Here is a 144,179-nt window from a genome sequence, read left to right as displayed (position 1 = left end):
GTATAAAGTGGTATAAAGTTAGACATACAGATTAATCCCCTCTGATTGGTTAATTAACAGATTAGTAGTCCACCTGATGTGTTGACAACCAGCTGTTCTGCTGCCAACGTTCAAAATGTCCCCTGTAAGGGACCAACATCAGCAGAAAGACGAAGACCCCCACCTGAAGATGTCTGACATCAGCTTTGGCTTTTGGATTATTTGATTATACAACATGAATGAGAATGGAAATGTGTTGTATTTTAATGAAAGTGTTTGTAGACCAGACATAGCTTCTTGTATATATAACATAAGTTGTATAAAGTTACAACATTTTATGATTAATATCCAAAGAAAATCTTGATAGATGTCACTAGAATATGGATAAATCTGATGGAAATTTTACCTATTTTTAAGTGTGCCCTTTTCCCTTCTCCAGTGTTTATAAATTTGCAAATATACCACTTTAGATGCTTACTGGATACTGGTTTTATGATTTAACAAACTAACATCTCACATTGTGAAGCTCCCAGGGAGACTCCTGTTGGCCCACCTGAGCAAGCAAACAAGCAACAATTAGGACCATCTGCAGTGTGCAGATCATCAAATCAGTTAAAGATGTCATCACTCACAAACTCAATTTCCCGTAGACAAGGTAGACAGCACTATGACGATCATATTATTTGATTTCTTGAGTGCATTTAGCAGGATTTAGTTTAACTTACCTTGTGAGAAACTCCAGGTGACTCAGATAGAGGCCTCAGCAATCATTTGGATCAAAGACTACCTGACAGTCACATGTCTAACCATGTAGCCAGTAGCACAGCACAGGAGCACCAAAGGCTACAGTACCCTCTCCAATTCGTATTACTCTGTACCAGGGCATAAACCAAATGGTTAATATGGCATTGTGCATGCGGGATGCAAAAATGATCTCTTATTGACTTATTTTATGGGCTTAGTATAGACAAAACTACAGATAGCAACAAATGCTGGATTAGACCTACCTGATATAACCAAATCCATCAACGCAGCAAGATGAGTGGTAAGTGATTTTTGGATGCACCCATAAAATGAAGAACATTATGGACAACCCTGAAAATCTTTAAGAAACTGCTGAACAAAAAGATTACTATTTTTATTCAAAGACTTCTTCAAGTCCACTGCAAGAAAGAATGGGAGATTCTTCTTATCTGTACTAAGCCAAAAAAAAAAAACACTGTGAGAGTTACAACATTTAATTTAGACAAATAAATTAGTCTTTAATTGAGTTAAACTGAATTGACAACTGATAAAAAAAAGGGGGACGCGGAAGATACGTACTGTATAGTTAAGCTGCAAGAGTAAATTACCCATAGTGAAAGTCTGCAGCCAAAAACTCTAGGCTAGTCTGCCATGCAGAATGGCAGAGATTGTATTATAGATGTTTTGTAATACAGAATCTTTGGGAAGTGCTCGCTGTTGCTCAAGGTCCTTCTCATCCCATTGAATCACTGAGTTCTTATTTGAGCGAGGCAAACACTGCCCTATCTTCATCTCATAATACTAACATGCAACACTGGCATGGCATGATTTAGTCACAGGAGAGGAGAGACTGGCAGAGAACACATCACAATAATAATATGCTTATAAAAGAGGGCGGGTTTTAACATTGGATTCACTGCCTAACATCAAGGTCATAATTGGTTTGGTTCGGGGTCATCATAGAGTAAACCAATAGTGTCTGTGTGTGCATACTGACAACCTGCAAAGCAATGACAAGCTGATCTAAAGAGAACTGGCCTCAAGATTAAGCACCTATTTTAATCTATTTAAATTACTTGATGAATAAACACTTTTTTCAGAAAATCCAGTAAAATAATATGTTGTGCCAATTGAATATATTTGATTCCCATCCCAGTAAATATATTATTTAAATGGATAATATATTCGGATTCTCATATATTGTTTGTGAACACATGCCCTATTGGCTGTTTGTGGCTGTTTGTTAGAACAGCAAATCGAGTGTGAAATCATGGTCAACCAGATAATTCTGCACATATATGTAATAAATTCATCAAAAATTCCTTTTAAAATATGAGTTTATTAACACAAATCATTCAGGACAAAGTTTATCTTGAAGAATTTGGAATGTGATCAAATTAGCTTTTAACAGATTTAGAGCAATTGGAATGCAATTGAGGTGGTCAAAGAGGTGAATAAAATATAATTTATCTAAATAATTTTATGAAAAGATTTGCTTAATCAGGAATCAAAATCGTTTAGTTAATTGATTCTTTACCTTCTTTGAGTAAGCTACCATATAGAGAAGATGACCGAGTAAATGACTTTAGGTTAAAACTTAATAATAAAAATGTAATGAGATCACGAGGAAACACATGAACTTTAAAGTAATATTAGCGTTTAAGACTTTAATCAAATAAAGGTTGTTTTAGGTTTATAAAGAACAGCTCAGATATGTTTGCATAGGGTAGTATGGGGTCAATATTTTTAGCTTTGTTTTTGCGCATGGAAATATCTAAATCATCGAAGAAACAAATGATAGAGTTAAGAACTCTCCCTGACTTTTGCCAGACCAAAACATCAGCCCATTTCCATTTGGAAAGCTTAAGTTTTCTCCAGCCTTTTGCAGCTTAGCATTGCAGGCTCACCGAAGAGAGGTTCTTTGTTCCAGCCAGACACAAATCAACAGAGCTCTCCTCTTCCACTCTCTTCATTTGAAAGTCGCTGAACTCAAAGTAGTCTATTTTGCAGTAGTTCGGTTGTGAAATGTCATCTATCCCGATACCTTTGGTCAGCCAGGAGAACTTGACCTTGGTTCTGGATTTGCAATACTGGCGCCAGAAGCTTGAGTTTGTTCCAGAACAAAACTGCATCCTCCCAACCCACTGGTCTTGTTAAAGGATAAGTCCGGGCATATTCAGAATTCTAACTTCTGAAATTACTTGGAATATAAGATTATCACAAACTTTTCAATAAGTGATAAATGTTTGTATTTAATAGTAATTTCCATTTGAATGGGCTTTACTGGATGCATCCATGTTTGTCGAAGAACACTACTGCTACTTAAAGCTTTCTCTTAACATTCTCATGTTTGAATATTCAACACTGAGTCTGTTCTATACTTTTCTATATGAGTACTCCATTTATTGAAATTCACATTATTTTCATGTTTTTTCGAGTTCGAGAGGGGATGGGATTGGGGCCCAGTTGTTGAAAAAAAGCATTCTTAAGTGCCCTCTTGGAAGCCAAAACATGTGCTAAATTGCCCTCACATGCCCTCTCGGTCAGTGTTGTGCCTGAACGCGTTCATTGAACGAAAGTTCATGAACTCGTTCATATTTTGGGCGAACGTGAACTGAACGTACTGCATTATTGCCTGATGAACGTTATTGTGAACTCGTTCATTCTGGTGTCTGTGAACGGCACGCTCTCTCAGTTCAGTTCCTTTCAATCGGTTGCCAGATTTCTATAAAGCCCTCCAGGCGAAACCCCGGCTAAATCACACCGTAAACAGGCCTTAATATGTAGTGGGAAAAACACCCAATCTGGCAACACCAGCTACCAGCCTCGTAGCCTACAGCCGCGTGCGTCATCAAAACAAAATGCAGCGTTGAAGCTACAGCAGCATGGAGGCGACTTAAAACAGGTTTATGACCAGGTGGTCGGTGAGGATGATGGCAACAAGTTTGCCCGCCGGCTTTCAGTAAATAAATCCGCACTTCAGTAACCTTAAATTCCTACCTCAGCCTGGTCCCTCAGTTTGTGTTAGTAAAATCTTCTTGAGCGGAGGTCTTCAACAGGGGATCCGCGACCCCTAGGGGGTCTACGGAGGTACTGCATGAGGGTCTGCATGGTTAGTTGATATTTTTATATCCCCCCCCCCCGCATTTTTTCCCCCACTAATTGAAATGTCTTTAAATACTCATTAACATGAAATCAACACACTGTAGTAAACAGATAAATGGAGACAAAAGATGTCTTTCAGTCATCAATGCTCACATTCAGCGACACACAGGAGCTCTTTCAAGCTGGGCACCGTTTCCTTCACAACACCTGTCCCATCAACCAGGAATCAGAATCAGAAAAACTTTAATAATCCCAGGGAGAAATTAATTTCTTTACATTACTCCATCTGTAATAGAGTGACTATAGGACACAATTTCATACAATATATATAGTTAGGGGGTCCCCGCTCCATCTCGCCATCAGTTTGGGGGTTCTTGGTCTGGAAAACATAGAAGACCCCTGTTCTTGAGGGTTTTACTATCCATGTAACTTGTTTGTTAAACCTGCCTGGTATAATTTTCCAGGATTCCTTTTTAGTATGTATTGAAATGGAATTTCAAATGGAAAAAAATATTAAAAAAAAAAAAAAAACATTTGCACCTTAAAGACTACTTTCCTATTTTTCTTTTAATAATTACTCATAAAAAAGACCATTCAAGCAGCACATTTTTCCTGATGTTTTTGAGAATATACTGTAGGGGTGAAAGCTGCAGCTGCTACTAGTGTGAAGTGAATGGAAATGCTGTCCCCTCAATGCTAATGTAAACCCTGGTTGGATAAGGATTCAAAACTGGATATGAAGATGAAATCTGACGCACAGTTTCAGAGTTACAACTGATAAAATAATTGCTGTCTGTGGTTCTACAGTAGGCTATGGTGTAATTGAGCAATATATGAAAAAAAAATGAAAAAAAAAAGAACTATGAACTAGTTCGTTTTTTGGAATTGTGAACTATGAACTGAACTAGTTCATTTTAAAATGTGTGAACTGAACTTTGAACTAGTTCACGTAGAAAGAGAACTTTCCCAACACTGCTCTCGGTAGCCAAAAGGCACTCTCAACGGTCCTATCGGGAGACATACTGTGTGCTAATGTGCCTCACTTGGTTGCCAAAGTGCATGCCAACATGCCTCCTTGGGAACCAAAACATGTGCTAAAGTGCCCTTTGCAGTATATAAATAGGGGTATAAATAAGTACAACTTTTGCTTCCTTAAGTCCTTAACACTGTTGTCATTTTCATGAACAAATTGTTGAAAAAATGGGAGCTAAAGTGCAAGCTATAGTGCCCTTTTTGTTAACAAAAATAGTACTAAAGTTCCACGTTATAAGCCAAAACCATGTTATAGCACCATCTTTGAAGCCATAACGCTTGTTTTAAGTGTCCCCTTGGGAGCTAAAACTCATTTTATAGTTCCCTCTCTCAAGCCAAAACACATTCGTAGCCCTATCATGAGCCTAAATGTGTGCCCAAGTTCCCCGTCTCAACAGGAAAGTTTTCAGATACTCTCTTATATCTGGTCTTTTTTTTTATGTGGTCATGATAGTCAGTGTTAGGAACTATCCTGATGGTGCTTTTATGCAGTATACAAAGTAATTTGATTCATGTACTGTGTTGTATGTGTTATCCTAGACTTCTATACAAAAATCTGGTATGGTACAACCTGTCAAACAGACAATGTGTTATGTTTTCCAATTTAGTGGTTATTTTGCTTTACCAAGATTTGCAATTGTTCCAGATGGATTAGTCTGAACACATTTAATGTGATGTTTATCTGGCGAATGGGGACCACAAAACAAGCCACATCCTGCATAGATGCCAACTACTCTGACTTTTTATCTCTCGCCGAACTTTCAAAAATTTCTCTTGCTAATTTCCCAATCTTTCAATGAAGGTAAAACGTATGTTTGCCGGGGATACATGTCACAATATCTAGCAACCCTATGCATACAGGCTGCCAGAATGCAAGTGATTCCTGTTTGTCAGCTTAAGCTCGCTTCTGCGGCAGTCAGTGACCAGGCAGTTTTCCTTAATGGGTCAGACCACTGGGTGGAAGTTTAAGATGTTACTCATTCAGTTTAGATAGCATGGTGGAATGAAAAAAAAAGGTTCTAGGAACCCAAAACGCTTAAACGACAAAACTTGAATGTTGTGTCAAATGCTGGGCAAGTTGCTTCAGTGCTCAGGATGCTTAGCTCTCCGATTGCTCTTTCATTAAAGTCTAGAGCACAGCCGTGCTTTAATTACCTTGCGTTAAAAAAATAGTTTTAACACATTGTTGAGCACCTAGATACTTAATCTGTTCAGTTAGTTCATCAGGACTGTGATCCTGTCATGTAAATTATACATCTTGTAACTGGGTTTGTAGGCCACAGGTATGAGTTCAATTTCTACAAATATTGTCATTCTAATACAAATAACCATGAGGAACAGAAATGTAAACCCTGTTCCAATCGTTCGCACTCTCCCTACTTAAAAATGGGGCATTTCAGTGCTTCCATAAATCCTTGTAGAAACAAATGCTTGTTATAGAAATTATACAACCATGCCATTGCTGACCTTACCGGTGTCTCAAAACACTTAGAATACCCCACCAGTGGTTTTAAACAGCAACTCACACGAACCGTTGGGGCGAAGAGGAAGTATGCTCAATAAGAAAATACCCTCTATGGCAGATGGCTAGTTCATCTGATTTACACATACCAAAACATCACAGGGCAGGTAGTGAAAAGCTCAGGTTCTGTTTTGTTATCTGTAACCATGCTATTATTTAACATGGTTACAATTTCTTATCATAGTCACCCTAACATAATCTTGCGTTGAGTTGCCCAATATATTTATATTATATTTCCCAATAATACATAATAATACAATAATGCCTTTCTAAGACACCTTTCTGCATTACACATATTAGGATACTTTTGCTTTATAACATCAAGTACAACATTTACAGAAATTGGCATCTAAATATGAGTAAATATGAGCATCTGATTTCATTTTGAAATTTAATAATAATTTAAAATTTTGATTTGATGTGAAACAATTTAAGAATATTTTCAGGGAGTTGTATACATTTGAAAAACATATGAATGTGGCTGTCAGAGTGAAAGAGGCAAATGCACCTGCTCATTTTAATTTACAGAATGGAGCAGAACATAACAGTGTCAAGCAGCCAGTCTACCTCCCCCCAAAAAACATTCAGAGTGCATGATGGAAAAACCACTGCATATTTATTTACCTCTAGATAGAGCATGATAATGTCTGTTTTTTATAAACAAATGTAATAAAATGTAGCCAATTCATATTTTTGTTTGATTTTTTTATTTTAGTTATCGTAATGTACAATTAAGAATGGCGAATCCGAATCCATGTCTAGTATAAAGTGGTAGATATGTCATCACTGTGGAGATATGTACATTGATAGAAGCTAGATACAAGGTGATTTTGTGATTAATTTCTTTGGGTAGCACATGTATGTTTTGTATATTTGATTGTCTTTCAAAAAGCTACACAAAGTTAATTACTGGTAAAGGAAATGGATAACAAAATCAACAATAAGACATACTACATATGACATACTACATAAAACATACTACATATACAGAAGATTAGGCTGTCTTTTTCATCTACCATCTCTTGATGCTGAAAAGAACATTTAACTGTCTAGAAATGGAAGGACAAGCTCTTTGAGAAAATTCTTACCATTAATTTCAACCAGCCCCAAGGGGCAATGTTGATAAAAACACTCACTTGTGAGTAGGGTGAAAGTTATCACTTTTGTAAAAGTGTAAAAATTGTCTTTTCATTTGCCATTATGTTTCTAAAAATAGTCAATAAGAGCACACTCTTGGGACACCCGAAGGGATTAGTACACCAACCAAAATGACTTATGCAAGGCTGAGGCCACAGCTGACAGAAGAACAATTTATAGTTTACAGAAATATTTATGGAACTGACAGGTCAAACTACTCTTCTAATCTATAGTGCTTTCAAAAGAAACACAGACTCATGCTGTCAGATACTATCCTGCTCCTGTTGTTGATCTCTGTTGAAATGGAGGCCATCAGAGCACTACATGGGCTCTTAACTAAAAAAAAAAAAAAAAGTCCACAGCTACATTTTAATTCTGTACACAGAATAAAAAATTAAACTTGTTTTTATGAAACAATACTAACTCAAACATACAATACCGGTAGTTATGCTTATTATTCTTCAAGTTTCGCGAGAATGAGGGTGAATAAATTAAGTATTGTGTTTGAATATTTCCTCTTTTATGTAGATTTTTAGTTATTTGTCTACAAATTACTTATTGTTGCCACTACAGTTTTCCCTGATGTTTGCTGGTTTTTTGTTTCTCAGTTTTTTTGTGTTGGATGTTTGCCTCAGTTTGCATTAAATCTACAAGCACTCATCTTTGCTTGTCCTCAAGCAACCTCAACCCCCTTGTTGACAGAAGGAACCTCGTTGGCTCCTACTATCTCTTGGATCCTCATTATGTTCTTCCAACTCGGCACGTATATATGGATGCATTCATTAAATAAAAGAGTACTTTGTTTGCCTAATTTTTTATATCTATGTTTATTTTTACTTTGAGCTCTAAAGGCCATTGTAGAAGAAATGTTTGAGTCTAATAAGAAGGCTAAGGTTAAAGTAGGGGAGGCAGGAGTTGTTAGCCTTACTTCTAATATGTGGACATCCATCAACATGGATGCCTACCTGGCTGCAACATGACATTTCCTAGATGACCAAACAAGGCTCATACAAGCTATGAGCTGGCATCAACACCTTTGTTTATAGATGTTGGAGCTTGGCCTGTTTTACAGTGTAGACCTGTTTCTTTGACTGTGACTGGCTGGATGTGCTCTCTTCATCCTCTGAGATGGGAGCTGGCCCAGAGCTCGTCTGCCTAGCTGTGTGTTTTCTGGATGGAGCCGCCTTTTACAGTTGCTTTTGTTTCTCAGCTTCTGTCTCCTTGAACCCCAGTCGGCCTCGACAGATGGTCGCTCACACTGAGCCTGGTTCTGCTTGAGGTTTCGTCCTTTTAAAAGGGAGTTTTTTCTTCTCCACTGTCGCAACAAGAATGCTTAGTGTGAGGGATTGCCTTTGCGTCAATGAGTTGATGCAATCAACTGGTTTTCCTTAGATAGAAAACTTTGAATCAATTTAAATGCAAGATCTGGCATGTGCTGTGAATTGGTGCTATATAAATAAACTGAACTGAACTGCTAAGATTTGGAATTGCGTACTAAGATTAGATCAGTCTGTAAACACACAGACACTCTTAATTTTGGAGTATTTTTGTTTGAACACCCAGAAATACAGTCAAATTATTGGTTACAAATAAAGCGGTTTCTCGGTTGGTTATCTTTACACACAAAATTTTTTGCAGCACTTCTACCATGTGAGATTAGCAAATGCGTAGAAAGGATTCATATCTGTAATATCTGGATTTTCTGCCCTGAGTGTAGGCTCACTTGCTCACAGGCTGCAAACTGGAGAAGGAGGGCAATCTTTGCATAGTAGTTTCTAGACAGAAGTCTCCTCCTTGCATGCCATACTTCAGTGATGGCTGGCTATTCCACACCCACAGTTTGTGCCCAAACGGACAATACTATATGTGGAAAAATAAAGAACAAAAAAGTTCAACCAGATCTTCAGGTTGCTGCTCTCAAGTTGCTGCTCTCTGTAATGTACAGTATGCAAATGACCCAATAAAAGGAAGGCTGTCAATGGATTTATGTGATGTACCATAAGCACTGTGTATATGAAAAAAAAATGCTTAACAAACATCTAACATCATGCATACAATTTGTAGAGATTTTCACATTAGCAAGAGTTCATGCCACACTTTAATGGTTGAAACGTAATCAACGACAAACTTTAAAGGAAGCTGTGAGCTCGTCTAAGTCAGAACAATGGGGCAAGCAATATGAGAGGAAATGGATTCATTAATAGAGAATTGTACTTTTACATTGACAGACCTGAAAACAGGGCAAACATGCGGTTGGTGTTAGATGGGTTCACGCTGTTAAAGGAAATCCAGTGGAAACTATCTACAAAGCCAGATATGTGGCAAAAAGTTATAGTCAAGTGGTTAGTTTAGACTATAAATAAACCTTTTTAGCTACTGCTGATATGACATCCGTTTGTGTTTTGAAGCAGCTTGCATTAGAGTACAGCTTGGAGCTACATCAGATGGATGTTAAGACGGCATACCTCCATGCTATAGACTGTGAAATTTACATGGAGAAGCCTGAATGACTTTAGGTAAAATCTAAGAGAGGAGAAAAACTGGTATGTAAACTGAATAAGTCGCTATATGGTTTAAGACAGTCAGGATGAAACTGGAATAATATATGTATTCCTAATTGAAAACTGTTTTTTTCAGAATACTGCAGACTAGTGTTTATTGTAAGACCATTGGAAATTAAAGAATCTTGTTGATTATTTGGGTTGATTATCTTCTTGCACCAAGTGATGTTGAAATTCTCTGTGAAGTGAAGGAATGCTGGGGACTAAATTAAATCAAGGTTAAAGATATTGTGAGATTAAAACATGTAGTTGGCATTGATTATGCTCAGACAAAATGGGAAGTAAAAATTAATCAAAAGAAATATATCACAAAAATGTCTTGACAGTTGTGACATGACTCACCTCAAACCACCGATACCACAATGTGAAATGAAAATGACATTTGACAAAGAGGGTGCACATGCTGATCCTAGGAAATATGGTGAAGTGGTTGGAAGTTTTATTTATGCAATGACATCCACTAGACCAGATCCAAGTTTTGCTTTTGGTAAATTATCGAAATACTTGTCTGAACCTAAAGAACGACATTGGGTGGCAGCTAAACATGTTTTAAGGTATTTGAAATGCACTGTGGATCAGGAGTTGTTATAAAAAGCAAAATGTGGACTTGAAGCTTGTGGCCTATAGTGATGCAGTCTTGGCGGCTGACCAGAAGAACAGGTACAGTGTTACTGGTTACAGCTTTAGTTTGTCAGAGACTGGGCCTGTTGATTCATGGAAATCTTAGAAACAGCTAACAGTTTCAACACGTGAAGCCGCATACATGGCTCTATCTGCTACAACTCAGGAGAGCATGTATCTTGGTAATCTATTGAAAGGAATGGACACTTGGAATGGAAATTTACACATGTGACTATTTTTGAGGACAATCAGGGTGCTATTAAACTATCTAAAAACCCTGTGTCAGCGGTGTAAGCATGTTGACATATGATACCATTCTGTCCGCTCTATTGTATCTGACAGAAAGCATGATCTTCATTACTGTCCCATGGAAGATGTGGTGGACGATGTTTTAACTAAACCTGTAGCAAAAGTAAGGATTGAAAAAATTAAGATGTTTTCTATTAGGCATGTGAATAATGGACTATTCTTTTGTCAAATTAAGGTAAATGTACACTGTATGTAATATTTGTATCAATTAAGGGACAAGTGGGGGTGTTGTTGATATCCGTGTCCCTAATTGACCCTGGTATCCACAGTTGGATGTGGGCGTGGCTACACAATGGTGCACAATCATCAATAAATGGTGAAAGCTCATTCACAGAAATGATCACATGCAGGCCAAACAAAACTGTCTCAAGTCCTGGTTATACTCCCGCAACAGTGTGTCGCAGTGAGCTTGTCGCAGGTATCATGCAGATATTTTTATTTATGCTCAATATTGAAGCGTGGTCTGCGCTATGTTTATTCCATGCCACAATGCAAAAGGGGAAAATCACGAACTAGCTGTGGGTCTAGATACGGCCGAGGTGGTGAGGAAGTGGGGGCAAGTTTGACATGAGGATGAAAAAGAGTGAGGATCGAGGTGAAAAAAGGGTCCCCGCGTTCTTGCATACCTCGCTCTTCTAGCTGGTCCAACATCACGAGATACTTTCCGCATTCGTGGTCATACAAAAAAAAGCAAGCCAGTAAGGTAGCAAACAGGAAATACGTGTAGTGTAGAGTGGATGTAGATTTGACCAATCAGAGGCCCCCTGTCTGCGATACTGTTTGCAGTAACTTACAATCATAGAGAGGTGCAGCAGAGTGTCTGCCGAGGTTAAGGTGAAGTCTCTGCGTTCACTGCAACACCTAAGCAGACGATCTATTTTCAAAGTATAAATCAGCTTTTACAGCTGTAAATAAACAGGATCATTTGATCATTGTGTGTGAAAGGTGTACTACTACTGCACAAAAATTGCCCATACTGGGACAAATAAAAGCTACTGAACTGAACCTTACACACTGTTCTCAATGTTGTTGGCTACTTGTTTATCGATAAGTGTTGCTTGATCAGACAACTCCATTGATTTGAAGCCATACATACATACATCCATTCCATCCATCCATTTTCCGTCATGCTCATCCCAGGCGGGGTCATGAGGGGTGCTGGTGGCCATCTCCACCTGTCTTCAGAAGAGAGGCGGGGTACACCGTGGACAGGTCACCAATCCATCGCAGGGGCAACACAGAGACAAACAGGACAAAAATTCATGCACACAAACACATCTAAGGAGAATTTAGAGAAACCAATTAAACTTACAGTCATATTTTTGAACTGTGGGAGGAAGCCGGGGTACCTGGAGAGGATGCATACATGCTCAAGGAGAATATGCAAACTCCATACAAAAAGACCCTGGGCCTTGTATCAAACACGTAGCCTTCTTGCTGCAAGACAGCAGTGCTACCCAATGCGCCACAAAGCAGCCCTGAAGCCATAAAGAACAACTTTATAGATCCAGTAAAAAAGACATAGCAATAAATTAATTTAAAAAAATTAATTAAATACAGATTTGATTCTGTCCCAGTGGTTGAATGCCAGCTATTTCAAAGTTGTCCCTGTTGCCATAAAATGTTGGAGTCAATATCATGTTATGGCGAAAAGACACATACTAGATTATGATTAATAATAATAATTTATTGAACTGTCTGTGTTAAATATTGAACTGCTTGCACAGGTGTAGACTTTGTAAGCAAATACAATCATCAAGAGTGTAACAATTGTGATGATCAACAGTATCTTTTATGCATGTAAATCCATGTTGTAAAGCTAAATCCAGGAAAGCTGCAAGGCAAGAATACATCTTCAAAAGAGACCAGAAAGGCTGTGCAAGCAGCATCAGCTCTTGTGTTGACAATACCGATGTAACAATGTAAAATTCATATCACAGTTATTGTGACCAAAGTAATCACGGTAATCATTATTATTATAGTATTATTGAAATTCCCCTCACCCCATGCAAGATCGTTTTCAGAACAGAGTAGTAAAGGATTTTCTACCTGGAATGTATCACACTAACAGCACTAGTACCCCAACTTCATCAGACAAAACAGTACCTGTCTGACTCCCCCATAGTGGCTGTTTTAATGGGAGGCAATCCTGATTTCAGAGGAGTAGATTTTGAAGGCCCCTCTCCTTTTGCAGCTCTAGTTTTCCTATATCTGTAAAGAAATAACATATGTTAAGGGTGTGATATCTAACAACATTTACAAGTACTTTCCCTTTTCTATCTACAAAAGAGCACAGTTGTGAACTTGAAATCAGCAGCAGAAAGGATGAAACATGCTCTTGTTAAAAAAAAGATGAGAGGGGTTAAGAGGACATATCAGCCTCATTGCTACACGCATAGAGGAAAATCCAGAGCAATAAAAAATACACTTTTTGATTGCTCTGTTTTTTTTGTTTGTTTGTTTTTTATTTTCACTAAATGTGGAGTTGCCATTGGTGTCGCAGTTGGGCTGGATGCCGGTTACTTCTGGCTATCCACAAAATGTATCTCTATAACTAATCCTTTGTTTTACTATATTGGACTTATTTAACATGCTTGAAGTCAAATCCGCTGAAACAGCTCATGAGCATCAGGCCTGAATTAAATTGAAGAACATATTCTACAGGCTTATAGAGGCATCAGTGCTGAACTATTGAGGTGTCAGTGTGATCATCGATTGATGTTTTAGTTGTAAAGGGTCAATTGAAAAGACTATTTTAAAGATATTTTTCAGTAAGATTTACTTAATACTTATCTAAAGACAAATAACCAGACAAAATTAATTTATCTACTTTCTGAAGTTTCCGTATAAAGTGTAATTTAACTTATTAAAATGTAAAAATAATGATAATAATAACAAAAATAAAGCTACAATCTTTGTCCCACATAGAAGTATATCATTATCCAAGAGATGGAACAGTGTTTGGCTAAGGTCACTTTGACCATGATTGGTGATTGATTATTTGCAGTCAGTCATCGTTGTGACATGAAAATCCATAGAGCAGAAGAGTTGCCTCTCTCTGGCCGAAATGGACCCCCAATCGATGGCCAGGGAAATTGGTCAGTGGTGCAGTGTGACAAGCAGGGGAGTGGAAGTCTTTGAGAAAGAATTTATTTATGATCACGCATTTATTTTTGCTGACACATGAGGATTTAGATATTGGGTTCAAGAGTTAGTCTTGGCAAAACGAATGTTTCTGTTTTTAGTCTTAGAGTTGCATTTTCTCAAATGCCAGCTCCTGTTATACGCTGTCCAAAATATTTCGACATTTGATTTGCTGTCCTTTTCACATAGTTTTTTTCTCTGAACTATAGAAAGTTGGAGATGATCTTATCCCTTTCTTCTTCACAGGTGGATTTATTGTCTATTTATGAATAAATACATAAATATGTGTCTTGGTGTGTTGACATAAAGGTTCTGCTGATTGCTGAGGGGAGTAACCCTGAAAACCTAATGTAACACACATGTATCTAAGCCATTGTAACAAACACCTTGTCCGGTTTTAACATGCCCACTAGGTTCTACAGCAGAAAACCTTTGATAATTTTTCAGAACTTCCAAACCCCCATGACAGTTAGCACAGCTCTATTCATTCGCATGTTGTTTCAGAGTAAAAGATGAAACACATTCTCCTTTCAAGATTATCTCTTTTGAAGGAATAAAGAAACTGGAACTCATTAAGGAAACATTTCTTTAGTGTGACAAGTCTTTCAGCACAGCAGTTTGTGAGAGGTGCACACAACTGTTAGTGCATAGGATGATGGTAAAATTCCAAATTGAGTTTAAGATCAAGTCTTTTACTGATATTGTTAGTATATTATTTAGACATTGATATGGCTGGTTATTGCTCATATCTTGACATCTGAACAAATAAAAACAGCCAGGCTGGAGTTAGATAAGTTACACCTTAACAAACAACATTGTTTCTGGAAAAATCTCCTATAGGTAGATGGAAGATTTGCGAAGGCACATCAGCTCTACATTCACAGACAGAAAAATGAGCGTAGCAATCTCTGCATGGTACAATGAAATCTTATAATTTTGAGGGGATTCTCGAGAGAAGTGTGCCACCCATGGTCAGAAAGCTTGGTTTCAATCAAAGGTCATGGGTTTGCAACAGGATAATGAACCCCAAGGGGATTGTTATCAGAATTATTATCATTATTTAGATAAACATGAATTTTGAACTGTAGGCCTACATACTTGGTCATGATGAACTATTTACAGTCAGTAGCTTTGGGTCAATTAGTCTCTATTTCTCCTTTTTCCACCCGTCACTAAGGCAGACCAACTTTGGGGCCAAACCATGGTTTACAGCGTTTTAGGATAATGCTAAAATCTTTGTTTAGGATGTCTCCTGTGATGTATAGATCCTGATGTTTTTTTTTTAATATATCATATGAAACTCTGGCTCTAGAAAAGAAATAGGCTAAATAAATACCACAGAAGCTATATCTTTACCCACATACACTAAAGAATCAAGAAGCAAACATAATGTTGTGGTAATCATTTGTTGTGTTGTGGTAAAACTAACTTATAAATTACATAACATAGTCTACCTAAAGAGGAGTGAAGTTGCCAGCTGGCATTGATGAGGTGTCTAGTAATGCTGAGAGAGTTATCATTATTGACAGATATCCAGTGGCCCCATCATCGGTGGGCAGACACAGTGCCTCAACCACCTTCTGATCTTTTTCGGCTGTCTCAAACATATATTAATTTAATAAATAATTATAGAATATTTTTTCAATCTGAAAATATCACAATTATGTTTAGAGGTTTATAATGACAGGGAGTAGCTGTGGCTGGAGTTTTTTTTGTTGGGTTTTTCTAACAAAGGTCCTCTCCTGTAGCTGTTACCAAGATTGGGTCATCGGCTGCAGGTGTGGTGCCCCCGCACCTGCAAATTATCAGGCTCATTACCTGGGTGCTTAAGAGGAGCAGAACACCAACTATTCTCTGCTGGAGTGTCAGTCTGATTGGTAACTTTAAAGCCCTCCTGTGCTCCTTAAACCAGAGAGCATCAAAGTAATTTTGTTCATGTTTCTTTAGCCAAACATTCCTCAGAGTTTACAAGCCTTTAAGCAAGGAGCTGTCTTTCTAAGTGACCCCCCTAAAATGGCTGAGCAGACTTTTTTTTTTTTTTAGGATCAGAACTCTAGAGCCGCTGTTTTTTTAATCTGCCCACATCTGCCATTGGTTTATAAATTTGTTAAACCTGATTTTTGTGTCTTCTGGGAGTTAATCTCGGTATGTGGATCAGAAGCCTGAACAAAACCACAACATATATTAGTTATACAATATACAGACAAAGTATACATTTTTTTGCAGTAACACACTTCAAATCAAGACAATACTAGTTATAATTTTATTACATTGTTTACTGTGTGCAAAGAGTAGAAAACTGAGGAAATGGAAAATCCTGTACAGCCTGGGCTACACAGTCGGGTCAGCATAATTTACATTTCTCAAGCAAATGTTTCAGATGTTTTTTTATTAATAAGGTCTTTTGAGTTTTTAAGTTACTATCAAGCTCATTCATTATTTGTGGTCCTCTGTAGCACACACCAAATTCAGTGGATTCTTCCTCTGCCTTTTAGTACTGACTTATGTTAAAACTTTTTTGGCAGGGCCACATAAGAATAATCACACACTCTTTCAACTTGTTGTCAACATCATTCAGGATACGTATTCCTTTAGTTCAGGTGGAATTCGTTTAGCGTTGATACCTTAACCGGTTTTCCTTAGATAGAAAACTTTGAATCAATTTGACTGTATGATCTGGTGAACTGTAAAGTGCCTTGAGATGACATGTGTTGTGAATTGGTGCTATAGAAATAAACTGAAATGAAAAGAATTATTTCAGCCAGCCAGTTGGTGGTGGGCTGCAACAGGTGGGGTGGTTGCAGTGCTACCATGATTTGTGAAACATAAAATGAGAACTGTTGTACTCGGGCATCTCAAAAGAAAATGATAGGAAGGGAGTGACAGAAAATATTGATGTTTTGAAACTGTAACCTTTTAAAAACTTGGTAATCCTTGTTTTTTGTTCACTGTCATGGTTACTGCCAGCTGTTTTTTTTTCACTGCGTCAGCACTCGCCACAGCTCATGATGATGTTATTTATTTTACACGTACATCTCTTTTTCTTAACCAAAATGAACCAGAAATGTCTATATAGAATTTTGGTTCTGATTTGATAAGTGATCCTCCTTACATGAAAACCTCTATAATCACATATCTATCCTAGAATTACTACACAAAAAGTTGCATGTAAGCACCACATTTGCCTGCCTTTGTCTTGTCATTCTCGCTTATGCATACATCTGTCAGCATTCACATCAAAGCAGCATTGATGGGCTTTATAACCTATCATCATAACAACAGGAGATGTTGGCTTATTAAAAAATAATCTAACCTGTTTTATGAGGTAGAATATGTCTGGAGAAACATCTGTGAAACAAGTTACGTATTAAATATGTAGGAGCTACATTCAAAATTCCTTTTTGGATGGCATGGCAAAGCTATAAAGAGAATCCAGAGTGCGGGCCCCCAGGCTCATTCACGTCCCCCTATTCTCCCTATTTTACAGTCAAAGCAGAATGATCTTGCGCTCTCTCTGGGCTTCATCCTTGCCATTTTCCCAACTCTGTGGGGATAAATCAGTCAAAATGTTCCCCTCACTGACAGAAATTAGTGGCTCAGGAATGTCTCTGATCATTTTAGAAAATCAAGAAGAGAAAGAAAAACAAAGCATCAAAGGTATTTTTTGTACTTTTCTTTCCCTGTGAGCAATTGCACAGGCTAAAGAGTTCATTAACGCTGCTTTTGTACTGAAGTGAAGGCCTCTGGAGACATCCAGATTCCCCAGGCTAGAGGAATGAAGGAAGGATGGGGGTGTGCTGCAGTGTAACAGGAAAAAGAGCACAATATCCATAGATAGATTAAAGGAGCTGGATTTCAAATGCTTTTTTTAATAACCCTTAATGTACTGTTGCTCTATTCTTGAAAAATAAAATGAGCTGATTTCTCCATTTATCTTTAAACATCTAATCTCTAAACCTATTATGGATGTGAAATATGTATTTGTGCTTAAATCAGTTCCTTAGTTGCAGAGCAGATCTGCAGCAGACTCAATTTTTTTTTATCTTTGCCAATCTGACATAAACTAACTTCAATCAAATCACATCTTTTCCTCTACCTATACATGCAACTTCATATACCACAACTATTAGTGATCTCTTGACTTTTACAGACATTTTTCAAATCTTGTTATAAAACGTATAACTACACTGCAAAAACGAGCTAGAAATAAGTACAAATTTCTTAAATTAAGTGTATTCACCCTTAATTTGAGTAGGTAAATTAGATAATTTGCCAATGGAATTAGTATTTTTACTCTTAAAATAAGATAATTAGATAATATGCACTTGAAATAAGTGAATTCAACTGTTTTCTTATTTTAAGTGTAAATTGTCTTGTTCCATTGGCAAAATGTATCTTTTACACCCTCAATCCAAGAACAAATGCACTTATTTTAAGAAAAAATGCCTTATCTAGATTTAGATTTTTTGCAGTGTAATCCTTAGGCCTAGAAGCATCTTTAGGAGAATGTTTATTAAAATGTAAGGCAATTAAATGTAGACATCCCGTGTTGCTCACTGTAACATAAAAATGCAAAATGTAATCAAACAAGACTTACAACACTGGCAAATCTATTGTTTTCAAGTTTGTCCCATCGCCATTTTATTTTTAATTTTTTGTGTAATTGTGATTAAATGTATATTGAATATATCATGTATGTGATACTTCTGAAAAAAAAAAAAAGTTTGATAGTTTGCCATATCCTCCATTTGGTAAAAAAAAAAGGGAATTTTGGTAAGAGTCGGGTTGTCTGTATTTAGTCTGTAATTAGTCTGTATTTCTTATTCATTGCCAGAAATAGCTGAGAGGCAATTTGGTCACCTCCATTACCAGATGGGCAACAGGTTGCCGAGCTTCCTCAACGTCTGCTGGCTTCCGCTGGTGCTAGCCAAAAGTCTGGCAAGGACTTCTGCATGAGAGAACAGCTTTAGAAACAATTCATTCAAACTTCATGAATTTAAACTGAAATGTAAAAGCCTTCCACAATCTAATAGTAAACAATGTTTCATTCAATAATAATTATGATCTTTTTCTCACGACAATAAAGGCAGTATAATTGTGGCTTCAATGTGTAAGTCACTTTTAAATGTAAAGTCGACACTAAGAAGCTTAGTTGTACTTAACCTTACTCAAAGTAAAAGTAAAGTAAAAAGTAAAAAAGGTCAATGTCTTTATTTCATTATCATTAGTAACCTAATGAAAAATCATAAAATCTGTAATTCAGCAAAAATAACATGTTGGTTTTCTTTATTCTCTGAAATCTGTCAAGACTTGCATGTGTTTAAACACCTTTTGATATTTGATTTAAATCGAAACATTAGCTAAAATCAAGCAAGAAGAACAATAATTTGAAAAGAAAGCTATAGATGGAATTCTTTGTTTCTAAAAGAACAGTGTCACCTTCAGATATTTGCTGTCAACTGTTTTCTCAGCATGTATCAGTGTGAGATGCTGTTTGGAGAACAATGAGACAATTAGAAGGGACCAACAGTAGAAACACATACATTAAAAACTGTGCCAAATCAAATTATGTGTAAATCAGAAAAAATGAATATATTAGATAAATAAAATTATTTTAGGTTAATGTGTACCACTTGACTGATATCCATACTTCACTGGGACTGTCCTTCTAAAAAAAAAAGAGCCACCTATGTAACTTAAGAGGGTTAGGTCCACTAAATTAACCCTGAACCAAAGGGATGCTTAATGGCAATCTGAGCTTCTCTTGAACACGATAGCAAACTTATTTTAATATTGTTGTTATGCAATAAAAAAAAAAAAAACGATATGTCACATATCTGATTAGACATATTTTTGGTTCACCGATGTAGGATTTTTGTAATTAATGTTGCATTGTCTTTAGAATTTGCTGAACATTTGCTGGTCCAAAGTGGCCTGCGATCAGATTCCAAAGAACCGAGAGTAACTGTTTAATGTTGCAACACGTAAGGGTTGCCCACCCCCCCCCCCCCCCCCCCCCCCCCCAATTCTACATAACTATGCAGAGTTGGGAATAGAAGCGCAAATGAAAAACGTTGTTTCTAATGCAGCTACATTTACTATAACGGAGTAATATTACTTGTTTTTCCAGCTGTACAAGCGACACTACAGTTACTAAGGTATAAAGTGGCCTGTTACCAAATTTCTCCCTTATCCAACCTCTCCACTAAGAGCAGACGCCCAGGTAAATACAGCGTGTTTCTGTTTTTTTTTTGTTTGAAACAACCCCATTTCAAAACTGTTATGGTTCTCCCCTTTTGGGACTTTGAGTTTTTAGTTTTCAGTTTTCGTTATCATACTCATTTTGTTTTGTTGATTTTTGGTTTATTTTCCATTTTGTGTCATATTTAAGCCAGTCTTAAGTTACTCTTTGTTGCACCCTTGTGCCTGTCTCTTTTCCCCTAGCTGCCTTCTAGTCTCTTAAACCCACAAATGCTCCATATCTGCTGATTAGCCTGGTCTTTGTTCAGTCTCCCATTTATACACCTCATGTTCAGTCACTGTTATTAGTTCCTTATTATTTTGTTGCTTCCTCGTCTTTGGCTCCCCACTTTAGTTTTCTGTGATGTTTGCTGGTTTTTGGTTCTACCTCAGTTTCTGTTCATTAAACCTACAGGAACTCATCTCTGCCTCACCCATCTCTGCATTTGGGTCCTCAACCAACCTCAGCCACCACATTGACAAAAACCCTTGTACTTAGTGCAATATTACACATAAGAGAGAAAAAAACAGTGACTTAGAACTGATTGTTTTTTATTCCTATTGAACTCAGAGGCAAAATGACCTGAGACAAAAAAATATAGAAATATTTAAACATACAGATCAAAACAAAAAAGGGCCCTATAGACAGACCATGCAGGTTTTTTGTTTTTTTTTTTAGCTTATGTTGTCCTTCAATTTTGCGATATTTACATAAAAATGAGTATTTAATGCTTCTCATCTAATGCTCCTTTTCTACAAAACACTAATGCCCCTGGCAGGCTTTTGATATGAATAGCATGTTAAGAAAACATTTAGACTTTTGCACCAGTGACAAGCATATAAATATTTAATACAAGGTCTTGGACATTTTTCTAGAAAAGTTATATAATTCAAACATCTGATGAAGATAAAGTTATACTCCTTCCGGTTACAACTGAAATAAAATTAAAGTAAACAATTTCTATCAGCTTATGCAAATTCTAGAAAAATAAAATGCCAGTACAGTAAATTGCCTATGAGTAAGAAAATTGCAAAATGGTAAAATATATGTAAATACACATTTAAAAAAAATGAGTTTATTGATTATTTCAACAGATTAGAGCATTACAAATATGTTTGTTTGTTCCCCTCTTCCTGAAAAAGAAAATATATAATCTAAAGTCTTACCAAAGCATCTCTGTTCATCCCACTTTGCTATGATACACTTTAAGAAAATTCAGTTAAACTAATGTACTCTAAAACTCACAATCCAACTCTAGGTCTGTATCGTAAATATGTATAAGTATGTATAACTTAATTTCAGTATAGTATATACAGTGGTTCTGGGAAGGGTTTAGATCTTGGCTCTATAAAACTTAGATAATTACTAAACAGCATTATTAAGACAGAGGAAGAGAGCAAAAAGGTCAGACGAAATGTTAAGGTCTGGCTGTGTGTCTGCTTCATAGCCAGTTTGATTGTTTTTAGTTGACCTGCACTACCCTGCCACATTCCAGTCAGCTTCAATCGAATCAGTGTGTCCTTTGTGCTTTTTGGTAAGACCCCATTCCTGGAAAATGCCACAGCATGTGCTGCACCAAATCCTTTGACTTTGCATGATCTGAACCCCATATCACAAATGGCTCTTCTTCCCTTGAGATTAGGCTTGGAGAGAACTTCACATCCAAATAGAGAAGTTGCTGGTGAGGATGCAGAACTCTTCTTAGTATGAGTTTTAGACCTGACCCCCCCCCCCCACACACACACACACACAGATGGGATATTTCTGACATCAACAAAAGTACAATTACAAAGGTAATATTTTATATATGCTTATAAATATTATTTATAAATATTATTTGTCTTACAGATTTTAGTATGTTCACATTAATGATAAATCTAGCTCATGCTACAGGGTTACCTGTGGAGTACTACAGGGATCAGTGCTAGGACCAATTCTCTTGACTCTAAATATATATACTCTGAATTGGTAGAATTATTAGACAGCATGGGATTAATTTCCACCGTTATGAAACTAACCCATTACGTAGACTATAGGTATGTCTTGAGGACAGTCAGCATCGAGATAGTCGGCCTCTGCAGATGGCCGCTCACACTGAGCCTGGTTCTGCTTCAGGTTTCTTCCTATTAAAAGGGAGTTTTTCCCTTGCCACTGTCGCTACAAGCATGCTTAGTGTGAGGGATTGCCTTCAAGTCAACGAGTCGTTTGCTTTCCTTAAGATTAAAAAACTTTGAAACAATCTGACTATATGATCTGGTTGAATTGTCTCTGTAAAGTGTATTAAGAGGATGTCTTGTTAATTGCCACTATATAGATAAACGGAATTGGAAAAAACAGAATATAAAAGCATTATAGAAAATATATATAAAGAATTCATTTGCAAAGACGAATAACTCATTTTTTATAAATTTTCAGAAACCATACTTTTTATTTGCAGGTTAATGCAAAGAGTTAATTACATGCCTTGGCTCATTTTTTTTCAAAAATGGCATTTATTTGTTTTTGAAAATGAACTCTTCATATATAAAATACTTTGTTCCGAGGAAAAGTAATTAATATTGATTATTGAATTACTATTTCTATGATATATGAAATTCAGAAACACACTATAAAAGTCAAATAGTTACCTTCCCCAGTAATTAGTTAGTTTCATCCTTGAGTATCCCTGTCACTAAAACCTTTTTTGGAAGAAGTTGTAACTGCAACTAATCTATTCTTAAATTAATGTTTCCAACACTGTATATGAAATTAATATACACATCATATTGATTTTAAAGTGATACCAGATACCCACTGGGAGCTAATGAATGTTTTTTTTTTTTTTTTCTTCCATCTTAAATACAAAACAAAACCTAAAAAAAAAAGTAAAAAAATGAATCCTTCTTTCCTCGTTCCTATTTATATAGAAGCCAAAAAAAAAGAATATTCTGATTTTCTTCTGCCAAAATGAGGATTATTTTAATTTGAGGGATTAACAAAAAGTGATACTGTGAAAATGATGTTCCATCCCATAAAAAAGGGGTCATCCTACTCTATCAGTTTATCGTTAGTGAGCTAAAAATACCTGTTGCTAATCCACTGTGGGCAGAACAATAGTTTTAATGTGATTTCTTGACTGTCATTCACAAGTTCTGTCAAACACACCATGGGTTACAATTTACAATACATTTCCCACAGGCTGAAATTTTTCCTCCGCAGAATGCAGTGTTCACTCTGCCCTTTATGAAACATGACCGGCCTATTCAGAGTAATAGATGCTGATACAAAATTATTTCATTCATTATGTAAATATTGAAGGCTTATTTTACTTACATGACCTTCTCTTTCCATCTCACAGCTTACACCTCTGAAATAATGAACACCAGAATTGGACAATGCTCTGCAATATTAAGTAAAAAATAAACCTACTGAGATTTAAAAGAATGATGCACACTTGTTCAAAGTGCACTATTAGCAAAGGGTAAGTCATTCAATTAAAATAAATAATGCAATAATTAGTAATATTTTACTATGAAAATTAGATGATTTTAGTAGGCTAAATGTATGTCATTTGCTCAAAACCAAATTCTGAGGGGTTAATAAAACGGCACAGAGAGAACTTAAGGAAGATTCTTTATGTGGTGTAGAGCTGTTCTGTTTGTAGGCAGACAAAAAAAAAATTAGGGTGTTATTAGCATGTCTAAATTCACTAAACTGTAATAAATATGGACAAAGTGGTTTTATTTTTCTTGCTTGCTAAACCATATTTTTAATTTTCCAAGGATTCCTGGGGCTCATAAGGTAAGCTATGTGCAGCCACATGAAAATATGAAGTAGTGAAATCATAGTTATAATGTATCCAGGTGAACAGACTGTTTTTGTCAAATATTTACCTTTTTTTTTTTACTGCTTTTAAGAAACAATATATGTCTGTTTAAAGTCCTAATAAATAAATAGTTTAGCATTAAGATACATAACATTAATCTGTTCTTTTTTTTTATTCAGGGAAATTGAAAACTATTTTATTATGAAAAACACTGGCCATCAAGGTTAATATTATGATGCTTTTATTAATCAACAACTATGTTTTCTTTTCTTATGGACTATGTAGTTTGGATGTTCAGGGCCTCAAATGAACATGTTTTCCTTTAAATCCCTTTGGACCAGAGCCTGTAAAAAAAGATCCTTTGTAATTTCATCTGGATGACATTACTGTAAATTCACCTCTGCTAATGACATTTAAAACATGGTTGTGTTTTCATTCAAGAATTGTCATTTATATCCAGGGGTGTCAAAAGTACACACATTTGTTATTTAAGTAGAAGTATAGATACTGCAGTATAAAAACACTCCGGTAAAAGTTGAAGTATCAAGTTGACCTCTTTACTCAAGTAAAAGTGAAAAAGTATGTGCGACAAAAACTACTTAAAGTATAAAGTTACCTTTAAGGAAAAGGCCAGATGCCACCATATGAATTGAAAGCTCATTTTTTCGACTATTTCAAAAAATTGTTTGAGATAGGGCCAAGGATGAGGGAGGTCTTGTTGGTCTCCGACTCCATATCTAGATACGCTCTCGCCTGTGTCCCACCTTTCAGACATTTACACATGTTTTTCTGAATCAGACATTGTAGCATGGCATAGACAATTCATGTTTACTGTTTGAAGAACACCTGCTTGCTTCTGATGATTTCCTTTAGCTAACCAATGAGTGTTTGCATTATATGACTCATCCATGGCATGAAATATATATTTATAAACATTAAACCAGGGGTAACTAATAAAAAATCAGTGGGGTCTGAATAAAGAAAATCAACCAGTAAATGACCGGAGACATTTTTAATGATCTGTTACTTTAAACAGAATTTAACACTGAAATAAAATGACGTATTTATGCATTCATGTTATGCATTGAATAAAAAAAAAAAAAAAGATTAAAAAAAAAATAGAAACTGCCAAATATTGCATCCTGTTCTATCTGAGAGGAGTTGACACTTGTATGACTGTATTCCTGTATATCCATCACTGGTTAAAAGACAAGATTCAGCAAATGCAAATTCTGCCCTGTAAAACAATGACACCGCAATTGTCGCTGTACGATCCGAAGCCTCATTTGGAGCTTTTAAACAGGCTTTTGAAAAACTTTGATAATTTGCTGCTGTAATATTATTGATTTTTTAGAATAAAAAGCTAGCAGATGTGCATAATCAAAAAATAACAGAAATACAATTACAGTATAGAGCATTCAGTATTGTAAGAAAGCCCACACTGTTTCTGAATAAATACATTATTGTATGAGTTATGTTCTGTTCCTTTTATGTCTCTTTCCTTGTGAGTATGAAATGTCCCATGCTCCTAAATGCAACATTGCTATCTGACGCTCGCGAATGCATCACACTGGTCTGTGTAGATGCACGTTTGATTTTCAGCTGAAGACAAAGCTTTGCAGTTTTAAAACCCACGTCGGCTAATCACTGTTTATTGTTGTGTGTGAATAACAAGAAATTACAACAAATACATCAGCTTTACCTCGGACAAAATCTTTGGATTTAATGTTGTTCATAACATCGCAGTCCGCTAATCCGGGACCTCTGCATTAAACCGAAGCCAAGAGTAACGAGTAACGTTTGTTTAAAAAATGTAAGGAATAGAAAGTAAAGATACTTGTGTGAAAATGTAATGAGTGAAAATGTAATGAGTAGAAGTCAAAAGTAGGCGGAAAAATAAGTAATGGAGTAAAGTATAGATACCTAAAAAGTGTACTTAAGTACAGTAACGAAGTATTTGTACTTCGTTACTTGACACCTGTGTTTATATCCCATGTTAAATGGGTTTCTAGAATATTCCTTTATTTATCTCAGGAATATTTAAAAAAATGAGAAATATCCTGTCCAAGAATTAAGCTGAAAAATTAGCCCATATATTTGTTACTTCAAGGTTGGACCAGGATGTCCTAATAAAGCAGTTAAAAGCTTTCAATTTCTTAAAAACACTCCAGCCAGATCTCTTATTGATGAAAATAAATATGTGAGATTATATTTCTGCTATTTCAGCTACCTTAATTGGCTTTCTGTTAAATCATTAATAGAATTTAAAAGCGGTCTGGGCCGGTTTAGGAGGATGGACCTCCATGTTGCTTAAAAATATGCTGCTCGAGTGAGATAACGAATTGATAATTATCAGAGGGCGATTTTTTTATGTAATTTAGATATCAATATATTATGATTTATTGTATCAGATGCTTCAGAAAAGTCCAAAAAGATGCAACTAGTGAGCTTCTACAGCAAAACTAACTTTGTCAACTAGGTAAAGTAAAGCCATCTAAGTGGAAAGGTTTTTGAGAAAACCGTATCGGTGATTTTGGAGCTTCTTTACATTTTGCCAACTCATATTTCTTTTAAACATAATGTTCTCTACACTTAAGGTTCTATTTGCATTTCTCACATAAAATTAAAAAAATATAGGAAAGTGATCAGTTAAATTGGAATATAAAATACCAGATTTTATATGCTCACTCAAACATACTCAAACAAACTATACTCGTGGGGACTTTCCATTTACTTCAATTCATTTCCCACTCATTTCTATGGCCTAACCCAGACCTTCACCCTTACTCTAACCCAGGCATCCCCAAACTCGGTCATCAAGCCCCCTTGTCCTGCAGGTTTTAGAGGTTTCTCTGCTTCAGCACAGCTGGTTATATTAACTGCAGTAGACCAAAAGCCTGTTAATCAGCTTTCAATTAAAATCAGCTGTGCTGAAACAAGGAAACCTCTAAAACCTGCAGGACAGGGGGCCTTGAGGACCGAGTTTGGGGATGCCTGCTCTAACCCTTACCAACATATAGCTAACCCTAAACCTAACCTAAACTCAATTTGTACCTTAGGTGTGTTCACACCCAACGCATTTGGGGCATCAAAAGCACTTAAACAGCGAAATTTGGACAGTTGGTCAAACTTTGGTCAAGTTGCTTTCACCCTTCGGTGTTTTGGATGCCCTATGCTCTGGTTGTTTAGCTGCTCTGTTCTGTGGCTACAAGCTAGAGGACAGCTTGACTTTGTTTAATACTCAGCCTGTGTGGGATTTCCTGCTGCCGTTTTTAGAGGCTGAAAGTGAACATAAAGAGCTCTTCCAGCTGCTACAAATGGCAGCCGCTGCTGTTTGTAGCAGCTGGAAGTGAATATAAAGAGTTTTAGTTTATTTGGGTTTTCTAAAACTTTTTCGTCATATGTCATAAAAAATGATTTAGTACAGCAATCATGATCAGAGCTCACTCTCTTTTCCTTGTACATAGCAATCCATTCTCCTGGCTTTGTATTTAAACTTTTGGAGTTTAACCCCTTGCTATTCATATGCAGACAGCTCTGCAGAAGACATAACAGCTTACATGTAGTTTTCTGATTGGTTGATGTTCTGGCGTCCAGCAGCAAAAGTTATATTTTCTGAAATGGCTGATGTCGAACGCTGGGAGTCCAAAACTCTTGGATGCGCTGCTCCTGATGCTTGGACATGGCACTGGACCTCTTGAGACTGTCCCCCATAGACTTTACATTTAGATGAGACGCTTGGACACCCAAAACGTGTTCGGTGTTAATGCACTATTAGTCCTAAACCTAATCCTGTAAGTATAAGTGCCCAAATAGTAGCATATCCCTGGAAATCATCCAAACAATCTAATTAGTAGGTCTTTTGTAGGTGTTTTATATACCTTAACCCCTAAACCAAATCATTACAGGTACATACCAAACCCTAAGCAAGACTCAATTTACACCTTAGTCCTAAACCTAGTGTAACCTTGTTGATTTAGCTCCTTAATTACCTCAATCTAATGCATGTTTCTAAATAAATCATTGGGTGCAACTCCAATTTCTGCCACTGGCAGGCAGCCTATTAAATGACTGGGTTGTAAACACCTTTTCCAATGCTCCAGGCGAACGGATGAGCTGACGCCCGCCGATGCTGAGAAGGCAACAGTGTCTGAGAAGGAGAAACCAAGCCAAGGTGAGTGACACAGTCAAGGTTCAGTATGCAGGCAGAATCCAGGAAGTCAGTTACAACACTAAACCGACTTAACAGACAAGGGCTAGACTAAACTCGGGAATCCAAACTACAGAAAAACAGGTCAGAATCAGTAGAAAAACTCACTTGAATGGCTAGAGTTACTCTCATAGTCAGCTCGGATAATCTGGTGCTCATGGTAGGCACACAGCCAACATAAATTGCAGAGGGAACCAGGTGGAAACAATAAGCGCTAATGAGTAGATGCACCAATTAGACAGGTGAGGAGTAACAGAAAGTGCCAACCATCAGCACCAAGACCATGATAATACCTAAATCATTCCAATCAAGGGGTTGTTGTTGTCATTAGTATTTTATAAACTAAAAGCATGTGAATAATAGAAAAAAGTATAAAAACAAATTGTGAAATTTTATCCATATATTTTTTTCTTCTCTAATGTTAATTAGACTTATTTCAAGATTTTTTTAATGGATTTTGATGTAAAGTCTTCTAACTACAGACTTTAATCAATTGTTTTCCATGTGGTAGCACACCATACTGTCATCAGAACAGTAAGACAGCAGGTCTGCCTTTGTTAAAGCATTTCCAGTAAATTAGGCTAAGTATTAATTTCAGTGCGTTGAGACAATAACTGCACTAATGATGGCTGATGCCCATGCTGAACCAGAACATATTATAATTTGATTTGAGGTGCATTTCTGTGATAATTTGACAACAAACTGGCCACAGCCAAAAGTCTTTTCAGGATGTGGCATCAGCCAACACTAACCCTAACACTTACTCACTATGTGTGTGTTTCTGCATGTCTGTCTTCAATGCCTGTGGTTAGATTTATTGGATATGAGGATATCTCCTGCTGTGCACTCTGTGGTACACAGTGGGCTTGACTTAGTTTCTCAGTGTGGCGCTGGCAATGCTTTGGACTAACCTTGCAGTGGAGGTGTCACTGAACTGAATTGTTGTCATTACTCAATTAGAAGGAATTAGCCACTGGCTGACACGATGCTGTCATGCTGTGAGAACTGACTCTGAATTAGATAGCAGGCTTGGCAAGGTTAATTCAAACAGGACAGTAGTAGAATAATTCACAACATGCCTAAAGCCTTAGAATATTATGATGTCTTCATTCCTCTGTAGAACAGAAATGAAAAAGAATGCACTCTCCTTAAATAACCAGTAAAGTTAATAGAGTATGAGGTAAAACTGTTGCACATAGCTTACAGCCACACTGGTTAACAACTTTAAAATGTGATCATAAAACCTGTGCTGAAAAGGTCGATTATGTTTCTAATGAACATTTGGTACAGTGAAGCAATAGTTTATAAATTATAATATTTAACATATTCTACTATAGGGAGATGACCTTAAAAAGGTTTGCATATAACATAAAACACACAAACTTAGTTGCACTTGGTGCTGAGCTATTTGCATGTGCATTTCAGCGAACAGCATGCGCCAAATTGGTCCTACTCATGATCAAATTTGTTACAACCGAATAAGCAATATATCAAACCCTAAACTTATTACATCCGTAGTTTTGGGGTCTTAGAAAACATAGCCACTGGAAAACATTGCTCAAAATCTACAAAGGACCATGTGGTGTGTGTGTGTGAGAGAACGTGAGAATCTCTAAGTTGTAGCAAGAAAATTTCTTTTTTTTTCTCCATATTCTTTTACTGACTCTGCACAAGGCGATAAAAAGCACAAAAGGTATTTTATGCAAATACAACATGAACTTTGATGTTCACACATGAAGATGCCGACTGACGGATAACTCTTTGCTCAGGTTATTCCACCTAATGATACATTTAAAGAATTGGTTTCATTTTGCAGCTTGATTAATATCAATAGTTATCTTTGCTTCATGAAGATACAGATAATGAATCCACAGACAAATTTGCTGACTGAGTAGCAATACGACTAAAGTGTCATCAGTCACTCATTATTCTATTAAAGCACATCCCTCCTGATGTGTAAATAGGGAATCCAGCCGATAAGCTGTTTTGAACGGTCTCTGAAAGCTTCTCTATATAGTTAATAGTTGTAGAGAGTTGTGCTTAGTGATTGGAGGAAATATTTTTTTCACATCCCGAGTGTGTGATAGAATTTTCATCCTTAGCAGAGGTCACACTTTTGCTCGTTCAATTACAGACAGGCATAAATCAAGGTGATTCTCCAGCCATTTTGGGGAACTACTGATCAATTTAATGTGACCTTGTTCAAATTTGCAAAGGATATTTCAGTCTGTGCCACTCTACCACGTTTCCTGAGTAATTTAAACTATTACAGTTCTGTCCCTTCTGTTATGTATTTTGAACAGTAAATCATTAGGGTACCATCTGCTGAGCTGCAGATTAAATGAAGAAATAAGCTGTGTGTAGACCTTCTGCATGGTTTAAAAATTTAGCTTTAATGTATAAAGAAGCATCACATGCAGAAAAAAAAGAAGAAAAATAAAGCTAGATTGTGATGAAAACTGTACATGAAGACCCTGTGTAATGCAATAAATTTAGAACATTGTAAAAATTCATACAATTTTAGAGTTAACACTGAAAATAACATGTCCTCATTTTGGGGTTTTATACACCCAAAAACTAAATGTTTAGATTCAGCCCCTTGTTTCTTCTACCTTATTTAGACTTAGACAACTTTTATTGTTGTTTTGGGCACAGAGAGTATATGTATCGTACTCAGATCAGAGACATTGCTTAGGGTTACAGAAGGCAGCTGCTTTCCAACCGGGCTCACTTCTCAGGAAGTGGCCCTGACAAACAGCTAGAGAAGCATTTTATACTTCAGTATGCCAAATCATCACATCATAAACATTTGCAGCCAAAGCTCCACCCTTATCAAAATATTACACTTTGTTCTTAGGTGAATGACTGAATCCCCTGTCACACCAGTATGATTTAGCCAGTAAATGCCTGACATCCCAGAATCTTATAAAATGCTGGCATATGCTGAACTTGCTATGTATTTTTTCAATTTTGGGTATATACGCAGAGTATTCATAACGAGTCCAGAACTTATGTCCAACGACAGCCTAACTGATGCATAATGCACAGCAGCATAATGCGCATAAAATGTCACAAGCTAGTGTCCTGAGAGGGGCAGCAATGCGCCTGTCAAGGAATTTTGAGCATGTTCAAAATTTCTCGACGTACTTGCCATATGTCAGTGTGTGCCAGCGTGCTCATCATCATAACCTATACAAAACTCAGCCATAACTTATCCAACGTATGCCACCGTTTTTTCCAGATTTTCCGTACGTCAGGCATATGCTGGCTAAATTGAAAGGTGTGACAGGGGCTTAAGATTAGTTTAAAAATGGCAAAAATGTACAAATTGTGGTTATTCATCATTAGATTGCAAGTAGAAGCAATATCAGGTGACCTCAAAGGTTTGAAAAAAAAAAATATTCAGGCCAGGTATTGATGTCTAACAGGACAGCATTTTACTATCTACCCCTTACTGGCACTGCTCATCTCTCACCCTCTTTTTCTGACTTTCTGACAAGACCTAAACTGACAAAATAATAGCCTCCAATCCCTAAACTGCCTATCACTGTAAAGGTCAGAGCAACACTATGGACATGGTCCCCTTCCAAACTCTCCAGCTGGCAGCACACTGTCCATTACACCTAGAGACAGCACCATGGCCCCTGCCCTCTCCCTTCCCTCTCTTTGTCCATCAATGCCATCATGCTGAGCAGGTAATTGAGGAGGTTTTGCCTGGGAATGCTGATATCCTCTGACATCATCCAAAGTGCTTAGAACATGCATCAGCCAACAAGCCAGCTGGTTGTTTGACAGCAGCTGCTGAATACATTTGTAAACATTCTAGGGACTTTCATGAAGCCTGACACTGCAAAACAACACACATAGTATTGCATTTTTAGCAAAGGTAATATTTTCAACCATGTTGACAATATATTTAGTTTCAATTCAAGCTTTTAATCACTTTACATGCCCGAACAAAAATGTATTGCTCATCCCATTTTTTGTACATGATTTTCACAAACTACAAGACTATGTGGCAGAGCTATTCCATCAACTCAACAACACTAATAACACAAATAAACATGTGATTTATTTTCAGAAGAACAATACAGTAAGCAGTGTGTGCAGTCAGGTATAAACTGGTTTCACAGTCACATATTTGTGCTGTGCATGATTTATATCTACTGCACGTGTTCCATGCAAATGCAAGAGGAACTGTGACCTTTATCTAGCACAGTAAGATATATGGATATAGTGTTGGGCCATATAGCACATCCAACTATGATGTAGGGGACTGCTGCTTGCATCCACTTAAAGAGGAGCAGTTAAAGTTCACTTCTCAATGAATAATCCGTCTAGCCCTGTTTTTTTTAGTTGCTGTTCTCTGACCAATGTTTGAACTTGAATGTCAAAATACATTTTTTTAAACATTGTCATTTTGTACATGAATTATGACTAACCTATTCAGAGTTTTCTCAAATTATTAGTATTAAAGGCTTATTAAAGAATTTATAAAATACATGTTCTAACCATCTACCTTTTAACAGAGCTTTTTTAATTTTTCACTTAGGTATACATCCTACTTCTAGACCTTGATTTTTTTATATAAACATCCAATTAATAATACTACATATTAGGTCGAAATTAAAGGTGCTGTAGGAGATCTTGGAAAAACGATTCCAGCAAGCTATATTTTTGAACATACACAACCATGCCTCTCCCTTCAGACCACCCCTCGAAACCACACCTTCAAAACAAATGAACGTGCATGCTGTCTGTCGAGGTGATCAGATTAGATTGAGAACTAAACGAGCCGAAAGTTAGTAGTTAAAGCAGCTAGTTTACATGAAAAGCCAATGTTTGACGAGCATCAGGGCGCAGCAAAAGGTACTGCAGCGCGTCTAGAGCAGCAGGAGCAGCGAGTCTGATATCAGCACAGCTCCTCCCATTAATATAAGCTATTCTGGGACATGCCTCCTCCACCTTAATTTCACTGGACTACCTATGGCTACACTCATTACCCTGCCGTTATTCAACTAACAGTGTCAGACTCCTTGGGGATAGATGTCTCTAAATGGACAAAGCGTTGACGTCGTCTGCCATGGTCTGATCACCAAAACTTTATAATTACAGCTTTTACAGCCTTTGAGTGAGTGACTCCAGGTTGAATTTCTTGTTAGATTTGTTGTTCATCAACCATACTCGTATTTAAGGCCTGTGAATGGTAAATAGATTCTTCAAGGTGCACTTTATTGTTGTCTGACATGGAGTTGAATACATTTTTTAAAAACTTGCACTGGATGCCCAGTAGGTAACAGTGGGTGGAGTGACACAGATTCAGAAGAAATAGCTGACATCCAAGTGTATATATATATATATATATATATATATATATATATATATATATATATATATATATATATATATATATATATATATATATATATATATATATATATATATATATATATATCTTACTTCACATAATTTCACAAAATGTTAAAAGAACAAAACAAAGTAGGAATGTTTTCCAAACTCCTTGATGCTATCAGTGTCACTGATGGAACAATAGGAAAACACTTGGGGGAGATTAACACAGATTTGGAACTGAAAGCATAGCATCTGCAGGGCCTGAGCTCCACTTCGATTAATCTGGAGTGCTGGTTTTAACCTGCACAATAAAAGAAATTTGACTCTGTGATAGAGGATGTGGTCACCTCTTCTGATAAATGAAAGACAAAGAAACAGGCAAGATAACTTACATCATGGGATTAGGGGTGTAAAAAGACACAGACAATTACCAGATTTGCACAGAATAATTAATGTGGAACAATTTTGGCATGCCTTGAATTGTTAAGTAAAGTAAATGAGCTACATAAATTGGAATTACAATTAATTCTGGTTATTTAAGATAAAAATATAAACCATTAAGAATAAACTACTGATATTTTGAATATACAATTTGATTTTGTTTAGTTATGTAGCACAGGACTTGCTACACCGTGATAATCATGTGGCAGTTGTCTGTGACACATCCATTTTCCATGTTCCTTGTAACAAAGACTGCTATGGAGGTAGGTGGGTGTCACAATACAGTAACTACCTTATGAAATAAATATTCTCAATGAAAAGGGGAAGTTTGCTTATTTTGATCAGTGAGAAGTAACCAGTGAGACATCAGGGTTTCTATGCAAGCGGCCTTAGTCCTACTTCTTTGACTTTGATGGGTGTGTGACAGTTTAAATAAATTCGTGGTATGTTTCAGTGTAGAAACATGAATTAAATCATTAAATATTTATATTTACTCCATAAAATAAAAAAAAATATTTAGCTGAAGTGAATATAATTAATTATATATTTCTCAAATTAATTATGTATTTATTTCCAGTTTTAATAGATGAATGACAAATTTAAACCTGCAGTTGTTAAAGTATTTATTTATTGTATTGTGGCACTCACCATCCTCTACAGACCACCGCCAAACCCTTGACCAAGCAAACAAGTCAGCAATATATGCAGAGAGGCTGCGAAGGTGCATCCAGTATTGATTTAATGAGGGAAGGAGGCTTTACAGTGAAGAGCCTTGTGTCACTTCTTTTAATTGAGGAGATGGCAGAGATCTTTAGGGATATCAGACTAGCACTCTCACTCCATCACGTAGCAGACCTTATTGAGGCAGGTTTGCCCCTCGCCTAAACAGTCTCCAGCTCCACCTTAGACAAACACTTGCCTGCTGCTTGTATGTGCCCTCCTCAGCCAAGTCTTGCACCTTGCTCTCCTACTCCACATCCGAGGAGCTCTTAGAGGAATTTCACAGGATCACCCATGTTGTGCAATTTTAATAAACTAATGGTTCACCCAAGAATAAGTTATTTAATCAGATAATATTCAGTGTCATATATCGTTTATGAACACATGCCCTACTAGCTGTGTGTTACAGCAAAGTGTTTAATCAAGCTCAAATATATATGGGAAATTCCCCAACAACTTTCTTTCAAAATATCAGATTTTATTAACAAAAACATTCAGCTCCAAGTCAAACATAATATAGTTAAAAACTTGACTAAAATAACTTACTGCGTATAAAGAAGGAAAAACATGGTTGAAAACATAATCAAGGAGATGATGCAATGACATCACTTTAGCATGGATTTTGGCTCTTCAAAACCATGATTGAGCATTTTCCAAATGGATAACCCTTACACACACAAGTGCTCTCTGCCAAATACCTACAGATGCTTTGATCCAGTTACTTACCTACTCACTAATTTTTATCTTCAATTACCACTTTATGCATTCCGTGTTGATTCATACTGTCTTTTTCTGTAGTTCTATATCAGTTGGTTGTGCTGTTCTTTTTGCATCTCTCTTTGCAGGGCATGAAGCAGACTGTTTTTTTTTTGTCAGTATCTCTCTTTTGTCTTCTCTTTCCTTCACTTCCTCTCCCTTTTTTCTGTAATGTTCACATTACTTTAATTATTCTCTACATAAACCATGACAAATATATATAGATATATAAGCAGAGCACTAGGGCAAAAGCGATAATGCTCAACTTGTGAGCGTAAAATCTGTTGGGCTCTTTCGGACATTAAGACAACAATTCCTATTGCCACATTACCAGACAGAATCCTGTAAAAAAAAAAAGAAGAAAAAAGTGGACGTGGCTGACACATGGACTTGTTTGTTGAGCAGTGGTGGGCACAGTTTGCACAAAAACCTGAGGTTTTTATTCTGTCTGTTAAGTTCATAAAACTCTGACAAGCACTCTGCAAAACTGGCATCAGAAATATCAGTAGATGAGTCTGAATTGTGCAGACTAGTACCACCAGTAGACATGCTGGTCAATCATGCTGTTTGCTATATTAAGTGCCGTAAAACCTGTCGTTATCCAATAAAAAGTGTCTATCAAATGAACCCAAACATGAGCTGTGTGTGTCGCTCTTTATTCTCAGTGACCGTTGCTTTTGTACATGTTCCTTACTTCAAAACAGATCTATTTAGTTCACCGTTCACAAAAATTAAGAACGTATTCAGTGAACGCCTTTCAATAAACATGTTCATGCACAGTGCTCACTGTAGCATAACTTACCATGCAATCCATCATGTTAGTAGGTTTGTCTTTACTTAACAGTAAACAAATAAAATGATTAAAATCCTCAGAGGACATATCATTTAACTGGAGAATCTGTCCCTAACTGTGCCAGACCTGTTCTCTACCCATATCCATTTTGGAAAGCTTGAGATTTTCTCCAGCATCTAGCAGGTTACATGGCAGGCTCACACCAGAGGCTTTTCTTTGTTCCACCTACACATCAGGGGTGCTATCCTTCTCCTTTCTCTTTATCTCTTCAAGCATCTGAAAAGTTCCTGAAACTCAAAGAGGAATGTTGCAAACACTCTGTTTTCCAGAAGTTTGGTTCTGAAATGTCAATCATCATGACTTAGCCTTGGTCAGTCTGGAGATCCGAACCTCGGGCCTGGGTTTTCCATGCTGGTGCCTCTTCCAATGTAAACAGCTTCACAAAAAGAGAAAGAAATCCTGTGTGTTGTGGTGTTTCTGTCCCCAAACACCATGGGCAAAGGCACACCTCTGAGGAGTGTATTTTAGAGTGAGTTGGAGGAGGGTTGCAAAAGCTTGGAGAGCAGCAATGAGGAGCAAAACTGCACTCTCTACCCCAGTGCACATAGTTAAGGTGAAACATGGATCAAACAGTTGGACCACAACCTTGAACTAATAATACCTCAGTTAACATTTGAACTTTAGCTGTCAAAGACAGTTCTAAACAAATGGGTTTTTAACTTTCACTTAAAAGGGATGCAGAGACATATTTATAAAATACCTTTACTGGCACTTAGATTTAAAACACATTTTCTCTAAACAAATCCACACTTTCAGAGAAGATCATGAATTATCAAGTACACCTGGGTGACTTGTTAAACAAAATAAAATTGCAAATAGGTCTGACTTTTGCCACAAGGAAGACTTGAAGATCTAAATGTATGAATGAATAACACAGTAAAAAAAAAAAACATATCTATACAAAACTGTCTGCCTTGAATCTGTAGCAGTTATATGTCAGGGGGTTCAAGCAGAATATATTAATCCGCTCTGAAATATGTATCGGTGATATAACTGGTGAATATGCAGAGATAAGGGAATCCTGGTAAAACAGAAAATGCCTCTTCCCTTGCGTAGAGAAATGCATACTTTGGAGACCAAGAAGGATGTTCCATTGATAACCTTTTATGTTTGTTAAAACGTGCTTATTGGCTACAAGGGGACATGCAACTGTGTTTTTGGTTCTTTCTGCAACCATAAGATAGGTCCCTTTAGAGCACTGATGTCAATATGTGCAGATGGCCAAGTGTGCAGTGTCACTAGACCTCTGACACAGTGGCAAGAAAAAAAGAATAACATATTGGAGCAGCTGGTAGTGGGTAGTTCATCAACATTTTCTCTCTGATGCCTGGACATCCTCTCCATCTATTTCTGAGTCTGCTTTGAAGGCAGTCTGTTAAATCAGATTATAACTCAGTTTGAATCCCTTCAATACACCACATTAAGTGTAGACATGGTCTAGCTAATCAAAGTGGTAAAATCTCACATCATGCTGGCATTTGTAATAAAATCATTTGTTCTTTTAATTATTTATTTTTATTTTCTTTTAAATTTTCAGAGAACAATTGGTCAAACATCATGGTTCGTCTCATTTTGATTTTGGAAATGGACACACACAGGGATTATTTTAGTAGAGAGAGCACCACAGCCAAGAATTAATCCCTCCATTAACTGGATTGTGTTACTATTTCTCCCTTGTGGCCCTGTTTCCTAAATAGAGAGCACTCTGGTGATGCACAGATGCCTAATGCATGCTGTGTTTAATGGTCATTAGCACACATTGTGGAAACATAAAGAAACCTAATTTATTATCAGAGGCTAAATTGCAGAATAATCTGAACCAGTGTTGCGTGAACCATTATTGGGACAGCTTGGCTCGTCAATGAATCTGATTTGCAGAGGATCAAGGTCATGTGCAGCAATTAGCTCATTCTCTCTCTGTCTTTTAACAGCAACGTGAGGCCGCAAGGCCTTAAGGGCCTCAGTGACTTTGCTGTGTAAAAGGAAAGCATTGTGCCATCTCTTTAAACAACCAATTGCATGGAAATCACTTACCATGAAGTGAGTATGCTTCAGCAGCCTGCCAAAAATCAGACCAGCTCTGCGACACACTGCATTGGTTGTACCCTACACTGATCTGACTGCTTTAAAGGGGGTGGACTGCTTCACAATAGGCACATAAAATTGTGGCAATCTCTTTCTGACTGCTGATCTTTCTTCTCTCTCTAACCTTCTTTCCTACACTTTTTAATCCCTCTCAGCTGGCTTAAAAGAAATTGATACAGACTTAGGTAAAGTTAATAAAGTTGTTTTTTGATTGTTGTCGTTTTTCATTTATGAATAATTAAAAAGTTAAATTTGCTCAAACTTTAACACAGATCAATCAGTTAATAATCATTACATACAATTTTGCATTTATATCTACTGTTTGAACATTAAACTTGAACTGGGTACCCTAACCCTTCAAATCCACAAGTTACTGGTGCCTTCAAGGGTTATAACAGAATAGGCCTAATGACTGTCCATTAATTGACCTGCACCCCTGTTGTTGGTTCACAGAGGTGTCAAGTAACAAAGTAAAAATAGTTATTACTTAAGTTGAAATTTGGCTTTCTCTACTTTACTGGTAATTATTTTTAGAATACATTTTTTTGGTTTGTTAATTTTGATATGGTGTGCAGGAGTTCAAACAGACATTCATTGTGTTTTCCAATGCTGTAAACGTTTGTATAATAAATACATTTAAACAATATATGTAAACATGTATTTTAGCGAAAATGTGCATCATAGCTATAGAGATCAGTGGTCAAAGCCTGCAACACATGTCTCAGTGCGGCATGGTGCCAGGCAAAGAAAGCGCCGGGTGTGTCTTGGGCCCAACGGGAAAAAACGGAAGATACCTGATGAGAAGAGGGGATTTAAAGAAGAGTGGACCGAATCTGTTGCTTTCATTATCAATGCCAGCATTTGTGCTTTGCAGGAGAATTTGTCAAACAATAAAAATAGTAATTTGGAAAGGCATTTTCAGGGAAGGCTAAATATGCAGCCGATCACAAAGTTGTGAGTGAGAGAAAGAATGCGATTGCAGAATTTCTGGATGAATTAGAGGAGAGCAAAGAAAGATTTAAGAAATGGATTGCATCTCCAAACTCCACTACTGCTGCTAGTTTTGTTTCAATCATGAAAGAACCCGTCCACAGATCACCTAACAGGTGTTAGGTTTCGGTTTCTGTTATGTTTTTCTTTTGATAGTTTTGCTTTACTCCTTGTTTTCTAGTGTCAGTGGTTTTATTTTTATTTTGCTGTGTTCTCTGGTCAATTCCTAGTTACTGTTTTAGTCTTGGTTCTGCTTTGTTTTCTTTTGAGTATCCAGTTTTGCTTTACTCCTTGTTCTCTAATTTAAAAGGTTTAATTCTTATTTTGTTGTGTTTTTCTGGTTATTTTCAGTTTTCTTGGTTTCTATTTGTTGCCCTCTACTGCCCTCTTATGTTCTCCCTTTTCTCTAGCTCTTTTCCTCTCTTGCTCTGTGCACACCTGCTCCCAGTCTGCTCATTAGCCCTCTCTTTGTTTCTGTCTCCTATAAATACTCTTGCTGTTCAGTTTCTCTTTGCTGGGTCCTCTTCTAACCTCATCAGTCTTCGTCCTACTCGTCTCTCTGAGCCTTCCTCCAGGTTACAGTTCTTCCCCTAATGACTCCTAGGTTTTTGGTAACGTTTGACTTGAGTTTTCATTTTTTTTTTTTCTTAGATCTTTGAATTTTTGGACTCCTGGTTTCTCGTTTGTTTTTGTACATTGTTTTCATTTGGATTTCTTGATTCCTGTTGCCTGTGGTTTTTGACTCAGTACTCAGTATCAGTACTCTTCATTAAATCTATTAAAAATTCCCCTCTGCTTGCCTGCCTCTGCTTTTGGTGGGCCCGCTATTCACAAAAAAACCCTGACAAGAGGTAGCGCTCTGATACAGGTATGTGACCCCCCCCCACAAAAAAAAACAAAAAAACAAGGAACGCTGGTGACTTAACCGTGCGGTGAAGCAACACACGTTGAATTGCACACGTTCACTGCTTGTCCCTCACTTCATGCTGCTATGTGACATTTGCTCCAGGATTAACATTTAATCATGAATGCTTATTATATATCTAAGCCCACGTAGTCCTTTTTTTTTATAGTGGTCTAATACACTTAGAGCCTGTGTTGCCACACAAGATTTAAATAAGAGTTTTATATTTTTATATATTATATAGACAGATTTTTTTGTTTGTTTTTTTGGTCCAATATGGGTCTTTGAGCAGTTGGGGTTGCTGACCCCTGGACTAGGTGCTGCACCATCTTGTTGTAAAATGTAAATGCTGAAAATTGTAAAAAATTTCTTGGATGGTAAGCAAAACATCTTCAAACTTGAAAACTAAGTCCAGTGGGTTATTTTGTTTAATTCAATTCAGTTTATTTATATAGCGCCCATTTACAACACGTCATCTCAAGGCACTTCACAGTTCACCAAATCATACACTCAAATTACTTCTTCTTTTTTTTTTACTTTTTTGGAATACATACTGACAGCTGTGTGTGTGACCTGGTGTAACAAGTATTTAGAATAGAAAATAACAGAAATACACCCAATCTCATTTACTGTCTCATTCATTTAGCTAATGCTCAGCTTCGAATCTAATTAATTGTATAACTATTTGTACATTTTACATGTTTGTTTTCCTTTTTAAGAAAAGTCCTAACACTTTTGACTGAATAAGGTTTAGTTAAAAAACAATAAAAAGCATAACGTCAATAACGTCAAATAACAGTGTCCAAACTATATTTGTAATGTCAAGGTCAGTCATGGGTTGTAAAACCTTTCCACAGAGCATAGACTGATGGCTCTGAGTCCTGGAAAGAGGAGGAGGAGGGACAGGCACTGAGCTCGGCTTCCTCCACCACTGCCTCATCTTGATTTTCCACAATTTCTGGTTTTGCTTTCTCTGGGCCATACATCCCCACAGTGCATCTCTGCTGTTGTGACACCAGGCAATCCCGAACACCCCTTCCCATTTCGTATAAAATCAGCTCTTTTGAATCCTCATCCTCATATTTCTTTTCGTCAGTTACAGCCTGTGGCCTCTTCACGGCAGCTATATGTCCCTTTCAGACATCCTCAAGCACAGACAAACTAATTTACTCACTTACCTCTCTCGAAATGAGATCCAAGTGCTACCCAAATCTTTTGGGTAGCTCTGTGGATAACCTGAACTCTTCCTCTGATTGTTACATCTGCAGATCGGACTTTTTCAAAATTCTGTTTAATAAAAAACTACCCGAGATACTCCATGGCAGAAGAATGGAGGAGTGGGCTGTCAACTTGGGTTTCAGATGTCCTACAGTGATGTCACTGATGACTTGCCGAACAGAAATGCAGGGAAGCACAGGTTTAAAGAAGTAAAAGGGCGTATTGAGGATGAACAGTGTGACATATAAAGACAGCAGAGATGGCAAAAGTACTCACTTTCCGTACTTAAGTAAAAGTACAGATACTTGTGTTAAAAAATACTCTGGTAAAAGTGGAAGTACTGATTAAACGTCTTTACTCAAGTAATAGTAACAAAGTACTGGGTTGTAAATTTACTTAAAGTATAAAAGTAAAAGTAGAAACCACTTTTTTCATGCCGTTGCCTACATTTTAAATGGATGTCTGCCAATAGGACTAAATCTCTGTTGTGTTCATTTTCAATCATCTTGTCGTCCATGCTACTATGCTAACGCCACCGCCACCAAGCTGCAATGATTTGCCGCGAATGAATACTGCCGAATCTGTCGATTCATCTTGTAGTGGTGCGTCAAATGCAACGTAGATTCCCATCCAATTAGATTGAGTTACGTATTGATGACGTGAAAAATAATAACGGTAACTCCATTGAAATTATTCAAAACTAAATTAACGAGACAATTTTTTAAAATGTAAGGAGTAGAAAGTACAGATATTTGTGTAAAAATGTAAGGAGTAGAAGTAAAAAGTTGCCATAAAAATAAGTAGTAAATTAAAAATATCAGAAAAATCTACTTGAGTACAGTAACAAAGTATTTGTACTTCGTTACTTCCCATCTCTGAAAGACAGGCGTAGGTTAAGGTAGTTTGTGTATTCAGAGTTATTGTATATAGGTACATACATTAAAACAGTTTAAATGTGTAGTTATCCACTTTAAATCTGATTTTATTTTTAACCTGTATTTATATCTGTTCCTGTAAAATGTAATCTATTTTTTATTTATTAAAGATATTTTTACTTTTTTTTTTTTTTACATTGTACAGTAGTTGCTGTTGGAACTAAAAAGAATAAACCACATGATTCTTTTACTTTATATACATAAATGTACCCAATAAATTGGGTGCAAAGAAGAATGGGAATTGCTGAATTTTTTTTCCGTCTTTGAGACGCAATTTGTGATTTTGTTTGTGAAAGGTACAGTACTATGTGAGTAAAGATTGTCGATATTATTGCAAAAAGGGGAACAATAAAGTATTCATCAATTGCTGTGCATAGCTACAGGAATGTGATTTTTATTGTATTGTGTTCTTAAAAAATGCTTTTCCACATTCTTTATAAAGAGTCTTGTGTATAGAATATTTAGAAAAGAGATTAATTTACTGCTATTTGAAATAAGGTTGTAACATACCTGAAAATGGGTTAAGTGTCACATGATGAATATTATCAGGTTGCCCTGAAAAGATCACTGACAACCTTCCTTCAGTAGGATAAAAGTAGTGCATTAAAGGTTTAGGATCCAGCAATCTCTGTCGATTAAAATTAATTACAATTTAAAAGTTGATTACTACTTCTTTGATCACTCACATACATGACTGTATTCATTTAATATGATCTTTTTCCTGAATCCATCTGGAGATACAGGAAATAGTCAGCTAAAAATATCTTCTAAAGAAGGTCACTGAGAAATTGCACTTCTTTTGATGCTTGGTACTGTACTCCCACCACCGTGTGAAACAACTAGAATAATTTGTACATAGTGGAAAGAACAACACAGGAAACTCTGAAGGTGAAGTTGAGGGATTTATTAGAGAAGGGTGAATATAAAGTTACTGTATGCAGGGATTCTATTCTCAGAGGAGACCACAACTAACAATCCTCTCTGTCTAAATGATACACTACACAACCTCCAAACAAGCTCGTCATAGTTAGAGATTAAATCTATAAATAAAAGGAATTCAAAGCGGGAATACAGTAGAACATAAATGTGCTTTGGTAGAAAAAAGAAAACACCATGTGGATTATTGTCATAGTAACTTTATAAGGAAGAAGACTACTTGGATCCTTATACTTCCCTAGATATCCCTAGCACTACGTTAACATTCAAATTGGAAATCGGAATTGGAAATAAAAAAATTAATCAAAAGGGGTTTTACCAACACTTTTACTTCAGTACAGAATGACTCCTCTACTCATTCTCTGGATCCATTCAGTTTTAGTTTTCAAAAGCAGCCAGCCTGTAGCACATTAATGATATAGCTAAAATATTGACTGACACTTTTTTATTTGCCACTTTTCCTCTTTTGATAAATATCAAGTCCCATTTTTTTCTCAAGAAGTTTTGGCTCTCACATTTAGCTACATCAAGATCAATAAATACTATCGGCTGTGTTGGTGTTCTGTGAGCCATGAAGACCACAGTGTTAGCTTAGCCACAGCAAAGGCAGTTTAATATATACTGCAGTCCTCCCGCGGCATCATCAAGCGCGCACAGACACAGCAAACAGAAGTAGATTAACACAACGTAAAAAGGGACTTTTTTCACCAACTTATTCCATCATCTTTTTTTTTTCTCTCTTTTATTATTTCTTAGAAGGAGTCCATAGCCTTAAATTCACTGAGGGCCTGGACAGGGGAGATGTGTTTCTTCTGGGAACCTCGTCGCACACGTGTCTGGCATTCCTCTGGCTTCTCCCGTTTAACCAAGGGCTTCTTCTCTGGAGCTTTCATACGCCAAGAAACCACTGGTGAGTTGACTGCAGCTGTGCCATAAACCTTCTGGTATTTGGTGGAAGCTACATAGGATGCCTTCACAGTAAGCACCACAGCATTCATGAGGTTCTTGGCGGCCTGGATCAGAGAGGTGGCACTATCCAACTGCAGGAAGGGTGAAGAGAAAAAAATAAAAAATTGTCAACTTGTGTGAAATAAGGGAAAATATAACAATCACTTTCTTGGCTTAAGCATCAACCTTAGAATTCAGGAACCATGTAAGGCCACTTTGGGGTGCATGCTGCTTCTTGCAATTCAGCAGGATAAAAATACGACTCTCTCTATAAGACAACTTATTTTAGAATTTCTTAATGAGCAGGCGCAGAGGTTTACCTCTGTCGCCTTCTGTTTTGTTTGGCTGACATTTAAGGGTCGGCGGCCAGAGGGCCTCCTCCTACATCACACTGAGATGAGTCAACTGTTTCAATTTAATGAGTGTGGATTCCAGCTGGCCACCAGGAAAAGGTTGAAATCTCAGCAGGACCTGCATATCTAATGTGAGGAAAAGCTATAATCAAGGAGAGAAATTATAGAAAATCAACTACACATGTAGGGGAATTTTTTCAAATAAAAGTCAGCTTGAACTTTGATAAGCAAACCTCATAAATTAAATGTAAAGAAAAAACTGTCATCATTATTGTTTTAATCACTTAACTGTGGGGTTGTAGCAGTGTTAGATAATTACAATGTAATTTATTAGAAATTTGATATTTTCAGTAATGGAGTAGTGTATAACTATTGTCTTTCCTTATTTTTGTTACACCCTAGCATAATTTACCATACAACATAGTATGTTACTACAATTATAGTGAATTATCGTAAGAGTATCCTCTTTGCTAAGGAAGATAACTGCTTTCTACTGTACTAGAGCAGGTGTGATGAGAAAGATGCATACCTGATGCTAATTGGCTGAAAAGGGGAAGATAGGCAATTTATTTTGCACACAGACCTAGACCAGCCTCGCAATTTAAAACATAGCATATTTAGACTGAAAGTACAGACACTATTTTACATCTGTGAGCCGTAAGTCATAGTGAGTAAGTAGAGAGATTTACATTTTTTTCATTCACTTCAATTGTTCAAACTAATCTCTCCAAACTCTAAAACTTTAAATAAAGTGCAGGACATGTTTCAAATTATCCTTCCTCATAAGTTTTGATTAAAAAAAGCAAAACCAGTAAGTAAGTAAACAATTTAAAACTTTTTTTGTAATAGGGAGTTATGGGTTTAAATAGGACAGTATGCAGTTTTAGTTTTTTGTATATATTTTTATTATATATTTCAGATATAGTTATTTGTTACAACCTTATCACAATCCTCTAACTCAGAAAAGAAGGGGAATTTAATACCTTTTAAAATACTGATAACATTGATCTGTTTTTTTGTTATTTTATGCATTTCAGTAAGTAAACAAGCCTGCTTAATTTACAAGCTCGTTGGAAAAAATAGTCAAAGGGATCAATAATTGATCAGCATCAGGAAGACATAAAATACTTACACTGCTATTTACTACATTGATTTGAAATCTTTAAAAACAAATATTAGTTCCTCATTGAAATAAGATCTATATTTAGTATTGAAAAAGCATGTATTACAAAAACCGAAAGCTCCTACACATGAAATAAATGCATTTTGTTGCATCTGCTTCTTTCCACCCCTGAAATAGTAAGGACTGCTTTTTAGACCAACTCTATAAAACTAATCTGGCAGTTTTTATTAATAGCATTCAGTTGATCTTAAGCTGAAAGCAAAATAAAAATAAAATAAACACTCAAAGCTAACGTCGTCTGACCACATTAGGGACCCAGGTTCCATAGAAACCATTATCTTTATTTGACTAAGTGTTACAGATGTTTCAAAACTGATAGTTAAAATGTAGTTGGTACAAAACTACCATAGGGTAATTTTCACATGAGAGGCACTTTTTTTTCTCCATAGATTTCATATTTAAAGATTTCAAAGCAGGGAATCTCTAAACTTGATCACCTGGACCCACTGTCCTCCACGATTTAAATGGGCCTCTGCTCCAGCACACCTGCATCAAATAAGTTCACCCCTCTTCAGTATCCACCACGGGCTGCAGGGGCCGTCTAATCACCCATTTATTTAGGGCAAAAAAATACAGGACAACAGGTCTTGAGGACCAAGTTTAAAAATCACTGCCTTAATCGGCTGGAAAGAAAATAAACTGTCATATATTGCCAAACCCAAGATTACCTCTGTTTAATTGTTGTGATTACCCTAGTGTTAATGCAACCCCAAAACTCAAAAACAACCTTTTTAGGCTGCAGGCTTAATGCTCAATTAAGATATATATATATATATATATATATATATATATATATATATATATATATATATATATATATATATATATATATATATATATATATATATACAGTGTGGGGTTAAGGGTCTTGCTTGGAGACCAAGAGTGCGGGCTGTGGGGTTCGAACCGGGTTCTTGCAACCTTCTCAGAGGAAAAGCGCAGTGCTCTACCTACTAGGCCACCACTCCACAACATATATGCATCTTGTACGGGATTCCTTAACTGCCCCGCATACAATGTAGAGGACCCAATGACTTCACAAGTAGCACTGTGTTTATGGAAATAAACATGTATGGTAGTGCTGGAGCACATCTTGTAATTTTTCATTCATTTTCCAAGCAGAATAGGGACCTTTGTTGAGTATTAATGTACTTCAGGTCAGATGAATGTGACCGGGCCATTCAGACATAGGCTGTATTTGAAACAATAAGAAACGTATCAGATTTAGGACCAGATACCCAATTGTCCTGGGTCACATTGTTGTTCTGACTGTCTTGAAAAGATCAGATACAGGTTGCATATGGGCCAAAAAATACAATTTGGGTCACTTCAGGCTGCAGTGTGAAAGTAGCCTTACTGATATTGGTTTAGTTGTTCATCAGAGAGGTAGTGCATAACCATGACCAAATTAATCAAATGATACTTTTACTTGAATCAACTTAGATAATTTTACAAGGGACTTATCTAAACATTATTACTTTAACATTGAATAAACCACTAGTAAGAAATATATAAAATGCTGGAAACTTTGTAGATAAGACTTTTTATTGCAAAAATAGAAAAAGAGTGAGGTGTATTTCACAGTGTAATGTTTGCTTTGCGTTATTCTGCATTACCCTTTAAATTATTAGCTTTGTCCAGTCGAAACCTCAAACAAAGAGGCTTAAATAGTACATTATAGTGCATAAAAAGGAACCTTAATCTTGATCAGATATAAGGGTTAAGTAATAAACACCTGACTTGAAACCTGCAAATCAATAAGATATATATATTTTTTTAATTATATACTTACCCCAGAAACAATAAGCTCTCCACCCAGATTCTGCACCTCTGCCTTCACTTTGCTACAGATGTTAAGCTGATGACAGTACAGGGCAATTCTCTGCAAATAGGCCAGCAGATCTTGCTTGCAGGCTGAGTCAGGACACTGAAATGTAGAAAGGAAATAATAGTTTAAAAGCATGAATGTAAAATAAAGAAGGCTTGAGGTTTAATTTGCCCCACAGAAGAATTTAAATAATTCAATTTAAAACAAATCTGTATTTTATCTGAGGTCTAATCAACGTACTGTTTTTACGGCATCTTTTCTACAGCACGTTACAAATTTATCAATACCCCTAAGTTTGTACATTCTCCCACAGTTCAACAAAAAGTCTGATCTTTAAAGGGAAATAGAAAATTATAGAAGTTTTGCGAACATTATTAAAAAGCTGGGGGACACATCAGTCCCTCTGTTTCAAGGCATCTTTACTCCTTAACAAAATAGCCTAAGTTCAGCACACGATTTATGTTCGGCCCGACGCTCTAATGCGATCTACCTGCTCACACTGTATGACTTAAAACCATGTCAGACTCAGCTCCGCAGTGAGATGGAGATCTCTCTATCCTGAAGCTGAACAAATAGAAGGGGGATATTAGGCTCACTATAGTGAACTGCACTAGCTTGGCAATTTGTGCAATTTTGTGCTGAAAGCCCTGAAAAGAAAACAACGTATTTTGACAAAGACATGGCTGAGCAAACCTGGCTACAACGGTCTGTGAATTTTACAGACAGAACTACATATCACTTATGCATCCCCCCCACGCTGCTGTGTTTACATCTGAGAGGACGAATAAAAAAGAAGAATCCTTGTTTGCGCATGCGCCCTGAGCGATTTGCCTACGAAAATCAAACATGTTTGATTTTGTCCCGACCTCACGATTACTGATCGGGAGTTGGTCGTAAGAGGCTGATCGCCCCTAGTTACCCCCTGTACACTACGCACAGTGTACGCCGGGCTTAACTTTGAACAAGGGTGAGAAGTAATGTTTATGTTCCTCTGCTGTCAAGCTCCCTTCTCCCAAGAACCTAGCAAGTTCCATTGGTCCCCCATAATGCTTGGGGATAAAGACATGACCTCACAGACTCTCAATCTCCTTTGCCATGGCTCCTCAGCCAGCCACAGAAGAAAGACCCCATGAATGGTATGGAAGGCCACGCAAGCCAAGAACTATAATCTGTAGACCGTTCGAAAATTAAGTAGACTGGTTGGTAACTTGGGACCAGATTCTGCAAAAGAGACTTTCTGCAACATTTCTCACTGAGTTTACAGGAAACTTCGAGATACAAAAGACTGGAACCATAGAGCAAACGAGGAATAAAGGCCTTGCAGCTAAGCTGTGAAAACACAGACGAATCCATCCAATACAACCTCTGCTAAGCTTTCTGAGCTTGCTTTGACTTTTCAAAACGGAGATCAACATAGCTTAGAGTTCAGGCAAAGTTAGGAAAAGTGTCTCAAGCTAATCAATTTGTGTTTTTGATAATTTTTTATCTTTTCATGTGTTTACTTTAGTCTAAAGCAAGTTAAGAAGAAGCTAATGGTGAACACATAAGACATCTTTGTTAACCTGGAAAAAACCTCTCAACTTACAGTTGTGTTCGAAATAATAGCAGTGCTTTTAGAAAAATGAGTAAATGTCAAAATTCTTCAAAGAAATTGTACTTTAATGAACACAGATACATTGGGGACACAGTACATTCTATTCCAAAGCAAAACAATTGCGCAAAGTCATAAAAACTTAAATAATAATAATAATATTTCAAATAAAGTAAGAAATGGCATGTTCAAAAGAATAGCAGTGTTGCCATCTTTCCTTGGAAACTCAAAAATGTACTGTACAAACAAAGAAATTCTTGATAAGTGAACCTAGCTGAGTATCCTAAACTAATATTTTGTTGCAAAACCACGGTTTCTGATGACTGCTTCACATCTGTGGTGCATGGAGTCAACCAACTTCTGGCATCGTTCCACAGGTATTGCAGCCCAGGATAATTGCACTGTATTCCACAATTCCTCAGCGTTTCTTGGTTTTGCCTCATGCACTGCACTTTTTATGTCAGCCCACAAGTTTTCAATGGGATTAAGGTCCGGGGATTGTGCTGGCCACTCCATCAGTTGAATCTTGTTCATCTGGAACCATGCTTTTGCTCGCTTGCTGGTGTGTTTGGGGTCATTATCCTGTTGAAAGGTCCACCTCAAAGGCATTTCCTCCTCAGCATATGGCAGCATGACCTCTTCCAGGATCCTGATGTACTGGAACTGATCCATGATCCCTTGTATGCGGTGAATCGGACCAACACCATAGTATGAAAAACATCCCCATATCATGATGCTTGCACCACCATGCTTAATGGTCTTCAGTGAGTACTGTGGCTTGAATTCTGTGTTTGCAGGGCGTCTGACATACTGCCCGTGACCCTTAGACCCAAAAAGAACAATCTTGCTTTCATCTGTCCACAAGATATTATGCCATTTCTTTTCAGGCCAGTCAATGTGCTCTTTGGCAAATTGTAAACGCTTCTGCACATGTCTTTTTCTCAGCAGTGGGACTTTGCGGGGGCTTCTTGCTGGAAGGTTAACCTCAGTAAGACGTCTTCTGATTGTCACAGTACTCACTGTCAACTGAAGGTCTTGCTTGATCCTCTTGGATCCCATCATTGGCTGAGTCTTCGCCAGTTTGGCTATTCTTGTGTCCATTCGAGGGGTTGTCTTTCTTTTTCTTCCTCGTTTTTCAGTTTTTTGCTCCCATTTCAGGGCATTTGAGATCATTTTAGCTGAACAGCCAATGATTTTCTGCACCTCTTTGTATGTTTTCCCTTCTTTAATCAATTTTTTTATTAGGAAACGCTCATCTTCAGAACAGTGTCTTGAACGACCCATTTTCCTTGTTTTTTCAGGACAAATGCACAGCCAGCATGCCAGTTGTCTTGATCCTTAAATACGGATCACCTGTTAACACCCTTTTTTCCCAGAATACCCTCCCTAATTGATGCCCTCTCTAATTGAACTCACCACTGCTATTTTTTTGAACACACCCTTTTCAGTTAATCATTCAATTTCACAGAATCCACAGTATGCATGGCTGTCCTGTTGGGTTTGTTGGTTTTCTATACCTTTATTTTACCCCCCAGAAACTTATCTGGGGTATAGAGTTTGAAATGTTAATAAAACAAGTGATTTTCTTGCTGCTGTTGAGGCACTGCTATTATTTCGAACACAACTGTAGGAGGTGGTCTTAGCCATAACCTTTTACCCACCAGCAAGGCACTTTTAGAAACATTACCCAGAAGATTCTACTCCCAACAGCCCCCACCTGACTCACAATTCAATGAGGCATATGACCAAAACCACTCTAACAAAGGAAATAACGACCCATCAGAACCCCCTGTTGTGACCTCCATGGCCAATACAGAAGTAGAAATCAAAGCCACCTTTTGTTCCCCCTAAATCTTTCTTAGATCGACAGTATATCAATCTCAGCGCTCCCCACTACTATTTAGAACTGAAGAAGCCTCTTGGATGAGAGTTGAAATGTCTTCAAGAAACTTCACGTCCAGTTGCATAGACAGAACTTTTTCAAGCTTGACCATAGTCTGGATGACTGAGAATCTTCACAGTTAACCAATGGTATCATATCTTGAGCCGTTGTTTATGAAGCTAAAAAAAACAACTTTATTTCACTAAGGGTTTAAACACACGTTAAAATTGAGCTCTTTCTTGATATGCTCATTATAAACAATTTCTAATATATATATAAATATATATAAATATATATATATATATATATATATATATATATATATATATACCCCGCCTCTCGCCCATTGACTGCTGGAGATAGGCACCAGCACCACTCGCGACCCCAATTGGGACAAGCGTGTAAGATAATGGATGGATGGATATATATATATATATATATATATATATATATGACGAACAAGTCCTTTTTAAACGGGTCCCCCACTATCTTCATAACTGAAACGTAGCTATAAAAGCTAGGTGGTCTTAACCCTAACTATTCCTTCAGGGACTATCGCAGAAGGTTAAGAATGAATTACTTTAAAGGTTATTGATTTCAAATTAAGCAAAAAAATAGATATCATTTTACAAAATGTTTGTATAAAAATTTAAAAGCTAATTTAACTCAATTCCAAACTCTTCAAGAGAATCTTTGTTTTTAACTAAAATCAATGAGTTTAGTTAATGCATTAAATTTTGAATGGAAGTTTTTGTGAATTTATTCCATATGAGTGGGGAATTAAAATTTTTTACCATGATTTGAACTTGATTCATTGTGTTATTTGTTCTCTTAACACGCAGTCAATTTGGTGTGTTTTTATAGAACAACCTATGACAGTTCAAAAGTTATTTGATTAAAGGATATATTTTCCACCTCCTCTGGGGTGGGCACAGACCGAATATAACATTGTTTTATATCATATGTCTGATTTAAACTTTTCCATAGCTATATCTCTACAATGTATGTATACATATGTATGTATACATGTATATAGATAGATAGATAGATGATAGATAATAGATAGATAGATAGATAGATGATAGATAGATAGATAGATAGATAGATAGAATCAGAGATTCTAACCTAGACCTTTTTGCTTCGTGCTACTTCATCAGCAAAAAAGACTATTCATACGGTGCAGCAAATGGAGCAGTATAGAATATGATGACAGCCTCATTGGTTGTCCTACTATCACACTGTTGCCCCCCCATACTTCCATATGGAGGCCTCCCAGAAGACAACCACGGCCCACTAAGCCCTCAGTGGGTAAAGAACACTGCATCAGCTGCTTAAATACTTCAAGCATCATTTTGTGTAGACCCCATTTTATTAATCATTAATATTACACGTTCCAAACTTGAACATTCAGCAGTCCTCCATAGGAAAATGTACATGCAGTTTACTTCTGGGCTCAGGTAGTCTGTTTAAGGAAGTTAAATAACTAATAGAAGTATACTTCCCTGAGGAGCTGAACAAGCCTTTGCACCCACATACTTTCCCTCTGATAAAAAGCCTTTAATGCTTAGAGAAATAGTATTTACTAACTGCTATGGTTTTCCCCTTTATAGTTAGAAAAAAATAGCTATGTTTTTTTTTTTACTGTTGCAGACTAAAATGTTTGCTCACAAATATATACTCAGTGGACATTAGATAAACCTTTAACATTTGAATCACCAATATTGAATCAGTCACATATGAGAATTGAAATACAAATAGGCATCTTAACAGGGTTGAGAAAGTTGCTGAATTTGAAACTGAGCAGCTGACAATGAAGAAAACAAACTGACTTTAAATGCAGAATTTTTGTTTTTGCCAGACAGGCTGGTGTAAGGACTATAGAAACTGCTGATCTACTGGGATTTACACAGACCAGACCTTTTCGATTGGCACCAATTCTGAGGGTGAATGTTCTTTGTTGATGTCAGACATAAGAGGAGAATTGGCCGACTGGTTTGAGATGATAAAAAGGTAGTAGGAGCTTATTTATCCGAGGTATGCAAATTTCACTTTCTGAGTTCAGAGCACTTCAAACCTAAAGCAGCACAACACCATAACATATATAACTCCTGTTAGCTAAGAGCAGGAAAATTATGCCATAATTGGTGTGTCCATGCATTCACATCAAAGTGGTCCAGTGGTTTCTTAGACTCCCAGAGTTAGGCCGTGGTTTGATTCCTTTGCATTTGCTTTAGGCACTAGTTTAGTGCTAAATTCATAGCTGATGTTTAGCTCAATCATCAGAGACAGCTTGATATCACAGAGGCCTGAATTCAGTACAGTGGCTCCTTTGGACAATGGACTAGTGCAGCAGAATGTGAAAGAACAAAAGTCAAGAGAAAATATGGTGCTGGAAAACAGAAGAGGGGCAAGCAGGCATGTTTTTATAGCTTAATAAAGCTAGAAGGCCACGTATTCCAAATTTCTTTCTGGCCAATGTTCGAACAATGGATAGCAAAGGATTTCTTACGTCTGAGGCTGTGTTTCTACAGAGATGAAAACGTTTTCTGTTCTTTGCCAAACAGAAACCTTACTAAACAGTGACCCTACTCTGAGTGGATCGTGATCACCGGTTGGGAAAAAACACAGGGAGGAGGACTCTGTATGTACATGAATAAGAGTTGGTATAAAAATTTTGGACTATCGCCATCCTGCTGGCGCCAGCATAAGAACCACTTATGAAACTGATTAAGCCAACTAAGAAAACAGTCACTCTGAGGCCTGTAGCCACTGTGCTTCAGAACTGTTTTCTGTTCATGACATATGAGGGAGAGCTAGACCTGGAGGAATACATCTCCTCGGCTTTCCACGTGAGCTGATGATCTTAACACCAGGACAGCAACCTTCGACTGAAACCAGAAACTCTGTGTTGGCATTAATCGTTAACACCTCATTGTCACTGGCATCTGTCTCAACGTGCTTAAAGGTCCCATTTATGCAAAATTCACATTTATAAACATCTTCTAACATTCATATGTGCCCTGACGCCTAAGTATGTGGTTGAAAAAGAAAAAAACCTTTCCCTCTTGTCAGTGCCTTGTTCCTCCTCTTAGTTTATGTGTGCACAAAATGCTCTGTTTCCGTAGCACACCCTTTTTGAGGGCATTTGGAGAACTAACCACTTACACCCAATCGACTCCCATCCTCTAGCAGGCGCTATCTCTCTGCTCACTGACATGACTAAAAGAGGATGGATTTATTTTGATGAAAATCTACCTGCTCAACCTTGATCATTTCAAAGAGTAGTGCTTTACAACATTTTGTGTTCACAAACAGGCGTCTCCAGACACCTTAAATTGAATAGTGGATCGATACCAAGTTTCTGTTATGAGCTGGACATGACTTTACAGCATTGGACTGCTTAGCCTTTAAACATGTTATCAGTGCAGCTAACGTTTGTGTCCTCAGCAGTTTTTATAAGATTGATACTTGTCTGTGCTCTTTGCAAACAGTCTTTTCCTAATGTATGCTGTAGTAGCTTAGGCCAACTAGCTACTAGGTTACTGGGTGTACTTGTTAATCGAAAGGTTGTTTACCGTCCAGGGTTTCCGTTGAAAAATTGGATCGTTCTGTAAGGAGAAAGAATGCTCTGTGCTCAGCATTGAGATTATTAGAGTGAGGTTTGACCGGAAATTAAGAAAAATTATGCATTTTTTTTTTTTATATATAAAAAATGAATGGCCAATTGGGGTTATCTGGTCAGGCTGCTCCTGTTGAGTGTTGATTTCATTTATGAGCGGTCTGTAGTAGCCCATCGGTTAAGCTCCGGTCTGCCTAATATATTATTCCGTGCACTGAGTAGCAACCAATTAGGACTCTGACTGGTTGTCATTGTTGTGAAGTGTGGGGGCACTGCCTTTGGGAGGACGGGAGCGTGGAAAGCGTGGAAATGACTCGTCCAGAGTAGGGAGGAATAAGGACATTTTTGGTAAAGGTTGTCTGCTAATCTAAGAGGAATTCTCCTAATTAAACGGTAAAGGCATGATCTGGACGACTTATTGTTAATAGTTTTTATTTTCAAATATTGTACATGAGACCTTTAAACTCGGCCGCAATTGTCCCTGTCTGCAAGTGCTCCTCACGGACAGGCCTGAATGACTGCTGACCAATAGCCATGTGCTGTTAGTCATGAAGTACTCGTAAAAATAGCCATGACCAACATCAAGGACTCCAACGTCCATGGGAGCCACCTCAGATGCCTTATCATTGGCTGTCCACAACACCTCCGGTCTGAACAGGGAAGCCCATCACTGTCTCTGTTTCCCCAGGAAGCTGCAGAGAACTGGGTCAGGAGCTCAATCTGGAGGAAACTTTAACACTATGTGGTGAAGAACATTCTCTGCACCTCCATCACTGTGTGGCATAAGAGCTGCTCTGTGGTTTCCCTCAACCTCACACCTCTACACATCAAGATGCAGTGGGAGGGCCCTGCGCATTATAAAGGACTCCACCCATCCTTCACTATAGCTGCTTTCCCACTGAAAATCTGTGTTTTTCAAAACTGGGTTGACCCGCTAGAAATCAGTTTTTGGCTCTTTTCCAATTTGACTGAAAAGCCGAGTCTAACCCCCTCCTGGAAATCTGCTGGAGAGCAACATGTACGGGAGCCAGAGCATAGTCAGTATTCTTTATTATGTCGGTCTTTTATCCGTCTAAATCCCTCTTACACATGTTCCACAATGTGTATCGAATGTAAGCACAGTTATTTTGGCTTGTTAGAACAGATGTACTTGGTGCGGTGTGTTGACGTCAGTACCTTGCGCTCAATGCTACCATGTAAAATAGCGTGTCGATCCTGGTCTGGTGTTCCCACAGCATGCTGATGAGAGCTGAGGTGATTTTAACACGAGTCGTTTGACCCGGGTAGACAGGCTTCAGTGAGCTTTTACCACTGCCACTAAAAGCAGATTGTACCTGTGTTTAAATGGGTTTTTCAGCCAGTGTGAAAGCAGTTAAAGAGTGTTTCAGCCTCTCCCTCTCAGGCAGGCAGCTGAGCAGCATCCAGAACAAGACCACCAAGCTCAGAAGCTGTTTGTACTATGAAGCTGTTAGACTGTTGAAACCAAGCAACACTTATTTTAGCTTAATCTTTCACTTTCTTTTCTTAAAAATCAAGCTTATTAAGCAGGGACCTGAGTTTTAACTTTGTACCAAAAGCAAATCTGAGTCAATGAACAAAATACAAGCGAAAATCTGCTGTTGCCATGTGCTCATGCAGGAAGAGAGCATCCTGCAAAATGAAAGACTCAATGCAATCAGCTGGATTATTTTCGATAGAAGAATCTGACCCTATTCTACAGATGAGGTGTTGTGAATTGGTGCCATACAAACAAACTGAATTGAGATGGTTTGACAAAAAAATCGTTGACCTGCGATCTATTCCAAAAAAAGGAGGTCTACTAACCAGGGCCGTGCAGAGACCACTAAAGGGGCAGGTGCTCAAAAAAAAAAGGGCACATCTTATCGCATTTTAGGACAGAATATTAACAAAGTCACATAGCTTTCAGAGTTTAATGAACAATGATAAATTACAAAATTGTGAGACATACAATCAAAGCTAAGGGAAATCTCTACATATAACATAGAACTATGCATATGTAAAATATTTTATTAGTAATTTCGTTCTGCAGGTCTATTTTGTTATAGGAAAGTATTACAATATTCAAACCTGCAATCTAGCCAAAGATGTAAATCAGAGCTGGACCACCAGACATATTTTGTCTTTACAGAATTAAACTGTTAAAAATGCATACAAGGGCACAATGCAACTTTTTAGTGTACTGTAATCTATAAAAAAGAATGTCTGCCTGGTTTGCTGTACTGACAGTGGATATGGAGACGGTCCATTCAGAAAAGCAGAGCTGCTGCATCAAACTTTAACGTGGAACTGCAGAAAAAAAAGAACAAAACAAACATTTTATTAATGCATGTCACCATGAGAAAAGCCTACTCTGTTTGTGTCTTAGTGTATTTTGTAAGTACCTATATACATTTTCTTCAATCTTTCCTCTTCGTTTTTTTCTTGTCAGTTTCTCTTTTCTTTTTTTCCTCATTGTCTCATCTTTTCTGTGTTGAGTGAAGGTCAATGTCTTATTTATTTCAGTCTCTTGCCTTTCTTTTTCCCCCAAACTAAATCCAAGATTATGATCCAAAAACTTATTTTCCGTCATGGTGATTTAACAGTTTAAAAACAAATTTCCAAATTTTAAGCATTTTTGCTATTTTTGTTCTCTTTTGTTCACAGCAGCAGTTTTCTGTTAGCCATGTCTTTAAAAATGTTAATAACCTCACTGTGAATGATTGGCACATCCTTCTCGATTGCCAACAAAAGAAGGTCTGACAACCGATCCTCCTTGCATAAGCTGCGCAGTTTTGTTTTCACCAGCTTCATACATTATATCTATCATATATCTATCATGGTAGTTCTGGATGAGTTCTCCTTCAAGATACATTTACCTAATGCTAGAATAAATGAAATGTACATCATGCAGCAAAGGAAATTAGAAAATCAGACATATATCCATTATGGAGATGATGGGCGATGTGCCCCTATTGCATAAGTAATACTGAAGAATGTCCTACTATCATTAACGACACAGGGAAGCTTTTTAGTTATCTTGCTTTGCTAGCAAAGTCATTAGCTAGCAGCTAGCTCATAGCACAAGAACAACAGCCTAATGTCTATATGATAAAAATACTGAATCGATAGATAAGAACAGCTTTTCCTCACCTGGCTGTCTCCTCCTGCTCAGTAGTTCTTCAGAGAAAGGAGCGCCGCGTCCTATACTTTCCTCCGTTTAAACCGCTACTCTTTGCTAAAGTAGAGAAATTATACAACGTTCAAAGTTTTCCGTTGTCTGAAAAGTAGGAAGCCTACTCCAGTATTTTCACCAAAAATTATGTTTTTTAATTCACAAAAAAACTGTTCTGTAATCATTACAGAACAGTTTTTTGTGAATTAAAAAACATAATTTTCAATGTAAAAGACTAAAAGCACAGAGTAAACAGTGTTTTAGATCAAACAATACTGCATCATCCATGGGGCTCATTTGGTTTCACTTACATCTCTATTCAGGTTGACATTGGAGAGGCGGTGCAGACTGAAGACATAGCCATCCGTCCGATCATGGTTGATCTTGCTTAGGGCCAAATGAGCAGCGGCCACAGTGTAATGTGGAATGTTCGCTACCTTTAGCTCCGCAGTTAGCCGCCTTATCTGACTGTGCGAGAGGCAAGTGCGTCGTCACCGGCAAAAGGTCAAAGGTAACAATGTGACCGGAGGGCTTATTGTATTGTTTTTCTTGCCAAAAAAAAAGATAATAATAATAATTTCAGTACATGTGTCAAATAAAAAAATAAATAAAAAAAAAAGGGACCAAAAGGGCACATTGGGATCATGGAGCAAAAGGGGCAGGTGCTCAAGCCCCCTTAGCCCCCCCCTCTGCACGTGCCTGCTACTAACTGTTGTTGGTTAGATTAGAAAAGATTCAGCTGTTTGTACCACAGAGGCTTTTCAAAGTATAGGGTGCACCTCCCACAGGGTCGCAGTTTGTGTGTGTGTGTATGTGTGGTGGTGGGGGAGGGTTATTTAACATATAGTGAACTTAACTAGCCTATGTTTAGGGATGACTGTGGATACAGAGTTCCTCCATCCCTCCAAATAGGTGCAAATGGTAGATCTTCACATCACCTTCACATCTACATACCTTTATGGATATGGTTTTCCTGTGTTTACACTGATCAAAAGGGGAAACATGCCGAAATAAAACCAGTGTTATGCAGGAACATGCAATGCTCATTACAACCTCATATCAGTTTAGTGAAGGGGTTAAAATAATACTACTTTAAATCCATGCTGCGATTTTGACACATTACACATTTGTGTATGTATTGAAGACCTAATACTGTTTGGCAGATTATTTCAGGGAATGCTTTTTTTAAATTAAAAGTAATTTAGTCAAAACTTTTGAAGATAGAGTATCTAGACTAAGTTCTTTCCTCAGCAGATTTCTCATAGGTCATGCTCTTCACTTTTCTATGGGAGAATGAAAGCTTTGTATCACATCTAGAACTTTTAAAATAATAATTATACGTCTGTATGGGTGCATGTAGGGCATGCATTAAAGGATGAGTGCGTTTACGTCTGAAATTCATATTTTTGCAGTTTTCATTGTAGGATAATTACAGTACTTTACAGTATATTTACACTTAAATGATGGGCAGGGGCAGTGATAGTTTTGCAAACCAGTGACAGAACCTCTCTGTGTTCATATGTGATTATGTTACAAATATTTTAGGAGACTATTCCTATTAGATGGCAAGGGTTCGAGATGATGAGAGTTGAAAACTTGTTAAACAAAAACCGGAATGTCAAAAATGTGTGTGAAAATGTTTCGAATATAAATGGAACAATCAAATTCATAAAAAAGTGACACAAATATAATAATGTCACACTAATAATTTGGAGGGGGATGTAGTTGTATATTGTTAGTTTCTTAGGGGCTTATGTTCCTATGGTGAGTTTTTCTTCTTTAACTAGTTTTTCAAAGCAAAATTAATGTTTTTGTCTGACTTATTGTTAAAGTAATAACTTTAATATTATTAAAAAGCACGTACAGTGTCTTTCATTATTTATTTTTCTGTAAAATGACTATTTTCCAGATCACAACAGATCATACCCTAAAGCTCACGTCATCTCAAAGTGATAATTTTACCCAAATCATCTTCAAATCTTAATCCAACAGAGCACTTTTTGGATGTGATGGAAGGTAAAATATGCAGCAAAAATCTCTTTACCAAATGCAGACTTCTATTGTATGAACATTTCAATGTATGCCGCAAAAACTGTACAACTCAGTAGAAACAAGGTAAACCAGACACAGTTGCCTCTAAGTCCATAATTATAAAGTTTCACTATGTCTATTATACCTAAGGGAGTACTACTTTGTAAAGTCCAAGCTGCCTCTGGCACCATGTTAACTGAACGTGAGTGCACACTAAGCTTAGTCTAACTAATTCAGCAGCATGTGAGGGGCAGAGTGCGGCTGGGGTTTGATGTTGGGGTGGGGGGGTTAGGAGAGATGTGTCACCCTGGGCATTATCGCTGCATTGCCACTCCTGGCAACCATCAACACTGACAACACTTCTGGCCTGATCAGACATATACAGGCACAGCACTGCCTCTGGCAAGTTTCATGCAGACATGACACAATTGTTTCCCACTGTATGACTTACTACTAGACTGCTGCTATCGCTAATTCCCTGTTGATGTAAATAAATTGTATGGACGATTACTTTCCTGGGCTCGTTGAAGCTCTCTCCATTTCCCTCCTAGTTAGAAAAAAAAGCTTTACTGCCTGACCTAGTTTGGCCTTATTCCTGACCTTAAATGTTTCTGTACCTCTTGTTCCATAAATTGACATACAATCTTTTGCCCTTTGTCACAAAGTTATTTAAAGGAAACTAAGCCCTATTTAAATATTAAGTTTTTATGAGCCCCATAGAACTCACAGCAGAAGCAGTGCTTGAACAATTGAGTATACCTTTGCTATTTCAAAATAATGATTAAAGGAATCAGTTTTGACTGATTAAATGGGCTTAAAAACAGACACAAAGAAGGCTCATATCAATAAAGTGGGAAGATGATTATCTCTATCCATTGGTCTCAGACAGATTAATTAACCTATTTCAGGAAATCAGAACTTGATCCTTTTACACAAATCTAGCGTTTTTAGGGGCAGGTACAGCATGACCAGCAATAAGAACAGACCAGGTATAAATATCTACATCTACCTTGGTTTTATACATTTTAGAAAGTACCAAAATTTACCCTAATGCCATTCTTACAGTAAAAAACAGAGGTCTGAAAATACAAACCTTAGATGTTGATATCTAGTAAAGTTTACATGGAAGACAGAGAAGGTGCAGAAAAAAATAAAATGTTCCTCTCTTTAGGAAGCATAGCGTAACTCATTGGTGCTACTGTCCATGTGGGTCAAAAGTTTCAATAGATGACTCTATATCAGTTTCCTGAATGAACTACATAACCCTATACATATAATAAATTAGTTAATCTCCTTATCCTGATCTTGACTTTTAGTTAAACAAAGCACCAAGATCCTTGGTGTTGTGACAAGTTATTGTTTCCGAAGTTGTATTTTTCTGACTAAGCAGAAGCAGTGTTTGTGTTAAACTTGTGTTGTTATTAGTTCACTAATTACCAGAATTATTTGTAAAAACTACTTTCTGTTTCTTCCTAGGGTTCCTTTAATCACACAGTCAGTGCAACACGTCATGCTAGGTTTCACTGATGTCAAAAAGTCACAAGGGCTTTGTTTGTGTTCTTCTGGATTCTGTGACACAGCTGGTAAAATACTTTATTAACATGACATTTTCTGGTATCTCTTAAATCCACAAAAAATCAAGCTACAATCTAAATAAGAAGATGCATACAAGAAATGAAAACAGCAAATATGATTTAATAACCGAATAAAGTTTGGTTATACTAACAGCCCAGAACCTACAACTCTGCTCTACCTTTTGATGTTGTTAAGAAGTTACCCTGCTTTAGGCAAAGTATTCCCCTTCCTCACCTTTCTACTTTAGCACATGCAGTTTGAGCTAACATTAACCAACACTGTTGCATGAGCTAGCAATAAGATATAAAGTCTGTTGTTCCAAAATTTACTGACAGATGTATGTTCAATCTTTTCTTCTTAATTAGGCAAATACTTATTTAAGTACTTGGTGATGGCCAACATAATGTACATAGATACAAGTCATTAAACACTAGATAGGCAAAAAATTTAACATGCTGATGGTGATGATGTCACTTCCAATTCATGTAACCTATCAAGTAAAATTTTACAGTCTACATCCTAGTAGACATTTACATCTCAAAGGCTCTCCATACATTATAATTACATGACAGGAAGTGAAGTTTAAAAAATATATTTTCCTTTAAGTCCCAAATAAAATGTGTTTATATGCCGACATAAATAGTAAGACAACAAAATATGACAACAGCTTATAATATTTTTTTTAATACAGCAATAAAGCTCCCACGCTCAGAATCAATTAACAGTTGTTCTTTACTTTTGGATTAGTCTCTAAACAGGCTTGATAACCATTCATTCTACTATCTATTGCACTTTTTGCCAGATATTCCTCTGAATGGTTCAGTACTAAACAACTTATTTTCTCCAAATGTTTGGCGTAAAAGGTATTTATACTTCACACTATAATAACATACAGTAAAAGTACGGTGGTTCCCTGATTGTCAATCACCAACTTCCCCTAAACGCCACCACAACCCTCACCCCCTGCATGGGACAGCAGGGGGTTACTGAATGCTTCCAAAGTGATGTGAGTCATTGGCCTAAATAGTAATCAGCAAAATGACACCCACTGAGAAAGAACAATAGAAGAAACCTTTGCCGTCATGGCTGAAACAGAAGAGTAGGGAACAAATGTAAGTTCAAAAAACTTTGCTTTACTCTTCTAGATGAATTTCAGAATCATTAAGGGAATCTATGAATATGTTTGACTGCACCAGGCCACAATCAAGCCACACCATACTTAAGAAATGCTCCTGTTTGTGGATAAATCTAAGAACCTATTGTATGCTTTTCCTCCCACTTCCTGCATTCCTTTTTTCCCAACGTTTTATCTCAGAGCCAAAATAGCAAAAAAGTATGACTAAAACTACCTTGTACAAGTGACTCCCAAGGACCAATATTATTTTATAATTTTCTTCTTCAGGACTTTTCCAGTTCTTTTAATTGAACACAAAAGAAAGACGAGTTGGCCCCGATAATCGAAAAAAAAGGCTTCCTTCACTACACAGCACTTTGATGAGTTTTTATAGAAAATAACTGTTTTGGAGAAGAAAATCAGTTGACGAAGTGATTGTAGGTGAACGTTTTATAGAGGAATCAGTTGTACGGGAAGAAAAAACAGTGGACAAAACAATTGACCACATTTTTTCTTTTCTTTTACACAGAAGAGGTGAAGGAAAAAAAAAGTAGAAAAATCAAATAAAAATAACTTTTAAAGAGAAAGACAGATGACATTCTTGCAACCTGACGCCAATCCCTCCATTCACCTACCAGGACTCAATTCATGTTTCTTCAAAGCTAAAAATTATTTGCCAACCTCCTTTTTTCAAAAACATCAAAAAAAAAAGTTTGTTAAAAAAAAAATAAATAAAAAATAACTATACATATAATAACTATAGATTATAGTTATTTTTGACATTTGTTAAGTTGTAAAAACTGGTAAGAGTTCCAGGTTCAAAGCATCTACTCAATTTGCAACATATTTGATACAGTTTTAAATATATCGTATCAAACTGAAGTTTTCTACAGACACAGAACATAGCAATGAAGTAAAGTAGCTTGTGGTGAGAGGCATTTGTCACATGATGGTGAAGCATTGGGAAATTATAAAAATACTCTTCTGGTTCTGTTTTGTTTTTTTCCTGCGTTTTGGCAGTGTTTCTTTTATTTCTTGAATTCTGTTATGTAGATTTAAATAAAAAAATGAAAGTAATCGAGACAAGCTGTCAGAGCATGAGGCCAAAAGAGGCACCGGCAGAGGAAATTGACAATGTTAAAAAAAAATTTTTTTAAATCCCTGGACTTTATGTTGAAGGAAGTTTCTGCGATCAGGCTGCAGCAAAAAAAGTATTCTGGAGCTTCTAAGAGAGGCATCGTTCTCCACTATCAAAGCGTGGAGAAGGCCTACCTGGAGAAAAGGGTTTCTGACTTGGAGCAGTATACAAAGATTAATGACATTCTTGTTATGGGAGGACAGACTAACCCTGGCCATGCCTACATAGCAGCCGTTACTAATGGAGGAGTATTCATTTTTTTACTGGTAGTAGTGAAGTCTTTGAATACAGTATATAAGATGATGGTTCCTAAAATAAGATGAAATTTTGTGTGCAATTCTCCAAATCATTATCTAATGGTTTGTCATCTAGCTTCATTCCCAGCCCCTGCTTGCAGTCTGACTTAAAGCTTTGCAGAGAGGTAGATGCTCTACACCAGGGGTCTCAAACCAGTTCCATACAGGGCCATGTGGCTGCAGGCTTTTTTTTAAACCAAGCAATTGCACACCAGACTTGATGAGATGAATGGAGTCTGGCATGCCATTGCTTGGATGAAAAGAAAACCTGCAGCCACCCTGCCCTTTCTGGAACATGTTGGAGACCCCTACTCTACACAATCAAAAGTTATAAATATTATCAGATTACCTATGCTTGCTTTCTTGAATAGTTCATCAAGTACACTTTTTACGTTTTATGTTTACTAGGGAGTGCATGTGATTTTTTACAAGCATCCTGATTTTCAAAGTTCCATCTACCAACAGGTCCCTAATGTTTCAAACACCCAAGCTGATCCATTGTGTAAAAGCTGAATCTGAAAAAGAAGAATGAAGGGTTTCATGCTGGTGGTAGGAATGGACATAGATTCAACTTTAAACTGAGATTTTATCTGCTTCCAATCAGCTTATTACTGTGGATAATGTTATTATTGTTATTATCATTATTATTATAAGCTAGCTTATATTCTCTTATCCTAGCTTCTGCTCATTGGCTCACTGTTAAATGAAGAATAGAATTTAAAATCCTCATTCTCACATACAGTATAAACCCTTAAATGGCCAAACTCTGTTTTTTTTTTATCAGAGATAAGATTGTTCCTTATGTTCCTAAAAGAACACTTCGCTCTCAATCTCCAGGTTTACTAGTGGTTCCTAGAATTTCTAAAAGTAGAATGGGAGGCAGATCTTTTAATTATCAGGCTCCTCTCTTGTGGAACCAACTACCAGTTTGAGTCTGTGAGGTAGACACCAAGGTGGTCAGGGTTCCATGCTCACCAAATCACAGAATTTGCCCTTTTCAGGGTGCTCGGTGAAATCTGCATACATATAGACTGTATAACAACAGTGCTGGCATTACTGGACCTTAGTGAAACATTTGACATTGTTGATCACTCCATTTTATTAGAGCTCCTTGAAAACTGGGTTGGCTTTTCTGGGAAAGCACTTAAACGGTTTAAAAATTACTTGTCAGATTTTTTTGTGCCGGTAGGTTATTTTACATCAGAGACCACCAGTGGCACATGCTGCATTTGCCAAGGGTCCCTCCTAGCTAATCATATTGAATATTTACGTGCTCTTCCTAACTCAGATTTTAATAACATAAGTAATCATAACTATGATGCACAAATTATTAGTTTTTTCTGATTGAACCACAACCAAACATGTTGAAGCAGCAGTTAGTTATAATGCTCTACAAATCTGGAATAAAGTCACAGAAAGCTGTAATAGCACTGAAAATAGCACTGAAAACCCTGTTGCTTTAAATACAGAATAAAAACCCATTTGTTCAAAGTGGCCTTTGATCGTACAATCTAAAAATAATTAGTTACATTTTTAGAAAAGGTAAAATAAGGTAATTATTTTATTAAAGTAATAATCAAACTTTAAATTTACATTTTTATTTTTGTTACTTTTATTCCAAGACCATTCAAAGTAATTTACATCACTTTGAATGGTCTTGCCCCTGAAATATACTATTAAAAAAAAAAAATGCCTTGCCTTTTCTTGCTTTGGGCCATTGCAAATTTACTGTTATGCAAGCTGTACACTTGGTACTATAATTGTATCAGAGTGTCACATCTTCTTTGGCGTGTAATGAAAAGATATAATAAAACATTTACATAAATATAATGTACTTAATTTTGTGAAATACTGAAATAATACATGTGAGGGGGTTTTGACATTAATACAAACAAGAGCAACAAACACTGCAAAAAAACACACTAATTTCTATGAATACATAACCAAAATCTCTGCGTCTCAGGGAACTTCACTCTACTAATCTTTTGCTGGCCACCACTGTGGGAATTTGGCTTTGCTTTAATCACAGCATGCATAATACCAAAACATACAAAATCCATAAAAAAATGTAAACCTACAAAGCAAATAGCTGTTGCACGCACTGAAAATATAGTGTAAGTAAAAGATGAAGTAATGGAAAATGTAATTTTTTTTTATGGTATGCTGGAGATGAAGCTGTATAAAAAGATAGAAGCAGAGAAAAAAAAGACATTGCTGGAGTGAAATAGGCTGAGTCTCCCTAGAGCCTTTTTTTCAAACTCAAGCTTAATATCTAAATGTCTATGAAAGAACTTGATATTCTCTTATCTTTCTATGCAGAATTGTTTTCTGCTTTTATGGTCTTCATGTATAGATCTGTCTAGAGCATTCGGTATGATGGGTGGTACTGACCCACTTAGGCTGGTTTATTACTAACAGGTTCTACATAAAGTACTGGAACAATTTTTCCACATAATTTCAAACTGTAGTGCTCTCAACGAGCCTACCTACAAAATTTTGCAAATGCAAAGACCTGCATGTCTTTCTTAATGCGCAACAAGGACAAGACTCAAGGTTATATAAATTTAGTTCCATTAACACATTTGTTTTTTTACTGCTTGTCATTAAGGAAGTGCAAAAAAACATTTGAGATACATGTTGAAAAAGAACTAGTTTCCAAATCCACTTCATGATGATGATGTCTCTAGAAATGCAGCAGAAGGCTCTGCATATTGAGTGAGGACTGGTTTAAGAAATGTTAAAGTGAGAATCAAAAATGGCAAGCCACCTGCTCTGTTCATTACTGCAAACTGTTCATTTCCGGCACAGGTTCTTCAAGTGATTTGCCTCGTGGCATGTAGTATTTCCTCCCACTAAAAACTTGTTAAACACTGATTGTCATTTGGCACTCATCAGCACACCAACAACTGAATACAAACACAAACAAAATAGCAGTTTCCTTCATCTTGTTTCTACTAAGTGTGGGCTAAAGGACACTTGACCTCAAGTAGAAACAGATGTGTCCATCTCTGAGACATGCATAAAAAGAAAACATGTCCTTGTTGGTGCTTGTTAATAGTAGCATAGGAAGTGTAGGTGAGCTACATTTAAGGCCAGATTCGGTAGTACAATACATTTAGCATGGTATGACCAAAGAAAAACACTGTAGGTAGGGACTGCAGCTGTCTTTTGTCGCACTAAATTAAATACTCTACATGTACTAGAACTAACAGGCAATTTATAATATGCTAGCAACCGAAGATGTGTAGCATATAGTTGTAGGAACAGAATGAAAAAATAAAGATATTGGTGTAATAAAATTATGTTTAAAACATTTAGAGTTTTTTTGTTTTTTTTTGCCTACTTCTAAACTGTTAGGATTCGGGAATTAAAATAGCTATAGCTGAGATTAATCAGTGTCTACATATTTCTGGCTTAAAGCCTAACAATTTTCTAGAGATGCACCAATCCAGTTTTTTTCCAATCCAATCTGATAATTATATCTGGGCTGGGCATATCGGCCGATACCGATCCAATTCAACTGTTAAATATTTCAACCTTAGGTATATATTGCTAGTGAAATGTTTAGCCTTAACATAAAAATTGTTAGAAAAAGGTAAGAAATTAACACAGATATAAATGTAATTTATATTATATATGAGAAATAAGAGCAAGGTATCAGTATCCAGGTATCGGATAAGTACATCTATATATTTTCCCAGACTTTCTGTTTTTTCAAGAGTTCATTACTTTTCCAGATTTTTTTGTAGTTATCAATGTTTATAAAAAATCACGATGGATGGATGGATGGATGGATGGACGGACAAAATACCTTGCTGATGTCAGAGATCTGAGCATAATGGTTTAAGTTAACCTCTTAACATCCACCTCATTTTGGGTAATCTTATTTTGCATACCCAAATGGAAAAACAAATAACTTAGGAACTGTAAGCCCAAATTACATGTGCACTACATTATTTGAAAGCTAACACCCTCTAGTTTCTTAATATATAAATTAAAATTGGGTGACTAGAACACAGACCAACCTGCATCAGTTCAAACATGACTCAAAGTTGTTGTTTTTTTTATTCTCGGAAATTATAGGTCTTTTTTTTAAAAACAAACACTAATAAAGACATTCTTGAGAAAAATCAGGTTTTATGGTATTATATTTGTTGTACATCATGTCAATCACAAATGCGGAACATTTCAGACCTCTAGCTTTAACACTTCCAGAGCTGTGGGGTTTGGAACTGTTGGTGTAGGCTTGGAGCTGAATGCTCCATCTGCTTTTAAAAATTTTACCGGTGGAATTTTATGCATTTTATATTGTAAAGAAATATCTGGGCAATATACAGACTAGAAGGACCCCCAGGTGGAAAAGGGAGTCACCTTCCAAAGTGGTGGAAAAAGACAAAACTAAGATCCTGTGAGACTCCCAGATACAAAAGGACAAAAATGGTATAGGCCAACCCACCGGACATTGTGATAAGCAGCTGATAATAACCCTAGTGATCGATGTGGCTATCCCAAATGGTGAAAACATCAGGAAAAAAGAACATAAGAAATTGTAGAAATACCAAATACCAAATACTACTGGAAGGTAAAGCCTTCCAGCAGTAGTACCTGTTGTCAGCTGAGCACTCGGAGCAGTAACCGGAGAAGTGGCTTCAATAATTACCAGCGGAAACACCAGAGATCTCAGTCAAGAAATGCACAGTTTTACGGACAGCTAGGATACTGAGAAGAACCCTCAAGCTTCAAGGCCTTCAAGTAGAGAACTTGACCTTGAGAAGAAGAAACCACCCACCCCACCTAGGGTAAGGCTGGGTAAGATTGCTGTCTTTTTATATATAAAACCTGCTGTGGTGACCTTGGTTACACTATTCTAAACCTCCACAAGCTTTGCTTGTGTAGACCCCTACAGTATATTCCAATTTTGAGCATTAGTTGAATTAGCACGCTTCAGAATGCCATTAAAAATTTACAGGTAGAAACTGTTGATAAGTTAGTTTTTACCAGCAAGCTATAAGGGACATGAGAGTTTGTTATTGTAAATGCTTACTGTGCCAGTAATCCGTGTCTTGTTATTCACATGAAGTGCTCTGATGTCCTTTACAAAGCACTTAAAATACTGAATGTATGCATTCGAACATTTTAGGCTGTAAATCTCTTCCACTGTAGACACTTTTCACTAATTAGCTGGGTACTACATATCAGACAGTTTGTCCTTGTAATTTTTGCATTGCAGATTGGGAGGAGGGATTTTGTGCATTTATGTGATAAAATGCACATGTTTACTCTTGCACACTGGTAAGGAGTATCAATACACTTTCTCTGTCTTTGCCTGAAAGCCATGATGGTTGTGCTTGCCTAATGCTGCACTTGACTACCAAGATGGCTTGTGTAAAACTTCCTGTTTCACGCTTTTGGGAATGGTATATTAGCTGGACAAAGCTGTCCTCATATTTTAGTTTAGACACTGTATTTTAACCATGAAACCATCAATCTACACCAAAGATCGAGAAGAAAAAGAAAGATACACTTGACTTTTATTTAAAAAAGTTTAATTTAAAACATTCTTATGCTAGATGTCATTTCCCTGAGCCTTTTATAATCTGTTTGGTTTGAGTTTTTTTACGGTGTTAAGAAAGCTAAAAAGTAAAGGGATTTTCGAATACAATTGCAGAAGGTAGTTTAAAAAGGGTATGCTTTTTCCTTCTTGTCATGAATAACTTCATGGGAAGGCCTCATGGTGACTGCAGGAGTTCCAAAAACTGAACTCAATTATTTTAATACAAAAAGATGTTTTTTGGTTCAATATTTCTTTAGCCTATCACTAGAGGATAGGAGCTCAGCAAGTGATATCACAACCCAGAGTAATTATTTCAAGGGTCTACAAACCAACAGAAGTTGCAATTACAAAGACAACAGGCAGTCTCTGCATATCAGTGGGTTTGGAGGCAAGGGTATCTGTATTTCCTATTAGAGGAAGATGAAATGAAAAAGAACATAATGCATTACCTGGAATGAGAAATTTGAAATTCCTCCCTGTTCATTATATGTACACACACCTACACTGCATAAACACCAATTTCTTTTTCACTCCCAATGCACCCCAGCCCAGAACTGATTGATTAGATATTGAAATAATCTGTCAGCATGTTTTAGAGAGGTACTCATCTGATAATGAATGCATCACCTCAGCTGGAAGCTAATTATATTAGAGACACAACTTGGTTCTGCTGTCTTGCTCTCACTGTGTGGGCCCCATTGGGAGACAAAGTCATCCAGCAACACAGCTCTACCACTCTAGCTCATCAACTCTCACAGTAAAGATTTCCATTGGCTATGCCCACTTACTCTAAATTAAAAAACTGCTCCTCTACCAGCTGCCTGGACTCCATCAGGTGCACACTCAAACCAACGGGAATGTATAAAGACAAAGAGTGATAGTGACAGGAGGAAACTAAGTTACAGAGCTACCTGATCTGCAACAGCACGAGACAATTTGTCCATCCTGGAACCTGCTTCTGCAATCTTCTTCGCTGCGTTGATCACATCTGAGGAGTTCTTCAGGGGACCCTTGCCTCTGTAAGAATTTGAAGAGGTAGAAATAAAAAAAAAGTCTTCTGAGGGAAAAGTTACAGCCACTGATAAAAAAAACAAAACTGAGCATATATATAAAAACACAGCATCAAATATGAAATCAGTAACTACCTTACATAGTTTTTGTCTAAATTGAGTTGGAAAAAAATGGTGTTTTAATCTGTAAGCTTTAAATGGGTTGTGTTTTCAGTTTTGTGTTTGTTTTTTTGAGGTATTCATATCTTTTTTAGTATTTCTGCAATTTCTCAAATCATAGAACAGCAAAAAATGCACTGGAGGTACAGGAATACTGTTCAAAATTAAAGTTACACATTTCTTCTCTTCAACACTGTCCTATGACATTGTTTCGCCCCAGTTAGATTGATTACCTCCTCTTCATCTGCTCAATCACTTCTCAATCCAACTGCAGCTTGTTGCAAGATCAGGATTTTACCACACTATGTTCTTAAAAAGAGGAAATGTTATCTTTCTTCAGCCTAAGCAATACAGCTTTTGTCCACTGGGTAGAGCTAAAATCGACCAAAAATGTAACTTCTTTAGTACTGCTTAGTGCTGCTAGATACGTATTAGGTGGTAAAGAAAAAAAATACAAATATTTCAGTAATGTAACAGCTGGTGCCAACAGAAAAAACCTTAATAAATATGAGCTTGCTGTTGAAATCAAAGCAATTACTTACTTATTATTTGTGATGTATGTTTAATATGAATCAAAAACAGAAAGACTGAAATACTTTGTATTATAATTGGGACTACTACTTTAAAAAAAAACAAAAAACTGTAATGGCTCATGTTTGCACAGTGCAAGTTTGCAAACGCTGAGCAGTGATTTATGTTGCTCATAATGGTCTCTGAAACAGGGGAGGCTCAATGGTGTTAATTAAATCCCAAAGTAATATATTGCAATAACAAATGTTGAAACACATTAAAACACATTACTGCAATATGGGAAAATAGCTGTTGTAAAGGAGAGGCTCAGCCTCACTGGAAGTAAGGGATTTGTGTTAGTTATCCAAACAGATACCTACTTTCTCGCTGTTTGCTTCAATGCATGGAGTCTCAAGTCTCAATGGAAATTTCTCATAGAGATTTAAAAGCAACGTTCTGCTGCTCAAAGGTGGAGGGAAGATCCCAACCGAGAGCTTCCTCAATAGCCTATTAATGCCCAAAATACTAATGAATTTAAATGCATTTTAGCAAACATTTAATGTGTGCTAAAATTTCACCAATCTAGTATTTAGTGAGATGTCAACACTGTTTAGGCTATTTTAATTTTATACATTGTTTTGTGCTGTCGAGATTTGCTAGATGTGAATCGTACAAAGTGGTGGTGTGTCACGTACATACTATACCAACGATTTACAGAAGGGGTGTCAAACTGGCTCCAGAAAGGCCCATGTGGCTGTTGGTCAGTCATCTCATCAAATGGGTTCATTCTAAACCTGAACACTTGATGAGATAATTGTAGTCTGCTGTGCTACTGCTTGGTTGGGCAGCCACATTGCCCTTTTTGGAACCAGTTCAACACTGATTTATAGGATCGACAGAATTTAGAATAGAAAATATATTGGTTTAGGGAATTAATTTTTTTCTAATGTAATCTAGAAATGTACCTTTTTTTCAAAGTAATAAATATTTTCAATAAAATGTAACTGAAATAATGTAACTATATATATATATGTATATATATATATATATATATATATATATATATATATATATATATATATATATATATATATATATATACACCAATAAAGCTCTGGGACATCTATTCACAGAGCTGTATTGGCATAGCAGGACACAAAAAAGCTGTATTTTTTCCTTCTTTCATCTAAGCCAACTGTCCTTAGGGTTGCCAAAACTTGAAAATAATCTAAAATGAGACCTTGAAAAGTCCATCTGATCTTTATCACATCTTTTCAAAGTTCTGCTAGGATGCTCTGCGGAGGATTTAAGGATCTTGAAGTTGCTTTAGATCGAGTAGACTTCAACCACTCTGAGCTGTTATTCTAGGCATTGAAATACTGTTGGGATCAGCTGGGCTCTGATAAGTAGCTGTGCCAATTGTCGCCAAATTTCTGAGCCACGGTATTGCTGGCAGCTTGCCTACCTTTCTGTTAATGTCTGTTCATGGCTACAGCACTGGAATTCTATTCAGGCTCAAACAGGACTATGTAAAGGCAATCAGGGCAGATTTTCGGTGTATATCACCTTATTTTATGTTTACCAAATGGTTTTTGGTCCTTTTGTATGGGTATATGACATGACTATTTCCCTTTGATTAACTGATTTTAGAGATTCAGCTCACAAAAAAAAGAACTGCCTCTACCAAGACAGTCCCATTTCTTGCGAAAAAAACAAATCTGGAATTTAAATCAATGACCTTTTGAAACCAACCGACTGTGCTAATGACCGCCTCATGACTTCCCAAAGAGTTGAAAATATACTCAGTTAAAGTGATACAAAGACGGATTCTGTTCTTATTAGGTGACCTCTGAAAGCAAATACTATCACTAGATAATTTATTATAACTTATAACAAGGTATCAGAGTTAAGGGGTCTTAATAGATCTGCATATAATTCTTTAATTTGTTTATGGTTCTGTGAATGCTCTTGAGGCACGGGATGTTGAGTTACTGTGTAACTGTGACCACTGAGGCAAATTATGTGTGATGTGGGATTCTTGTTCAGTCATAGGCTAAATCTGCGTTGCGTGTCCTGATGCCAAACTGACTAATTGGGGTTAACAACAAGTAATAATGGTGCCGTCATAGCACTACAGGCAGAGACACTCATGACTACTCAGCTCCCTGATTTCTAATTATGGATTTTATTTATTTATTTATTTTTCTTGTCCTATGGTTTTAATTGAAGGAATTAATCAAACCCAATTTACTGGGTCAGCAAGTATCAGATATTTTTGGGGGTATTTTCCTCATAATCAAGCTTAGGTTGAAGATATTTGATATATTTCTGCTAGATTTAAAGTGGAAGAAATTATTACACTTTGAACCTTTTAGTTTTGTTAAAAGTGCAAACTTCATTATATTCTTTGGAGATTTTATGAGATGTACACTGCAGATTAATGTTGGAAATAGTGTAAAAGTTATTCCTTACTGTAATTACAACTTTTAGTCTTCTGTCCTTTTTCCTCCTTCATTTTTATCATGTTTGGCTATTCTTATTTGAAAAATCTCAAGCAAAGTCTGAATCTTATTAAGAAACGCATCAACACATCATGACCTTGTCACTGCCACGTTTTACTGTGGGAGTGAGAAAGTCAATAATATATATTGGTATATAGTCAAGTACTTCAGTTATCTTTACATTATCATGGTAGCTTATAGCGTTATTAACTTTATAATTTTCTATGTGGACATTGTTATTGTTCAAAGTGTTTATAAAGACAGCTGTTCTGAGTTTGTCAGGAATGTATTAATAGACTATTGCTTATGTTTAAGGGATTAGGGAAATGCTTATTTGAATTTCTCTCATTGCCTGTGCAGACTGCTGGGTCCCAGAACTCACCACCACAAAGAACAGAGCCTCGTTTTTATCATTATATAGATGATGTCAGAACTCCTGTCTTTGTGTTTGTGTTTCTGTGTTTGTCTCCTTCATCCACCAGGAGGCGCCTGGTTCTGGTCCGCCTCCTCACACACCTGCTGATGGTTTTCTCGGTAACTGAGTGTTCTTAAGCTGCTGACTGCCACTACCTCGATGCCAGAGTGTTTGCCAGTTTTGGGTACTCTAGCCAAGCTGAGTTTTGGTCAACCTGAGTTTACTTCGTTTTTGTCTTTGCCTCTCGGCAGGAAGTCATCCTGCAAACTAGATTTCTCGGACCTTCACTCCCTATAAGGATCAACTGAGCTTCAAACTGAGCTGGGATTCAAACAGGAGGTTTGGATCCACTTTCCCCAAGAGATCGTTTGAGCTTCTCACATCGTTTGAGCTCTCCATTACGACCCGTTCAAGTACCACAGGAAATCTGAGTGGCAGTCAGTTTCTCCATTAACCAACTACAACCGCATTCTGGGTAAACCCTGTTCCGCCCTCCACCAAATCAGACAAACACTGGAACCAAGGCAGACAGACAGGAGACAAGGATTCAACAACTTCTCTGGAAACATGAGTCGGCAACCAAATCCTCTTCTCTAAGTTAACGAGTCAAATTCCCCACTGAGCCTGAACTAACCGCTGTCTTGTCCCCTCTCCTTACAGTTCTGGTTGAGCAGTGTTCAGAGGAACACTTCTACCCCTGCTAAACTTCTTCAATAAAACCCGTCAAACCTTTTCCCTGGTCTCTCTGTTCGGTTTTCTGCATTTGGGTCTGAACTTTGTAAAATCATGACAGATGACCTGAGTTGGGCTTAGATTTTTGTTTAGAATTTTGTTTTCTAACTTTCATTTTTAAATCCTTCTTAAAATTTCATTTTCGTTTTGCTTTACCCATTCCATTTACTTTTTTCGTGACCTTGCTTATCCCTGAGCACACTGAAAACCAGTTGAACCAATCATAGTGGAGCCTCGGATGTAACGAGCTCTCTAATTGGTCATTTTGTTAACTAAATGTGGCAGTGTGTTTCTCTTTAATAATTCAGTTTAAAATGTGGAATTATAAAATGCTTTTCAAATATGATTTTAATTTGCCTGATATAAATCTTAAAGGGGTCATAAAATGTAAAACCGTGTTTACATTGTCATAGATGAATAACGATAGTTCAATGGGTGAAATGGACGTACAAAGAAGTTCAAACCCCATCGACACCTCCTTTCTCTGTTAACTTCCACCATAACACGGGCGAATTTAAACAAAGGGGGGGTGGCTGCTGGGCCGCTGACTGGACTGAACCGGGCATTCAAACCAAGCAATTAGCTTCGGGGCTGGTCCAGAGCCAGCCGGGGACGGAGCGACCAATCCCGAACCGGTGACGTGATGCTTCCACCCACCTACCTTACCGGAAGCACGGGCAGCGGCTACCGTCACCAGGTCGGGTTCGGCCGCTCCGTCCCTGCTGGCTCCCTCCCCCCGTACGCCGGAGTTCCTGGACCGGTCCCGGAGCTCGTGGCTCGGTTCTGCTGCACTGTAGTTAACCAAAATCCCAGACGATTTCGAAATTCAAACCGAACATTTTTTTAGGTATGAAAAGTAGGAAATGTCCGGGAAAGGGAGGACAGCTGGTTACCCTACCATATCAACAATGTGATGTTTCAGTGAGTGAGTGCTTGTTGCCATGATGCGTCTTTGCTCAGCAGCTTCGCTTGTTGTAAACCAACCAATCAGCGCACAGCTCATCTAAATATTCATAAGCATACCATTAAAGTAGGAAAACCTGTCGTTTCATTCTGGGGCTCTTAACCAGGCCTACATTAGGGCGCATAGAACAGCCAATATACCATTTTCAGCCCAACCAATGTTACACACCCTATTCAGAGACCTTAAGGACCAGCACCAAATACCCTATATAATCATTCTATGACCCCTTTAAATTTGTAAAGGCTATTTTTAGTCTTTCAGTGATTCTAGGACCTTTATAAAAGAAAAGCTTATCTTTCTTTAAGAAATGTGTGAATTCTGAAACAGAAAATAAACATATTTGCAGCTTAATTATGTTTTTAAAACCAGATGACATTCATTATGTACCCAGGATTTAATCTCATGTCTTACCTATTGAAAGCAAAGATCAAATACACTACACCAAAGATAGACTGAATGCTTGGGCCAAAAAATTATATAATTCTACAAACTTTAAGAGTTAGCGCTTATATATTAGCTTCCACTGTTCATTTATAGGTTAATACTTATTAATTTGGGGAAAAAAAGGCCTTCCTTAAATTATGACATTTCTAGCTAAGAGAAGTTAAGAAAAGTTCCCTAACTAACCCAAAAAATAAAAGTAAAATGTATATTTTGCCTAAATAATTTTTTTCAGTGCTGAACAGGGCTAGAGAAAAACACAAATAAATACTTGAACAAATATTGAGGTTCAGTAAAAAAAAAGCTACAGGAATTTATATGATTTAACAAAGTAAACTGCAATACTTGTAAAATCCCAAACTGCTACCTTCATAGTGTGTACCAAAATCTTACTTTTTAAAATACATTTATATGAAAAATACATCTAAATATATGAAATACATTTCTATCACGCCCCCTACTTCTAAGTATTTCATGATGACCAATTTTGATTTAGGCTGTGATTACCTGGTGAAGTCTGTCATCTCCATCATGATCATACACATCTGCTTGGCCAGCACAATGATGTCATTGCCATTGTCGTCCCACTTGGCCACTTCTGCATCAAGCTTGCACTTCTCTTGTCTGAAGCTCTCCACCTGCTCTGCAATCTTTGCTTTCTCCTCCTGGGGAAGCTGTGCCATGATGGCCTGTAGACAACAAATCAAAACTGTCAGAGGTGGTAGAGGAAACATTGGAAAGTTCAGAAAAGAAAATTGTAGCTTTGTGTCAGTCATAACTGAGGAGAAGAAACAGAGGGAAAAAACTGAGGTAGAGACATTAGATAAAACTGGAGAAAAAATTGGAACACAACTTAAGAAAACAGAGATAGATCACTGGAATTTGAGAGCCTACTAAAGCTAAGGCCGGTTTTTTACTTTAAGATACTGCAAAACTACAAACTTAAACATTAATTTTCTAGTCTTGCCCTTTAAGAACACTTTCAAATAATGTTCTTGACTTTGTATTTAATGACCAGACCTTTTCAAAACCCTTGACATCTTATACCCATAAAAGCAAATCCATTTTTGCCATCAGTTCTTTCCCAGCTATGAAAATACATTTCCTCTCTTAGCAGCCTTTGGGGGCAGGTCTAAAACGGCATAAATCTTGTGGCGAGGTCACAAGCGCAGTTAGGACCTAGTATTATTTGGAAGATAAATGTATAATTACCTAGCCTCTAAGACCAGGGAATGAATAATGTATTTCTTCAACATTATGTCAGTGAGGTGAGGTGGAAGGAAGAGTAACCTGGTTTCCATTAGGTCGATTATATTGACTCAAGAGGCATAGATTGAAAATGAGCACATTGAAAAAAAGGCCTAAATTCACTGTTAGTTTTTCCAACTTCCCTATTATTCATTTCTATCTGCATTCCATAGAATTTATACCTTCTTTGAATGCATTAAAAACACCTCCTCCTCACCCCTTTGGCCTACTCCCTTGAAATATACAGTGTGCACATGTGCACTATTACTATGCACTCATTAGAAGATGCATCAGGAAAATAAAAAAAAACTAAGACAATAAAAATTTGAAAAACGGACAGACATAGAAAGGCTTAGAGACCCAGCTTTCTCATCAAAAATAGAACTGAAACTTCACTTTTTGATAAAGCTTACTCATAGTGTATGAGGTATTCCTAAGCTAGCTGTATAGAATGGTATAGAATCAGAATCAAGTTTATTGCCAAGTAGGTTTACACTTACAAGGAATTTGACTTGGTATTGATGGTGCAGACAAATTAAATAAATATACAGAATACAGAATCTATATAGTATATAGCTATGTACTATATACTGTACACAGTAGATTGTGTTAATGTAACGAAGGAGGTCTGGAGATGCTATGTTGGTGTGGCTTCTAGGTCCTGAACGGGGGAGGGAGAGAGGCAGTGTCAGTCAACTTTTCTTGAGGTGTGAGGTTTTGGTCCTGATGGACTGTAGCCTCCTGCCAAAGGGAAGTGACTGTAATAGTTTGTGGCTGGGGTGCGTGGGATCAGCCAGAACCTTCCAGGCTTAGGTTGCTGAAAGATAAGGCCCTGCTGAAACATATGGACCACTTTTCTTAATTTTGCTTCATTTTACTCATATTCTCCAACTCTGCATTATTTCTTAGTACAAAATCCAACTTCATGTTCTCTCTTATTTTTCTTATTGTTGTTTGATCTGGCCTTGTGATCTGTTGGTCTGTGACACCATACTGGAAGGAGGCATTTGTTGGGCAGCAAGCATTAACAACCTTCTTTCCAGCTGATAGAGTTGGGCCTTTTTTCAGTGCTTTGTCCTATTTCTCTAGTGGATATAGCTATGGGCTCATATTTTAACGTGATTAACACTATGTGCTCTCTTTAGCCCCTTTTGACATAAAAACATTAAAAGCTCATTTGTTTAACTCTTACAGTACTTTTCTGGACTATGAAGCTAGTTTACCACAATATTTTCTAACAGAAGGTTTTAATGGATGAGGGCTCCTCTGTTCCTTTTTATGTAGGCTTTTTGAACTACCCTGTCGGCCTTGGGAGAAGGCCGCTCACACAGACCCTGGTTCTGCTGGCGTTTTTTTTTTTGCTAAAAGGGAGTTGTATTTCTCTTCGCTGTTGCTGCATACATGCTTCATGCAAGAGATTGCTGCAGTCAATCACACAATGCAAGTGAATTACTCCATGTTTATCCAGAGGGAGCAAATCCTCCAGGGTCAATGACTCAATGCAATCAGCTGTGTTTCCTGAAATAAATAACTTATAACTAATATGTCTGTGTGACTTGATTATCTCTGTAAAATGCCTTGAGATTACATGTGTTGTCAAATGGCGCTATGTAAATAAACTGAATTGAATTGAATTAACATGTGGGGATAAGTTTAGGTCTTCTCATAGCACTCTTAGAGTGGCAATGCAAGGCATTCATGGTTGGTATTTAAAAAGAAAAATGCTTGGCATAAACAAACAAGCTAAAGTAGCCCCCTCAAGCCCAGTGTAGATTTCTTCTGCTTCTCGTGCCAGGACACACGAACAACACCATGGAGGCAAATCCAATTAAACAGCATGTGGGGTGAGAACACTGCCCTCATTTAAAACAAATACCAAGTTAATATGTATTTTAGCTGCACAGCAAGGATTAAACAATTTAAATACATATTAAATTTTAGCAGTCACACATATATATCATCACTACAAGTATATGAACATGCATTGGTTATTTTCTTTTTGTTTCAGGATCTAGGGCAGACCCACTTTAATTAATTTAATCTATAACTGAACATATAGAATATCTGAATTCCATTTACATGTTAAATCCCCAGCTATAGATTATCTTGATACTTAGATAAATCCCTAAAGTGATTTATATTGGAGTCTGTTTTTTTTTTTTTTTAATAAACAGTATAAACTAGGAAAGGAAAAAAACAAAAAACAAATAATTGTTCCATGAGGTAATGGCTGGGTTTAGTTTGCTTTTGCTTGTCTTTTTTTAGTCACTTGTGTATTGCTAAGGAACGCGTTGATCGGTCAAGAGTATTTTTTAAATTGGTCAGAAACACTGTGCTGATCCAACGCAGCAGTTAATTGGCTCACCACAAGCCTCTCCAAGATCTTAGTAGTAAACAGACACTTGGAAATGGCTCTGTAACAGGGATGGCAACTCCAGACCTTGAAGACTGTTGACCAGCAACCTAAAGATGTGTCCTTGTTCAAGCATACTTTGATTAAATGTCTAAAGTACATCTTCAGCATGCAGGTTCTCCTGAGTCCTGCTAATTATCTTAATATTTGATTCAGTTAACTTGAAGCAGGGGCACCCACATCTAAAAGTGTCAGGACACATGCTTGAGAACTGGAGCTGCCCATCCCTGGTCTATAACAATCAAAGTAAGAGGATCTAAATATCTGTTTTCAGAATGCAGGGAGTTGAAAAAACTTTACGTGAAGGTGCATGGTTTGGGATGTTTTCCAAGTAACTATTAATGTGACTTAAATGAAAACATCTTCAGAGGAGGACTTGCAGTTAGACTTGGGATCATTGTTCTTCTGCAAACCCGAAGGGACCTTGTGCTTGAAATCCTAAAATGCGGGGTGGAGAGTCTTTGCCAGACAGTAGAATTCATTTGTCCATCAATTACGGCAAGTTATCTAGGCCCTGCAACAACACAGCAAAGCAACTTAGATTTACAACAGATATAGTGGGACACACAGCCTCCAAAAAGTTTAGCTCTTTGGAAGTTCCCCTTTTGGGTCCACATAAAATCTTCTCATCAGAAGTCTTCGAGACCATTAAGTTTTTTATTTTATTTTTTTTAAAATGTGAAATAGACCATCTGTTTTGGCCTATAATGAGGTCTGCAGAGCCTTAGATGTTGATCAGGTTTTTCTATATGTCTGGATAGTACTCAAGGAGTAATTTTGCTAGGTCAGACTTTACTGGAAAGTTTTATCCCTGTTCCATGTTTTCTCTTTTGATGGCTAATGATTCTGTAGTATTGTTTGCTGGAGTTGAAGAGGTTTAGAAATTACTTGGTTATCATTTTCCAGACTGACCTATGCAAATTACTTTGCTCGTTCAGACCCCGGAATATAGCCTAATTCATATCACAAAGACTCTTAATTTAACTGGTCAGACAATAAATATCTGTAGTTAACATCTAATGTTTTGACTTTATCTTTCAAGGGGCATCAGTATTTTATGCATTTTAGGGACAGTTTGGTTGGGATTCCTTTTTCCTTCAGAAAATAAAGTTATTATTAAAGTATTGAATTCTGTATTTCCTCTCATTAACTGATATTAATGTTTGTTTTATGATCTGGGGGGATCACTCGCCTAGGATGTGTCAGACTTGCCCTTAGGCACATCACTTTACCCGGTGATGGTAAAAGAAATATATTTACTTTTCTATTTCCATCGTAAACCCTTTTTAACACCGTGTTCCTGTGGAAACAACAAAACTAATTTCTGCCCACTGACTCTTTAAGGCTTCTTGGTCTCTCAGCTTGAAGTGTTGGCATGCCAGTGGCACCCTGGGGTGTGGTTTGATGATTACATACTCATGTCCAGTGTGGCCAAAAATATAATATAAACAAAGCTGTTCAGTAATTGCAGCCTAATCAACAGGAGCTCTGTGGTGACATTCATCAGGATCGCCTGACTTCAGGACTGTAGGGTGGCCATTAACATATTTGCTTTTTTATACTTCCTGTCCCCAACTGTTAAAGCCATAAATTATTCACTCAAGTCTATAATTACTTTAAAGTGTGTACAGCTGGTATCTTAGATTTGACCATGTGTGATTTTTCTTAATGCCAATGTTCTGAGTCACAGTGAAAATGTAAACAGAGATTTATTAATAATTCTATGTGTGGCTAATTCTCTGAGTAGAATAAAATCTTCCCCACAATCTTTGTACTAAAGAAACACATTAAGTCAGGGCAGAGTGCTCTTTCACATAAGTGAAAGAGTATAAAGTCTTTGGGAGAAATATAGAAAATTCCCTGTCCAAAAAATAGGTCTGGGGGTGTCGGGTAGGGGAGTAAGGGATTTGGTTAGTATAGCAATTCACTTCTAAAATAGTGTGACAAAATAGAGCATGTCAGGGAGGAAGGCAGAGAAAGGGTTGTGAACACAAAGGAAAGCTGCACAGCAGAGGGGTAAACACATGAGCCAATTGGGACGTCAGAGGAGCGCAGCAAGGGTCTTGGTGCTGCACCCACCCCCCTCCTCTCAGCCACCTTCCCCAGCAGCTCTCTAGAATTCACTTATCCCCAAATCCCTTCCCCTTCTTTACTGATAACAACAAGGAGCAAGCCTTGGGAGCTTAACACAGTGGCAAATCCAGCCGAGGGAGAGCGGCGCCAATACACTAGGCGACTAGGCTACGTCTGCTGGGATTAGAGCGCTTTCTGGGTTTCTTCACCAAGTGCTGCATTTTGAAATGACTTTAATTTGTTTCATTTGAAATAAACTGCCCAGACACTCAGGTTCAATTTTATGGATGACCTATCAGCAAGGTTATCCAATCACAGTGTTTAGAGATGTTTACAGTGTGTTGACTTCCTATAAATCATCCATGGCATGTCTCACAAGTGGGGATTTTATTTAACCTCATGCACAAAAGCAAACTACAAAGTGGAGACATTTTTAAGAAGATTTAAGCTTCTAAAAAAGCCTTTAGCCTGATTTAGATGTTAGTTAAGACGAGAGAAAAAATAGTGAAGCTGAGAGTAGAACTGAGACATCACACAGACATCCTTTGTCTTTTATCTGCAGTCTGGATAGGTTTGGCGGGATCACAACTGTAAACCTCAATGTGCTCATGTCAGCTCCTATGGAGAAAATGGATTACCCCCCTTGTCTGTTGAGAAAGAAGACAGTGCACCAGTGTGGACTTGGCATGACCGTAAGAGGACGGCAAGCTTATTCTAACACCACACACTGGAGCAGATTGTACAACTCAACACTGGTGTAGAAAAAAAAAAAAACATACCTTTTATGGATGTGTTTGCCTTGTGCATGTCCTAAATTTTAATCTCAGAAGCCATGACACTGTTGGCTGGTAGAAAAACAGTGCTGAGAAATACTGTCAGTGTGCATGATACTCCGTTCACTAAAGGACTATTTAAAAAAAAGTTGACCATCTAGGCACAAAATATCTATTTATCTTATACTAACATATCTGCAACATGTGTTAATACTTATCTGTTCTGTATTACTGTTAAAAGTCATGAGAAAGGGGACACTTTGCCTTTTCAAACTGTTCACGAATAGAGCTGCCCACTCACAGCTTAGTTGAGTGCCAGAAAAACTAGTTAACAGTTTGGTGCTGTAAAGCTCCTTTGTATACAAGTGTTGGTGCATCTTAGCTCAGATGGCCCTGCAATGTAACACTGCAGGAGCCCTAGTGGGAGTATAAATACAACAAACTAAAGTACTTCTCACCCAGAATCCCCACAGTCTTTTTGGAGGAAGCCAAAACATGGGTCTATTCTTCCTGTTTATTACGCAATATCATCTTAAAAATTATATATCCATTTAAGTTAATTATATATCCAAGTTAACAAGAGGAGGACTCCTCCATAGTTTGTCATCTTTCAACCACAAAGTCAGTGTAATTGGGGGATATTTAATAAGCTGATTTTATAATATACAAATGTATGTAATGTTTATTAAACCTGGTATGTCTCATTGAGATTACAAATCTCAATGAGACATTGAAAAAAAAAAATACCAAAAAAATAAAAAAATTAAAGTTACAGATATAAAAAAACATTAAAAACCAAAGGTCAAACAGCATAATATTAAACTCCAAAATAGAATCCAGCAAAGCTAAATGCACCAGGGAGCTTTATCACAGATCCTTCCTCCCAGCAGCTGTAAGGCTTTATAATATCACTGTTCCCAACAACCTCAATAGGTTTTTATATTGATGCTGATTTCTGCAGTTTCCTTCTTTATTCACTTAAATAACATGCTGCTATTATTTTTGAAAGTCTCTGGTGTTGCTATTTTCACATATCCATTACTGTAAAAATGTCCACAGTTGTACATTGGTTATTTTTTATTCAGATGCACAGTATTTATATTGTAAATGCACTGCACAGTACAGTATTTTATTTGTTTTTTTTTTTTTTTTCAAACTCTGTCACTTATTCTGTTATCTCTATATACTTTTAAGTTTCCTATTTGTTTTACCACATTTGCTATAATCTTTTGCTACTGTAACATCGCAACATCCCCATTGTGGGACAACAAAGGTATTTTCTAATCTATTCTAGCCAATTCACTACAGACGTCCCCTAATTAGAAAACTATGTCTTTGAGACTCTGTTTATATACTGTGATTTGTTGGAGATCACTTCTTCTGGATGGACAAGAAAGATGTAGCAGTTATATGCAGCAGATGATCTCTCTCCATCCTCTTACCCGGAGACAGAAGAAATGTGGGATGAAAGGTTCTGAGGAGGAGGCCATCAGCCCTTAGCTGTCCTGGTTTCTCTGAGACAGTGGCTCGGAGTTTCTGATTGGCTGTTCCCTCCTCCCACACACATTAGTTCTTGAGGGGACTGTCAATAAATATCTGCATAAAACACTCTTGATAGGAAAACATTCATAAATTTTATGTCTTGTGACCCTTAGACACAAAATGAATGCCAAATCATCATTTTAAGATTAAGCACGCTCTTTTTTGTCCAGTTTCAATACATTTTCTATATTTATTTAAATTTCTTTCCTCAAAATTAATGGGAGTTTTTTAATAGCTTTCAGGTCATGTGACTGACTAACAAAAAATAATGTCAAATTATTAGACAGGACTGGAGAGATGATGCAGACTTGTTTTTATCCAATTATAATGCATTTTTGTAAACATTTATAAAATTTTAAGGAAAAGTCCGGTCATATTCAGAATTCAAACTTCTGAAAGTACTTTAAATCAGAATTTATTACGTACCGTTCAATAAATTAGTGTGTTTTTAATTAAGAGTAATTTTCATTTGAGTGTGCTTTACCAGAGACATCCATGTTTGTCAAAGAACACTACTGCCACCTACCAGTTTGTGACATCACAGTGCGGAATCGGCTGTTGATCAAGTCCCAGTGCTGTATCTGGTGTTTGTCACAACGCGCAGAATGTTGGCTACATATTTTTTCTCTGGCCACAATTTCGATGGGATATCTTTCTTCTTCAAGGTGGCAATCCAATGACAAACCCGTGGTGGATCATGAATCGGGAAGGTGAAATAACTACGTTTTTTTTTTCACTTTTACCCAATGTATTACAACGTCTAACTGCCATGCACGTACGCATTTTCAGTTTAACTATAGCTCTTGCAAATTCAATGGTGAAGTCCTCTCGAAAACTTAAATAATTGTTGTTGGAGGGGTGTCTAGTGGCTCCCATTGATTCTGCTTGTAAAGCGGGGAGAATTGTGCTCGGCTTACCACAACGTGACGTCATTGCCGGAAGTGTCAGCAGTGAGGTGTTTCCATATTTGGGCAAAATTGGCCTGTCCCTGACTCGGTGATCGAAAAGAAAATTATTATTTTAATTTTTTTAATGATTAAGTATAAATTCATTAAATCAACGCAAACAAATTAGTTTTAGGTATAGATAATGATCCATTTATTATTCCTTGCTGACGGACTTTTCCTTTAATTGGTGATTTATTCTCATTATCCATTATAAGAAAAGTATTTCATATATTGCTAGTTCCTTAGTGAAAAAGGAGGAGTGAGTCAGCAGAGAGCAGCTGCCCAGGTCAGAGAGGAAGTCAGTTCACCCTTGATGAGGTCGTATCCCCGGCTAGGATAATAGCAAAAAATCAGATGCAGGGTGCAAGACATGTGGTTTTAGACACAAAAGCAAAATTTCAATAGATCTGCAGTAAATTGCTAAAATAACGCCTGCAGCATGTAGACTCACGATTTAGGGGTGCATAATAAAAGATAACGAAATAGTAAAAGAACCTCTAAAAGATTGGTACTGTATATCCTTACCTTTTCTATAAGAGCTAATGGCTTAACATACCACCCGGTGCTTTCTCTCAAACAAGTTTTGCTGACTGAACTTTAGCAAGTGTGACAATTGATAGATAAAAAAAAAAAGTTTTTCTGTTCTGTAGAATAAAAAAAATATTTTTATATAAAAGTTAACTTTTAAAACAGTTAACCGTTCTTACAGAAGTGGATATTCTAGTTGGCACATCCCTGGATGACTCTTTAATGTTAAAAGGAACTACTAAAAAGTGTAAAAATCTTAAGTACAGAGTCAACATGCCTTTGCAGACAAAATACTTAAACGGGGGCATGAAACCCAGTTTGTAGATTAAATTGGGTCAGGCACACTGAAAGCACAGTGAAAGTCCTAAAATGTGCATAACTGAAATCCTAAGAGTGTGCATGTCTTATTAAACTATTGTTGCAGTGGTTAGAAGTAAAACAAATAAAACATTCTTACCCATTTTATTTCAATAAAACACGAAAACTGTAGCAATAAAAATGTTTTAGTAAAGCAAAAACACAGAGGAGCTTTTTTTAAGGATGACCAATGGATTTGGTGGTAAAGGTGTTAAATTACTGAGGTAGTTTGCTGACAATTCTCCAATGAACAAGTTTAAACATCATGACATTATTGCTCCTAATGGCTCCTTGAGTAAGAATAGGTTGCCTTCCACTCATGTACAGAGATTTTTCAAACACAGGAAAAAAAAAGGTATCATTAAGGAGGTAGCAGCTCCACATTAGAGGCATTTAGCTAAAACAGGATTCTGATTTGATTGGATTTATTTCTCAGCTTTTAGTGAATTACCCCCTATGTTTGCAGGCTGTACAGAGACCTTGCCGGGGCCACAGGGAGTGATATTGAGCCAAGTCACACCTCTGTCTTCCACAATCCATTCAAAATGCAGCACACCGCTAGAGACTGTGTGTTGCTGGAGGGAAGCAGGGACTGATACCCTCTTAATGTCCTTTAAGCTGGGCCCAAGTGAAAAATTGCTAATGTGCAACAAAGCCCAGCCCTGGCGATCACGACTGAGGCTTTGGCACAGGTCTGTGTCCCATTATGAGGGGCATCTGAGGGGAAGTTGGTAATTAATTCTTTGTTTGTGGTTTGCAATTTTATACCTTCAAACCCTGAACATAGCTGATATGGAATAATGGTGCTGTTAGAATCAGTTAAATGCTCCAAAAGTGATGAAAGGTGGATGGCCTCATTCATCGACTGCTAGAAAATGACCAACATTTCTTAAGAAAAACACCTGAGCTGTAAATAATAGCTTTTCAAAAATAAAATAATTATTCAAGGTTGCTATTACTTTATCGAAGCAAAATACATAGACGTTTTCCTGTTCTTGTTTGTTAAAAGTTTGTTAATTGGGGGACTTTTGAAAAGGAGAACAGAAGGAAGTGATCACCCACTTACCCGAGCACTCTGACCGGCAATAAGCTGGTCATCTTCAGTCTGGACACTAGTCCTGCTGCGAGTGTCATAGTCCTCCTGCTCAAAGTCCGAGTCATCCTCCAACTCCTCTGGTGTCTGTAGCAAGCATAAAACCAAATTAGAGAAACAAACAAATCAAACTTATGGAAAAAAGCATTTCCGCCATAAAAACTGCAGTTTTCCTTTGAACATAAGTATCATTCTTACAGTTTTGTATTCTGCATACAATATTTAAAATGTGCCTTTTCGATATACAAGCATAAATATGCCTGATAAGCTTATCCCTACACATAAATGGTGAAAACAGCAAGAAAAATTGTAAAAATGAAATGTAGAGTAATGCTGATGCAGTTTTTATTGCACACACACACACACACACACACACACACACACACACACACACACATATATATATATATGTATATGTGTGTGTCTGTTAATGGTACTCATTTTATAGTTGCTGTTATCTCTGTTGGGGAGTTCTCTTTTTAGTATATCAGTTATAAAATTATTCGCATGTCTGCCAGGTATATGGAAAAACAGTAGTGAAGGAATTCTGAAGATTATGTAATGTTTCTAAAGTAGTGGGAATTAGCCCTAGAGGAATAAGAAAAAAAGAATCTTTAGCAAAGCATAATAGGCTAAGCTGCCTCTATTTCACAAGACATTTGGGATTGTAAACACACGACTACACTATATCAAAAGACTTTGGAATTAGGGGTATGCAACATTCTCCTTATTATTTTTATCGATTTTTTCAAATAGAAAAAACTATATTCTTATGAATCATCTGAAATACGGTAGCTTTCACATTATGCTACACATTAAACAAAATAATTAACATGGTTGTCAGTCCCTAACTATTCATATTGTTAAAAAGAGACATAAAACAAAATGTATACTTAAAAAAAAAAAAAGACAAAGGCATGGCTTTTAGGTCTCAAACACCCCGTATTCTTAATTGCTTTTATTTGATTGTTATTAAATTAAAATTTCTTTAAATGATGCTTGCATTTCAAAACACATAACAGATATAACAGCAGTGGCTGAAGAGGTGATGAAAATCATACCTGCAAAGTACTCTGAACCAAACCATTTAGGTACTTAAAATAGATCTAACTTGAGAGCTGAAAAAAAAAAAACTGTGCAAAACTAAGGGGAATTTTTAGCCTGTATCAAGGCAGTATTTTTCTTTGTTCTTATATGCTGAGAAAAACTGAAAGAAGTCCTAAACTAAGCATGTCTCAGCTAGGATCACCAATAAAAGAGAAAAAAGAATCATCATTGCATTGAAAATCTAGCTGCTAATTATTTATTTCCACAATCTTCAGGCCGTAGGTCACAGCATCAGACATCCCAAGTTCCAAAACCTAATTTCAGGGAGATGCTTACCCGCTCCGTGCCCCATACATACACACTGTTTAATAACTACCTGTAATTTCTTAAACACAAAACAGAACAGTATTGGTCTTTTATTTTCAATTTTCAATACTTTCAATCTTGTAGTCTTGAACCTGGTTGTTTTTCATGGGACTTCAGCATACAGTGCACCTCACCACGGTGTAATCATTCCTCACCATGGCTGGTTCTAAAAAGGGGCCAACAGGGGCCAGTGCCCCTGTTGATCATGTCCTGACCACTGTTATGTCCCCTGTACTGAAGACATAATACTTACAAGAAATTCTACAGTAATGATGATGTGCGCTGGAACAGACATGGTTACTGATAGGTCCTTTGGATCTGCTTCATTCTTTTCTTTACAAATTCTGTTTTACTAATTATTCAAAAAACAAAAAGGTGATTGCTTCAGTGGTATTGAGATTGGATCCCAGTTTTCATCTGCTAAATGTTTTTTTTTTCACAACAAATAAAAAAAATGCTCTAATTTTTACAGATAAGTTTAACAGTTTTTCTTGAGTTCTAATTCAAATTTTATATAAAACAGTAGTTTTAACTTAAATGAAGTCAAAAAATGTAAAATTCCTAAAGTATAAATGTATATTGACCTTATAAGAACTAGAATTTTTATTGAGCCTAATTAAAAAGAAATTTCACTTCATGCAGCTCTCTTCATATATTTGAATGCCTTGCCCTGTTTTTTATTTCATGATTTTCTGTGCCCTCAGGAAAACATGCTGTCCCCCTCCTGGCCACCAGGTACATTTGGTCTAGATCCACCTCTGTTCCTCACCTTCCCTATTGGATATACTTTAGTATATTCTGGTGTAAAATTAATCTGATATTTTAATTTTTTACTTGAGGATTCAACTTCTGCCATTTCACAGGATGCACAGCTTTGAGTGGTAAGTAGGTGACTGTCAGAGAGTAACCCAGAGAAACTTATCGGACTGATCCAATCAGCTCTATGACAACCAGTCGCCTGGAATGCTGGTTGAACAGAGCATCGCTTTGGACAGATACACTGCACAGGTTTCACCAGCAACCTCCTCCACACACCCCGCGCTCTCTTGTTGTTTGCGCAATCGAAGTAGTTCTTATCTGCACATGGTGCACAAATGATTGTACTGCCTGCACGCTCTCACTCACATTAAAAAACATCCCCTCATATAGTCTAAAATGCGGGATAATTTATCCGACTCACGGGCATCCGTGAAGAACTACCTATATCAGGGGGACTCCCGTAACTTCCGGGAGACTTTTGATGTCTGCAGCATAAGCACAGCTACGGTCTATGTATCAGAAATATTCCTTAATTTCTTTTGTTGCCACAGTGGGTGCTGTTTCTTCTCTCATAGAAAGTAGTGACAACAGGTAGAAGTGTGTTAAGTTGAGGCACAACTTGCAGGGCTGCTAGATAAATGATTTCTGGTGCTCGGATCTCCAGCAGTTCTATATAAATTATCAAGTGTTTCTCACCCTGAGTTGCTCTCTTTCATTCCTCTTTTGGACACTACTCCCAGTTGAAGGATGACAACATAAACAAGGCAGGTTAGCTTAGCTACCTGTTAGTAATTCTGGGGAGCAGTAACAATCTCTCGTATATTAATGCAACAAACAACCTCATTTTTCAGGGGGATTTGGTGTCAGATGTGGATTCATTTGTGTCAAGTGCTTTTTTTTATGAGCTGTCCCAGGCATGGACTTTCTAGCATACATTTTTTTTTTTCAAATTTGTATGCTTTTGGTACTATTAGTCCACCCCCTGTCCAAAGTGAGGGTAGCTAAAACTGAAAAACCTAGTATGTTATTGACCTACACTGAACAACAGATGCACCTTTGACTTTATTGCATTGAAATTAAGAACAGATCTTCAACTTAATCATATTTTTGTCATAAATCTCCAAAGCTAAAAGTATTTCTCTATGATTTTAAGAGAGAAACATAAAGCAGTACATTATGTAAAAGTAGAAGCCAACTTTTTCGTTTTTCTTACACAATAGCATTGAACATCCATTTTCATGTTCAACCAAAGATATTCAATTAGCCGTGGATTTAAGTCCAATGTGTTAGAAAGACTTTGCCCTTCTAACATATGAATTTGCTTTGACCTCTCCTGTTTAGTGATATTATTTTACTGAGCCTTGTTGCAGAACATATAGCCTGTAACAGTATTTTCCTATACAATTGCCCTATATTTAAGAAGTCCTTAAACAAAAACAATAAAAAAAAAGCATGATGATATAAATGACGATATAAATCTATTGAGATCAACTGACTTTGGCCAGCATTGCACAAAATTAGCATTGAGGGCGAAATTCTCCCAATACCATTCTTTTAAAATTAGTCAGGCAAACTTAAATTAGCAATCCTGTTTTGGTGTAAAAAGGACTTCTAAAAAGTTGTTGTTCTTGCCACTCTTCTATCAAGAGCAGATTGATAGAATGCTGCCTACTGGTTATCCTGTTTTCTGACCTGAGATGTGGAACTTTGCAGATACTTCAGACTGACCATGAAAAACTCCTTTCTGAATGATGCTTTACTTGCATAGTTTGGGTAGACAGCCGTGTCTGTTTTGGTTAGCTGTTGCTCCACACACTACATTTGTTGACAAATGATTTAACAGTGAGCTGCAAAAAGCCAAGGATTATGCTTAAAAACCTTGCTTAAAATTTTTTACAACTTCATCTGTACCTGTTTGGTTTATACCTTCATAATCTTCATGATTCTAGAAAATTCTGAGGCCATCACAGGTCAACTGACAACATGTTAGGCTTAAGTATGTCGAGATTGGATTATAAATTATGCAGCAGTACTTTTTTCAATCTGAAAAACTCACATGGAGAGAAAAGACAATTAGAAGAAATTCATTGATACAATTACTTGGTCTTTGGTGCTCAGACCTCGGCAGGAAACATAGCGCTGAATTTTGATAGATATGGATGAACAGGAGCAAAGAATAGGGCTGTTTCCCACCCAGGCCTGAAACTGGTGGAGGAGTGGAGATAGATGAAGTTGGTCAATCTGTAGACTGCTGGTTAACGAGACGGTATGCTGAGCTTTATGGGGAGATCCAATGGATTACGTGAGCTGATACTAGAGCTTCACTGAGGTACCTGGAAGATGGAAGTCCAGTTTGGATAACACAGGTTAAGAGAACCTGTCCATGATGAGCAGCATGAAGCCTGAGTGGAGAGGAAAAACTCCCCATTGGGAAGAAACCTCTGGTAGAACCAGGCTCAAAAGGGAATGCAGTAAGAGTGCGGGAGTAATGATACTCTGATACCTGCGCACTAGGTAGCAGACAAGTTGCGGTTCGGGGGCCTTTTAAAATGAACTTTGGATGCTAATTGGCTTTCGTGGAGGCGTGGTTCAAAGCTGATTGGCTGTGTCATAGGCGAATGAAGGCGAATAATCAGTTTATTCAGTTGAACTTCTGCCTAGGCTCCATCTAACTAACAAGATGAATTCTAAATTGGGTACACTAGATTTTATTTAAGGGTACAGAGCGGATGATGGTGAGCATTTAAAAATGCCAAATTTTTCAGAATTTGTAACACATTTAAATAATTCCTCTTTACACAAATGTAGTGTTCACTGTGTGTTGGACTATTTCATTTTGTGAAATCTAAATGAAATACAATGACGTTTCTAATTTTAAAGTGACAAAACATGAAATACATCCTAGAAGGTATGAATATTCTTAATAGGAACAAGTTTCTCCTGAGAAAAGTCGACGCATTTAAGCTTTTTTCTATTTATATATTTAAACACAGTGACATTTTCTTGTAAAATGTTCAACATCAACTAAGAGCATCTTTCTCAAGATCTGTTTATGAGAATAAAAGAAAAGTATGAAACAGTAGGGGACTGCTATTTTTCCATTTAGTGTCTGGTCGGTGTGATTCCTGTAGGAGTTCATGTACAAACAAACAGCTTCAAGCAAACTTTGCCTCTATCTCTGCATGCCATGCTGGCTTTGAAGGTAAAGCGGCCAGCCAAAAATCTTTTGGTCTGTTTTTTAGGCTTGCTAATATCTCCAAGCCCCTGATGTCATTGTGGGATTTGGAAATTATGTTGTTTATCTCGATCTACTGCACTCTATTTTAGGCACTAGATGTTGTTCAGCTCATACACTGGTCTTCTTTTGCCAGGGGGTAAAAAAGCAACGGCTAAGGGTGTAGAGAATATTAACACCCTCCCAGTGCATCACTTGGTTTCACTCGGCAGATGTCAAAATGGTTTTGAAAGTCCTAACACAGTTGCCTTTTTAATGGGATTTTACAAATATGGAGTGGTGACCAGCTGTTTTTACTTGCATTGGTAAACCAAGTTTTGGGTAAATAATAAACAAAGAAAAATAAATATTTCTGTATTCCCACAATGTTTCGTTTATGACCCAAAGCAGCTCCAATTTATTCAGTATAATGGACAATTTTAAATCAATCTTTAATATATACTTCAAAGGAGCTTTGTCCACAATTGCCTATTTGTGAAGTGTCCTGAGTAAAAAAGGAAGAATTTGGAAGAATCATCTGGAGTGAAAGTAGAGAGGAAAAAAAATACACTCAAATGTTGATTTTTTGCAGAATGAGCAAGTTCAAGAAGAAATCATTGTGGTCTAAATTAGTGTTTTGAAGGTTTTAAAATACTGTGTTTAAATCAAGCCTGTTTTCGGCACAAACCTAGACAGAATGGTGTTACATACTACTAAAGAGAAGAGGCTACTAAAGAGGATCTGTAAAGATGCATTGACACCAAACTCAAAACAAAAGCTGGAGTCAGACTTTTGGAATCTCTGCTTTCATTGGATCTTTCTGAAGTCAAACTGATTTTCATTCATCATTGTTGAGGTTATATCATAGATTGATCAGGTTTTGAAAATCAGCAGAGGAAACTCCTTAATTTCTCACAGCTCTGACTAGACCTACCGTATGGTGCTTTTGCACCGATCGCTTGCTGGGCATCAAAAATGCTGAAATGCTGAAACTTGGATGCTGGGTCAAAAGCTGGTGGAGATGCTTTGACACTTTGAAACTCTGGATGCTCTGGCTCTCTTTATGCTCTGTTCTATCATTGCAAGCTAGTGAGGAGCTCTGCTTTATTTGCTCAAAACATCATATGTGCAGTCAGTAATTCAGGATAGGGATCCTATAAAATATTCTATTATAGTTCAGAGTGACAGACCCCCCACATACCAGTGGGAGACATCAATGGGACTCACCAGTGAAAGCTCTCTGAAGCCGGCCATTTTGCCAGTCTGCCATTTGTTTTTAAGGTTTGTGGTAAAATATCTTCAAGTACCAGAATATAAAATGTTATATTGTCTATCAGCAGGTTTGAACATTTTCAGTTAATTAAGATATTTATAAACTGTTTCATTGCAGTTCATTAAAGCCTAGCATACACTTCCACGATTTTTTGCCCTTTTCAGACTGACTTTCCAGTCGTGTAAGAATTTTTCGATATGCCCGACTTTCAGCTTGATCATGCGTCGTGCGTCATGTAGAGTACAGGTGGTAACGAGAGGTGATCAGCCTCTCACGACCACCTCCCAATCAGGAAACTTGATTTCGGGAGAAAATCAAACATGTTTGAGAAAAATCAAACATGTTTGATTTTCAGTCGATCGTCATCAGCAAATCGCTAAGTGACCATGCACAAACAAGGATTCTTCTTCTTCTTGCTCTCAGATGAAAACACAAAAGCATGGCGGGATGCAAGTGAAATGGAGTTCTTTCTGTAAAATTGACATACTGTATTAATCACGTTTGCTCTAAGGGTGTGCAAAATAATTGTCATGACGATGCATCGCGATTCTAATTTTCGGGATCTACTGCATCGATTCTTGAAGGCAAGAATCGATTATAAAAAAAAAAAAGAACAAATAAAATACATTTATGGTTGGCGCACATCAGCCAAACCAAGTGTAGTACAACTTCCAGTCCAGCAGATGTCGCTGCGGATGTGTTGACGCCCGCTGCCTTGTGTCACAAGCATTTCCGGCCGTGGGACACTGAGACGAGTCATTCGTAAACAAAACATGGAGGACACTAAGAAAATTCGCCCCGGGGCTTCATCCCATTTCAAGTCAGATGCTTGGATGCATTTGGGCTTTATAAACAAAGAAGGTAAAAACGAAATTGATATGATGCACGTAATTTGCAAAAAGGGAAATATACATTTGAATGTTTTCGTTTCATTGGTTTAAAGGACCACTGAGGCCATATAAACGGCTCTGATTATCCTTATTTTGTTATTTTAAGTTTGATGAATCCTAAGATCTTTTTGTCAGTGTGTCCACGCCAGTAATAGTAATATTTCTGTCCAGTATTTGTTTCCATGGCAACACCTCCAAAAGTCATTTCAGTAAATACAGCTATGTATGAATTCAGTTGCTTTCAGTTCTGTATCAGTTGAAGACACGATCCGGATCACACCCAGCCAGTCAGCCACTGGTAAGGGCTGTATCTTTTTCTTACATTGTTCAGTGAAAATATCGCAATGCATCGCAATATTTCAAGTATCGTGATGCATCGTGATAGAATCGCATCGCGGCATGTGAATCGTGATTTGAATCGATTAATGACTTCTTTGCCAATACCCACTTTGCTCAGCCATGTCTTTGTCCAAATGCGTCATCGCCTTTTCTTTTTAGGGCTTTCAGCGCACAAAATTGCACAAATTGCTAAGGCAGCGCTTTTCACTCTAGTGAGCTTGATATTCCTCTTCTACTCATTTGGCTTCCCGATAGACAAGTCTATCTGTACCCTACGGTTTCGTTGTATAGTGTGAGCTAAATTCGTACAGTGTATGCCCAGCTTAAGAGAACGTTTTAGAGGGGTAATAATATTCAGTGCTCTCTCTTCTCTTTGTTCATACCAATCAATTCTTTGGTCTTTTTAAAACCTGTGGAGTTTATACATTTTTGCAGAAGCAATCACAGCTTACATGTAGTGCCTTTCCTTTAGAAAACTCCTGGATTAGCTTTTCTGATGGGTTGATGCTCAGATTTCTGAACTGTAACGTGAAACGGTCGAGGATTCTAATGCTGGGACACACCACTCCCAATGCTTGGATGTGCCGCAAGGATTGCTTGATATTGTCCACAATAGACTTTGGATGAAAATCAGATCCTTTGACGCTAAGAATGCATTCACTGTGAATGCACCATTAGATCTATTCTCTTGCTGGAATTCATTTGGATGTGAGCTAAATGGTTTGTTGTAATATTAGTGTGCGTGGACATAAGTTAATCTTTAATTCTTAATGTAAAATGATTCAGAGTTGGAAGAAAATAAACCCATCATGAAAAGATAAAATACATTAGTCAGTGGCATGTATTTTGTTTCATAATTACAGCCTATTATGGATTTGTACCTTGGCACAGTTGCTTCACGCACAAGTATTATGTATGATGACAGTGTGATATAAAAATGAAAATCTTTGCAATAAAAATTCTAACTACATTATGGTAAGTGCAGTTATACCTTATGCAAAGATGTGGTAGATAATTGCTCTGCATTTTCACAGAAGAATGTGACACATGGCCTGACAAAAGTGATACTTACTCATACATTAAAACTGTGAAAGAATCCAGCCCCCTTATTTGCTTCAATGAGGTCACAGTGTGACGCAGCAAAGGTGCCAACTTGGAGTGCCAGTTACCAAGGAAACAGGGCACTCATCTAAATGTGATGATGGGATGATGCCGTTATTTGCCTTATGGTCACTCCAACAGAGGATTTAATTATTATGGATATCGCAATAATTGTACAAGCAAGTGAAACTCCTGCTTTCATGTTCTAAAGCCCTGAGAACTATTAGAAAAATATTTAAACTTAAACAAAATAAAAGTTATTACTTAATCCCATCCTAGCAAACCTTTCCAGTTATAAAAGAGAATTGGTTTGAATGTGTGAGGGGAGTATTAGCATTCTTTAAACCTTTCATTTAAACGGATTAGACAGATTTATTTGTCATTTTGTATACAGGAGTGTATGCAAGAAGAAATTTTGTTTAAATCAGCTCTATGCTTATCATGGTTATCTTGTTATAACCACAAACACACTGACATATTTTTTGAGGAATTTTGCTTACTACAGTAACGCAGAGCTTTCCAGGATTATGAATCAACTTTAAAGTGCCTTGGGATAACATATGTTGTGAATTAGGGCAAAATAAAATGTTACAGTGGGGGAAATAAGTATTTGATCCCTTGCTGATTTTGCAGGTTTGCCCACTTACAAAGAATGCAATGATCTATAATTTTAATCATATGTACATTCTAACAGTGAAAGACAGAATCCCAAAGAAAATTCCAGAAAATCACATCATATGAATTTATTAAAATTGATAACCATCCTCCATGGTGTTTGTTTTTCTTGCTTCTGTATAGCAAGAAGCAGAATAGTGACTTATGTCAGGTATTAAGGACATTCAGGTCAGATGGATGCGACCTGGCCGTTCAGACACAGGTCGCATTTAAAAAGATCAGATTCATTTGAAAAATCAAAAAGATTTGAACTGTGCTCCATTTAATAAAATATCAAAAACCTTTTCTGTGTTTCATTCGCAATAAAATGTACTAAAAAATTCAAACATTCAAGTAGGACATTTCAACTATACTACTCCCAGAATGAGTTGGAAAGTCAGTCCATACTTGACTTCCTTATTCAGGATGCTTCTACTTTCATCAAAAGTAGTTAAACTTTACAACATGTAAAATTTCATCAGATGTACATGTACAGAACTAGTTATAGAGTTTGTAAGAAATTATGTTTTAAAATGGTCTATATTTGTAATAGTGCCTGCAGTTTCCATTCGTAAACAATGAAGAATCTAAGTGTTCACATTTTGGAACCTGAAACATTGTCCCTGTTACGTCATAAGCCATAATATTGAATTTGGACATAGAGGACCAAGGTCCTGGCTGGCTAACTTTAAACAAAGTTGGAGTCTTCTCATTGCCTTGTTACAATGAGAAGACGCTCCCACAGAAACATTCAATTCTGCCCCCTACTGTACTTGGGGACAAAGGCATCACCTCACAGAGTCATAGAGACACATCAGGGAGAAGAAGACATTGGAGTTAATTCCTCAACCCCTGTTTATGTAGTCTGAAAACCTCCTTTGATTTTAATTGTGAATTACTGTGAACACATTCAAACTGTTTTAAATCAGTTAACAGCCAATTAAATGTTATTCGAATTTCTTCAAGGTAACATTCGGTTCTCAACCATAAAATCCATAACAAACTGTGATACCATTGCATCATTTTATTGATTATGGTTTTCAACCATTTTCTTTGGGTCCATAGTATTATTAATTAATTAATTCATTCATTCATTAAATAATTAAAGTTGTGAATTTATTCTATATGTTTGCAGATTTAACTGTTTGACCATGATTTGAGCTTGAATCACACTTTCTTTTGTTATCCTAACACCCAGTCAGTTGGGGTTGTGTGTTCACAGAACAATACATAAAAGTCAGAGGGTCATTTAATTAAATACCATCCACCAACTTCTGAAGCAGATTGCAGTGCATTTTATTTGTGTCTCGTATTCCCTTGTTTATTTGTCTAAGGTAGGTTGAATGTAAACACACTTCAAGCATTTATTGTTGAATAAACTTTTATTTCCACAATGATGCAAAAACTTTCTGGTTTTATATCCAGAGGTTTTTGTTTGTAACATGAAAAAATTTCCAAAAATAAGGGTATCAATGCCTCTGCAAGGCACTGTAGGCTGGGCCATTTGACATAATGTATTTGTATCTGTTTACCTTTTGCAACACTACCAGATTACATTGTTTTACTAACATGAACATATTTGGGTAGGTCTCAGATAGCTTGTTTTCTAAAAGTTTAATTCTAAGGATAGATTCTTCCCTAAGCCATTTATTTATATATACACATACACACACACACATATATATATATATATATATATATATATATATATATATATATATATATATATATATATATATATATATATATATATATATATATATATATATATATATATTTATACACAATTGGTTTATTAATCTACTTACCTTTCATGAGGTTTGTGGTGTGATAAGCCTAAAGGAGTCTAATAGTGTGTTTAAGCTGGAAGGAATTATACACCCTGTGAAAAATGGGGTGTTTAATATAACACCAACATTTCCTATCTGTATGATGGAGTCAAACAACATAAAAAAACTGAACTTTCAAGTTGTTTCCTCAGAAAGTAATTGAACTTGGATGGGATTATGAAGCCAGCTGGTCTCGGGCAGTTCAAAGCTGCCTGTTTTACATTATTTACCGACATCAAATTACTATCCATAATTAGATTTTTTCCGGAGCTGCACTGGGCCCCCTTCCAGCTTGAAAGTTAAATAAATGAATTACATGCTAAAAAAGGAGGGTCAGTTTTGGGTGAAAAAATGTAAAAACTGTACCTCTCTTATTGGAGCTGTTAGTTATGTAGTGTATTATAAAGCCTTTTTACCATTACAACTTCGAAAGTAAGCCGATTTTTTTCTTTAGTTTTATTTACTTACATGTTTCCACATTCTGCAGGTAGCTATGTTCTTTTTTTTTATTAAATACTTTTTTTTTTTTAGAAACCTTTTCAATAAAGCTAACAATCTGCATTTGACTCCCTTCCCAATTGCAAAAAAAAAAAAGAAGCTTAGTCTGACCCCCGCTGGCAAGCTGCGTGGCCTCTGTTACCCTACTGCTGGGTGTCTGGTGACACCATCACCTTGGGTTAGCGTTAATGATGTCACCAAATTAACAGAAATCAGAAAAGTATACAAGGGAGAGCAAAGGTAAGGAAGCCAGGACCTAGGAATTGTGCTTTATTGTTTCATTCTTTTCTTCTGAATCCCTCTTACCAGTGCTGTGCCATGTGTATCAACTGTAAACGTCCTTACATTGCTCTCAATGGTATCACATAAATTAGCGGGTCGACCTTTGTCTGATGTTCCCACTATTTACCGATTGTAGCTGAGCCGTTAAAAGGCAATTTTAATCCGGATTAAAATTTGCTATTTTTTTTTTATAACCTTGTGAAGCACATGAAGAGAGCTGGAATTGCCTTTCATCCGGTACTATCTGCATTATTTAACCATGTGCTTACCTTATGGCATTTGGCATGCTGGCAGACAAAGCCTGCGCTTAGCCTAACAAAGCTGCTAAATAACTGTTAATACATCTATTTATAGATCTAAACACAAAGTTTACCCTTTTAAACCTGTGTTACTACTATACTCAATTAACGTATTCAAAAACTATTATAAAAGTTATTTATGTTTTCATCAATTTATATAATCTATCAATCAATCAATCAAACTTCTTTATTGTCAACTACAATTGACAATTGTAGTACACAGGTATTGAGGATGCAGAATCATTGACATTAAGCATAACTGGTCATAATGCTGATGGCTAGAGGACAGTAATGCATGTCTAATATGACCCTTGGTATGTGTGAAATACACATCTTACTGCATTGGGTGAATATATACTCAACCTTGGCTGCAACAAGACTGGAAGAAGTTAATTCACAGCAACACTCTACACTGCGTTAGACACATGAATATGCAACAATCAGACGAAGCATTATGAGACATTACATTAATAACAGCCAGTATCTCTTCACCACGATATTTATAATCAGTAGAATATGATAGGCAGAGATAACACAGTTTGTCTTAAAGTTAGAAACACAAATACTTAAGCAAGCTCAAATACTGATCATGGTAGTCTGCACTGGTTAGTTTAATCAAAATTAGTCTATTGAAGTAGCAGTGTTGTACCACAGCAGAGTATAGATCTTGTTAATAATAAAGAAATGACTGAGGGTTGTATAATAGAGGTTATTTAGGTGAAATTCAGTAAATGTTTTTGACCTACTCACCCTTATCATGAGGACAGCTTTCCTGATGTCACGGACACCATCGTAGACCAAACGGGATGCATCAATAAATTCATTCTCCTCAAAGGCCTGTGGGGGGTTTGTACTCAACGCCTCAATCGCCACTTCCACCTGTTCAGCAAAACGTGGCATGACTGCAGGAGGGGGAAAAAAAACAGAAAAAATTGGTTATTGTTAGTCAACTGTTTCTTTTTATGAAGAAATAATGTTAACATTTGTCATTTCTGCAGCTCATGAATTCCTAAAATATAAAACCAAACTGTTTCCACAAAATGTAATTCAAAATAGCGATATTCCTTGTAGCCATAGGCCGGTGCATGCTCTTCTGTGGTAATTGTGTGCATCTGTGACTAACTAGGGAGATAAGTATGTGCACCAATGTGTGAGTGCAGGCTGTCAAATCATAATGTCAGTGAAAGGAAACATTCATCAAAGCCTTTTTGAGCTGAACAAAAGCCCTCCAACATAGGGCCCCTATTAACCACAAAAATTGCTGATTTTCTTCTCAATATAAACTGGTGGGAGTTGATGGAGAACTTTATGGCCTTTTTGTTTTTCTGTTGAATGGGCTTTTAATAGTCTGGAATATTAACTTTATGTTTCAATATCTATCAGGCCACATTCCTCCTAAAATTAGCATCCATTTACAGACTTTGACAGGCGATAGACAGAGAGGACCCTAGGATTCTCTTTGCAATGAAGGGATTATTTCTGCTTCACAAATGCTTGTAACAGTTATACTATTATTGAGTGTGGTTCTTGTATACCCCTTGATTATTTTTTTATCATGTAATCATCTATTAGAAATGCTATTTAGCAAGGATTGTATTGCAAAAATTACAAAAAATTTGAGAAGATATTATTTAAAAGAATATATTTATTGTTTACTTAAAAAAAGGAAATTTGTATCATTAAAGACTGAATCAGTTGTCTATAACAAAAATACCCAGATTGATCTAAAAGAACACATTTCTGGAGGAGAAACATTTTATGAGGACAAATGGATGATAAGAAGAAAACTATGGGGAAAGAAAATAGGGTGATAAAGATTAGCTGGTGGACTCTCATCCGAAAGCTAACTGAGTGGTTTCATTATTATTCTCTACATTATCCTGCTCAATACAACCAAAGCAAGCTAAATCAATTATCCCACTTGCACTAAAGGTGTATCTGCAATCTACCTATTAGTTTGATATAAAACAAAGTCTGCATTTCATGTAACATAAAAGGCACTACAAAAAACTCTCTGCCTTTCTCTTTTCATTTTTAATTCAGTTTAATCCACTTACTGCATAAGCGTAAAATAGGCTTTTGGGAATTGCTGGGAAGGCGATTTAAATAGAAATATTTAAATGTTCTCAGAGCTCTTAATGAGCAAAGTTGCTGGTAAGAAGCAATTTCAGTCATTCCAGTTGAAAAATTATGTAGGGAATTAAATGTGACGATGTACCAATGGATTTTTTTCACCCGCCAGGCTTAAACGCAGTTAAACTGAGAAGTTATGGAAGTACAATGAGTGCATGAAAACTTCAAAGCAGTGGCCCTGTGCCCTGGTGATGTGTTTAACGAGATATAGGCTGCACAGCTTATACCTTTTCTGATGCAAAAGCCTTAATTTCACGTCCAAAAAGCCCCATTTAAACAGCATATTATGACAGCTAAAAGCAAAAAATATCAAAAAATCCAGCTGAGAGAGCATTAACTTATAATATGAAGTTCAAATGTTGAATTATATAACTGGTTTTAGACTCAATTGTATAACTGTCCGACGATAAGCTCCAAGTGTTGGACTTGTTATCTACAGTGGCTGGACACAAATATAGCAAATAGAACCTATTTTGAAAAGAAAATGGAAGATTTTGCTAGATTGCAAGTGTTTTACAATGTGCACTGAATCTCAATTTAAGTAGCTGCAATGCTCCCTCCATGGTAGGGCTTGGTGCCTTGATGAACTGCTCATAATTAGAGGTGAGATAGAATGAGAAGCTGTCTGTTTTCTGGTATATAAATATATAGACATAGCTTAACTGAAAAATAATGTTCTTTTTGAAGTGCTAATATTCAGTGGGGAGCTGGAGGAGAAACTCGACCGTTCTACATTGAAAGCAGTCAGTTGATGTAATGCAGACATCAATTTATGCGTGCACATCATACTGATAAAAAGAAGCTTTGCAGGATTACCTACACTCTTTGGTCTGGGTTGTCTTTAAGTTGCTGGAAAGGATCACTTTGCTGAGGTTTCCTCTTAGTTTTCCTTCTCAGCCCAATATTTCAGCATGCAGAAATGTAGCAGTAGGAAGCAGGGATCAAGCCCATGGTTTTCAAATGGCATTACTATTGACCAACAGTTGCCCAAAGAAAAATAATGAAAAATCAATTTTGTAATATAAAAAAAAAGAAATAGATGGTAAACCAGGTTAGAGGCATTTAAAAAAAAAGTTTTTTCATTTACCATTAATTTATGTTTATACCAGGAAAACAGGAAAACACTGAACACTACTTTCTAATAACTACATATTTTTCAAGTCTATATTGGATGAAGATAGAGAATAATACATAGTATAAAATATAGATTACAAAATATGTCAATACAATTTCTACCTGTACATGTCATTAATAATTATGTCATTTCTTGATAAAACATTCTTACTTTTAATAATTCCTATTTTGTTCTACTGAAGTACTTTCTTTATTAGTCACCTGGATTTTTAATGGATATTCTTGAAAGAATTTTTTAGAAGCACACTGAGAAGATCAACCTTAAGGATATGGAGCCATAACGAACTTATACGTTTACCACTGTACAGATGTCTTATACAGTATAGGTGCTGCCAGAGTATTTGAAGAATGTTGTGACTTGTGTTAAAACTTGTAATTTATTGGAAAAATGTGCCGATATTTGAGTCTCATTAATTAGTTGCAAAAACAACAGAAATGTAAAATCTCATTTCCAATTATCCTGCATGTCTCTGGTAATACTTTGAAGGGATCCACAGGTTATATATACTTTGTTAAAAGCTTCATGTTCACTCCAATAACTCCCTGGAGACATCTAAAAGCAGCAGGACCAATTTGTTGACAAAAAGCTTTGGCATTATACAATACATTACCTATTCTGAAAACTTTTACGAATCGCTGCGGGTGGATAAAGTAAAACACCCATTCACACACTAATGGTGGTAAGCTATGTACCAGTCTTGCCCAAGAACACTGTCAGGAGATGGACAGAGCTGGGGTTTGATCTTCCAACCCTCAAATTGCAGGATTAACTCCTGCATCCTACACAACTGTCTACCCATATTCTCCCCACATTGTTGTAACTGCTTTTACTTGTTAAAACCTGAAACAGTAGGACCATTATGGCCATTAACCAATCTTTAAATAGATTAATCTTCATTATAAAAAAAATATTTCCACTTAACATTTGTCACAACATCACAAAAACACAGTATATTTCAGAATCCTTTGTTATTATATATTTTATTGCAACTGGCACAGCTATTTCAAGGCAATTATATAAGGATGTGACTCATCCAGAGCATTTGTTCATTATGTTTTCTTGTAGCTTCTTAATCTACAACATTTCAGTTATTAAAAGCTCTAAGCCTCTTCAGACTGTGTAGCATGTCTTTATTGGTCCAATGTGCACATCTGCCTGCAAATCTCTTGAAAATCACACTCAACCAGGGAATTCAGGCACGTGAATCTCTAATATGCCTCAACAGAAGCCAATCACAAAATGCAGTGAATCTAACATCCCAATCCGACAACCAGGGATAAACTGTAAGACCGAGAGAAAAAAGTCCCATGCTGTGAAGCTGGATGGGAGACGGAGGAGTGTAGGAAGTGTTGAACATTGAAACTGTTGGAACAAATTTGGTTGCAAGGCGTACATTACAACAGCAGTCTAATATTTAATCTAATCTTCAAGGAAACACTTTGGTGCCATTAGCTTCCTTTACTGTTCTTACAGTAAACTTGAGGCAGAACATCTCTCCTCTCATCCAGAGCTTGTATAATTTTAGCACAGTGTAATAAAAGGTAAAAATTTAAAAGACCATTTCCAAGCCTTTTTTCAGAGTTCCATCCTAACTAGACTGTAAATAATCCAAACCTTTTCATATTGTGTTGGTTATTCGTTGAAACTGTTAAAAAATTAATAATGATTGGTGCACCCATTTAAATGAAGGGTGGCCCATGGGATGAAATTATATTGCAACAAAAAAGTATTTAGCTCTGGTAAGTATTAGTACAGAGTCCGTGGTGGTTGTAGTTGCATATTGAGGTGCATAGCTACATATCAGACAATGTGCATAATAGTATTTAATGATGGCTTAATCTTTTTTAAGCATAATAACCCTTGATGCCAAAAATCTAACTTGATTTAATTCAATTCAATTCAGTTTATTTATATAGCACCAATTCATAGCACATGTCTCTAAAGGCACTTTACATTTCAACCAGATCATACAGACAATTTGATTCAAAGTTTTCTATCTAAGAAAAAACTGTTGATTGCATCGACTCATTGACACTAAGCATGCTTGTAGCAACAGTGGAGAGGAAAAAAACTCCCTTTTAAGAGGAAGAAACCTCAAGCACAACCAGGCTCAGTGATCTGCCGAGGCCTACTGGGGTTCAAGGAGACAGAAGAAGAGATACAAAAAGCAACTGTAAAAGGCGGCCCCATCCAAGAAAACACACAGCCAGGCAGATGAGCTCCAAGCCAACTCCAATGTCAGAGGATGAAGAGAGCACATCCAGCCAGTCACAGTCAGAGAAACAGGATTACACTGAAAAACAGGCTGATCTCCAACATCTATAAACAAAGGTCTTGATGGCAGCAGCACAGCTTTCATTTCTCTCCAGGATGGAGTTACAGCCAAACAAGAACAGACCAGATGAAGCTACTCTGAGAATGAGCAGAGAGAGCATTAGGTTAGAGGTTGAACTAACAAATTCTGCAGAAAGGAGTAATAGAGATAGGGTGACTCAGTCTTAGCCTATAGCAGCATAACTATAGAGATAGCTATGGATAACCTGAGCCACTCTAAATATAAACTTTATCAAAAAGGAAAGGTTTAATCCTACCCTTAAAATAGACAGGGATGATTTTTGTTATCGTGGACTAAAACTGGTAGGTGGTTCAACTGGAGAGGAGCCTGATAACTACAAGATCTACCTTTTTTTTTTTTTTTTCAAATAAAAGATCTGCCTCCCATTCTACTTTTAGAAATGAGTGAAGTGCTCTGTTAGGGACATAAGGAACAATAACATCTTTGATATAAGATGGAGCTTGGTCATTGAAGGCTTTATATGTGATTTACCAGGAAGCCAATGAAGAGAAGCGAGGATAGGAGAGATATGATCTCTCTTTTTAATTTTCATCAGAATTGTAAGCTGGTTTCTAAATTCCCCTAAAATCAGTTCAATCAAGTATTTTTTTTTTATCTGCAATGAAAACAGCTGGGATAATGGAGACATCCCTTAACAACTCACAGCGCACGGTGTAACCACTAGGATTGAAAACGGGTTGTATAGTAAACAATAAAGGTCTGTAGAACTGAGGAGTAGAGTGTCTGAGTGGTTTTATTTTGGAAAACTACTACTACTGGATACTTTTGGAAGTATCATTATGCTCCAATAGGTACAATTAAAATTTGGCCTTCAGAGAGAGCAAAGAAAAAATACCAAAAAAGCCCACATGGACGAAGCAGTGTGGGTTGTCCAAGGTGAACGTTTATTTTGAGTCAATTCCCATGTATCTTTACTACCCCACAATGGCCCAGATCCGAAAAACATATCTGGATGAGGTGTTTCATCGAGAAAAAAATGGAACCCATATGCTACTGTTAAAAAAATCTGTAACTCTAAGTCATTTAAAAAAATATATATTTTTAAATATTTCTTATATTTTCTTTTGATTTAAGGAGGTAAGACAATTCACGTTGAAATAAGTTGATTTATATTGGAAATAAAAAAAACAACAACTCTTACCATATTTCAAGGGCATAATATCGTACTCTGTTTATCTAATGGAAAGAAATACTCTATAATATATATATTTTTTCATATAATTGGAGAGTTACAATTTAAAATATCAAAAACAAAATTGTTTTAGAAATATACATTTCCCTATCTTCGTACATCAAAATTCAATTATAAAAAAGCAAGTTATTTTTTATTTAGACCATAATGCTTATGTTATGGCAACTGCTATAACATAAGCATTATGTTATGGCATTATTATAAATAAGAATAATCCTAACCGCTATCTGTTCTTGATTCCCACAGTGGTTAAAGTGTTTTTCTAACAGTCTAACCCTACCCTGCTCGTCTCATAGTAATTTCCTCATCAGCGCTATCTCCTAACTCCCGCCTCTATTTACTCACTGATTAAGGAACCTTAGCGATTCTCCTTTCAAGCTTGGAGTTTGCTATCTGGCTGTCATTTTGGGTAATACCTCATTACCCATCACTGTAACAATGAATGCAGATTTAAAAAGTGACTCAGCCAGCTGTGTGTTTTACACAGATGGACCAAATTAGGCTACTCGGGGGTATTTAGAAAGCACAAACATTCCTCCCTGCTTCTATGTACACTATGAAAACTGCAGGGCAATTTTTTGACAAAAGTTTTGGGTTTATGCTGTTGGGATAAAGGTTAGTTGGCTTTTAAATATTGTGATTTTGTCAGTTGAATTTAAGAATTGTAGTTGATTCATAATTCTACACAGACTGCCATTTAGAACTATTAAAAATTCTAATCAAGCTTTACTTAAACTCTTCTACAAGATACAGTAGAAATGTTAGGGTTGCAAAATGAGGCTTTAATAGGAAGATTAATAGTATTTAGATTTAATGACTTATTTCACAATAAAGTCGGATCACCAAAGATTACATTAGCCCTTTCAATGCCAACATTCCCACATGGACCCAATAATCGGCAACGAAGCCAATACTCCATGTAATATTTTATACAGTTACTGAAGATGATTTTTGTTATCTAGATTCTTCTTTGTCCACAAGTCTTAAAAGTTGGGCTGTAAATGTGCACTCTGGGTCAGCACTGTACATTACCTTTGTGTTAAAGTCATCATTAGGTATGTTATTGATAGACATTGAGAGAAGCACATATGCCAGATAAAACACACAAACCAACCCTGTTGGGTTATTACAACCTAGGGTTTATAACACTCAATATTTGTAGGACTGTTTGTAAATTCAGCAGGTTGTAACAGCTTTCAGAGCAAAATTATGAATACCATAATAAAGTGACTTTTTTTTTAAATCAAGGTGTATGTATATATATATATATATATATATATATATAAACTAGTCTTTAAGTTTTTTTTCGGAAGGGAGACAGTATTAAGTGTCTTTATGCCTATTCCTTAAGTCCCAGGTGTATTTCCTTAATGCACTTGATCCTCTGATTTACAAGCATGACATGTGGGAGGCCTCGTGGCTGTATCAGTTATTACTCACAGCCAAAGCCTAGTTAAATCCTATTTTCTCAAGCCCAATGCAATAACAAGGAGTGACTCCTCCCAAGCTTTTCTAAATGGCCTGGTGACAAACTATGGACCGTATATCAGATTTTAATCTCTCTCCAGGTTTCACATTAATGAGCAACTTAAAAAAAAAACTCTTTCTATTCGAGAAGTATATAATTTGAAATATAGAGCGTTACTTTCGGTAGAAACAGGTAACAGAGAAAGAGGAGTATGATGGGGGTAAACTGAGAGAACTCATAAGCACTTTCCCATTAAGCTATTGATTTTTCAGCCTCTCAAGGACACTCTTCAATCCCAGACCTGCGAGTGGACTGTCAGGGATCCATGGTGGAGCCTTGCACAATGCTCCTTGGCTCCCTGTGCTCTGCCTGAGCATAAATCAGACCAAGCTCAATGTGTAAAGAAGGGATGGGCAAATTGAGACAAGGTCAGAGGGCAAGTACTGCAGTTGTAAGCATTGTGTTGGTGTGGCAGCTGTCAGAAAAGATAAGGAGGAGTCAGTGATTGGCGTGAGCTGCCATGAGCATAAACACCGGGTAATTACATAAAAACAAAGAGCAACCTCAAAGACGGGCAAATGCACAACACATGTCAGGTAAGGAAAAACTGTTTTACCTTTGCACAATTATTAGAGAACGGTGGGCAGCATAGATGGATTCCACTGAAACCATCACTATGATTGCTTAGTGAAATCTTTTTTGACAGGTATTGATTCTTTATGGTAGAGTCTAGTTAATTGGACTTGGTACCCTCTAAAAGTGTGTGATCCTATATCCTTGTTCATTGTTCAGCAACACTAAATCATATTTACCCCAGACTATAGATTTCTACTTGACTGTGCTCACATCCATAGAAATCAGGTTGTAGGAAGGAGTGGCGCAGAGGAAGGCAAACGTTCACGAGGATCAATAAGTGCTTTATGGCCCAGATAAGCCCTTAAACACCCCCAAACTATGTTACCACTAAGAGTTGAATGAGAATAACAACAGCTTTTAATGAAAGAGAAATGTGAAGCCAATGAAAGACTAGTTTAAAGGGGCTGCGGCTTCCTGGACTAGAAATCTCTATTAGAAACTTGAATCCTTCAAATTTAAATAATATCCCCCCTGAAGGAGATCTGACTGGTCTACCAATTGCATCTGTCTAGATCTTAAAGTTGTAGGGAAACAGCTGTTCAAACCATTGCATTCCGAATTCTCCCGAGTCGTGCCCGACTTTACACAAGTGAATAAAGTGAATGTGATTTGTCGTTTATCAAGGGGGCGGAATTGTTGTTGCAGAAGGTTCGCAAGCACGTTTGGCTATGGCCGATTTGTCTGAAGCATCTTGCTAACCAGTTGGCAACTTAGTGCAAGTAGATACCCAATGGGAAATTACATTAGGACCAAATAGCACTTTGCAACGACACCGTCAAGGAAATCTAATTGACAGCAGAAACATGCAAGAGGAGGACAGTTCTGTGTCGGAGGTTGTGGATGAGTGACCTCCATCATAAATTTTTTATTTAAAGGAGGAAAGCAGGAATGAATTTGTTGTGCAAGAGGACGCCAGGGCGGTGGAAGCTTCGTTTGGTGTAGAAGACTTACGTACATACATACATGTTTGAGCCCTTACCTCGCAATACTGCCAGTTCTGTTAGCTCTACGCCTGCTGAAGACACAGACATCCATTCCCGTAAACACTGGGACATAACTCAATGGTAAAGTAAATGATTTTTATTTCAACCGTTGCATATATTAGCTGCGGAATATGAATCAAGATCCTATGACCGAAAAGATTTGATTGACAGATGACCGTTAAAATATGATTAGCTATTGAGATGTACAAGCTGACGTATAACTAACTGGCCTGCATAAGATAATGACCCTCCCCCCACATTTTCTAACTTTTAGGAAAATATTGTCTGATAAACAGTACATTTATATACATGTTTACATTTAAATATGACTTCCCTACGACTTTAAATGTGGTGCTAACTTCCCTCTAGTTCATGGCATTGTTGAGGGGGTTTGAATTAAAGGTTTATTTTGTTTCATCACAAATAAATCAGATAGCAACATTCCATACCTTTGAAATAAAGTACAGTTGTGTTATCCTTAAACAGATATCAGGTGTTTGCATTTAGTCCAGGTTACTGTGGAGCTATTTTTGATTTATCTGATTTTCCAGGTTGAATTTCCTGATGCCCCCAGGGCTTGACATGGTAAATCTTTATCGTCAATATCTAAACCTCTTTCTGATGCCTTTCTCAGAACCCCTTGACCACCTAGTAAATCATGTACTGGGGCTATGACAAGTGTATACTGATAAAGTCAAATCAAATAAAAGGGATTGTTAAAACATTCTTTTCTAAATGAAAATGAACTGAAATCTGTAGCACTGTTGCCTTGCAGCAAAAAGGTCCGGGGTTGGATTCCTGGACTTTCTTAATAAATATGAGAGCTGAATAAAAAGTATTTTTGATACCTACAAGATTTTTCTCAGAAAGAGCTCAGCCTGACAAATCAGCCTCTTTAGTACACATTTTTAAATTAAGTGACTATGCTGTACATACAGTAGTCTCTTTTACACAAGTGGGGTACAAGTAAGATAAGACTAAATATTCTCATCTCCAAGACATATTGTATGTTTACTAAGTGGGGTATACATTGGTCAATTAAAACCCCAGGGATATTAGTTTCATGGATGAAAAAATACAATGTTGTTTATATGTCAAATAATTTTGCTTAGACTGCTTTAAAGGGACTCGCGTAGGATATCAATCAATAAATGTGCTAAAGAAACAGATATATTGAGACTCCCTTTTTATGTTCACATTTTATAGAGGATTTATATTTACTGTTAAAAGACCATGTGCACCATCTGGGAAGCAGTGTTTTTGGTGCAGCAATTGCAGCCGCTGACCGGACCGGACCGGGCATTCGAACAGAGCCGTGAGCTCCGGGGCTTGTCCAGCAACACTGGCGGCCGGGGACGGAGTGGCCGAACCCGACCTGGTGGCGGTATGCTTTCCTCCCGCATCCCTTACCAAGGGGCCAGTTGTTTTGGCCAAGTAATACATCATTTTAAATTAAATAATTTTTAGTTTAAAAATAGTTTAAAAAAATGCAATTCTAGAATGATTATACAATGACTGTAATAAATTGACTTTTGTCCTTAATTGCTCAACTAAAAATTTAGTTCAACCAACTGTGCTCTAGAAATCTAAAACTCATTAACCTGGTAAACAGAGTTTACCTGTGGGCAGTTTCATTTAAGTATTAATACAGCTGTTTTCTGAACATCTCAGAGAGTCATTTAAAGAGCATTAAAGCTCCACAAAGAGTAAAGAATTAAACACACAGATTTGTGGTGCAGATTATATTGCATTTAGGTCATAAAAAAGTATTCCAAGATTTCATCTTCTATCATCACAATGTTTATTTCATAATCTAAGAATGTGAGAGCATCATGCAACTTTAAACATCTCCACATGACTGTCACCTACACTAAACGGCTTCTAGTAGAACTACAAATATCTATATCTGAGGTGGGAAATCTGTACACACAAAAAAATATTTGCTGTTGTCTATTCTAATTTGGTCCAATCAAAATAAAGCAAGAATAAAGACATTGTTGAAATAAAAAATAAATGTAATTACTAGATTTATATGCTTTGCATGGGGTTAAGGGAGCATTCTAGAGTGATATTCTAAGTTTTGAACTGGCTGAATTTCCAGCATCTCCATGATGTTGCTGTCTAACCACTAGGCCACCACTTCCCTAGATGAAGCTGAAATAAAAATAAGTAAAAAAAAAGGGCCTTAATGTTTATGTGTGGTGGAAAATCATTTTAGTATCATGGGGATGCTTTTTTTCAGCAGGAAAAACCAAATCCGTCCAGCTGAGTTTTAGATGGATGATATCACACATGGGCTAATCCTGGAAGTAAGACATCTCACAAGCTGCAAAATACTTGGAAAGAGGTTGACCTTCCAGGAGTATGATAGCCCCAGAGATTTTTAAATTGATGTTTTCTATCTAGTCATTAGATGTGCAAAGATGGTAGAGACATATCCCAGGAAACTTACAAATGTAATTGCATCAGGGGGTTGTGCAATGATTTTCTCAAATAGGGTAAATACAAAAGGACATAACCTTTAGCAAAAAAAAAAAAAAAAAAACATTTATGTAATTTAACTTCAAAATGTACTGTTGTATGCTAGTGGATGACAAAAATTCTAAAATTTCAATAAAGTTTGTGGTTGCAGCATCTAAAATTTGAAAACAGTTTAATGGGTATGAATGACTTTGCAAGAATCTATTGGATAACTTTTGGCTTCTTTTTCTGTTTGCGAAACAGGCTTCAAACTGTTTTAATTTTCTAGTTGAACAAATTCTCAAATTGAGCAAACTTAGAAGATAATTACGAAGATGTACAGTATCTCATCTTTGTAGGAACATTCAGGTACTGTGTTAGACTGATAAAGGAAAACCACTTAACTTCCTTCATTATGTAAACCCCTAAAAACAACAAATACGTGATGAACTCAAATCAGAGGTGAATCAATATAATGTTGCTTCATTAACAGTTCTCCATTTGTTGTTCACAGTAATGCTGACATAAAGCTTTCATACCTTGCTGAGTATTGAAACTACATGAAAGCTTCCAGCAGAATTAATAGGACAGCCGCACAACTATCAAGTCAAAGTATGTGACACGATTATGGTTGTACAAAATGTACATCAAGTGTTCATCAGATATTGCCATGACATGCTATCAATTAATTACCCTAATCAATTAAACTGAATTACACTATAACAGATCAGAATATGCTTAAAATACTGTATTCCCAACAGTGTAAGTAGTCCATTATAGTGGAGCTAAGCGCCAGAAGACAGATGGCTTTCTGAGAGCACGTGACTCACCGAATGCTGTTTGTGACTTATCAGCTAATAGGGAGGGGAGCTGATTGTGTCTCTCAATTATCCCGGCAGATGAAAGTAACGAGCGAAACAACAGATATACCGCCTCGCTAAATGGGCTTTAATGGGAGAGGTAGAAACTGGAGCAGGGAGGATGGCAAAGTAGAAAGTAGAACAGAAAGAGGGGGAGGGGCGGGGTGGACAGAGTAAAATGGCCTGTCAGAAGATGTTCTACTTTTTGGTTTACAGGAGTGATAGTGGTTGGATTTTATTCTTCTAGACTGGTAATGGATAAATGACTTATTTCCTTTCATCCACTGCCTCTGTTTTGTCTGCTGTTTGTGACAGTACATTTTTAAAGGGCATGTTCGAGTATACTTTTAGGCAATTTAAGCAATGCTTTCAGGGAGCAGAAATCTTTGTAAGGAAAGCAAAATGTGTTTTTCTTTTTTCTTGTTTCTTTTCTATGCTTAGTCTTTTTTTTTTTTTAAACACACAGTTATAAAGACTGTATCATTATAGAAGACTGTATAAAAAAAAAAAAATCCTTAGCCCGATACTACATTTATAAAGCATGTATTGTTTTGGTGATTGCCATTTTTTATTGCTCAGTATTTAAAATTCACAGATTCTAAATACTAAGATCCCCAGAATCCCCGTGTAAAAATAAAATCTTGCCCCTAACAATATAAAATAAGGCTTTTATTACATGCAGTTTGTACCTTATCTTCAGTTGGCCATAAACCGTCTTAATATAAACATAGCAACCATTTCTATTTTCCATCTTCAATGATCAGACTTCCCCAATATCCAGTCAAATTTCCTTATCTTCTGCCTTCGCTGAGCATTAACTTTTTAGGTTTTCGGCTCTTAATAGATGCCAAAGGTTTGCAAGTTTACAAAAACTAACATTTAGTAGTTTTCTAAAGGTAAGGCTTGCATTTATTCCTTAAACACACTTCCATGTCTTTTTACCCAAATGTGATTAATGGCAGAATGTAGTCAAGCCCTTAAAAAAGCATTAAGCCACGAAGCTTCAACATAAAGAGGTTAATGATTACATCCAATAATTAGACTCCCTGCAGTGTTTATCTTAAACAATAACTATAATTATTGAAAAATGGAGCTCCAACACAGCAGGGATTGAAGTAGAAATGGTCAAATTAAAACACAGAAAAAACATACTCAAACTGATATATCTATGCTTTGCAGCTCTTTTTAACCATAACCTTAAAGTTATTTTGTAAAACACACCATTTTTGTCTCTAAAGCTATACCTGACATGTTCTGAATGCCCCTGATGCAGACCGAAGCCTGTCATCAAAACTAGTAAGGAAGTCTTTAGAGACCAAAAATGTGTTTCCTATAATTTCAGAGCAATATCGTATAAAACAATGAATTTAAATAAATGTTTATAACCATAACATGCATAGCAAAAACACTACAAACTTCTTTATATCAACTGGTCATTATTTTCTTGGCAAAGAGAAGTCTGAAGGGCTTTGCAATTTAAACGCAGCTGTATCCAAATTTGTGACTTTTACTTAGACATTTTAAAGCAGTTAATTGTATTTTCTCATATACTGAAATCCAAACGGCAACCTTTATACTTGCTGTTTCTTGTACATCCGTAAAGCTGACACACAGCACCACAGGAGTTGTTCCACTGGGGGTTTAACTAAAAACTTTGGGCTCAATCTGAGTACCTCCACTCAGTATGGACATCTAATTTATGACAGAAGTCCCTCCACGGTCGCCATATTAAATACCATCCAAATAGTCCTGGCAGTTAAGAAGGAGCAAGGGCCAGGAATACGGATTATTTGTGTTAGAAACTGGCTTAGTGAGAAACAGTAGCCTCAGTGGCAAATGTTTTATTGAACCAAATGCTGCACATTGAATAGCAATTGTTAACCAATCCTTCATGCAGAGATGAACTGCATAGTTCTGTTATTATTTGAAATGGATATTTATCTTCTGCTTAGTGCAAATTTAAAACTCTTGCAGGCTATATTGTATGCATTGTTTTTATATATTTATTTTGATTATACATTCTCTTACCTGCATATATATATATATATATACTAATCACACTTCAACAGAAGTGTTTATTCAAAGAAGTTGCATTACATATTTATTTTTCCTAAATAAAACTTGATCATAACTTTCAACGCTCAATAACGTGAATAAAAATTAAGTATAGGAAATATATGTCGTCCTGTGCTCATATGATTATTTAATGAATTTAAAAGTTGTTTATTTATTTTGTCAGTAGGATGTCTGATTAAAATGGGATTAATTGCAATTGGGCGGCTCATTGATGCAGCGGGTAGCACTGCTGCCTTGCAGCAAGAAGTTTACAGGTTCGATTTCTGGCCCAGGGTCTTTCTGCATGAAGTTTGCATGTTTTCCCTGGGCATGCATGGGTTCTCTCCGGGTACTCTGTCTTCCTCCTGCAGTCAAAAACATGACTGTTAAGCTGATTGGCTTCTCTAAATTCTCCTTAGGTGTGAGTGTGTGCGTGAATGGTTGTTTGTCCTGTTTGTCTCTGTGTTGCCTTCCAATGGACTGGCGACCTGTCTAGGGTGCACCTTGCCTCATAATTACATAACTAATGTAATTGAGTGGTGTAAATTTAAACAATGCCGTACTGCGTAGCTGCCTCAGAGTTTTCATGAGCTGCTATACTTGTGATCTACTGTTTACTATATTAGCTAGAGCTAAAACTGTTAGTGAAAGCTAAAAGTGAAATCAAAGTCAAATCGGAATTTAATGACCAACTGCTTATGGTGAAAGTGAAGCATCTTTTTGTTTCATAACATAGGGTGACCAAACGTCCGTATTTCCCGAGACATATCCGTATTTCCCGTTCCGGGTTTTTTTTAGAAAGTGAGGAAATGTCCTGATTTTTTAAATGACCTTAACTGGACCATTAAATTTACAGACGCTAGGGCACTGCGCACGACGATGCGTGTGACGTAATCCCTGAGCCGCGTCAGTGCGGGCAGCCCTGTCCTTAATAGATAATAGATAGAATATAGATTGCGTGGCTGTCAGTACGCCAACAACATGCAAAAGCGCAAATGTTTGTTTACCGACGATTTACAAAAGAGCTTCCCAGCTTTCGGACCAGGTCGAGACAAATGGGAGGCCTTGTGCACATATGTCTCTGTGTACAATGGAGGTGTAAGGGATCTGAAAAGCCACCTGGACACGGAAAGTAAAGATAGTCTATTGATATGTTTGTTCGTTTTTGGTACATTTTGAATAATTTTTGCTACACAAGAGGTATTTTTTGTTAATTAGCTCATTTGTTAATTTATTTTTTTAAATAGCCTACAGAACAGACATTATTTCGTTGATTGCTGAGGCTGAGTATCATCTGTTATTGGGAGTTGAGAGTTATTGTTAACTTTTATTGTTAAGTGAGGGATGTTTAGATGAGACATTGTTTCTTTCATTGTGCTATTCATTCATCACAGGAATTGTTAAGCATTATTAATAGATACATTTTGAATAAAATTATCGTTTGTTATTGCAGTTATTGCTGTTGACTTTTACTGAAAAGCATTTTTTAATAAATCAACTGTAAATATCATGTTAGTGAGTGCATGCCACAGACATCTCTATGCATGGGATCAGAGATCCCAATCCCCCCCTTGCTCCAAGGTGTCCTGGTCACCCTACATAACACATATTCTAATATATCTGAGAAAATTTGTTGATTCCGATGCTAACCATGAGCAGCTTTATTTAGAAACTGAAGCCCTCTTTAGCATAGCTCTACATCTTAGTTAGCATCTCGTCCAACACGGCCCTCTTCCTCCTTTTGGTCCTCCTCATCGTTGTTACCTCGGGTGATTACTATATTGCCATCAAACTGCTTTGGTTCCCATTGAAAAGCTTTAACATTTGTCAGTGCTGTTTTAGTAGGATGGAACTAGATCTAGCATATATCATAATTTACCCAGAATACATTGTAATGTAAACAACATCGCAAAGTCATTGTGACAATATTTTCTATAAATTTCTAAAAAATTTGACACCTTACAGTATGTCTACTATATTGTTTTTTATATATATATATAAATAATATTTATCAACAAAAATCTATTGTTTTAACTAATTTAAGTTAATTAACATATTTAAAACTGGATAATTGCACACTAAAACAGCATTTAATAGTTTTTAAAACAAAATAAATTTTTTAACCTGCACGAAAATTAAACATAGTAACATAAACTAGATGCTTTTTTTATATACTCTTCTTCATGTAGTTTTACATGGTTGCGGCTGTGGCAACAGAGTTCTGTAGTGAGCCTGTTTCTGCTTGATGTTTTTTTCCTTCTAAAAGGGAGATTTTCCTCTACTGTGTCTCTGAATGCATGCTAGTGTCAGCACATGCTCATCCAGGAGGAACGAATCCTGCAGTTAATGACTTGATGATGCTGGGTTAATCTGACTGTATGATCTGATAGAATTGTCTCTGTAAAGTGTCTTAAGATGACGTGTTGTCAATTGAGGCTATAAATACACTGACTTGAATTGTGGTCAGTATTGATGCTGTAAAACTGACAAAGACTCTGTATGAAGACAGATTTTTTTATGAGCATGTGGTGAAGAGGAGGCTAAAGGTTGTTCATAATGTTCTTCCTTTTATGAAGAACTCTTCTTTGTATCATCATAAATGCTCCAGAAAAGTCCCCAGACTGGCCAGCCTTTATTTTCTCATTCTTTAATTCCTTTTTTCTGATACTGCAAAACAAATAGGTGATGGCAGAAGAGATTGCACTCTTCCCAGCAGATTTACAGTATGGAATATAGTGGTGGGAGAAGAAAAGATCAATTCACAAATATAAAGGAAAACTTCCACAGTGTTTAACTTTAAAAGTTAAACTCTGTTGTCCTCAATCACAGCTTTTTATTAAATGTTGCACATTTTTAATAATCCCATATCCTTTATGTGCCTACCATGGACTGCTGAACAGACTTACGAAAGTATATATAACATATCCAAAAACAAAATCATGGTAAGTGATCTAATTTTATGAATTACTAAGTATCAACAACTCTAAACTTCAGACCCCAAAGCACTTTAATGTTTGGCAACCCCATGTTACTATAAGATATATAAGTAGGAGCAGATAATCAGTATAAGTAGGCCTTTGTTTTTTAAAAAGAGTCATTTTCCTTATTCTAACACTGACTTGTAGTGATCTCTATAATACTCTTCCCTTAAGCTAAAAAAGTCTTTAGTTGCGTGCAAATATGCTCCACTGCACCTGAAAAGTGTGCTTCTCTTCCCAGATATACAGCTGATTACACAAAGGCAATGTGGTACAGTTTGAAGGTTTCTTCATGCACCCAGGGATCTGTTCTGTGCTAATAAAATCTCCTCATTCAGATTTTATTTGTTTTTTCTTGGATCTTGGAACATAATTCCCCACAAACAGTGTTCCACATATGACAGTAACATCCTTTCCTCTATGTGGGTGTGCATGTTTTACTTTATAGAATCGCCTCCATATAATAACTTGGTAAGTGGCCTATTAAGATCTGATTAAAATTAGTTATGCTTTCATACAAAGCACAATTTCATATAAAAATGACCCAGAGCAAAATGAACATTAAGTTCAGTTTATAATGCTATAAAAGCATTCAATTATTTAGAAATATTTCTTTGTTACATTTTATGGAGTGAAGAAATACAGTAATCATTGTATGCCAACTTGATAAAAACATGACAACCCTGGATATTTTACAAACTAAGGTAGAAAAGTATTACTATTTTAAATAAGGTTAGATTAAGGATTAGTATAACAAGTAATGTGGCGATAGTTTGGAGATACCAACTCGTTATCTTGTCATCAGGGCCAGTAAAACAGTAACGAACAAACATTCATAAAAATAGCATGGAAAATATATCACTAGCATATTTGGCAGTTGACTTTAGATGTTTAGTATCAATCACAAAAAGATAACGCATAATTCAAGAGAAATAAGTTGAGTTGAAAAAAGTGTCCATTAAATTACAATCAGGATTGTGTCATACATGAAGTATTTTCCAATGCTTGCCAATTTACATCATGCTGCAGGGAACTGCAGTATTTGTTTTTGCCAAAAAAAAAAAAGAAAACAAAAAATTTGTTCCATTTCCGTTTCTCCTGCTCACAATTTAATGAGAATTTGAGTATTAATATTTACATAGTTGAGGTTTTATTAACTTAATGGTCTGTAGTAAAACCCTTTTGGTGGAAAATGTTGAAATCTGCAGTAATTCCCAGCAGGTTTCCTTCAAAGTCTACAACACTGGAGGAAGTAAAGCCTGGACCAAAACTGAAAAGTCTGCATTTCAGTTGAGACTGAAGGGATTAGTTCATTCTATCCTGCCTACTACAGAGATAAAATTGGGTATTTCAAAATAAGTCCTGAGACTGCAGAGTGTGAGAAAAGAAATAACGATTGAAAAATGGACAGGAGATAGAACTTTTTGAGGGGCTCACAAGCAGCATCTAGCAGTTGAGTCCAAGACAATAATCATAATGTGGGAAACTGAGCATCCAGCCAGATGACGCCAAAAAAGCTAAAGCAGGTGTTAGACTGCAGACGTTCGTTTGACTCGGTGTTAGATTAACACAAAAAGAAATCCAAAAGGGTAAGATTTACCAAACACCTTATTGCAAAGGTAAGGTGCAGGTAAATGACAGATGCTATGATGCAGTGACAACATGTTCAACAAAGCCCTCGTGTGCAATACCACTGTTATATACTAACCAGTTTCAGACAGGAGTTTGATGGACTCCAGGACACGCTCAGTGTAGACCCCAGGTTCGTAGTTTTCCATCTCAGCATTAATGATGTGGACCACGCGGGCAGCTCTTCCACGAATGGCTCCAGCAGTTCGATCAAGAGTGTCCACATCTCCCTCTTGCAGGGCAATTACACATTTGTTAACGTCCTCAAGGATGTGGTTCTCTGGAGAAAAAGGACAAAATCCAAGCCTTATTTTTTCTCCCTAGAAAACCCCTAATCTATCTGGAGTTAGAATTTTTCTCAGTTAAACCAATTTTTCTGTTTATGCAATATGTTTGTAAAAGAATGTTTGTAGATTATCACATCTCTCCATTGAGTAAATGTAGAAATTTTTTTTTTGAATATAATGCCTTTTACACCTTTTACACTATTGCTACTCACTGTGTTGAAGATGTAACAAGAAATGCTGCCTCAAGGAAAATAATATGCATGTAATACTGAGACATATGCAATTCTTCTCTGGTTTTGCTAGGCTGCTATGTGTTTTGAGAGAAATGTCATAAAACTCCAAGCGCAAGAAGCTACGCGATGCAATCCATATCATATATTTAAATCACAACTACTTCATTTTATGAGTGCTACTTAAATAGTGTGGCAACAACTAATTTATGGTATCACTTCCTCTCATTTCACCACATACAGGACCTCTGTCAGCACCACGATTACTCCCTCATTTTGGCGTGCCAAATGGTTGGGGGTTATAACTAGAGGCAGCCCGACATACTTTTGATTAAGCTAACAAATATTTCAATTGTTAGGTTAAAAAGTTAGGTTTCATGTTCTCAAGCTGCAGACATAAATTGTTTTAAAGCTGTAAGGTTGTACAAAGCATCAAATAGTGGCATTTATGTTGTGCATTTTTTTTTCGTGCAGTTAAAGTGAAAAGTTATGACAATGATGTCTCAACAAAAGTAATAAACACCATTCTGTAATAGAGAAGGACTGTCCATCCCAACACAGATTTAACTAGATGTTCTACAAAATTATCTACATTAAGATGAAAGTTAACAAATATGAAAGAGTTGTATGCCTGTTTTTCCTAATTTCCAAGGTTTGACATTCTTAGGCATTTTCTCTTTCTAAATAAACTCCCTGATATAGCCTACCCTAGAATTAATACTTCCTGCTCTTTACCTGACACAGAAAGGAAGTCATCCACAGATGTGATGTCGTCCACTGCCTCAGTCAGAATACGAACTTGCTTCTCCCACTGATCCTTGAACACGTCCATATTGTCCTGGGCCACCTTGCTTTGAGGCCGAGCAGCCAGAGTGAGAGCGGCATTTATAACCTGGAAAACAGGCAGAACTTGATGTATTCTTAGTGCAATTGGCATTCATACATGTGAATAAAATAGCTCAGTTTATGTTTAGTTGGTAGTAATTTTGGTTTTGGATATTTTTCACTAATTATCATACACTGTATGTGTTTTTTATAACTGAACAAATAAAATGAAGATTAATTCTGTATTATTCAACTCGCATCTGAGAGTCCACAGACCATAATTTTCTGAAAAGACAAACAAACAGTACTCTTAAAAGTTTGTCATATTTGACCTATGAGGAGATTGGATATATACATCAAAAACGACTGCTATGTAACAGTACATTGTGCAATCACTTTTAAATTTAATCCCTAAATGTACCAATACTATTTTCCTGTGTGCAGTGAGTGACTGGGACTTCTACTTGCATCACTAATCCTGCAAAAATGCCTGAAATATTTTCAGATGACAAAGTCTTTTTACTTAGATACTCTACACCTATGCATAGATATATGCAGATAACATTCTGGCGCCTCATTTTTTAGACTGCATTCAATGATTTTAATACTTCAACCACATTTACTCGTGTCAGCACCTGATATAAGTCATTTAGAACTACAGTGTAAAAGAGTTACATGAAATTAACAAAACCGAGAAAACAAAATGCCAAAAAAAAGAAAAAAACTTACTGGAAATCTTGACTGGGTGTTAGTTTGCTGAGTGTAGCCAGTTGAGCCGCACACGAATGTCATGTTTACATGGTTCTTCAGCCAATCAGAGACGTCTCAACTGGAATTTTTTTTATCACTTTCAAGGGATCAAAATTAGAAGTGCAAAGGCAAACTAGAAAAGATATCATATAGAAGTGTCTTTGGGTAGTGGGTGTGTTAAATTAATTAAAGAAAGAATCTCCCTGGTTATTTAATGTGTTTTATCAGTGTTATTTGATGTCTTTATCACATCCAAAGAAAAGGTAAGTGTAATATCGAAACATTGACCTTATTTGCACAACATGATGACATCCATAAGAGGTCATTAACCAATAAAAAATATACAGTAGATCATGATCTTAACATCTCAACATTGACACTTTATATCTGTTATCATGTTAGACATGGCTAGTCCATTAAACATCTTATGTTTAGTGGGATCAGCATTCATGTCAATTCAAAGTTTTTAGCCTCTAGGGAGGATTGACTTAAACGTGTTATAGATCGGTTTATTTAATTAATACTGGTTGATATTGAACTACAAAGGCATTGCAGGAGGGTTGGTTTCGTTCAGGCTTCATTTAGTAGCTGCACTCATTGTCGCCATCTGGCTTTCTGACAGTTCTGGGGGAGTAATTGTCTTTTTATGTCTGCTTATTGTGTCCAGCGCTTAAATTCTATTTAGGCTCTGAAAGGTCTGAATGGACGCTTGATATATATAATCCTAATTTATCATGAGCAAATAGTTTTTTGGTCTTTTTTGTATATGCATATGAAGTGGCTGTGCCCCTTTAAGTATAGAAACAAAATTGTTAAAGTTATATCTACATGACTTGTAAGTTACAGGGGAAGGCAAAGACAGGTCAACCATCTGACTAATCCCAAAGTGAGTTTAGGAAATTATCCAGTATAATTATGTTTCAGAATATTGAACAGGTTATAATACATTTTTTGCACAAAAAGACTTTAAGCCTCACCATGTAACATTTATATATTCAACTGTATTTTTTTTTCTATAATGGAAGCTGTCTTTCTTAATCTTTCTAAACCTGTCTGAAAATAGCAGGGAATGACAGTATAGATGACAGCATCAAATATTCATGGAATATTTACTGGGGACAGTTTTCAGCGCTAGTGTAATATATAGTCAACATTCTGGGTAATATTCCAAGTTTCTTTAGTGCATTTATAAAGACTGCATCAGGTAAAGTTTATATAGTTTTTGGTCTCTTTAATTTTATTTGTTTATAGGAAAACCAACATCAACTGGTAGAAACTGTCAGGTTTTATAGGTATAGTAAAGTATATGGTTAAACAACATAATGACTTTGGGAATAATCATCCTTATTTAATTGATATAGGGGCAGCAAGAAAACAGCTTTTTTTCTGAAATTAGGTTAAAGTTATGTTATTAAATTTTAAATGCAGTGATTTTCCCATTTTACTTTCACATGCCATAAACATTTGAATTGAAAATTGAATAAAAGTGTAGCAAATGAAATGTTTAGACTAAAAGGTTCTTAGTGCAGATAATATGATTATCAATACACAACAATGATAACTTCATATAAGAAGCTAATGCCCCTACAATTTCACCTGATGCAACACAGGGATGTTAACACACAGTGTTAAATAAAATAAAATAATTAAAAAGAAAACATTTGCCTGATGGTATTTTTCCCTATTGTTGTTTACACTGTTTTCTCACAAAGACAACTTTTTAGTTCAAACTGTTACTACATTGCTATTTATAATTAGAATTTCAATTTGTAGGAATTTAGATATACAATCAATCATTAAAATATAAAACAGGTAAATAAGTCTAATGTTGCATTTTTGAGCGAAGAAGACATTTCAGGCTGTGCAATGTTACCAAAACTGTTCTAACATCAATCCCCACCTAAAAATCCTGATGTATCAAAGTGCTTTTTTAAAAATTGGTTGTGAGTTCAGTGTGTCTGCTGCCTCTGCACTCGTCATTTAGTAGTTTTGATGATGCTCAGTTTTCTTCAGCACAGTTTAAGTTGCTATTAAATGGTGAATAAGCTCCTAATGTCTTTAGTTGCACTTATGTTTATTACTCAGTGTGGAAATCATGTACGCCACCATTTTATGTATGTTGTTGTAATATTTACATTCATTGTTCTCCACAGCCTTCATTGTGTAATGTAGTTTTATTTAATGTATACTACATCCCTGCTAAAACAGCTCTTATCTGTGAATATATCACACACTGGCTCACAGTGTTTTTTTCTTTCTGAATAAATTGGTTAACTCTTTTAAGTGTTTTGTTGTTTTGTCCGGTTTTAGCCAAGATTTGCATACTCTTCTGATCTGAACATATCTCTATTTTGACCTAATGCAATGGTTCTCACATTTTTTTTCTTTTATAGCCCTATTAAAGGCAGTGTGTTTACTCATACTCAAATAACCGGAAACAACAGTAACAAAATTGAAAAATTGCAGTTAAAATAACACAACTCCGTCATCATAACACATGTTATGAAAATCAAATTAGAGCCGAATTTGAATCCAACAGCAATAAAGTTAAACACATCTGCAACTGGATCCTGGGATCTCCAGGGGCAGAGAGAGAAAGAAAGAGACAGTCAGATCGTTCAAACCTCCACAGAACCCTTAAAAGTCTCTAAAGGTTGATTAGCAGATAAATGTGTTTGTTTTCACTTTGTTTATGTGATGTGCCTGCTTCTCGATCTAAATCTGACTCACCATTAAAAAAACATTGTAATCTTAAGAAGGGGAATTTGAATTGTGTCTGAGGACAAGAGAGAGAGAACTTTGGTATAGAGGCATAGAGTAACAATAACAGAGTGAGCGCAGGTATTATGCAAAGAAGCACAGTCCTGCAGAGATTTGCATCATCTGTCCCCCGACGTCAAACCTGTTATTTAGGTATACATTTCTAATGCTCATAAAACCAGTTTCCCTGTCCCTGTCTAAGTATGAGCAAAAATGTTTTAAATAAACTGCACCTATAAGAATTACATCAACCAAAAATATTACAGCTCTGTGCGTGAGCATGTGCGTCGCTGTAGCAGGTCTTACGGTTTAGAGTTACAGCACCTTGGGCAGCACTGTTTTATTCCTGAACCTTTAACAGGCTTCTGTTAAAAATAAGAAGTATGGAAAGAAAAACATTAGATAAACTACATTATTCAACACGAGGATCGTGTACCAGTTCTTTTATCACAAGGGTTTTTTTGAAAAATAATCATGAATGAATGCAACAGAAACATGTACTTACACTGCAAGGACTGATCTAATTATAATTTTACAGTTTTTTTTTTTAAATAAGTTTATTTGCTCTTACTTTGAGCATGATAATAGAATGTTCTGTCAATGGAATACTTTTCTTCCACCCTTTAAAAAAGAAATATTATGCTCTTGAAATAAGATAATGGCATCTATTCTACTTCTTTCAAATGTTCATCTTATTCGAATGTCAACGTTTCTTCTTTAGATGCTTAAATCAAGAAAAAATACCCTTATTTAAAGAAAAAAGAAATACCTATTAAGATTTAAATTTTTGCAGTGTAAATAGTTGAGCTTCATCACTTCATTTGTGCTGTTCTGCATACCTTCCATTGCATTTTTTAGGTTAATTCTTTTCAAAGGATATATTATCATTGAGGCATGGAAGCAGCTGAGTTTTTAAAATGTGAGTAGTTTTGATTGTAGAAAAATAAGGAACTAGGGCTTAACTCAGAATGGATGAAGGAGAAAAAAATACTCTTTGTTCCACTTCCTCTTTGTTCCTCTTTTCCCAGTTACACAGTCTGAGTCGATTATGTTTTTTAATCCATCTCTGTTGAGCGTGTCCAAAAAGTATTAGGAGACGATTCTTACCCAAGTTTCTGAGTCAGTGGGTTATAGAGAGTGTACATAGCGGAAAATCAACATTAAGGTCTAAAAACTTAACTTCAGCTTTTCGTCCCCATTTTTACTTTCTATTCTGTTATCTCATATATAAAAAAGACCTACTCTAAACCCAGCAAATAACGACTTAGTAAAAAAAATCTTCTTTGTCTGCATTCTGAAAAATGTAAAAGCAAGGTTCGCTCAATGCTTGAACTATACCTATTTTTAAGTTGTGCAAAATGTTCTATTATGAGATCAGTTTTAGTTTAAAAAACTCAAAAATGCATGCTGGTTGTGTGGAAATTCCAAGTACTCACCTGTGGACATAGGCTGTCAATTTGGGTGGCTGCCATCCGTACTAACTTCACACCTTCTTCGTTGTTGGAGATGGAGCAAGCTAAATTAGCCACCTGAATAAAGGAAGCAAAACAAGGCACGATTACTCTTGAATGTAACTGTAAACATCTGTTTTTCTGGAGTATAAAATAAGCTTAAAATTACATCTGGAAAATAAATGATAAGTATTTGTAAACCAAAAATAAATACATAAAACCCAGTTATAATTTAAACAGTCGGTCTTAGGGAACGATACACCTGTCAGGAGCCTTTTTAACTAATATACCAATGAGCAGTATATAAAAAGAGCCCTCCCAAAGAAACAGCTTTCATTAAGAAACTTCTAATGTCACCAATTGTGTCAGATGAGACAGGATCGAATTGTAATGCTGTTCAAAAGACTTACTAGTGAGCCTTTACAAGATTATCTTGACAGAGAACAGTAAAGCTCTGTGCTGACTGCTAGCTTTAAGATTTTATTCAGAGGGAATTAGTTGATTGCTGTTAAGGAAAATATAAATTCTAGCCCGAAGCTAAGGTTTTCTTGACTAAGGAGCTTAAGAGTACTAACTCAACAGACATCAGTTAAAGCAATATTGAAGTAAAAGTAGCATGAAGACTAAAGAGAACTAAAAATGACTATCCAACTAAATCGACACATTTGAGAACACAGTTATGAGAATGAGGGCCATGTTCAAAAGCTGAACAGGTTGATCTCTAGTATAGTGGTGAGTATCCCTGCCTGTCATGCTAGAGACCAGGGTTTGATTCCCTGAAAGGGAGGGTGAATATTGGGGAGTGGCTGCCTAGTGGTTTAGGGCATTGCACAGGGCTTCCAGAGGTTCTGAGTTCAAGCCCCACTCCCACAGACTGTCAGTCTGGCTCGCTGAGCATGACCCTTAACCCCAGGCGCTGCACAATGCCAGCCTATTGCCCCCCAAATGTCATGGGTTAAATGTACAGAAGTAATTTTGTTGCTCTGTACTGGTGACAGTGTAATGACAATAAAAATAAAAAGCTGAACAAAACAAATTCAATTTCAGCTCTTAGCAATACTACTATCTTAGAAACTTGATATGCAAAGTCAGCATAGTCACCAAAGTCACATGCCCCAAACAATCTTATGAAACGTTAAGAGACAGTTTTCAGGGGTTGCTTGATTTGTGAATCATGAGCTTCACTGTGCCCCTCATGTCTCAGCCTTTTTTATTTTTACAAGCATATTTTCATGTAGTTTTTAAATAAATGCAGGGACATTGTGTTGAACCCTCTATGTCACTGATGTTCGAGATAGAATTGTGAGATATTGAGCAGTGTGGATCCTTCTGTTGCAGAGAAATAATTTGATCCATCTGTATCCAAAATCATAGCTTTCCAAGTAACAAGAACAGTAAAAACAGAATTAATTAAGATAATGTTTTCAGCTCTAATGTTCATCTAGCAAGCCTAAATCATTGAAAGGGTTTGGCAGCTCATATATGGAACCTAATTTCATAATTAAGGTGCCAAGTTGTTTTTATGAATTAAAACTATCTTGCTCTCTTTTTCAAAGTACATTTCCTGATAAGATGTTTCAAATCAGACTCCTTAAAAATTTATGTAGCAGCTTATCTGAGCCGATTGTTAAATTCATTTTTGGCGCGTGAACTAAATACATTAATTAACAGTTGGATTGCACAAAACTAATTAAATGTGCTGCAAAGAATTTTAAGACTTTGTAAATTGACCCTGAATGCAACATACCATAAAGAGCTGGTTGAGTAATTTTACAAAGGCAAAAACATCAGAGGTGTAAAACAGAGTTTTTCAAATCACTACATCTAAACCATACCCTTTAATGACGGAAACAAACACAGATACAGGCAAAGCTAGTGTCCTTCATGAAGTTATCAGTTTTCTCTACACAGTTACTGCATCTCATGCCTAATTTAAATAATTTCAAAACGCCAATCCCATTCCCAAACAGATCAGATTCCAGCTTGAACCTTTGGGCTATGAGACAGAACTGAGCAGACGTGTGCCTGTTGGCAGCGAAAGGTGCCAGTCTGCATTAGCACTTCTAGTGCTCTTGTCACTGTTTGCAAGAAAGTGAGGTAAATCAAATTTGTTTTAGAGGACTCTTGCTTAGAGCTCTGTCTCTTTACCCGTGACAGCAATGAGCACATTGATGGATTACAGTCCTTTATGTGAAGCTGTGTGTGTTTAAACTGGTGCCAGTGAGAGAGTGGAAGTGTGCGATTGTGAGCTGACGCCCCACAAATGTGAGTGACCGATTGCAGTGAACCATAGAAAGCATATTTTTCAACTTTAATTCAGTCTGTGATATTATTAAAGACCAATGAGGTGATTTTGTAATTCTTTAAAGGCATTTAAATATTTTTTTCCAATAATTCACCTCATCTTCACCTAACATATTGGAAATTAATCATAAAATGAAGTAGATAAGTGAAGTTATTATCTACAAAAGAAATGCTGGAGAACATTTTCCCCTAGAGATTTTCTTGGTGTATTTAGGAAAAAATATTTTTTCAAGGTTCTCATACAAACTCATATTTTCTGGAAAATTGTGCTTACTGTATGTACACTTTTCTTGTGTTTCTGTTAGAAGAAAAGTTTTGAAAAATAAAAGAAAAAGACACAATTTTTATAAAGCAATTTTTTATATAATTTCCATCTAATCCTGGCTCTAATCAAGATACAATTGCTCTTTTTAACCTGGAGAAATCACCTCTTTTTTGACTTCACCCACTTACATCCTTTTGTAACTGCAGCTCATCTCGCACCCCCCAACCCCCACCCCCCCACCCCCACCAGACTGCTGCAGTGTCTCAGGAGGCGAAAGGGGCAGAGGTCTCTCCGGATGTTGGAACCATGCCCAACAGGCCCCCTCCCACTCGCTCTTACCTAACACAAAGTGCAAGGCTGGGGCCAGAGGAACAAAATCCAGCCCAAACTGCTAATTGCAATCATCTAAGGAAGCACTTTTCCTTTGGGTGTTAATTTCTTTTTTCTGACAGAGGTGCAAAAAACCAAGACAGAGGGTCTGAGAATGCACCGTGCAAGCCTAATGCTGATATGGTCAAAGATACTGGAGCAGAATAAGGAATTCAAAGAGGCAGATGGATGAGGCTGTGTGTGTATCTGTGTGAGTGTGAGAAACGGAGGAACAGAGAGAGATCCCTGCTGAATGGCCATTCTTCATTTTAGCCTAGAACAAAGAACTATCGATTCTGTCCTTTAGCTCTGCCGTGGATAATCACTTCAATTCTAATTTGATGAAGGTTTCCATGGCACTTGGAGAGATGGGTACTCTCATGTTAGCCATTTAAATCTCTGAAATTGATCTGAGTAACTGGAAGATGCTCAGACAGTGTTGGCTTTTATTCGTTTCTCTAGCTGGGGTGTGACTACATTGGACTTCTTATGCAACGTCTGGAAGCAAAGAAATTGATAACACGTTGAAGTAGTTTGTCTTCTTTTTTCCTAAGAACTAACTATCGACTCATCTCAATGTATTCAGCTTAAAGACAATTAGCCTGTGGTTCTGCGACAGCGTAAGGCTCAGGCTGTTTTGATAGCTTACTTGGGGTTATTTACATTGTTCGTTCTAGTATCTCTCATATTCCTCTTAAAACACTTCATAAATTCTCTAAGGAGTTTGGATCAGGTAATTGTGCCGACCAATCTACCACACAAATTCTATGTCCATCAAACAAGTCTGTATCACTTTTGCACCTGTTTATAAGTTGTACTACAAGATATAGTATGTTTGCACAATCAATTTAGTGTTCCTTATTTGGGATCTTAGTAGATAAGGCCCTAAGTGTTGTTTATCCATAAAAAAAGGTTTCAATTTTTTTAAATTAGGATGAAATTTACTAAACATTTTTACTGTATTCAATTTTGTTCAGATACACCTACATTTATCAATATATTCTCTTTAATTACAGCATCTAAAGATCTAAATTTAAAACCTATTTATGCTGACAATCCAGATAAAGGCAAAACTTAAAAATTGTTTTCAGTCATGAGAATAATAAATACAGTCCAACTACTGTATGTTTAAATCAATGTCAGGAGAAATCTATTTGTTTTGTGTCAAGACCTCAGTGGTTATGATAAAGATTCAGAAGCCCAAGGAACCCCACAATAAGATTGGGTTTAAAGTTTAGGTTAAAAGATACTTTGCAACATCTCATACTTTGTTAAATCAATAGTTTGATATGCTAGAAATACAAATTCACAAAACCTAGATGTCAACCTATGCTCACAGGTGGAGCAAAGAAGCATTAATCAGAGAAGCAGCCAAGATGACCTTGGTAATACTGGATCAGCTGCAGTGATCCACATGTCAGGTAGCTGGATTTGTCAACAGAACAAACAATCTTTAAATGATGAATAACCTGTGCTTATATAGCGCCTCAAGTCAGGGGAATCAAAATGCCTTACACTACAGTAATTCAGACATTCATGTTCACATTCGCACACTGATGGTGGTAGGCTACACTTGAGTACAGCTGCCCTGAGGAAGACAGACAGAAATTAGGCTGGTGCAATGGGGTTCTCTGACCACCATCAGTGGGCAATGCTGTTGAAGTGTCTTGCCCAAGAATACAATGACCGACACAGAAGAGGCTGGGGATCAAACAGGCACCCCTCCAGCTGCAAGACATACTTCTGCCTCCACTGGGGCTTGATAAGAGACACAAAACATGCTAAAGCCAAAGGAGATCTATGACTAGTCATTTTTGCAATTTTCCACAAGCCATTAAGGCATTACAAAGAAAATGTGAAAGAATGCACTCTGGTCAGAACAGACCACAAACAAACGTTTCTGACCTACAAAACTTTGCCAAGTTGAAAACAAGCATTGCTCAAGACATCGTCTCACATCACACTGTAGTGGCAGCATCATGCAAAGGGGATGTATATTCTTGGTAAATGGTAAATGGCATGTACTTATATAGCGCCTTTTTTCAAGTTAGGAGACTTGACCAAAGTGCTTTACACTACATTCATTCACCCATTCACGCACACACTCACACACTGATGGTGGCAAGCTACATTGTAGACACAGCTGCCCTGGGGCTCACTGACAGAAGCAGGGCTGCCATACACTGGTGCCACCGGGCTCTCTGACCACCATCAGTAGACAATGCAGGTGCCCAAGGACACAACGACCCTGAAAGTCGGAGCCGGGGCTTGAACCGTAAATCCTTCGATTTCAGGGCAAACTCCTACATCTAACGCCCCTATAGCCCAATATTCTTAATAAGGGCAAGGGAATGAGGAACTAATATGAAAAGAAAATGAGCTAATATTGGAGAAACTAGTAGAGGAAAGATCGAAGAGGCATATTACAAAATCCTTTTATGGAAATATTTGAATGTTGTTTTAACGAAGTATTGTCACAGTGGGGGTGAATACAAAGAATGGCACATTCTTCAGAGTTTTCTTTGCCACAAAGTGTAAAAGCAGCGTATCCTTTGAAAACCCAACATTATAGTAGACTATTTGTGCTAAACAGTGCCATTTCTAGATGGTAGTGATTATAGGAAAAATGTGGACTTCAACCCATATGAATACACTTTTCTTCCAAGTACGTAGTCCCAGCCCGCTCAGGAGCACTCTCATTTGTTCCAGTCACACACTGTCAGCCCCAAATCGCTAAAAATGTACATGCATTTTATGGACTGGAGGACACAGCTACAGGTGGAGCTGCATGACATTAAGTAACAAATATAGCCAAGGTCCTGTAAGGTTCAAGTACATTGGGAATTCCAGGCAGCAGGAGATCATGACCTGCTGCAAGTAGCTGCAAACTGCAACTTTGAAAATCAATTCCCATTAAAGAGTGAAGTGCTTATTGCCTTGGGAAGAATGCCCACCGGCATTGCTTCAACATCAAAGCTATACCAAACCTTGTGGCATATTAAACAAGAACTGTTTGAAAAAAAGGGAATGGATTTCCAACCATCTTCAGCATGACAATAGCTGAAAAGCTTAATCTACAATTTCTGCAGTTCTAAATAACCCTGTCCTTTCATATCTTATATTGTCACTTAAAAAAGCATAGACCTATTTAAGGAAAAGTTTTGAGTAGCACTCCTTTTGTATGAATGTGTTAAAACAAATTCTGGAAATATGATACTGTATTCTGTGTTGTATCATTCAAAACAACAAAACTGTTCCACCTTAATGTCAGTGGAGAGACAAGAACATTATCATAAGTCATTATATTACAGACTTCTGTTAAAATTCTCCCTTTGTTACCTCATTCTGTCAGCCCACACAAAACCGACTAAAAGACAAAGTGGACCTAAATTGCAAGTGACTCTAATGCATTTAAAGGCTCTCCACAGTTCTTAAGTTGGAATGGAAATGAGTTTAAGTTGCTGTTTATGAAGTGGCTGTTTACAAAGTGACAGGTTCATGATACCGCCCGACCCTCTTTCATGAACAGTCAATGTAGCGCACCCTCTGGTTCAGTGTTCAAAGCTGACAGCAGAATAAAGGGAAACAAATGCAACAGAAACAATGTCAGATCAATGTCTGATGCCTAGAAACACTCTGTATGTTGTTATATTTTACTTTTTTCTTTATGATCTCAACTAAAAGATTTAAAAATAACTAGATATACAAAGCCCGCACAGCACACACTTATTTTAAAACAGTCTTACCCTTTACCAATGTACCTAAAGAACTAAATAAAACCTAAAACACCTTCTTAGGCTTAGTAAAATCTCAGGTTAAGAAGGAGTCAAAACTATCATGATTTAAAGTGCGACCGAATAACACCAGACCAAATGTAGATCTTCTAATACTTTCAAAAGAATTTACCAAGACATTCAATCTAGCAAGAGTAAAATGACTCATTGTGGTCCAAACAAAACTGATGAAAAGACAGAAGTCAACAGTTCAAGGAGGCTGCAAGAACCGTACAGAAAACGTCTATCATGTTGTTTACAAATATTGGCTATCGGGAAGAGTAACAAGATGAAACATTCCATTTATATATATATATATATATATATATATATATCTATATATATATAGATATATATAGATATAGAGATATACTGTATAGATATACATATATATATGAAGGTATAAAGGTTAATGTACATAAAGCATTCCGTAAATCTGACAGAATTGAACTGGAGTAGATAAATACATTTAGGTAGGATGCACCAAACTAATTGACTTCTAATAAAAACTTTGACTGCCGTTATAAAACTAAAGGATTAATTTAACAAAGTATTAGTTCAAGATTATGTACAACAACAACAAAGCATGGAAAAGGTCCTACTATCCTGGCCTTGATTTTTCTTTTTAAAATCAAAGGATCTTTTTTAACTTGAGTTTTTCACTGTAACTCCTCTTCAAATAACTAAGAATAACTATAACCCCACAACAAATTAAAACAGAGTGACATGATGCAACTTATATGTAATGTAAATCCCTTTAATGTCCCACAATTGGGAGATTCGTTCTCTGCATTTTGACCCATCCCCTTGGGGAGCAGTGAGCTGCCATAGTGTGGCACCCAGGGAACAATAATGGGTAAAGGGTTTTGCACAGCAACCCAGAGTATAGGCTGTGGGAATCGAACCAGGTACCTGCAACCTTGTCAGAGCACAGGCACACTGCTCTAACCCACTAGGTCAGCACTCCCCATACTATCTGTATTTTTTGCAAGAAAATCTACCGTGATGCTTCATTCTTTGATGCTAAATCATAATGGCCCAAGGTTAAGACACTCAGAATGGCCCCTTGATGGCAACATGGAAGTTCAATGACCCAATTCTACACGGTCAATGACTCCTTAACAAAGCTCCTACCAGGTCAGCACAAGCAATTGTTCAGGTCCCCTGTGTCTAACCCTTTACAACAGGACCATTTAACTGAGGTGGGGGATGTACAATGGGATCACACTGGCAGTTATGGAAATGAAACAGTCCTCTCTGTTCCACGTACTGACAGTTAGTTACATACCATAACTTTCTATCTCACAAAGACCACTTCAATATTAATTACCATGGAATGTGTTGAAAGTTCTTTTCTCAGTGCATTAGCTGATTACATTGGTTTTGTGACAGCACTGCTTTTTACAGAGCACTACTGTGTTTAGTACCTGCCTTGTTCGTGATCACAGAGACAAAAATTAAAGCTTAGAAAAAACATTAATGTCTTTGGCTTTTCATTTTATGATCAATAGTGGGAAAAGTGTGCATGAGTATAGTATTTTTAATACTTTTGAAAGAAACATAAATATGTAGAAATTATTTTAAGCATAACTTAAACAACTATAGGATATTTAAAACAACAAAGAGATGACAAATATCTGACATTATAAAAAAAATAAAGATATAGATCAGTTGTAAACTTTTTCCCCAGTTCTTTTAAATTGCTCTGACAAGCCTTAAAAAAAAAAGAGAGAGAAAAAAAAAAGGTACATGTTTTATTTGGAAAAAAAAAAATACTGTGCATGACTGCAGCAAAAAACAGCCACCAAAATCACATAACAGTCTCCTTGACAACGATGACTAAGCTTGAATAAAACTGACAGTGTGATTTACAGTGGTCGTTTCTCTGCAGCCACGGCTGAGGTTTGACTACTCCTGCTAAAATCATGGCTGGCTTCTCGATAAATATGATAATTTGCTGTAAACTTCTGAGCGTGTAAAGCACTACTGCTAGCATGGTAAGCCTGGAAACAAGCACTGGGGGTGGATGACAAAGCAGCTAAGAAGAGTACATACAAATGTGCACATGGCTGCAGATGTAGATACACACTTCGAAGAGAACAGGCCACTGATGTAATACAGAAGAAGACCATAGCAATCTGCCTTGTAGGGGGCTTGTTCTTTCCTTTATAAATGTCAAGGAGCAAAGGGGTTTTTATGTGACCACATATGCAGAGACTTGAAAATGTGATTCATATTTACACAGGAATTTGAATGCCTATGTGAAGGGCCCTGGGAGGATAGAATGGGCACCAGGAGATAAATATCCAAGAAATAAAATTTTATTGAGCTCAACAAGGGACAGAGATAGGTAATTGAAAGTAATATAAACAAATCAAATAATGTGCCAGGACATGGTGTAGTGGAGAGCCTCACAGTTCAGCTTCGGTTTAAAGTCCTGGATATTGGATTATCATGTTCACGTGGCTGTGAATGACGGTGCATTAAAGAGAGAGGGGAGAGGAGAACAAATGGCTGACTCACTTTGCCTAAGGCCCAGAACCATTACAGCATTCACACTTTGTCTTGGCCTTGGTGTCTTGTTGCTGTGTGCTTACATCTTAAGTAGTGAAGTCAAAGTAGACCGTTCTTGGCACACTCTGCCATAAACACATCACTGTGGGGAAGGAGGTGTAGAATCAAATATAGAAGAAATAAATACGTTTATTCAACTGAGTACTTCTGTGGCTTGTTAATGTTACAATTCTTTTTGGCTTTTGGTGAAGTTGCTACCATAGTTGGAGAGGACAAAAGCCTCTCTCACAGGTCGTCCCCACACCAGCCCAAAAACACAGCTAAGCTTTATTTCAACTGAAATATTGATTATTTTTTTCTTCTCAGCTTTGCCCCTGCTCGCTTCCACCCACCCTCTTCCCACAGGAGTGCTGGCCAAGCAGCCGAGCTTGGCACCAAAACATAATTATGAAAATGGACCTCTGGGTTGTTTTTTAATCTATCTGTCCCTTTGCAACAGAAGTTATTTAAAACAGTTTCAGGGGAATTGAAATGTTTAATCTGCTTTACTGTAAATTGAAATTTAAATGTTGCCGTTACAAGATAAGTTACAGTAAGAATCACTGAAAGATGCATTTCATAAAAGTAGAATTCCGTGGAAATGGAAGTTATTCAATTACCAATTTCAAAAAATAAAACTATTGAAAATTTTATTATACTGGTAAGGATTCATCAAAGTTATATGTGTAACCGAACTGTTGTGTGTTTTTTCTTCTTTTTCTTTTTTTTTTTTATCTGATTCTGGCTTAAACTAATGGGAACCCAAAATGTACTTTCTCAGAAAAAATTTAACTTTACTTGATTGAATAAGAATATATGTACTTAATATGGAAATTTTCTCCACTTAAAGTGATGTGCATATATGAACTTTAAATTTTGGAATAGCTTTTTGGGTTGTTTTAATATCATTAAATCAGCTTCTTACCATACATCTTAACAGCAGAGGGAGACTTTGTATGCTCCTTTGGCCAATGGCTAAGCTGACTTGAAATTTCATCAAACACAGTAAAACAACACTAGCATATAACACGCCTCTCAAAATCATTAGTGACTTTGGAAACTTTACACCAGACCTCAAACTACTTGGAGTAACCCCTCCACTCTTCAGCAAGGCTCTAAAACCTTAATATCAAAATAAAATGTAAAGAATAGTTCTCTCCAGCCAAAGTTGAAGTGTTATGAAAGATACATTTTCTGAAGGTACTTTGCTTTAAATGCTCTAAAGTATGCTGGTTATCTCGCTGTTTAAATACCTAGTTTTCTCCACCAATTTTTTCTTCAACTAAACTTTTTGTTTATATGCTTGAATATCACATTTTATTTATTTATTTTTATTTATCCTTTATTTAACCAGGTAATACCCATTGAGATTAAATATCTCTTTTGCAAGGGAGACCTGGCCAAGATAGGCATCAAAATTACATCACATCATTACATACATACATTTTGTAAAGATTCAGCTTCTTATTCAAGGAATATTGTGACTTGGCTCTGTTTCTGAGAAACTTGGTAACTATGAGTAAGTCAGCAGTCACCTGTGAGACTATGTTGACTCTAGCAAAGGATTTCTGTATGAACAGAAAGCGTTAAATTTTTCTGAGAAAATAAAGTCTGCTAGAAGTAAGCCCTAATCAACAAAATTATATGAATTTAACACTCATGCTTGTCCTCATTGTCTCCAACTTCATTATGGTCTGGATTGCGAGGTCAGCAGTTCCAGCAGCCTCAACAGAGACTTCCAGATTTCCCACTCCACAGACACAGACATCTCATCTAGCTCTGCTAGGGGGAAGCCCGAGGTGTTCCCAGGCCAGCTGAGAGACATATTCCCTCCGGCGTGTCCTGGGTCATTCTCCTGGGTCTCCTCCTGGTAGGATTTGACTGGAACACCTCCTGAGGAATGCATCCAGGGGGCATCTGAATGAGATCTCTGAGCCACCTTAAGGGACTTATGTCGATTTGGAGAAGCTGCTCTACTCTGAGCCTCTCAAAAATGACCAATCTCGTCACTCTATCCCTACGGAAGTGCCCAGCCACCCAGCTTAGAAAGCTCATTTGAGCCGCTGGTATCCTGGATATCGTTCTTTCAGTCATGATCAAGATTTCATGACCATGAAAGTGAGGGTAGGAATGTAGACTGACTGGAAAACGGAGACCTAACCACTCTATAATGTGTTTTGTGGATCTGTAGAAAGCTGACTGTATCTCCAGTGGTGCCCGGTTGGGGGCACATCAGGAGTATGGAGCCCGGGCCCCTGTAGGGCTCTTTACTCGAACAAGTGGAGGGGGAGTTTGGTCAACATTGCACGCATTAAGTTGGATCTGTTCCTGTTGCATGTTTCAATCCAACAGAGCTGAAATAATCTCTGAAATAAACTCTTGAAATATTTAGCTTTGTATAAAGCTTGTTTTTTAAAATTAAATATGCTAAATTAAAAAGTCAATGTTTGTCTTAATACCTTAAGATATATGAGAATAAATAATACCTATAGATAAAGGTTCTAACTGAGCATAATATCATCTGCTTTGCAAAAAGCTGTTGGCAAACGTTCAATGTTATGCTATTTTGTCTAGACTTATCAGAGATGGTGTCATCTAACTACAAAGATGACATTTAAATGTTTCCCAGTTTTCATCATCCACTGAATTCCTTGATAAAGAAAATCAATACAGACAGCGACTGCTGCATTCTCTCTAACTTCCAGTTCAATGACCAGTAAAATCTAAATGACACTGTCAAATTCATACCCACTCTTAAAATAATTATGCAACAACAATGCAATAGCTGTTATAAAACCACCATTTTAGATAGGTTTAACATAGCTTTTCACTGTAGCTATACAGCGGCGGAGCACATGTTACCTTGGTTAAAAGTCATCAATAAAGTTATCTACCTTTTTTGTGTGAAAAAGCATGTTATATTATTATTCATCCACAGGATTGAAATCAGCATGTTGTTTCAGATGATTTTAAGTTGATCCAAAGGAGCTTTAACAGCAGGGTCCAAGGGTAGACAAAATGTGAACACTGCAGGACCTTGACATTTCTCCACATCACATCCCTCAGCCTTCTCACATCTATCATAGGCACAAGAAGTGCATGATTAGTCCTGTTGGATAATAGATGCATGCAATGGGAAAGGTCAGCGGTTGTCATTCCTTAATGCCTCAACCTTTATATTGGGGATGGCTGAACAGAGATTATGATTCATAAGAATCAATAATTAGTCATTCTATGTCACGCCTAAGAAATGTATTATACAAAAACATAAACAAGTCAACTCAGAGGTAAGAAAAATGTTCAATGAGCTCTCAAACTTTAAAAAATAAATGAGTAAATAAACAATATAATAACAAAATAACTGATTTTACCTGACAACGTTAATCTTCTTATTAAAAAAAAGACTCCTCTAGAGTCCTGATGCTTCAGAGGGAGCAATCTACTTTCTGGATTAAATCAAATCTGAACTTGCATGTGAAAATGTCACTGTGATTCCATGGCTTTTAGAGGAAGGACTGTGTGATTATCTCTTAGGTAAAAATAAAGAGATGTGAAGACATTAAACGCCATCATGATAATGGCTGCATGCAGAGTGGAGAACAAATTAACACAATCAAAATCACCCATCATCCACTATTGCTTAATAATTACCACCTCATGAACACTGAAGTGTTATTCATTAAATGATAAAATTTAACAATATGGGGAACATGGCTGATAAAGAAAATAAGAAAGTTAAGAAAGTAAGCTTCAGAAATGTTTGTTTTAAACTAATGTAATTTTAATCATGGTTTATTACAAACAGTGTTCTAACAATTCAAAGTAAACAAAATAACATTTAACATTTTATTAGAAATTTCTCTCTAATTGATTGGCATAATGGGCCACCGAAATTAATCTAAAAAAAAATCCTGTTCTAAATTGGCAGAACACATTAAATGACTTGACATTCCTTTTGAGATGGGACGATCACTCTTGTGCCTTTTGTTGTTTTGTTTGTATCTAGGCATTATTGGTTTTAGCAGATTATGCTGAATACTGTTTTGAATAACTTTTATATTCAAAGCCCACCCAAGGGCGCCATATTATGTTGTGATAGTTTAAGATGTTTATTGCCCAACCTCCTGGGGTGGTAAATATCTTATTTTATCAGATGTTCTTCGGACTGTCATATATTGTTTATGAACACACACCCTACTAGTTGTGTGTTAGAACAACAAATGAAAGTGTTAATCGTTCTCAAATCATTGTCAAACTTTTAATTCTGCATATATACGTATTCAAAATATAAGAGTTTAATAAAAGAAAAATAATTCAGCTCCAAGTCAAACATATTCATATATGAATATGTTTGAATATGTTTTTCCTTGTAGCTCCAAATATTGTGTTAATTAGAATTTTCAATATTTTATCAGGTGAGATGACAGCAATAATAATAATAATATGTATGATGAGATTATATCCGAGCAATCTCAGTATCTAATCTTAAAATAACCAACATTTGAAGAGAAGGAAGGAAAATTTACAGGTAGAAGGGTAGAACAGAGAGCAGACAGATGTCAGATGAGGACTAGAAAGAAAAGAACCTCAGTACCAAGCCAGCCACACCTGGATTAATCAGCTTCTCCAGTAGGACAAGACAAAAGACAGGAAACAAAGGAGCTGGCTGAAGTTCAGGAAGCAGTGAAGGTGTGCATAAAGCCCATTAGTGGGAGAAATTAATCCGCTTCTTTGAGTTGCAGAGGCCCCTGATGTCGACGGTTGTCAGTTGACAGTAATAAACATATATTATCCTATAAGTTCAGGCTTTTACCACTACTTCTTGTTGATCTATCTAATGCAGAAAAACATAGGTATGTAGATGTGACGGTAATGAGTATTTTTTTACACAGTTTTGAAGAGGTGGGGGAAATACGTCTCCACAGGCATAAGCTAAATGTTGTATGGACATGTTTGTATTTACTTTTCTGATTTTTCTTTTCCTCTTGTCACTCTCTTCTTAGGGGACAGAAGAGGTCTTTAGGCCCCACAAAATTGGAAAGCCCTGGTAACCACCTTTACCCCACAGTTGTCACCCTCACCCCTGCATTCCGAACCCACCTATATGAGAAAATAAATGAAACCATTGTTGTCCCAGTTTCAAAAATTTACTTTTGAACATATGTATTTCTTTTTATCTACGAGCTGGAAAGGTCCCCACATTTCTGGTCACCTTATATACTACCCTACATTTAATTCAGTCACTACATAATTTATGACTAACAATGTATTACTTAGGGATGCCAAGATACCAGAAAGATAGTCATATCATTTCATCATTTCAGCTAGTACATATATAGTGCTTTGCTAAGCTGATAACATCTATTATGGACATTTTAGCTGTGCATGTAGCTAACAAATATACATGAGAAGTATGTGTCTGGCTGATGCAGAGCACTCAACAGTGCTTGCAATCCAGAAGAAAACCTTTGACACCAAGATGACACAGACTTTTGAAGTAATTGCCTTGAAATGGTAAAGCAAAGAAGTTTGGAATTATTTGCCATGGTAACCGTAGTCTCAGTTCCCTTGCTAATAGCTGCTGTTGTTGAACTCTGCAGGTTTTCAGTTCACTGCTTTCCCCACTATTTGGAATTAATTCAGCAGAGCAAAAAGCTAATTTTGAGCTTTAAAAAGGTTTAAGAATGCTTGTGTAGATGTTCATTCAAAAGTTTATTAATAGAAAATGTCTTTCTTAAAAGTGTACATACTATTTTAAGAAAGAAATACTTTACTTTACTTGCAACTATACAATATTTTAGAGTTTTAAAAACATTTTCATCACGAAATTTCCAGATGGGTATGAAGAAAAAATAGACTTACATTACCCACTGCCTACTGACTGGTATAGTCTTCAAACCTTTTATGCTTTGCGATGCAGTCTTTCTCTTCAGACTACATGTACTCTTTAACAGATCAAAACAAAAAACAAAACACTCAGAGACTAACTGCAAATAAATGATGAAGCAGTTGTGTGCTAGAAATTTTGAAGGTTACTTAGAGAACTATACAATTAGGAAAAAGACAATTCCACTCTAATATGTCCAAAATGTAATTTTTAAGTTTTAAAAATGGTAGGAAGATTTTTTTCTTTGTCTGTTAAACCAATGATTACCAAAAATCCATGTACAGTATCACCAGTGACCACCTAAAATTTAAGTTTCAATGCTTTAGGAGGTCATACCATGATGATCTAAATCCCTATACAAGAAGACAAAGGCAAAAAGGTGATAGTGCTAACGGCCACATCATCCTTCATTTGAAGCAGAAATGCATCCTCTATCCAACCAACAGTGTAGCTAACCTCTGGAGAGAAGACGGATGGTGCCTTCTGCTCCATTAATCTAATGACAATGCCCCATGACTAAGAACAGCTTAGCAGGCATTGCTCATCCCCACTGGCTTCTTTTTAACTTATCATGCCATCTTTCTATGAATACAACAGGGCCAATGACAACGAAGGAGTGTGAGACAGAAAATAAAGCGAATAGGAATGAGGAAAAAACAATGGCTGTGTAATATTGAAATGGTGTTTATGGTAACCAAAGGATATCCCTGGCTGGACTAATATGGTGTGCAATGAGTAGACTTCTAAAGCAGCTGAAGGATAGCCAAAACTCAGTTATCAACACTACATAAATTGGATAGGACATGTTGGGCATAGAGTGAATCATCTTTATCTATTGCAGTATTTTTGCTGGAAAAAAGAATAAACTGGTGCTGCATTTTTTCACAAACCTCAGGCCAGCAGCTACTTAAAGGTTTAGATAGTGCTAGTATATTGTTAAGTAGTTGGCACTAAATTGTCATTATTTTTGCCTGCGTAATTAATTGATGTACAGTGCGGCAAAAAAGTATTTAGTCAGCCACCAATAGTGCAAGTTCTCCCACTCAAAAAGATGAGAGAGGCCGGTAATTTTCATCATAGATATACCTCAACTATGAGAGACAAAATGAGAAAAAAAATCCAGAAAATCACATTGTCTGATTTTTAAAGAATTTATTTGCAAAATATGGTGGAAAATAAGTATTTGGTCAATAACAAAAGTTCATCTCAATACTTTGTTATATACCCTTTGTTGGCAATGACAGAGATCAAACGTTTTCTGTAAGTCTTCACAAGGTTTTCACACACTGTTGCTGGTATTTTGGCCCATTCCTCCATGCAGATCTCCTCTAGAGCAGTGATGTTCTGGGGCTGTCGCTGGGCAACACGGACTTTCCACTCCCTCCAAAGATTTTCTATGGGGTTGAGATCTGGAGACTGGCTAGGCCACTTCAGGACCTTGAAATGCTTCTTACGAAGCCACTCCTTCGTTACCCGGGCGGTGTGTTTGGGATCATTGTCATGCTGAAAGACCCAGCCATGTTTCATCTTCAATGCCCTTGCTGATGGAAGGAGGTTTTCACTCAAAATTTGACGATACATGGCCCCATTCATTCTTTCCTTCACACAGATCAGTCATCCTGGTCCCTTAGCAGAAAAACAGCTCCAAAGCATGATGTTTCCACCCCCATGCTTCACTGTAGGTATGGTGTTCTTTGGATGCAACTCAGCATTCTCTCTCCTCCAAACACGACGAGTAGAGTTTTTACCAAAAAGTTCTATTTTGGTTTCATCTGACCATATGATATTCTCCCAGTCATCGTCTGGATCATCCAAATGCTCTCTAGCAAACTTGAGACGGGCCTTGACATGTACTGGCTTAACACGTCTGGCACTGCAGGATTTGAGTCCCTGGCGGCGTAGTGTGTTACTGATGGTAGCCTTTGTTACTTTGGTCCCAGCTCTCTGAAGGTCATTCACTAGGTCCCCCCGTGTGGTTCTGGGATCTTTACTCACCGTTCTTGTGATCATTTTGACCCCACGGGGTGAGATCTTGCGTGGAGCCCAAGATCGAGGAAGAGTATCAGTGGTCTTGTATGTTCTCCATTTTCTAATAACTGATCCCACAGTTGATTTTTTCACACCAAGCTGTTTACCTATTGCAGATTCAGACTTCCCAGCCTGGTGCAGGGCTATAATTTTGTTTCGGGTGTCCTTTGACAGCTCTCTAGTTTTGGCCATGGTGGAGTTTAGAGTGTGACTGTTTGAGGTTGTGGACAGGTGTCTTTTATACTGATAACGGGTTCAAACAGGTGCCATTAATGAAGGTAACGAGTGGAGGAGAGAGGAGCCTCTTACAGAAGAAGTTACAGGTCTGTGAGAGCCAGAAATCTTGCTTGTTTGTAACTGACCAAATACTTATTTTCCACCATATTTTGCAAATAAATTCTTTAAAAATCAGACAATGTGATTTTCTGGATTCTTTTTTTCTCATTTTGTCTCTCATAGTAGAGGTATATCTATGATGAAAATTACCGGCCTCTCTCTTATCTTTTTGAGTGGGAGAACTTGCACTATTGGTGGCTGACTAAATACTTTTTTGCCCCACTGTATATACCGTAAATTCTCTAATATAGGCCCGGGCCTTTATTTCACTCAAGTGCATCGCGGTCCAGGCCTTTATTGGATACAGGCCAGTATTAGAGACAGGCCTCTATTGC

At 36.8% G+C, this 144,179-nt stretch overlaps 1 protein-coding gene across 1 annotated transcript; it reads right to left on the bottom strand.

Annotated features, from left to right (window-relative positions):
- Window positions 1-43,553: 43,553 nt before the first annotated feature.
- LOC119775643 (catenin alpha-2) lies at window positions 43,554-126,407 on the bottom strand. Its single transcript, XM_038273695.1, has 9 exons — window positions 126,315-126,407; window positions 121,279-121,435; window positions 120,106-120,306; window positions 100,892-101,043; window positions 87,564-87,677; window positions 77,124-77,305; window positions 70,796-70,901; window positions 47,877-48,011; window positions 43,554-44,640 (listed from the first exon to the last, which is right to left on the bottom strand). Exons 1-9 carry the CDS (start codon window positions 126,348-126,350, stop codon window positions 44,353-44,355), a joined length of 1,371 nt encoding a protein of 456 aa, XP_038129623.1. The 5' UTR covers window positions 126,351-126,407; the 3' UTR covers window positions 43,554-44,352.
- Between the last annotated feature and the right edge of the window lie 17,772 nt (window positions 126,408-144,179).

This window comes from Cyprinodon tularosa, unplaced genomic scaffold (assembly GCF_016077235.1).
Source record: "Cyprinodon tularosa strain WSP-4 unplaced genomic scaffold, ASM1607723v1 ctg886, whole genome shotgun sequence".
NCBI classification, from domain to species: Eukaryota; Metazoa; Chordata; class Actinopteri; order Cyprinodontiformes; family Cyprinodontidae; genus Cyprinodon; species Cyprinodon tularosa.
Note: the sequence above shows the minus strand (reverse complement) of the source record. Positions and strands in the feature narration are given on the sequence as shown.

What these genes read in the sequence shown, in the direction of transcription:
- LOC119775643 (XM_038273695.1), bottom strand. Translation starts at nt 126,350, where the DNA reads ATGGCAGCCACCCAAATTGACAGCCTATGTCCACAG. An exon ending in TTGACAGCCTATGTCCACAG is followed by an intron (nt 121,436 to 126,314) that starts GTGAGTACTTGG and finishes CCTGTTTTCCAG; the next exon opens with GTTATAAATGCCGCTCTCAC. An exon ending in GAGATGACAGACTTCACCAG is followed by an intron (nt 70,902 to 77,123) that starts GTAATCACAGCC and finishes AAATTCTTACAG; the next exon opens with AGGCAAGGGTCCCCTGAAGA.